This window comes from Salvelinus fontinalis, unplaced genomic scaffold (assembly GCF_029448725.1).
Source record: "Salvelinus fontinalis isolate EN_2023a unplaced genomic scaffold, ASM2944872v1 scaffold_0667, whole genome shotgun sequence".
In the NCBI taxonomy this organism is placed as follows: Eukaryota; Metazoa; Chordata; class Actinopteri; order Salmoniformes; family Salmonidae; genus Salvelinus; species Salvelinus fontinalis.
The window spans coordinates 1-106,957 of NW_026600876.1; the positions used below are offsets into that span (position 1 = coordinate 1).

At 45.7% G+C, this 106,957-nt stretch overlaps 4 protein-coding genes across 4 annotated transcripts; 2 read left to right on the plus strand and 2 right to left on the minus strand.

The window, feature by feature from the left end:
- Positions 1-4,382: 4,382 nt before the first annotated feature.
- LOC129846952 (zinc finger protein 569-like) lies at positions 4,383-13,774 on the plus strand. Its single transcript, XM_055914769.1, has 2 exons — positions 4,383-5,395; positions 6,180-13,774. The coding sequence occupies exons 1-2, from the start codon at positions 4,430-4,432 to the stop codon at positions 7,851-7,853; spliced, it is 2,640 nt and encodes an 879-aa protein (XP_055770744.1). The 5' UTR covers positions 4,383-4,429; the 3' UTR covers positions 7,854-13,774.
- Positions 13,775-15,436: 1,662 nt separating this feature from the next.
- Positions 15,437-47,862, plus strand: LOC129846953 (poly(A)-specific ribonuclease PARN-like). Its single transcript, XM_055914770.1, has 26 exons — positions 15,437-16,153; positions 16,358-16,435; positions 16,610-16,689; positions 18,733-18,800; positions 19,268-19,349; positions 19,521-19,581; positions 20,064-20,229; positions 20,908-20,970; positions 21,173-21,211; positions 21,605-21,647; positions 22,118-22,198; positions 22,533-22,589; positions 22,800-22,877; positions 26,284-26,327; positions 29,902-29,944; positions 30,051-30,126; positions 33,540-33,650; positions 37,126-37,195; positions 37,346-37,401; positions 38,716-38,802; positions 38,995-39,069; positions 42,029-42,224; positions 42,585-42,730; positions 44,235-44,301; positions 44,428-44,588; positions 46,374-47,862. Exons 1-26 carry the CDS (start codon positions 16,135-16,137, stop codon positions 46,418-46,420), a joined length of 2,094 nt encoding a protein of 697 aa, XP_055770745.1. The 5' UTR covers positions 15,437-16,134; the 3' UTR covers positions 46,421-47,862.
- A 2,707-nt stretch (positions 47,863-50,569) lies between these two features.
- LOC129846950 (zinc finger protein 585A-like) lies at positions 50,570-58,156 on the minus strand. Its single transcript, XM_055914767.1, has 3 exons — positions 58,030-58,156; positions 56,425-57,483; positions 50,570-55,865 (listed from the first exon to the last, which is right to left on the minus strand). The coding sequence occupies exons 2-3, from the start codon at positions 57,022-57,024 to the stop codon at positions 53,178-53,180; spliced, it is 3,288 nt and encodes a 1,095-aa protein (XP_055770742.1). The 5' UTR covers positions 57,025-57,483; positions 58,030-58,156; the 3' UTR covers positions 50,570-53,177.
- Positions 58,157-101,811: 43,655 nt separating this feature from the next.
- On the minus strand, positions 101,812-106,945 carry LOC129846951 (oocyte zinc finger protein XlCOF6-like). Its single transcript, XM_055914768.1, has 2 exons — positions 104,905-106,945; positions 101,812-104,063 (listed from the first exon to the last, which is right to left on the minus strand). Exons 1-2 carry the CDS (start codon positions 105,394-105,396, stop codon positions 101,991-101,993), a joined length of 2,565 nt encoding a protein of 854 aa, XP_055770743.1. The 5' UTR covers positions 105,397-106,945; the 3' UTR covers positions 101,812-101,990.
- Positions 106,946-106,957: the final 12 nt, after the last annotated feature.

Genomic DNA, 106,957 nt, shown 5'->3' on the forward strand with positions numbered 1-106,957 from the left:
AACAGGTCAACATGACCCACAACGTGGTCAAGCAGATACTACATGGTACAAACAGGTCAACATGACCCACAGCGTGGTCAAGCAGATACTACATGGTACAAACAGGTCAACATGACCCACAACGTGGTCAACCAGATACTACATGGTACAAACAGGTCAACATGACCCACAACGTGGTCAAGCAGATACTACATGGTACAAACAGGTCAACATGACCCACAGCATGGTCAACCAGATACTACATGGTACAAACAGGTCAACATGACCCACAACGTGGTCAAGCAGATACTACATGGTACTAACAGGTCAACATGACCCACAACGTGGTCAAGCAGATACTACATGGTACAAACAGGTCAACATGACCCACAACATGGTCAACCAGATACTGCATGGTACTAACAGGTCAACATGACCCACAGCGTGGTCAAGCAGATACTACATGGTACAAACAGGTCAACATGACCCACAGCGTGGTCAAGCAGATACTACATGGTACAAACAGGTCAACATGACCCACAACGTGGTCAAGCAGATACTACATGGTACAAACAGGTCAACATGACCCACAGCGTGGTCAAGCAGATACTACATGGTACAAACAGGTCAACATGACCCACAACATGGTCAACCAGATACTACATGGTACAAACAGGTCAACATGACCCACAGCACGGTCAACCAGATACTACATGGTACAAACAGGTCAACATGACCCACAGCATGGTCAAGCAGACACTGCATGGTATTGTTATTCATGTTATCAACAGTTTACTTAACAATTACTGATTGAGAACCACGGAGTTTCTGCAAGTCAAAACAAAGACAACAGGAGCCCTGCCTCTGCTATTCCAGCACCATTTCAACATAAACATTTAAACATCATCAAATCAACTAGGCTATATACAGTGGGGAGAACAAGTATTTGATACACTGCCGATTTTGCAGGTTTTCCTACTTACAAAGCATGTAGAGGTCTGTAATTTTTAATCATAGGTACACTTCAACTGTGAGAGACGGAATCTAAAACAAAAATACAGAAAATCACATTTTATGATTTTTAAGTAATTAATTTGCATTTTATTGCATGACATAAGTATTTGATCACCTACCAACCAGTACGAATTCCGGCTCTCACAGACCTGTTAGTTTTTCTTTAAGAAGCCCTCCTGTTCTCCACTCATTACCTGTATTAACTGCACCTGTTTGAACTCGTTACCTGTATAACAGACACCTGTACACACACTCAATCAAACAGACTCCAACCTCTCCACAATGGCCAAGACCAGAGAGCTGTGTAAGGACATCAGGGATAAAATTGTAGACCTGCACAAGGCTGGGATGGGCTACAGGACAATAGGCAAGCAGCTTGGTGAGAAGGCAACAACTGTAGGCGCAATTATTAGAAAATGGAAGAAGTTCAAGATGACCAAGCCAGCCCAGGACCTTCACATCCAGCTTCTTCACCTGCTGGATTATCTGAGACCAGCCACCCAGACAGCTGAAACGGAGTAGTATTTATGTCTGTAATGAAGCCCTTTTGTGGGGAAAAACTCATTTTGATTGGCTGCCCAGTGACTCTTATTCTGAAAGATTCCAAAACTTGTGACACGGAAGTGCTTAGTTATTCTAGAGCTATTAGAGAATGAGGAGATGAGAATCTCAGCTGGATATATATGTAGTGGTGGTTTAAAGTACTACTTAAGTCGTTTTTTGGGGTATCTGTACTGTACTTTACTATTTATATTTTTGACAACTTGCATTTTTACTCCCCTTCATTCCTAAAGAAAATCATGTACTTTTTACTCCGTACATTTTCCCTGACACCCAATTACATTTTGAATGCTTAGCAGTTCAGGAAAATTGTCCAATTTATGCACTTATCAAGAGAAAGTCCCTGGTCACATCCCTTCTGCCTCTGATCTGGCAGACTCACTAAACACACATGCATCTTTTGTAAATGAGTGTTGGAGTGTGCCCCTGGCTATCCATACGTTAAAAAAAAAAAAATGGTGCTGTCTGGTTTGCTTAATATAAGGTCCTGAAATGATTTATACTTTTACTTTTGATACTTAAGTATATTTAAAACCAAATACTTTTAGACTTTTACTCAAGTAGTATTTTACTGGGTGACTTTCCCTTCTACTTTTCTATTCAAGGTATTTTAACTTTTACTGAAGTATGACAACTGGGTACTTTTCGACCTCTACCAATATGAATGTCCACCAAGGTGTTCACGTTGTCATGCTGCGTCACGTGGTTGTAAAAACGAATTGGCACGCAATTCCTTCTTAAAAGTCAGGGTCGAGACACCTGCCTATTTTCCTCAATAGTATGTAATGTCATGATTTTAAAGCTATACGATATTACAGCGAACATGTTAATTATCTCACACCCCGATACATTTTTTTTTAATGTTGTACTTCTTGTTTACGTAATTCATGCTAATGTTGGTTTTTTGAGCTGGAGCCCAATACACTCCCATTCGGTTCCAGAAGAAGTGAGTGCGTTCTCCAATAATCACCCAGAATGCACCACGCAGCCCATTGACGAAGCATGGGCAACGTACACAATGGTCGTTAACACGATTACACTGGAGTTTCTCATCTCCATAAAGGTATCTCTGGTTATTCTTGCCCTCTTCATAACGGTATCAATACCAAAGATGGTGGACACCATTCTTATTTGATTGAAGTAAGAATGGGACAATTTTGGAATATAGCTGGTCAGTAAAGCATTAGGTATCGGGGTTGTTCAAACGATGTAGTTACCTAGTCGTAAGGGTTGCATAGCTTAGTTACTGTTATGTACATGCTCTTTAGAATGCTACTTTTTTAGTTGGGTAGCTAGCTGATCAATAGCTCCTGCTAACTAATTTGAATCTCTGCTCAAACATAGACGATACAGGAATAAAATGACAATTGTTTTCTGTATGATAAGAACAGGCAGGGGACTCTACATATAATTAATGAGCTGTTGTACCTAATGTTCCTGTTATGTTATTTAGCTAGCTAGCTAGCTTCCAAAATTCCAAATTGTAACCTTCAAAATAAAAGTCCTGATTGTGGAAACCTTTTCAATTTAAATGGTATTAAAGATCCCTAATATTGTTCTATTATATTGTTATATTAAGTAAACATGAAATAGCGACGGTAAAATGTATAACATTTAAACATTTGATGGACTTAACAGAAATAGAATGTCACTACATATTTGACAGTACAAATGGCTTTTGTCCCCATTAGGACGTGATTCGTTTTGCTGGGGGAGACCGGGTAAAGTAATTATGCGCACGTGCACAAAACTCAACTAACCTACTTTTAGTCCCGTGCGAATCTGCCATGTCCAGTCATTTTCACAAGGAGAGAGAATAATAATTCTAACCCGGAAAAACCTATAGTTCTTTTTTTGGCAAACTCCAAGATCCTCTGATAGTACTTATCCTGAGCGAATCGACATCACTGTGTTTTGAAGGGTATTACAGCGTTTAACAGGGGCTGCTTGCGGTTTGGGTAAGAACATGGGAACAAGGCTGTGCAGTGCTAGCTATGTACATAGCCTACAGATAAGTTATATATTTTTTTGTCATATATAAACTTTCCTAGTGCCTATTTCTCTTTTTAAAAGATGAAACGCATGACATTGTGCCAATGAATTGATAAATGGCCAAATACAACAGTTTTAAATAGATGTCTGCATACAGTTCACGATTCTCATTGATATTATTTAGATTTTCTCCGATCTTAAAGCAAGGCAATATTATATTAGGCTCTCCATAGACAAGTTGAAATATCTGCATGCCTACAACAGCCACCAGGCTTCCATCATAACGGTCAAGTTTTGAATGAAGAAAAATACAAATAAATGACAGGGGGCAGTTTGGTTAAAAACGGATCCCATCCGACTTGTCCTTTACACCATGTCTGCCTATTTTTACACAGGTGACCTCACAAAGAGATTCCACTGTTCTGGTGACAGGAAGAAGATCTGGTGTTCTGAGATAACGCTCACCCTGGAATAACTTGTGTCTTGGCCAGAGAGACTGGCAAAACAGCACCTCCTGAAGCTTCCTGTGTGGTGCAGCGGTCTAAGACACTTCATCTCAGTGCTAGAGGTCGTCACTACAGACACCCTGGTTTGATTCCAGGCTGTATCACAACCGGCCGTGATCTGGACTCCCGTCGGGTGGCGCACAATTGGCCCAGTGTCGTCCGGGTTTGACCGGTGTAGTCCGTCATTATAAATAAGAATTTGTTCTTAACTGACTTGCCTGGTTAAATAAAGGTTAAATAAAAAATAAAGCTCCCAGTGTGAAGGGAGATATAGGAGACCCGTGAAAACACAGGAGAGAGACACCTCACATTAGTGACAGCTCCGTTGTTATAGATTTTTTTTAAAGCAAGAAACATTCTAACTCTGCTGAGACAAAATGAGTTCAGAGAGGGAAACGTTGATGGATGAAATCGAAAAGAGTTTATGGAATTTAACTGAGGACAATTTACGCGACCTGTGTGAACGTTGTGGAATGGATGGCTCTGAAATTAAAGTTATGAATCATCGCTTATTAAGGCGTAAAGTCATGGAGGAAATGTGGGACAATACGGAGTCAATGAAATCAGAGGAGCAGGGAATGTCTTGGTTAGTCCAACTGAAAGACGACATCAGGAGGATACTGGAGGATGGTAGCAGTGCACTCATGAGTCCCAGCCAAGCCGATGATGATGTAGACTGTGACGAAGAATGGAACGAAGAGGGAGGATCTAGGTTGCCTAGTAACAGACTGGAGGCAAAATCTGATCTAGAGAGGCACACACCAGAGCAGAGGGAGAGTGATGTGACTACTTCCCAGTCAGAAAGTGTTTTTCTCAAACCACACTTGTGCACTACATGCGGTAAGGGATTCCATCAGGCCGGCTGTCTTAAGAGACACCTGAGAACTCATACGGGGGAGAAACCGTTCGTCTGCCCTCGTTGTGGGAGGGCTTGGAGTGATTCTGGAAACTTAAAGAGACACATGAGAAAAACTCACCCAGGAAAGGAGATGGTTGTTAAGATGCTCAACACACAGAGGAGTGACCCTACAGGAAGTAGGGAGGAAATGAATGTGGATTCAATTAAATCGGAGGAGCAGGGAACGTCTTGGTCACTCCAGCTGAAACAGGAGGATGCTTGTGGTGCCCCTGTGAGTCTCAGCCAGGCTCATGCTGATGATGTAGACTGCAACGTTGAGGACAGAGATTGGTTGCCTAGCATCGGACTGAAGGCGGAGCCCATGAGTCCCAGCCAATCCGACGATGACATTGCAGACCGTAAAGAAGAATGGAACGAAGCGGGAGGCACTACGTTGCCAAGCAACGGACTGGAGTGGGAGTCAGCTCAAGAGAGCCACAGTTGCGTGAGTACTTTCCAGTCATTATGTATTTTGTTTCTCAACAGTCTTTCCTTGATTCCCCAACCTCCTTTTTATAAATGCATTGGGAGGAGAATCACTGAGGCTCCACCTCTTGGACTTTGTCCTCCAATGCATTGGGAGGAGGAGGCAGAGTTATCGAGGAAAGACTCTTGAGACTTCAAAATTCCTTGACAGGTAGGAGAGCGTTTCCCACACTAAGGGTTTTTCTGGATCAAAAATGGGCTTAGGGGGTGGGCGTGGCATGGGGGTGTGTCAATGGGCGGGGTCGGCCCATTGGCTCAGTTGAATTTTGGACAGCATTTTAGAGGCCCCCATCTTGGCGGTGTACAGAATTCTTAGCATTTTAAGCCAATTTTCTCCATGGAGCTGAGAGAGATTTTTAACACATTTTTAAAGCAACATTTTTTTTGCGTTTCTACATATTCTGCCATGGACCTGAGAGAAGATTTTGCAGTTTGAAGCTAATTTCCTTGAACTCTATGCATTTTGCCATGGTTAATGCTTTGTTATTCTGCTCAAACAAAAACAATCTTATTCCTGCTAAATTAATTGTTTTTGGCGTTGTTTATTCTCCCTGACTGTCTAGTGTTTATTTTGATTGTTAGTTCTCAGATGACATTATTGATACATGTAATCGGTCTGTTATCTTTTCTACTTTCTATCTGGTTTCGGTCCTTTACCCTGAAACTGTTTTTCCAGGACTTCAATGGAAGAAAAATCCCTGCACCATGATTTTTGATTTCATGTCTATTTTTCTGATTTCCAGGACAAGCCTCTCTGGCCCTCTTCCACCCTCCCAGAGTCCCCGGGGCGTGCCTCTCCCGGTAGCGCCTTATTGTGCGGTCTGAAGATGGTGTCTGTGCGTCTTGTCGACTGCAGGAAGACACCGGGGCAGAGTGGCCTTAAAATACACAAGGCAACACAGACAGGAGAGAAATCCCACAGCTCGTCTAATGCTGAACAACACAAAACCCTCTCAGGAAACAGGCCTAGATCCCATATCTGTGATCACTGTGGGAAGAATTTTACCACAGCAACCAATCTGAAAAGACACTTACTGTATCTGTCTGGAGAGAAACCATACATGTGCTCTGAATGCGGAAAGAGATTCACACAGGCCGGCAGTCTTAAGACACACCAGAGAACTCATACGGGGGAGAAACCGTACATCTGCACTCGTTGTGGGAAGGCTTGGAGTGATTATGGAAACTTAAAGAGACACATGAGAAGGCATACTGTTAAACAACACACAGTGAAACCTCACCACTGCTCGGATTGTGGAAAACAATTCATTGTAAAATCAAGCCTGAAACATCACCGGCTAGTTTTTCACACAGATCATCCTCACCGTTGTGGTCAATGTAAGAAGAGCTTCATAACTGCAGAAAGACTGGAATCACACATGAAAACACAACACCCGCCAAGTGATCCTCTGAAGAACCCACATGTGTGCTCTGAATGTGGTAAGGGATTCCATCAGGCTGGCTGTCTTAAGAGACACCTGAGAACTCATACGGGGGAGAAACCGTTTGTCTGCCCTCGTTGTGGGAGGGCTTGGAGTGATTCTGGAAACTTAAAGAGACACATGAGAAAAACTCACCCAGGAGAAGAGATGGTTGTTAAGAGGCTCGGCACTCAGAGGAGTGACCCTACAGGAAGTAGGGAGGAAATGAATGTGGATTCAATAAAATCAGAGGAGCAGGGAATGTCTCGGTCACTCCAGCTGAAAGAGGACATCAGAAGGATACTGGTGGATGCTAGCGGTGCACCAATGAGTCTCAACCAAGCCGATGATTATTCTGAAGACTGTGACGAGGGAGGAAGAACTAGGTTGTCTAGCAACAGACTGGAGGCGAAATCTGATCTAGAGAGGCACACACCAGAGCAGAGGGAGAGTGATGTGACTACTTCCCAGTCAGAAAGTGTTTTTCTCAAACCACACTTGTGCACTACATGCGGTAAGGGGTTCAAAAAGGCCGGCTGTCTTAAGAGACACCAGAGAACTCATACGGGAGAGAAACCGTTCGTCTGCCCTCGTTGTGGGAAGGCTTGGAGTGATTCTGGAAACTTAAAGAGACACATGAGAAAAACTCACCCAGGAAAGGAGATGGTTGTTAAGATGCTCAACACAGAGAGGAGTGACCCTACAGGAAGTAGGGAGGAAATGAATGTGCATTCAATTAAATCGGAGGAGCAGGGAACATCTTGGTCACTCCAGCTGAAACAGGAGGATGCTTGTGGTGCCCCTGTGAGTCTCAGCCAGGCTCATGCTGATGATGTAGACTGCAACGTTGAGGACAGAGATTGGTTGCCTAGCATCGGACTGAAGGCGGAGCCCATGAGTCCCAGCCAATCCGATGATGACGTTGCAGACCGCAAAGAAGAATGTAACGAAGCGGGAGGTGCCCTTCATTGTGGGAAGGCTTGGAGAGACACATGAAAAGAGCTCACCCACCACACAATCAGCATGTCCCTTATCCCACCACACAATCAGCATGTCCCTTATCCCTACCCACCACACAATCAGCATGTCCCTTATCCCTTATCCCACCACACAATCAGCATGTCCCTTATCCCTTATCCCACCACACAATCAGCATGTCCCTTATCCCTACCCACCACACAATCAGCATGTCCCTTATCCCTACCCACCACACAATCAGCATGTCCCTTATCCCTTATCCCACCACACAATCAGCATGTCCCTTATCCCTTATCCCACCACACAATCAGCATGTCCCTTATCCCTACCCACCACACAATCAGCATGTCCCTTATCCCACCACACAATCAGCATGTCCCTTATCCCACCACACAATCAGCATGTCCCTTATCCCTTATCCCACCACACAATCAGCATGTCCCTTATCCCAACCCACCACACAATTAGCATGTCCCTTATCCCTACCCACCACATAATCTGTATGTCCCTTATACCCTACCCACCACACAATCAGCATGTCCCTTATCCCACCACACAATCAGCATGTCCCTTATCCCTACCCACAATCAGCATGTCCCTTATCCCACCACACAATCAGCATGTCCCTTATCCCTACCCACCACACAATCAGCATGTCCCTTATCCCACCACACAATCAGCATGTCCCTTATCCCTTATCCCACCACACAATTAGCATGTCCCTTATCCCTTCCCACCACATAATCTGTATGTCCCTTATCCCTACCCACAATCAGCATGTCCCTTATCCCACCACACAATTAGCATGTCCCTTATCCCACCACACAATCAGCATGTCCCTTATCCCACCACACAATCAGCATGTCCCTTATCCCACCACACAATCAGCATGTCCCTTATCCCTACCCACCACACAATCAGCATGTCCCTTATCCCACCACACAATCAGCATGTCCCTTATCCCACCACACAATCAGCATGTCCCTTATCCCTACCCACCACACAATCAGCATGTCCCTTATCCCACCACACAATTAGCATGTCCCTTATCCCTCCCCACAATCAGCATGTCCCTTATCCCTACCCACCACACAATCAGCATGTCCCTTATCCCACCACACAATCAGCATGTCCCTTATCCCTACCCACCACACAATCAGCATGTCCCTTACCCCTACCCACCACACAATCAGCATGTCCCTTCACCCTACCCACAATCAGCATGTCCCTTATCCCACCACACAATCAGCAGGTCCCTTATTCCTACCCACCACACAATCAGCATGTCCCTTATCCCTTATCCCACCACACAATCAGCATGTCCCTTATCCCACCACACAATCAGCATGTCCCTTATCCCACCACACAATCAGCATGTCCCTTATCCCTTCCCACCACACAATCTGTATGTCCCTTATCCCTACCCACAATCAGCATGTCCCTTATCCCACCACACAATCAGCATGTCCCTTATCCCACCACACAATCAGCATGTCCCTTATCCCACCACACAATCAGCATGTCCCTTATCCCACCACACAATCAGCATGTCCCTTATCCCTACCCACCAAACAATCAGCATGTCCCTTATCCCTACCCACCACACAATCAGCATATCCCTTATCCCTACCCACCACACAATCAGCATGTCCCTTATCCCTACCCACCACACAATCAGCATGTCCCTTATCCCTACCCACCACACAATCAGCATGTCCCTTATCCCTACCCACCACACAATCAGCATGTCCCTTATCCCTACCCACCACACAATCAGCATGTCCCTTATCCCTACCCACCACACAATCAGCATGTCCCTTATCCCACCACACAATCAGCATGTCCCTTATCCCACCACACAATCAGCATGTCCCTTATCCCACCACACAATCAGCATGTCCCTTATCCCACCACACAATCAGCATGTCCCTTATCCCACCACACAATCAGCATGTCCCTTATACCCTACCCACCACACAGTCAGCATGTCCCTTATCCCTACCCACCACACAATCAGCATGTCCCTTATCCCTACCCACATCAGACTCCATTGTAACCTGGTTTACACCTGTCCAATCCCTTATAGATGTGTTTACTACTTCAAGGAGACAAGATGTGAAGGATTTTTTTTTTTAAAGGTGGGTATATTTGATGTTGTAATTGTTTTTAATGGAGACAGGTTAGAAGTAGAGGGGGAGACAGATGAGCAGGGGAGACAGTGAAGAGTAGATGCAGGGATTGAACCCTGGTCTCCAGTGGGGAGGCTGAGGCATACATAGAGCATCCAGCTGTGTTACCACAAGACTACAGGCCATGTACAGAAGGAAGCATTTCTAAAGTATTGGAACACGGCCCTAGACTCAGCCTGTCCCAAATACCACCTTATGTCCTATATAGTGCACTACTTTTGACCCCTGCTCAATGGGTTGCCATTTGGGATTCAGGACGTCCCAAACCCCTACCTACCACGTGCCCTTGCTCGGCCTTCACTAGGGCTGTGGCGGTCATGACATTTTGTCAGCAGGTAATTATCAAGCAAATAACTGCCAAGTAAATAACTGCCGGTCTCATGGCAATTGACCGTTTAAATTATCATAATCTCCTGGCTTCCACGCTTAACCTACAAGCGTCTGATGCAGACGTTTGGGCTCCCTAGTGGCGCAGCGGTCTAAGGCACTGTATCTCAGTGCTACAGGCGTCACTACAGACCCTGGTTCGATTCCAGGCTGTATCACAACGGGCCTTGGTTGGGAGTCCCATGGGGCGGCACACAATTGGCCCAGCGTAGTCCGGGTTAGGGTTTGGCCGGGATAGGCCGTCATTGTAAATAAGAATTTGTTCTTATTAATTAACTGACTTGCCTAGTTAATACATTTTTTTTAAAGTATAAACATTTCATTTAATATATCACAATTGAACACAGCTAAATAAAATAGAAAGGATATTTTCCCCAAACGATTTCAAAGGAAGTGCACACTTTTCTGTGTTGAGCGGTTAACAAAGAAACTGGTTCTCCCATATGCTTCGTTCAGAGTTATTTATTCGACTTTCGTTGTGATACGAACGTTGAGATATGTTCTCATTCTTAACATATTATAAGGCTGCATGATGGGACTCTGATGATTTGAAAAAAGTCGCAAGCTGAACACACTTCATCAGTCTCTCATTCACAATTTGACAAGCACTTGACAATATTCTCACCAGGCCTCGAATTTCCCGGTGGCATCCCCCTTGTGTGGCTGTAATGCCCCATTAAACAAAATCTGTGCCTTTTCATGGCCAATGTGGGTGTTATAATAATTATAATTACTCTCACTCATATGGCTCCTTCAGATGTAGCCAATGCCCGTCACGTGATCGGGTCCATGTCACAGTCATTTCAGCTAAGAAGTAGGCTAAAAGGAAATGAAGACAGACACATCGGGGGCGTAAATGTTACAACTGTCCACATTTTACTTTTCGTCAACCAATCAGATGAGTCGGTCTAACCAACAGCAACAGCACTAGCTTATGCCAATGTACTATCCTCCCCCCATAGTGCAAAAGTTGATCTATGCTATTGGTTAACTGTTCTTCTGTGCAAGGAATAAATATTGCAACAGCAGCCTTCCTCCTCTTCACGAGAAGAGGAGGTGTAGCAGGGATCGGACCAACACGCAGTGTAGCCAGTGCTCAACATGTTTAATAGACGAAACCGTGAACACTTACAAAAATACAAAATAACAAACTTGGCAAACCGAAACAGTCCTATCTGGTGCAGAGAAACACAAAGACAGGAAACAACCACCCACAAATCCCAACACAAAACAGGCCACCTTAATATGGTTCCCAATCAGAGACAATGACAAACACCTGCCTCTGATTGAGAACCACATCAGGCCAATTGACAATCCCCACATAGAAACACAAAACATAGAATGCAAACCCAGCTCACGTCCTGACCAACACAAAACAAGGAAAAACACACAAGAACTATGGTCAGAACGTGACAAATATGCCAAACATACTCTAGGACAGCTTGTAGAATGCAATAGATCCCAAATGAATACAGCAACTCGCCTCCAAACATATATATATTTTTTAAAGCAACGAGGCTGGTGCAACAGATCAGAACGTTTAGCTCAAAATGTTGATAAACTATGATACTATTTCTATGAGGCCAGTTCTTCATATTAGAACTGTATCAATGGACACGGTGGTTTGGCTATAAGTGTGAATGTTCCACAATGCAATCAATTAGCAGGAAAACACTGTCGCCGAAGGTCAATACGATTGTGCATGTAATACTTTATTATATATTATTATTATATATATTATATATATATATGCATATTTATGGTGAAAATGATTTCCCCCAAGCTTGAAACTCTCACACAGCTTATTAGGCTCTACACCGGTTATAAAGCGGTTTAATGTTTATTATTTTACCTTTATTTAACTAGGCAAGTCAGTTCAGAACAAATTATTATTTTCAATGACGGCCTAGGGAACAGTGGGTTAACCGTCTGGTTCAGGGGCAGAATGACAGATTTTTACCTTGTCGGCTCGGGGATTTGATCTGGCAACCTTTCGGTTACTGGCCCAACGCTCTAACCACTAGGCTACCTGTGCTTCCTGTGCTTAATTTTAGGGAGTTATTTGGTCACTTTAGTTGTGATAAAAACCTTATCAAGCCATACAGGCCTATGGGCTGGGCTACATACGGTGTGCGACTAGGATTTGAAAAAGTCGCAATAAAACGCATGAGTTATTCCTTGCCTTACTGCAGAAGCTGGGCATCATTCACAAGTGATAATATATCATTCACAAGTGATAATATATCATTCACAAGTGATAGGCTAATATTGTCACCCATCAGACTATTCTTCATTTAATGTTGTATTTACATATACTAAAGAATATGTGTGAAATGTAGTTTTGATTTAGAATTGACCATTATCATGCACCTGTATTGAAACAGGGGTATGGGGGAAAAAATGTGTCAACTATGCACTTAAATAGGGAAATGGAGGACGTTTTTCCTGTGGTTCATTTTCATGCCAGCCAGGTAGGCTATACTCCTATTGTAAAGAGAAGCAATGTGCTTAATATAAGGAACGTTTATAAATATAATAGGTCTAGCCTACAGAAAGCTGATGGGATCTTCCTCTTTCTAATAGAGGCCATCACTCTGTTTTCTCACGCAATTACATAGTCTATAGAAATGTTGAGCAACATGAGCTCATGGGCTCTCATGAAGTGTTTTGATTAGATTTGACATTACATTTGCATTGATGTCAGAGTGATTTAAAGGGACAATACAGTGCTGAGTACCAGGCAGTTCGCAAGTTTGGTTAGGCTACTAAAGACAATCTGGAGCATCGGAAAAGCCTAATTACCGTGACTAAACAGTCACGTGGAATTTGACTGCCGTCATGGCTTGTGACCGCCGGTCTGGTGGTAATACCGTCACCTTGACAACCCCTCCATGTTGGCAGATCTAGATGACTGAGGTTACCAGAGACAAACGGCTGAATGTACAACTCTATACAGCTGACTTCCTATCATTGGACCATTGGAGAAGGGCCCAATCCCAAATTGACATCTAGACCCTATGCACTTGTGGAGATGTAAGATAATCTAATTGGTTGTAAGCAATATGGTATGACTTCCGCCTATCATTGAGTGGTAGAGCTATTACCATATTGCTTACACCTGACAAAACCTCTCCGATCTCCACAAGTGCATATGGCGTAAGGTCTAGGATCTAGTGTCTAGGATCTAGGTCTAGGGTCTAGGGGGAATTTAGGACTGGGCCCATTGGGTCCATGTGTCTTGATTTCTGGTTTTAAAAGACTTGTCAGCAGTCTTACCACCATGACTAGTTCATAATACATTCAAAAATGCCATGCTGTTGTATCCTGTATGTATAACTTGTGAATATAATTATATTTTGTCAATCTCTCTCAAACTGAAATAATGCTGCTCGGCTCCCTGTTCAAGTTGAGTTCAAGTTGAGTTTTTGTGTTAAGAGTTGATGTTAAGATACTTGTGTATGTGAACACCCCTTCAATTTAGTGGATTTGGCTATTTCAGCCACACCTGTTGCTGACAGGTGTATAAAATTGAGCACACAGCCATGCAATCTCCATAGACAAACATTGGTAGTAAAATGGCCTTACTGAAGAGCTCAGTGACTTTCAACGTGGCATCGTCATAGGATTCCACCTTTCCAACAAGTCAGTTCATCACATTTCTGCCCTGCTAGAGCTGCTCCGGTCAACTGTAAGTGCTGTTATTGTGAAGTGGAAACATCTTGGAGCAACGACGTCTCAGCCGCGAAGTGGCAGGCCACACAAGCTCACAGAACGGGACCACCGAGTGCTGAAACGCACAGAGTGTAAAAACCGTCTGTCTTTGGTTGCAAAACTCACTACCGAGTACCAAACTGCCTCTGGAAGTGTAACGGATGTGAAATGGCTAGCTAGTTAGCGGGTACGCGCTAGTAGCATTTCAATCAGTTACGTCACTTGCTCTGAGACTTTAAGTAGGGTTGCCCCCTGCTTTGCAATGGCCGTGGCCTTTGTGGAGCGATGGGTAACGACCGTGCTTCGTGGGCAACCGTTGTTGATGTGTGCAGAGGGTCCCTGGTTCGCGCCCGTGTCGGGGCGAGGGGACGGTTTAAAGTTATACTGTTAAATTGATGCTGTTGACCCGGATCACTGGTTGCTGCGGAAAAGGAGGAGGTTGAAAGGGGGGTGAGTGTGGCCTTTGTGGAGCGATGGGTAACGACCGTGCTTCGTGGGCGACCGTTGTTGATGTGTGCAGAGGGTCCCTGGTTCGCGCCCGGGTCGGGGCGAGGGGACGGTTTAAAGTTATACTGTTACAGAAGCAACATCAGCACAATAACTGTTCGTCGGGAGCTTTAGGAAATGGGTTTCAATAGCTGAGCAGCTGCACACAAGCCTACGATAAGTAATGGTCTGTGGCTGCTTTTCATGGTTCAGGCTCTTAATTTCCAGTGGAGGGAAATCTTAACACGACAGCGTACAATGACTTTCTAGATGATTCAACTTTGTGGCAACAGTTTGGGGAAAGCCCTTTCCTGTTTCAGAATGACAATGCTCCTGTGCACAAAGCGAGGTCCATTCAGAAATGGTTTGTCGAGATCGATGTGGAAGAACTTGACTTGCCTGCACAGAGCACTGACCTCACTCAGCCAGGCCTAATCGCAAGCCAGGCCTAATTACTAGCATCAGTGCCCGACCTCACTAATGCTCGTGGCTGAATGGAAGCAAGTCCCCGCAACAATGTTCCAAAGCCGTCCCAGTAGAGTGGAGGCTGTTATAGCAGCAAAGGGGGGGTTTTGGGACCAACTCCATATTGATGCCCGTCATTTTGGAATGAGATGTTTGACGAGCAGGTCACATAATTCTGGTCATGTAGTGTATGTTGTCCATTTCAAGGAACGTTTTCAATTTATTGCTGAACGCCAACTAGAGTTAATAAAAATGGTGACAGCAATGTGTTGTTGGAGTAGATCTTTATGAGTAAGAAGGATTATGCATAATCTAGGGTCCTAGTATAACCAAGGGTCCTAGTATAACTTAGGGTCCTAGTATAATTTAGGGTTCTAGTATAACTTAGGGTCCTAGTATAACTTAGGGTCCTAGTATAACCAAGGGTCCTGGTATAACCACGGGTTCTAGTATAACCTAGGGTCCTAGTATAACCAAGGGTTCAAGCGTCACAGGCAAAGTGCATGTATGTAGTGTTGCATCAACATTTTGTGAGGACAGAAATTAAATTCTTAGATGTGTAATTATTTGTTAATTGATCAATAATGACAATAAAGGTGTAATTCTAGTTTAAGTTAGATAACAATAGTCAAATGTGTAATTTTTACATAAACACACATTAATCCGGATAAGATTGCTATACTACCATTATTTGTCACCTATCTAAAAAATGTGGATCTTCATTTCAGTCCGTCTTTCATGGCAGAGTTTTGTGCTTTTGCATTGGGTGACTGTTGATGGCGTGAAAAGACAAATTAAAATTGCTATTCAAAATGGGGGACACACTCATTATAACATGTTCAGTTATGCTCACCGCACAACTAATAAATCCATACTGTACATACATAGAAAGCGCGTAAACGTGATTCGTGCATCATACGGCTTTTATTTTGTCGTAGCCATATTTTGATTGACGCCGTGTCAAAAAACGTCACTACGCCGGAAGTGTTTGTTGGAAAGATTAAAATCCTCTTGAGTGACAGCAGCGGTTTGGTACATTGTATTTTTTTCTTTCTGCAGGGATGGAGGTGACACGCACAAGTAATTCACCTCTTTATGCACCCTTATAGATAATATACACCAAGATTATATTCATATGCTATTAGATACACAACGTTAGCTGTCGTTCCTCACCGCACGAATATGATTCCGTTCACGTCCGCGAGGTTGTGAATGCTAACTAGCTAGCTTGCGTGTTGAGTAACCACCAACGCATGTTGGCTGATTGTTGTTTTTGTATTACAGATTTCAAAGACAGTTTAAGTACTGTGTACAGCGCAATAGAGGAAGCAGACTTTATCGCAATCGATGGGGAATTTTCAGGTAAGCCATTGTTAGCTAGCTATTTAACTGGCAAACGTTTATAGTTACAACTTAGCTAGCTCGCTGGCCAACCAGTTCCCGTTGCTGCTACAAGCCACACGCGCAGTCGGTTTTGAACTCTGACAGCTTCATAATTTTCTAGTTAATACAGTAGAAAATACTCTTCTGTTTCAGGTATTAGCGATGGGCCCAACGTCAGCGCACTGACTAACGGGTTGGACACTCCAGAGGAGCGCTACATGAAACTAAAAAAGGTAATCGTCAAGAGAGGCATGCGTTTAGAGTTGGGGGCAATGCGGTTTCTGCATTATGCTGCATTTACTTGACACTACAACATTTTATGGCAGCCATGTTGGTTCCCCGTTAGTTTAACATGGGGATTATTTAACAATGCTATGGAACGGAATGTCTAGAATGAGAACGATATTCAAAACTCTAACACTAAATACATGGCCCTGGTTATAACTCCTCGGTTAGGTACTGAGTGAGTAGCTACAGTTGAAGTCAGAAGTTTACATACACCTTAGCCAAAGATTTAAACTCAGTTTTTCATCATTCCTGACATATAATCCTAGTAAAAAGTCCCTGTCTTAGGTCAGTTAGGATCACCACTTTATTTTAATAATGTGAAATGCCAGAATAATAGTGGAGCGAATTTTTTCCCCCCAGCTTTTATTTCTTTCATCACATTCCCAGTGGGTCAGACGTTTACATACACTCAATTAGTATTTGGTAGCATTGCTTTAACTTGGGTCAAACGTTTTGGTTGGCCTTCCACAAGCTTCCCACAGTAAGTTGGGTGAATTTTGGCCCATTCCTTCTGACAGAGCTGGTGTAACTGAATCAGGTTTGTAGGCCTCCTTGCTCGCATACACGTTTTCAGTTCTGCCCACACATTTTCTGTAGGATTGAGGTCAGGGCTTTGTGATTGCCACTCCAATACCTTGACTTTGTTGTTCTCAAGCCATTTTGCCACAACTTTGGAAGTATGCTTGGGGTCAATGTCCATTTGGAAGACCCATTTGCAACCAAGCTTTAACTTCCTGACTGAGGTCTTGTGATGTTGCTTCAATATATCCACATAGTTTTCCTGCCTCATGATGCCATCCATTTTGTGAAGTGCACCAGTCCCTCCTGCAGCAAAGCCGCCCCACAAAATGATGCTGCCACCCCCATGCTTCACGGTTGAGATGGTGTTCTTTGGCTTGCAAGCCTCCCCCTTTTCCCTCCAAACATAACGTTGGTCATTATGGCCAAACAGTTATATTTCAGTTTCATCAGACCAGAGGACATTTCTCCAAAAAGTATGATCTTTGTCCCCGTGTGCAGTTGCAAACCGTAGTCTGGCTTTTTAATGGCAGTTTTGAAGCACTAGCTTCCTTGCTGAGCGGCCTTTCAGGTTATGTCGATATAGGACTTGTTTTACTGTGGATGTAGATACTTTTTTAACTGTTTCCTCCAGCATCTTCACAAGGTCCTTTGCTGTTGTTCTGGGTTTGATTTGCACTTTTTGCGCCAAAGTACATTCATCGCTAGGAGACAGAATGTGTCTCCTTCCTGAGCGGCATGACAGCTGCGTGGTCCCATGGTGTTTATACTTGCGTACTATTGTTTGTACAGATGAACGTGGTACCTTCAGGCGTTTAGAAGTAGCTCCCAAGGATGAACCAGACTTGTGGAGGTTTACCATTTGTTTTCTGATGTCTTGGCTGATTTCTTTTGATTTTCCCATGATGTCAAGCAAAGAGGCACGGAGTTTGAAGGTAGGCCTTGAAATACATCCACAGGTACACCTCCAATAGGCTAATTGACATCATTTGAGGCAATCAGAAGCTTCTAAAGCCATGACATTTTCTGGAATTTTCCAAGCTGTTTAAAGGCACAGTCAACTTGCTGTATGTAAACTTCTGACCCACTGGAATTGTGATTCAGTGATTTATAAGTGAAATAATCTGTCTGTAAACAATCGTTGGAAAAATTACTTGTCATGCACAAAGTAGATGTCTTAACCGATTTGTCAAAACTATAGTTTGTTAACAAGAAATTTGTGGAGTGGTTGAAAAACGACGTTTAATGACTCCAACCTAAGTGTATGTAAACTTCCGTCTGTATATGAATAATAATATAGCGAGGTAGCTCGCATAACTTCTTATATGATCATGGTTTTCGGGTGTTTTAGATTCCTGGAGTCTATGTATGGGCCACAAGGCCACGTGCTATCGGTCCTGCTTTAAATGTACACGTTTGACTCTCTGTCCACTCCTCTGACTCTCCACCCCCCCCCCCCTCTTATCCAGCATTCCATGGACTTCTTGCTGTTTCAGTTTGGACTGTGTACGTTCACATATGACCAGGCGGAGTCCAAGTGAGTGTGATTTAGCTCTTAGATTTAACCTTAAACACACAGTCGGTTTTGAACTGAGTCACATCTGAGTTAATATGAAGCTTCTCAGAGTGTTGGAGTGCTGATTTAGGATCAGTTTTTAGCCTTTCGGATCATTCTGAATTTGATTCCATATGGACCTGATCCTATATCGACCCTCTTACTTGGATAAGCTTGACACATAGGACCCCTGACCTGACTCCAGATCAGTTAGTGATTTAGCCAACTCTTCTCTGCTGTGTTGTGACACTGTCATAACAAACGGGTTGTGTATGAAATACAGGTCTGGGACCAGTCTGCCGCAGAATGAAATAGAAGGCTGATTTAGTGTTAAATAGAAGTCGTAAGTCAGCTGTATTGAATGATGTGATCTCTATGCAGGAGGCTATAGGAATGTTTAACCTATCTGACCTGCTGTTCTTTCTCTCCTGGTGTTTTTGTCCTCACAGGTACGTCATAAAGACTTTCAATTTTTATATATTCCCAAAGCCATTCAACAGAACCTCACCCGACACCAAGTTCATCTGCCAGGTTAGAAAACCTTGGTCTGTTTTATTTAATCTGGGTGGTACAAGCAGTTCTTATTGGACAGGTTTCACTCCTCATTTCTGCCCTTTTGCTTCCCTTTCATTCCTGGAGAATAGGACCCATATTTCCCCTGGCAGGGGGCTTCCTTAAATATGATTGTGTTTGTTATTTCAGAGTTCCAGCATAGACTTCCTGGCCAGTCAGGGTTTTGACTTCAACAAAGTGTTCCGTCACGGTAGGTGGCATTCTGTCTGGTTGCCGTAGAAATCCCAACTGGGACAATAAAGATGATCGATTGATTTTATTGATTGAAGCTACTCTAGCTAGCCCCTCCCCTGTTCTGGTTGCCGTAGAAATCCCAACTGGGACAATAAAGATGATCGATTTTATTTTATTGATTGAAGCTACTCTATCTAGCCCCTCCCCTGTTCTGGTTGCCGTAGAAATCCCAACTGGGACAATAAAGATGATCGATTGATTTTATTGATTGAAGCTACTCTAGCTAGCCCCTCCCCTGTTCTGGTTGCCGTAGAAATCCCAACTGGGACAATAAAGATGATCGATTTGATTTTATTGATTGAAGCTACTCTAGATAGCCCCTCCCCTGTTCTGGCTGCCGTAGAAATCCCAACTGGGACAATAAAGATGACTAAGTGAATGATTTAAGCTAACCAACACGCTGCCATCTAACCCCGCCTCCTTTTCTGGTTGCCGTAGGGATCCCGTACCTGAACCAAGAAGAGGAAGTGCAGCTGCGGGAGCAGTATGAGGAGAGGCGGAGTCAGAGTAACGGATCAGGAAACCCCTCCTACATCTCCCTCAACTCAAACAACGGCCCCGGCAGCATCCCCGAGGAGCACAGGGAGTACATCGGACGAGTGGTGTAAGTTTAAACCTGACTCCCATTTCTAGTTACAACTTTAGATTGTAGTTGCATGTGGTAACGGAGTGGTGAGAGAGATGACAGCCTGGTCCCAAATTAGCCCCTTTCCTTCCCTAGCCACCTGCTGACACCAGTTCCTCCAGCCACCCCTAGCCCCTTCCCTCCCTAGCCACCTGCTGACACCAGTTCCTCCAGCCACCACCAGCCCCTTTCCCTCCCTAGCCACCTGCTGACACCAGTTCCTCCAGCCACCACCAGCCCCTTTCCCTCCCTAGCCACCTGCTGACACCAGTTCCTCCAGCCACCACCAGCCCCTTTCCCTCCCTAGCCACCTGCTGACACCAGTTCCTCCAGCCACCACCAGCCCCTTTCCCTCCCTAGCCACCTGCTGACACCAGTTCCTCCAGCCACCACTAGCCCCTTTCCCTCCCTAGCCACCTGCTGACACCAGTTCCTCCATAGTTGTCCTTCATATAAGGCATGGTTTAAACTCCTCCAAACGGGTGTTATAGCCTCAGTGCGGAACCCGTCCTACGGTCCGCAGTGTGGTCACATGGTACTGATTTATGTCTAGCGGAGCAGAAATCCATGGTAACAGTCCAGACACCAGCCTTCAGCTCCAGCCCTGAATGCAACCCTGTAGTCGTTTTGTTAAGTCTTTCCTTTTGTCCCTTGCAGAGGGAAGGTGGAGTCTCTGTTCACTACCTCAGAGAAGACTGTGGACCTGGAGCCCTGCACTGGGTAAAGAAACGTGTGTGACTGTGTGTGTGTAAATGTGTGTATAAGTGTGTGTGTGAGAGAAATGTGCATTTATACAACACTTTTCTCTTCAGTCTCAAAGGGCTTTACCAAGTTAACATGGCTCTCCTGATCCCCCAGCAACATTGACCATGGTTTTGTTTATTAAAAAGCTCCTTTCCCCCTGTTCTCTGCTCCACTCCAGGTTTCAGAGGAAGCTGATCTACCAAACACTCAACTCCAAGTAAGTACTTCCTGTCCTTCAGGAGCAGCAATGTTCTAGAACTCTGCAGATTCAGTGTTCCACCCCGTCAATACAGGGAGATGAATGAAATCCACTTTTTAAATTGTTTGTTTACTTTCTGCTATTTCTAAAACAAATGAATTGGGGTTTATAACTGTAGTTTTAACGCTGCTTAGTCACAGTTAATGTTGTATATTGTACAGAGATGACATATCTTTATAGAAGGATAATGTTGATCTAATCTCCTATAGGTTCCCAAAGGGCTATTTCTAAAACAAATGAATTGGGGTTTATAACTGTAGTTTTAACGCTGCTTAGTCACAGTTAATGTTGTATATTGTACAGAGATGACATATCTTTATAGAAGGATAATGTTGATCTAATCTCCTATAGGTTCCCAAAGGGCCTTCATGTTGAGACCTTGGAGACAGAGAAGGTCAGTCTGCCAGCTAGATCAGTGGTTCTCAAACCTCTCCTCGGGGGGGACCCCCAGCCAGTCCATGTATTTGATCTATTCCAGAGCCCTAGTGTTCTAGTCTGACCGCCTGCCAGTGTTCTAGTCTGACCGCCTGCCAGTGTTCTAGTCTGACCGCCTGCCAGTGTTCTAGGTCTGACCGCCTGCCAGTGTTCTAGGTCTGACCGCCTGCCAGTGTTCTAGGTCTGACCGCCTGCCAGTGTTCTAGGTCTGACCGCCTGCCAGTGTTCTAGGTCTGACCGCCTGCCAGTGTTCTAGGTCTCATCCAGATCTAGAAGGAATAACACAATGCTTAGAGTACAGAAATACTATCATGTGATGTGAGTGATGCTGTGGGCTTGTCTCCAGTCAGTAGGTGTTATATAACCAGTAGGTGTGTGTTGATGTACATCATAGACAGCTGTATCATGTGATGATATACGGTGTTTCAGAAAGAGCGTTACATCCAGATCAGCAAGGTGGACGACGAGGAGCGGAAGAGGAGAGAACGGCAGAAACAGGAGAGAGAACAGGTGACGTTCCTTCCACTCTTGTCTTTCTACAAAGCGAACCAACATTCCAGATCATTTCTCCCTGTGGTGTTCTAGATGGAACCACTCTGAACACACTAACTCCTAAATCACATGACCAGATGAATGTCCTTCTACTGGATCTAAAAAGCAGAGACGGAACATTTCTTCTTGAAATGTTCCAACCCCCCCCCCCCCCCCCGAAGAAACACGGTCAGGAGGGGCAACGTTTTGAACCTGGGAGATGACTTGTCCAATAAGAGACATTCCTTTTGTAGTTTCTTTGCAATGTTTTGCTGTGTTTCCTACTGAACATGACCCTCGTCAATCCCTCCAGGAGGAGCTGAATGACGCTGTGGGATTCTCCAGGGTCATACACGCCATCTCCAAATCTGTGAGTTACCCTGACAACCTGTTGTCAACTTGTTTTAGTTTTAATCTGTGTCTTCTGTTATGTTACGATGTACAGTATATGCCAACTGCCTTTGCAATCCAGCACTGAAACTATAAGGAATATTGTAGTTGAGTGAGTTCTCCTTTATCTCTCTTGGGCGCTATACTTTTAGGATGGGACTCATCTCTTTTCCCCCTCTCTCCAACCCAGGGAAAGTTGGTGGTTGGCCACAACATGCTGCTGGACGTCATGCACACCATCCATCAGTTCTACTGCGTACTGCCAGAGGTACAAACACGCACCATTTATATAAACACAATGGTTCATTCTTTTCATTGTTTTATTTATTTATACCTTTATTTAACCAAGTAGGCCAGTTGAGAACAAGTTCTCATTTACAACTGCGACCTGGCCAAGATAAAGCAAAGCAGTGCGACACAAACAACAACACGGAGTTACACATGGAATAAACAAACATAGTCAATAACACAATAGGGAAAAAGTCTATATACAGTGTGTGCAAATGAGGTAAGATTAGGGAAGTAAGGCAATAAATAGGCCATAGTTGCGAAGTAATTACAATTTAGCAATTAAACACTGGAATGGTAGATGTACAGAAGATGAATGTGCAAGTAGAGATACTGGGGTGCAAAGGAGCAAAAAAAAAATATAATATGTATGGGGATAAGGTGTACTATTTACAGATGGGCTATGTACAGGTGCAGTGATCTGTGAGCTGCTCTGACAGTTGATACTTAAAGTTAGTGAGGGAGATATGAGTCTTCAGCTTCAGTGATTTTTGCAATTCGCTCCAGTCATTGGCAGCAGAGAACTGGAAGGAAAGGAGGAATTGGCTTTGGGGGGACCAGTGAAATATACCTGCTGCAGCGCGTGCTACGGGTGGGTGCTGCTATGGTGACCAGTGAGCTGAGATAAGGCGGGGCTTTACCTAGCAAAGATTTATAGATGACCTGGAGCCAGTGGGTTTGGCGACGAATATGAAGCGAGGGCCAGCCAACGATAGTGTACAGGTGGGTGGTATATGGGGCTTTGATGACAAAACGGATGGCACTGTGACTGCATCCATTTTGCTGAGTAGAGTGTTGAAGGTTATTTTGTAAATGACGTCGAGGATCGGTAGGGTAGTCAGTTTTACGAGGATATGTTTGGTAGTATGAGTGAAGGATGCTTTGTTGCGAAATAGGAAGCCGATTCTAGATGTAATTTTGTATTGGAGATGCTTAATGTGAGTCTGGAAGGAGAGTTTACAGTCTAACCAGACACCTAGGTATTTGTAGATGTCAGAACCGTCCAGAGTAGTGATGCTGGATGGGCGGGCATGTGCTGGTAGCGATCGGTTGAAAAGCATGCATTTAGTTTTATTTGGATTTAAGGGCAGTTGGAGGCCCCGGAAGGAGAGTTGTATGGCATTGAAGCTTGTCTGGAGGTTTAAGTGTCAAGAGAAGGGCCAGAAGTATTCGGAGTGGTATCGTCTGCGTAGAGGTGGATCTGAGAATCACCAGCAGCAAGAGCAACATCATTGATGTATACAGAGAAAAGAGTCGGCCCGAGAATTGAACCCTGTGGTACCCCCATAGACTGCCAGAGGTCCGGACAACGGGCCCTCCGATTTGACACACTGAACTGTCTGATAAGTAGTTGGTGAACCAGGCGAGGCAATCATTTGAGAAACCAAGGCTGTTGAGTCTGCCGATAAGAATATGGTGATTGACAGTCGAAAGCCTTGGCCAGGTCGTTGAATACAGCTGCACAGTATTGGTTCCTATCGATGGAGGTTATGATTTCATTTAGGACCTTGAGCGTGGCTGAGGTGCACCCATGACCAGCTCGGAAACCAGATTGCATAGCGGAGAAGGTACGGTGGGATTCGAAATGGTCGGTGATCTGTTTATTAACTTGGCTTTCGAAGACCTTTGAAAGGCAGGGTAGGATATATATATAGGTCTGTAGCAGATTGGGTCTAGAGTGTCACCCCCTTTGAAGAGGGGGATGACCGCGGCAGCTTTCCAATCTTTGGGAATCTCAGACGATACGAAAGAGAGGTTGAACAGGCTAGTAATAGGGGTTGCAACAATTTCGGCTGATAATTTTAGAGAGGGTCCAGATTGTCTAATCTGGCTGATTTGTAGGGGTCCAGATTTTTCAGCTCTTTCAGAACATCAGCTATCAGGATTTTGGTGAAGGAGAAATGGGGGAGGCTTGGGCAAATTGCTGTGGGGGGTGCAGGGCTGTTGACCGGGGGGTGGCCAGGTGGAAAGCATGGGAGGAGGTGCTCTTATTCTCCATGGACTTTACAGTGTCCCAGAACTTTTTGAAGTTTGTGCTGCAGGATGCAAATTTCTGTTTGAAAAAGCTAGCCTTAGCTTTCCTAACTGCCTGTGTATATTGGTTCCTATCTTCCCTGAAAAGTTGCATATCGCAGGGTCTATTCGATGCTAATTCAGTACGCCACAGGATGTTTTTGTGCTAGTCAAGGGCAGTCAGGTCTGGAGTGAACCAAGGGCTATATCTGTTCCTGGTTCTACACTTTTTGAATGGGGCATGCTTATTTAAGATTGTGAGGAAAGTACTTTTAAAGAATAACCAGGCGTCCTCTACTGACGGAATGAGGCCGGAAACACGGTGTTTTGGAAATAGGAAACACGGTGTTTTGGAAATAGGAAACACGGTGTTTTGGAAATAGGAAACACGGTGTTTTGGAAATAGGAAACACGGTGTTTTGGAAATAGGAAACACGGTGTTTTGGAAATAGGAAACACGGTGTTTTGGAAATAGGAAACACGGTGTTTTGGAAATAGGAAACACGGTGTTTTGGAAATAGGAAACACGGTGTTTTGGAAATAGGAAACACGGTGTTTTGGAAATAGGAAACACGGTGTTTTGGAAATAGGAAACACGGTGTTTTGGAAATAGGAAACACGGTGTTTTGGAAATAGGAAACACGGTGTTTTGGAAATAGGAAACACGGTGTTTTGGAAATAGGAAACACGGTGTTTTGGAAATAGGAAACACGGTGTTTTGGAAATAGGAAACACGGTGTTTTGGAAATAGGAAACACGGTGTTTTGGAAATAGGAAACACGGTGTTTTGGAAATAGGAAACACGGTGTTTTGGAAATAGGAAACACGGTGTTTTGGAAATAGGAAACACGGTGTTTTGGAAATAGGAAACACGGTGTTTTGGAAATAGGAAACACGGTGTTTTGGAAATAGGAAACACGGTGTTTTGGAAATAGGAAACACGGTGTTTTGGAAATAGGAAACACGGTGTTTTGGAAATAGGAAACACGGTGTTTTGGAAATAGGAAACACGGTGTTTTGGAAATAGGAAACACGGTGTTTTGGAAATCGGAAACACGGTGTTTTGGAAATCGGAAACACGGTGTTTTGGAAATCGGAAACACGGTGTTTTGGAAATCGGAAACACGGTGTTTTGGAAATCGGAAACACGGTGTTTTGGAAATCGGAAACACGGTGTTTTGGAAATCGGAAACACGGTGTTTTGGAAATCGGAAACACGGTGTTTTGGAAATCGGAAACACGGTGTTTTGGAAATCGGAAACACGGTGTTTTGGAAATCGGAAACACTGTGTTTTGGAAATCGGAAACACTGTGTTTTGGAAGAACCTTGTATCTTTTCTATTTGACAAAGTATTTTCTTTCTTCCCCCACAGGACTTGAATGACTTTAAAGAAGTCACTCAGTGTGTCTTCCCCAGGTAAATACATTCTGCTGCGTCGGGGTTTTGGTGGGTCTTCCCCTGGTAAATACATTCTGCTGTGTCGGTGGGTCTTCCCCTGGTAAATACATTCTGCTGCGTCGGTGGGTCTTCCCCGGGTAAATACATTCTGGGGTGTCGGGGTGTCGGTGGGTCTTCCCCGGGTAAATACATTCTGCTGCGTCAGGGTGTCGGTGGGTCTTCCCCTGGTAAATACATTCTGCTGTGTCGGTGGGTCTTCCCCTGGTAAATACATTCTGCTGCGTCGGTGGGTCTTCCCCGGGTAAATACATTCTGGGGTGTCGGGGTGTCGGTGGGTCTTCCCCTGGTAAATACATTCTGCTGCGTCGGTGGGTCTTCCCCTGGTAAATACATTCTGCTGTGTCGGGGTGTCGGTGGGTCTTCCCCGGGTAAATACATTCTGCTGTGTCGGTGGGTCTTCCCCGGGTAAATACATTCTGCTGCGTCGGGGTGTCGGTGGGTCTTCCCCGGGTAAATACATTCTGCTGCGTCGGGGTGTCTTCCCCTGGTAAATACATTCTGCTGCGTCAGGGTTTCGGTGGGTCTTCCCCGGGTAAATACATTCTGCTGCGTCAGGGTTTCGGTGGGTCTTCCCCGGGTAAATACATTCTGCTGCGTCAGGGTTTCGGTGGGTCTTCCCCTGGTAAATACATTCTGCTGCGTCAGGGTTTCGGTGGTTCTTCCCCGGGTAAATACATTCTGCTGCGTCGGGGTTTCGGTGGGTCTTCCCCGGGTAAATACATTCTGCTGCGTCAGGGTTTCGGTGGGTCTTCCCCGGGTAAATACATTCTGCTGCGTCAGGGTTTCGGTGGGTCTTCCCCGGGTAAATACATTCTGCTGCGTCAGGGTTTCGGTGGGTCTTCCCCGGGTAAATACATTCTGCTGTGTCGGTGGGTCTTCCCCGGGTAAATACATTCTGGGGTGTCGGGGTGTCGGTGGGTCTTCCCCTGGTAAATACATTCTGCTGCGTCGGTGGGTCTTCCCCTGGTAAATACATTCTGCTGTGTCGGGGTTTCGGTGGGTCTTCCCCGGGTAAATACATTCTGCTGTGTCGGTGGGTCTTCCCCTGGTAAATACATTCTGCTGTGTCGGGGTTTCGGTGGGTCTTCCCCGGGTAAATACATTCTGCTGTGTCGGTGGGTCTTCCCCTGGTAAATACATTCTGCTGCGTCAGGGTTTCGGTGGGTCTTCCCCGGGTAAATACATTCTGCTGCGTCAGGGTTTCGGTGGTTCTTCCCCGGGTAAATACATTCTGCTGCGTCAGGGTTTCGGTGGGTCTTCCCCTGGTAAATACATTCTGCTGCGTCAGGGTTTCGGTGGTTCTTCCCCGGGTAAATACATTCTGCTGCGTCGGGGTTTCGGTGGGTCTTCCCCGGGTAAATACATTCTGCTGCGTCAGGGTTTCGGTGGGTCTTCCCCGGGTAAATACATTCTGCTGCGTCAGGGTTTCGGTGGGTCTTCCCCTGGTAAATACATTCTGCTGCGTCAGGGTTTCGGTGGGTCTTCCCCGGGTAAATACATTCTGCTGCGTCAGGGTTTCGGTGGGTCTTCCCCTGGTAAATACATTCTGCTGCGTCAGGGTTTCGGTTGGTCTTCCCCGGGTAAATACATTCTGCTGCGTCAGGGTTTCGGTGGGTCTTCCCCGGGTAAATACATTCTGCTGTGTCGGTGGGTCTTCCCCTGGTAAATACATTCTGCTGCGTCGGGGTGTCGGTGGGTCTTCCCCGGGTAAATACATTCTGCTGCGTCGGTGGGTCTTCCCCGGGTAAATACATTCTGCTGTGTCGGTGGGTCTTCCCCGGGTAAATACATTCTGCTGTGTCGGTGGGTCTTCCCCGGGTAAATACATTCTGCTGCGTCGGGGTTTCGGTGGGTCTTCCCCGGGTAAATACATTCTGCTGCGTCGGGGTTTCGGTGGGTCTTCCCCGGGTAAATACATTCTGCTGCGTCGGGGTTTCGGTGGGTCTTCCCCGGGTAAATACATTCTGCTGCGTCGGGGTGTCGGTGGGTCTTCCCCTGGTAAATACATTCTGCTGCGTCGGGGTGTCGGTGGGTCTTCCCCTGGTAAATACATTCTGCTGCGTCGGTGTCGGTGGGTCTTCCCCGGGTAAATACATTCTGCTGCGTCGGGGTTTCGGTGGGTCTTCCCCGGGTAAATACATTCTGCTGTGTCGGTGGGTCTTCCCCTGGTAAATACATTCTGCTGCGTCAGGGTTTCGGTGGGTCTTCCCCGGGTAAATACATTCTGCTGTGTCGGTGGGTCTTCCCCTGGTAAATACATTCTGCTGCGTCAGGGTTTCGGTGGGTCTTCCCCTGGTAAATACATTCTGCTGCGTCAGGGTTTCGGTGGGTCTTCCCCTGGTAAATACATTCTGCTGCGTCAGGGTGTCGGTGGGTCTTCCCCTGGTAAATACATTCTGCTGTGTCGGGGTGTCGGTGGGTCTTCCCCGGGTAAATACATTCTGCTGCGTCAGGGTTTCGGTGGGTCTTCCCCTGGTAAATACATTCTGCTGCGTCAGGGTGTCGGTGGGTCTTCCCCGGGTAAATACATTCTGCTGTGTCGGGGTGTCGGTGGGTCTTCCCCGGGTAAATACATTCTGCTGTGTCGGTGGGTCTTCCCCTGGTAAATACATTCTGCTGTGTCGGTGGGTCTTCCCCTGGTAAATACATTCTGCTGTGTCGGTGGGTCTTCCCCTGGTAAATACATTCTGCTGTGTCGGGGTGTCGGTGGGTCTTCCCCTGGTAAATACATTCTGCTGCGTCGGTGGGTCTTCCCCTGGTAAATACATTCTGCTGTGTCGGGGTGTCGGTGGGTCTTCCCCGGGTAAATACATTCTGCTGTGTCGGTGGGTCTTCCCCGGGTAAATACATTCTGCTGTGTCGGTGGGTCTTCCCCTGGTAAATACATTCTGCTGTGTCGGTGGGTCTTCCCCGGGTAAATACATTCTGCTGTGTCGGTGGGTCTTCCCCGGGTAAATACATTCTGCTGCGTCGGGGTGTCGGTGGGTCTTCCCCCGGGTAAAGACATACTGCTACTACTTCTCTCTATGGGCCGTTCTGGCGCCGACAAGGCTTCCCACTACTTTGACCTAACCTCTCTGGGAGTCGGTGTATTTATCTGGTGCACTGTTGATCTAGAAACCTCTCCAGTAGCCCAGAGGTTGGAGAGGGGGACCAGCAGCTGGAAGAGCCGGTGACACGCATGGGAATGAACTGTCAGCTGGAAGGCTGCTGATCTGATTCTATGTACCATCTCCTGCCATTGTGAAGGCCAAGGCACTTAACCCACCACGTTTTTCATCCAGGAGCTCTGCTCTGCGTCTGACCCGGTGCCCTCCCCCTCGACGCGTCGCCCTCCCCCTCGACGCGTCGCCCTCCCCCTCGACGCGTCGCCCTCCCCCTCGACGCGTCGCCCTCCCCCTCGACGCGTCGCCCTCCCCCTCGACGCGTCGCCCTCCCCCTCGACGCGTCGCGTGTGTATGTGGTGGTGTTGGTAAAGGCAGATGTTCCTCTCTAACCAATGGACCAAGTATTTTCTCTATTGTTTCCTCAGGCTGTTGGACACCAAGCTCATGGCCACTACGCAACCTTTCAAGGTAAAACTAGTTCAAGTATTTAGATGTCAGGTTAAAAAAGGATGTCATGAAACTCCCTGTGGAAGTCTGAAGAATATTTATTGTGACTTTATTTGAACCCTTCTAGGAGTTGATCAACATCACATCTCTAGCAGAGCTGCAGAAACAGCTGAAAGAGAGCCCCTTCAAATCTCCGAAAGTTGGTAAGAGAACATGCGATCTACACCATGTTAAAGGAACAGGAAGTTGGTAAGAGAACATGACAACTACACCATGTTAAAGGAACAGGAAGTTGGTAAGAGAACATGACAACTACACCATGTTAAAGGAACAGGAAGTTGGTATGAGAACATGACAACTACACCATGTTAAAGGAACAGGAAGTTGGTAAGAGAACATGACAACTACACCATGTTAAAGGAACAGGAAGTTGGTAAGAGAACATGACAACTACACCATGTTAAAGGAACAGGAAGTTGGTAAGAGAACATGACAACTACACCATGTTAAAGGAACAGGAAGTTAATTCAAAAGCTACATCTGGCGCTCGGACACCTGATGCAAAGGCTAAAATGACTTTGAAAAAAATACGATTTCAGCTAATAGGGAGGAGTATCTAACAAAATAACTACATCACGTGAACTAAATCATACAACTTTTAACATATAATAGAAATGGTGGTACATTTGTGTACAAAATTCTAACTTACTCAACCTATATTGTATATAGTAAAGGACAAGATTCTATAGCAGTGGTTCTCAACCAGGGGTACTTGGAGCCCCTGGCGGTACTAGACCTATCTACACGGGGTGCTTGAGAAGGCTCCTAATACCATAGGCTTACTGTTAAAAAGCAAGAGGGAGTATTTCAGGGGTACTCCGGAGAGAGCAAAATATACTTGGTATTTTAACCGAGGTAGAACCATTGATCTATAGGACCTGTGTAGATACTGTAATGCAGTGGTATTCAAAGTCGGGGAAGCGACCCCAGGACAACTGCAGTGGGGTCTCTTTTATTAGGAGTACAGATTATTGTATGGGACCATGTACTAATAAAAATGTAAGTTTATCATCATTAGATTTTGGGTTGCAAGCAGTAGCAGTGTGTGGACAAAATCACTGGGGAAGCAGAGCCAGAAAAAAATTAAACGTATAACCAACTCATGTCAGCGTTCCCCAAACTCTATCCTCGGGACCGCAATGGGTGCATGTTTTGGTTCATGGTTTTCGGCTTATGGTTCTCACCCCCTTCCATAGACTTACACAGTAATTATGACAACTTCCGGAGGACGTCCTCCAACCTATCAGAGCTCTTGTATGAACTGAACTGACATGTTGTCCATCCAATCAAAGGATCAGAGAATGTCAGAATCTAGTACTGAAAGTAGAAGCTACAGCTAGCTAGCACTGCGGTGAATAGTTGACTCAAAGAGAGAAATACAATAGTTGAATTTTTTTTTGAACAAAGGAATTTCTTCCAAAATAAAGAAGCTAGAGATGAGTTATTCAGTTTTACTCGCGTAGCTAGCAAATGCAGTTACCTAGTTTAGCCTACTGAAACACGCTGCTCAAACAGAGGGATGCTATGTTAGCTAGCTGGCTGTGACTATCCAACACAACACTGGAACTCTTCCAAGTCAAGCTTTTGGTTTTACTTATATTGCCACCGGGGCTCGCTTGTGTAACTGCTAAATTACTTACTGGCTGTACACTGTAACGTGACTGCATGATTGTAGCTGGTTTACTAACGTGTTGGTTCTATTAGCTATGTTGACTATGACATTACTTTAGCTAATATGTGACAACGATGTAGATCTTGTGTAGCGGGTATATGGTATGGCTTGGAAGGTTGTTTTTCGCCTGGTCACACACAGCTGATGTGTTGTGCATTGAAGTCCACAAGCGAAGGGATGAGAGGAGGAGAGCGAATGTGAGAAGGAATACAACGTGGCTGCTATGAAAGTCAACACGTGATAAGGGGGTGTATTAATTTATCCGATTCTGTTTACTTTTCTTTAAAAAAAGCAAATGGAACAAAACGAGGTTTAACATACCTGAATTTGTCCAATAGAAACTTTTCTATCTAACTTGGACTAATGATTACATCCGCCAGATGCAGGCAAGAGTGTGCAAGGCATTGTTCAATGTGTCACGGTCACCTCAAATGTTTATCTCCACCTGTGTGCACCTGTGTTGTAGCAACCTCATGATGGGCACAGGGACAATTTGAGTATCATGTAGTAGCCTAAACCTATTGATGTTACATTGAACTGGGTGAATGGAATATGAATTAGTCATCAATATGCTGTAATAGAAATGAGGCCAAGCTCATGGGGAAAAAACCTATTGTGATAATTGCTTTGTTCGCTCTGTAACCTGTTAGTTCATATGCCTTGCCACTGTGTTATATAGGCCTAAGGCCCAGACAATAACACAGTGGCAGAATGAATTCAAACACACTTTTTTTTTGTTTCATCACAAAACCGGACAGCAACATCTGTCTGGTGATGTCCACAAATCATTTAGCACGTAACAAAAAGTTGCTTGACCATGCTGTAGGTCATGTAAATTCATGTTAACGACATTTCTTTGAACTGCTAAACAACTATCGACGTCGAACCACGGGCCGTTACCGCGAGTCGAAAAGAAATGAAGAGCTTTCCATCTTGTCCAGCTAACATTTCACGTAAACCCTGTTTCTTGTCTGCATCGAAGTAGCGGTCCTTGTACCTAGCATTGAGCATGGTGGCGACACCGTAAAGAGGCTCAGAGAGAATGCCACCGAATCGCTTGTTCACAGCTTCGAGTACTTTTTCAAGTTAACCCCACGGTCTGTGTCGTCAGTTTTGTTGAGCAGGCGTTTCAATGCCATGACAGAGGGGCATCACGTCTGCTGCAGACGCAGTTGATGAGCTTATTTCTCCAGTCAGTTGTTTGAATGGCGCTAGGAGTGTGTTCATGTTTTAAACATGTTCTCAAATGCCATTGAAACGGCAGCAGTGGTATGAGAACCTGCACATTCTTGAGCAATACGGCTTTTTCTCAGTAGGAAATCCTCATCGACCCACTGTGCTGTCAGACTCCGCATGCCCATGGGGCTGACATCGCTGGTCCAAATGGAAGTCGTGACGCCCATAGCAAGCAGCATCATGAATTCCGTTATCTTGGCGTTAATGGATTTCGCCTTTTGAGTTGTCTCGCTGAAATGTAATTACTCTTTCAAATGACTGCTCGACTTGAAGTTGTTTAGTTGTTGGAAGTGTGCATTTACTGTGTTTCTGGTTTTGTTCTGTGTCGCGCTGTATTTTTGTTCTGTGTCGCGCTGTATTTTTGTTCTGTGTCGCGCTGTATTTTTGTTCTGTGTCGCGCTGTATTTTTGTTCTGTGTCGCGCTGTATTTTTGTTCTGTGTCGTGCGTGTCGTCATTACGTCATGTACTTACGTTATATACCTATGTACGTCAGTAAAATAGGACCGGTCTCTGTCCATGGCTAATGTAATGTCTGATTACAGTAGAATAGGACAGGTCCATGTCTGATTACAGTAGAATAGGACAGGTCTCCGTCCACGGCTAATGTAGTGTCTGATTTATCCCTGCTTCTTTCCTCCGTGGTCCAGTAACGGCGGAGGGGTTCCCCAGCTACGATACAGCCCAGGAACAGCTCCACGAGGCGGGCTACGATGCCTATATCACTGGCCTCTGCTTCATCTCCATGGCCAACTACCTAGGTACTACCTTTTACACTGTATACCGCTATAGGTACTACCTTTTACACTGTATACCGCTATTGTCTCTGCTCTCTCTACTACTATTAATCCTACTGTTGCTCTAACCCTACACATTTAACATTTACATTTAAGTCATTTAGCAGACGCTCTTATCCAGAGCGACTTACAAATTGGAAAGTTCATACATATTCATCCTGGTCCCCCCCGTGGGAATTGAACCCTGGTCCCCCCGTGGGAATTGAACCCACAACCCTGGCGTTGCAAGCGCCATGCTCTACCAACTGAGCCACACGGGACCACACTGCTGGCCCATTGCTCTAACCCTACACTGCTGGCCCGTTGCTCTAACCCTACACCGCTGGCCCGTTGCTCTAACCCTACACCGCTGGCCCGTGGCTCTAACCCTACGCCGCTGGCCCGTGGCTCTAACCCTACGCCGCTGGCCCGTGGCTCTAACCCTACGCCGCTGGCCCGTGGCTCTAACCCTACGCCGCTGGCCCGTGGCTCTAACCCTACGCCGCTGGCCCGTGGCTCTAACCCTACGCCGCTGGCCCGTGGCTCTAACCCTACGCCGCTGGCCCGTGGCTCTAACCCTACGCCGCTGGCCCGTGGCTCTAACCCTACGCCGCTGGCCCGTGGCTCTAACCCTACGCCGCTGGCCCGTGGCTCTAACCCTACGCCGCTGGCCCGTGGCTCTAACCCTACGCCGCTGGCCCGTGGCTCTAACCCTACGCCGCTGGCCCGTGGCTCTAAGCCTACGCCGCTGGCCCGTGGCTCTAAGCCTACGCCGCTGGCCCGTGGCTCTAAGCCTACGCCGCTGGCCCGTGGCTCTAAGCCTACGCCGCTGGCCCGTGGCTCTAAGCCTACGCCGCTGGCCCGTGGCTCTAAGCCTACGCCGCTGGCCCGTGGCTCTAAGCCTACGCCGCTGGCCCGTGGCTCTAAGCCTACGCCGCTGGCCTGTACTTCAATGGCCTTTTTTCATTTGGGCAAAAGTCTGCTCTCCTTCTTTCCCTCCTCCTGTGGTCAAAGATGTCAATTGGTTAGTAGGGAACGGAAGTCCTCCTCGACAGCCACCTTTCCATTGAGGACAGTGAAGTGTTTCCTACCCTAAGTCCTTCATGGAGGACAGGGAAGTGTATCCTACCCTAAGTCCTTCATGGAGGACAGGGAAGTGTATCCTACCCTAAGTCCTTCATGGAGGACAGTGAAGTGTTTCCTACCCTAAGTCCTTGATGGAGGACAGTGAAGTGTTTCCTACCCTAAGTCCTTGATGGAGGACAGTGAAGTGTTTCCTACCCTAAGTCCTTGATGGAGGACAGTGAAGTGTTTCCTACCCTAAGTCCTTGATGGAGGACAGTGAAGTGTTTCCTACCCTAAGTCCTTGATGGAGGACAGTGAAGTGTTTCCTACCCTAAGTCCTTGATGGAGGACAGTGAAGTGTTTCCTACCCTAAGTCCTTGATGGAGGACAGTGAAGTGTTTCCTACCCTAAGTCCTTCATGGAGGACAGTGAAGTGTTTCCTACCCTAAGTCCTTCCTGGAGGACAGTGCTTCCTACCCTAAGTCCTTCCTGGAGGACAGTGCTTCCTACCCTAAGTCCTTGATGGAGGACAGTGAAGTGCTTCCTACCCTAAGTCCTTGATGGAGGACAGTGAAGTGTTTCCTACCCTAAGTCCTTGATGGAGGACAGTGAAGTGTTTCCTACCCTAAGTCCTTGATGGAGGACAGTGAAGTGTTTCCTACCCTAAGTCCTTGATGGAGGACAGTGAAGTGTTTCCTACCCTAAGTCCTTGATGGAGGACAGTGAAGTGTTTCCTACCCTAAGTCCTTGATGGAGGACAGTGAAGTGTTTCCTACCCTAAGTCCTTGATGGAGGACAGTGAAGTGTTTCCTACCCTAAGTCCTTGATGGAGGACAGTGAAGTGTTTCCTACCCTAAGTCCTTGATGGAGGACAGTGAAGTGTTTCCTACCCTAAGTCCTTGATGGAGGACAGTGAAGTGTTTCCTACCCTAAGTCCTTGATGGAGGACAGTGAAGTGTTTCCTACCCTAAGTCCTTGATGGAGGACAGTGAAGTGTTTCCTACCCTAAGTCCTTGATGAAGGACAGTGAAGTGTTTCCTACCCTAAGTCCTTGATTGAGGACAGTGAAGTGTTTCCTACCCTAAGTCCTTGATTGAGGACAGTGAAGTGTTTCCTACCCTAAGTCCTTGATGGAGGACAGTGAAGTGTTTCCTACCCTAAGTCCTTGATGGAGGACAGTGAAGTGTTTCCTACCCTAAGTCCTTGATGGAGGACAGTGAAGTGTTTCCTACCCTAAGTCCTTGATGGAGGACAGTGAAGTGTTTCCTACCCTAAGTCCTTGATGGAGGACAGTGAAGTGTTTCCTACCCTAAGTCCTTGATGGAGGACAGTGAAGTGTTTCCTACCCTAAGTCCTTCCTGGAGGACAGTGAAGTGTTTCCTACCCTAAGTCCTTCCTGGAGGACAGTGAAGTGTTTCCTACCCTAAGTCCTTCCTGGAGGACAGTGCTTCCTACCCTAAGTCCTTCCTGGAGGACAGTGCTTCCTACCCTAAGTCCTTCCTGGAGGACAGTGTTTCCTACCCTAAGTCCTTCATGGAGGACAGTGAAGTGTTTCCTACCCTAAGTCCTTCACGGAGGACAGTGAAGTGTTTCCTACCCTAAGTCCTCCATGGAGGACAGTGAAGTGTTTCCTACCCTAAGTCCTTCATGGAGGACAGTGAAGTGTTTCCTACCCTAAGTCCTTCCTGGAGGACAGTGAAGTGTTTCCTACCCTAAGTCCTTCCTGGAGGACAGTGCTTCCTACCCTAAGTCCTTCCTGGAGGACAGTGTTTCCTACCCTAAGTCCTTCATGGAGGACAGTGAAGTGTTTCCTACCCTAAGTCCTTCACGGAGGACAGTGAAGTGTTTCCTACCCTAAGTCCTCCATGGAGGACAGTGAAGTGTTTCCTACCCTAAGTCCTTCATGGAAGAGTTGATCTGCCACACCCCTTTTGAATCAGGTGTTGTCGGGGGAGACGAGCATGTACTCACTTAAAAACAATATGCTGCTTATTGTTTTTATCTAAAGTCTTTCGCAACTTAATTTGTTTTCGTCACATTACACATTTTCTTATGAGATCCCACCCCTTGTAAATTTAATTTGCCTCGTGGTGCTAGTGGAGAACTCATTACATCCACGTTCCCTCATCGCTGCCTCTCCTCCATTTACCTCTGACCTTTTCCAAAAGGAGGCGTGAGAGGATGTGGGAGTTGAGCAAATCCAAATGGAGAAAAGGCCATCTCCATGGTAACACTACCGCTTACCCGTTAGTGAAAACGGATGGGGGGAACAGTTCCATGGACAGCGTTGAATCGCTATGATGCCGTGTAGACTATAGCAGTAGCTGCTGTAATATGTGTTTGGTCATTGGTGGCTGTTTCTCAATCTTTAAAACGTTTTCTCTTTCCTTGTCAGGTACTTTCCTGACTCCCCCCAGAGCCCACATCCCATCCCAATCTAAACTCATCCAGCCCTTCGTCAACAAGTAAGATCTTTGTTGTCCCCTTCAGTTTCTTTACCTCTCCTGTGGGGACTCGTATATCCTCTACCTCAGCATGTCTTAGTGTAGTTATAACGCATCTGTCAGCTGTATGAAGCGTTATAATGCTATATTGATGTCTCATGTCTTCGCCAGACTGTTCCTGATGAGGATCATAGATATTCCCTACCTCAACATCAGCGGACCAGACCGTGAGTAGTTCAATGTGATACTATATACGGTACATTATATACGGTACATCACCATATCCTACAGCACAGTAGTTTAATGTGATACTACTGTGTTGTACAGTATATAGTATCAGTAGTTCAATGTGATACTATATACTGTACAGCACAGTAGTATTAGTAGTTTAATGTGATACTATATACTGTACAGCACAGTAGTATTAGTAGTTTAATGTGATACTATATACTGTACATAACAGTAGTATTAGTAGTTTAATGTGATACTATATACTGTACATCACAGTAGTATTAGTAGTTCAATGTGATACTATATACTGTACAACACAGTAGTATTAGTAGTTTAATGTGATACTATATACTGTACAACACAGTAATATCAGTAGTTTAATGTGATACTATATACTGTACAGCACAGTAGTATTAGTAGTTTAATGTGAGACTATATACTGTACAGCACAGTAGTATTAGTAGTTTAATGTGATACTATATACTGTACATAACAGTAGTATTAGTAGTTTAATGTGATACTATATACTGTACAGCACAGTAGTATTAGTAGTTTAATGTGATACTATATACTGTACAACACAGTAGTATCAGTAGTTCAATGTGATACTATATACTGTACAGCACAGTAGTATCAGTAGTTTAATGTGATACTATATACTGTACAGCACAGTAGTATTAGTAGTTTAATGTGATACTATATACTGTACAGCACAGTAGTATTAGTAGTTTAATGTGATACTATATACTGTACAACACAGTAGTATTAGTAGTTTAATGTGATACTATATACTGTACAGCACAGTAGTATTAGTAGTTTAATGTGATACTATATACTGTACAGCACAGTAGTATTAGTAGTTTAATGTGATACTATATACTGTACAACACAGTAGTATTAGTAGTTCAATGTGATACTATATACTGTACATCACAGTAGTATTAGTAGTTCAATGTGATACTATATACTGTACATCACAGTAGTATTAGTAGTTCAATGTGATACTATATACTGTACATCACAGTAGTATTAGCAGTTTAATGTGATACTATATACTGTACAACACAGTAGTATCAGTAGTTTAATGTGATACTATATACTGTACAGCACCATATACAAAAGCTCAGTAGTATTAGACACTACCTCGTCGGCAGCCAAAGGAAAATGGCGAGGATTTATTAAAGATGGCATATAGAAATGGGCCGTGGCAATGATGTATATAAACCTATCATTGGTCAGTGGTGACTGAGAACGCTCCTTGTCCCCCCCCCCCCCCCCCCCCCCCCCCTTCCCTTCATCCCCCTCTACAGTCCAGCCCAAGAGGGATCATGTTCTGTACGTCACCTTCCCTAAGGAGTGGAAGACCAGTGACCTCTACCAGCTGTTCAGTGCCTTCGGTAAGACACACCACATAATATGATGATAATAATAATATAGGCCGTTTTAGCAGACACTTTTTATCCAAAACAACGTACAATTTGGCATTGGTGGTCCCAGTGGGAATCAAAGCCACCGTCCTGGCCTCGCTGCCAACTGGGCCACCACACCAGAACCTTTTTAATTCCCATGTCTTCCCACATGTCTCCTAGGTAACATCCAGGTGTCGTGGATTGATGACACGTCAGCGTTTGTGTGTCTGAGTCAGACAGACCAGGTACAGATCGGTGAGTACTGGCCTATCCATAAGCCTGTTCCCTATATAGTGCACTACGTTTGACCCAGAGACCAGCCCTGTTCCCTATATAGTGCACTACCTTTAACCCAGAGACCAGCCCTGTTCCCTATATAGTGCACTACCTTTAACCCAGAGACCAGCCCTGTTCCCTATATAGTGCACTACCTTTAACCCAGAGACCAGCCCTGTTCCCTATATAGTGCACTACCTTTAACCCAGAGACCAGCCCTGTTCCCTATATAGTGCACTACCTTTAACCCAGAGACCAGCCCTGTTCCCTATATAGTGCACTACCTTTAACCCAGAGACCAGCCCTGTTCCCTATATAGTGCACTACCTTTAACCCAGAGACCAGCCCTGTTCCCTATATAGTGCACTACCTTTGACCCAGAGACCAGCCCTGTTCCCTATATAGTGCACTACCTTTGACCCAGAGACCAGCCCTGTTCCCTATATAGTGCACTACCTTTGACCCAGAGACCAGCCCTGTTCCCTATATAGTGCACTACCTTTGACCCAGAGACCAGCCCTGTTCCCTATATAGTGCACTACCTTTGACCCAGAGACCAGCCCTGTTCCCTATATAGTGCACTACCTTTGACCCAGAGACCAGCCCTGTTCCCTATATAGTGCACTACCTTTGACCCAGAGACCAGCCCTGTTCCCTATATAGTGCACTACCTTTGACCCAGAGACCAGCCCTGTTCCCTATATAGTGCACTACCTTTGACCAGAGGCCCAACCCGGTTCCCCCGCCCCCTTTAACCAGAGGCCCGACCCGGTTCCCCCGCCCCCTTTAACCAGAGGCCCGACCCGGTTCCCCCGCCCCCTTTAACCAGAGGCCCGACCCGGTTCCCCCGCCCCCTTTAACCAGAGGCCCGACCCGGTTCCCCCGCCCCCTTTAACCAGAGGCCCGACCCGGTTCCCCCGCCCCCTTTAACCAGAGGCCCGACCCGGTTCCCCCGCCCCCTTTAACCAGAGGCCCGACCCGGTTCCCCCGCCCCCTTTAACCAGAGGCCCGACCCGGTTCCCCCGCCCCCTTTAACCAGAGGCCCCGGTTCCCCCGCCCCCTTTAACCAGAGGCCCGGTTCCCCCGCCCCCTTTAACCAGAGGCCCGGTTCCCCCGCCCCCTTTAACCAGAGGCCCGGTTCCCCCGCCCCCTTTAACCAGAGGCCCGGTTCCCCCCCCCCCATTAACCAGAGGCCCCGGTTCCCCCGCCCCCTTTAACCAGAGGCCCGGTTCCCCCGCCCCCTTTAACCAGAGGCCCGGTTCCCCCGCCCCCTTTAACCAGAGGCCGCCCGGTTCCCCCGCCCCCTTTAACCAGAGGCCCGGTTCCCCCGCCCCCTTTAACCAGAGGCCCGGTTCCCCCGCCCCCTTTAACCAGAGGCCCGGTTCCCCCGCCCCCTTTAACCAGAGGCCCGGTTCCCCCGCCCCCTTTAACCAGAGGCCCGGTTCCCCCGCCCCCGTTAACCAGAGGCCCGGTTCCCCCGCCCCCTTTAACCAGAGGCCCGGTTCCCCCGCCCCCTTTAACCAGAGGCCCGGTTCCCCCGCCCCCTTTAACCAGAGGCCCGGTTCCCCCGCCCCCTTTAACCAGAGGCCCGGTTCCCCCGCCCCCTTTAACCAGAGGCCCGGTTCCCCCGCCCCCTTTAACCAGAGGCCCGGTTCCCCCGCCCCCTTTAACCAGAGGCCCGGTTCCCCCGCCCCCTTTAACCAGAGGCCCGGTTCCCCCGCCCCCTTTAACCAGAGGCCCGGTTCCCCCGCCCCCTTTAACCAGAGGCCCGGTTCCCCCGCCCCCTTTAACCAGAGGCCCGGTTCCCCCGCCCCCTTTAACCAGAGGCCCGGTTCCCCCGCCCCCTTTAACCAGAGGCCCGGTTCCCCCGCCCCCTTTAACCAGAGGCCCGGTTCCCCCGCCCCCTTTAACCAGAGGCCCGGTTCCCCCGCCCCCTTTAACCAGAGGCCCGGTTCCCCCGCCCCCTTTAACCAGAGGCCCGGTTCCCCCGCCCCCTTTAACCAGAGGCCCGGTTCCCCCGCCCCCTTTAACCAGAGGCCCGGTTCCCCCGCCCCCTTTAACCCGAGGCCCGGTTCCCCCGCCCCCTTTAACCCGAGGCCCGGTTCCCCCGCCCCCTTTAACCCGAGGCCCGGTTCCCCCGCCCCCTTTAACCCGAGGCCCGGTTCCCCCGCCCCCTTTAACCCGAGGCCCGGTTCCCCCGCCCCCTTTAACCCGAGGCCCGGTTCCCCCGCCCCCTTTAACCCGAGGCCCGGTTCCCCCGCCCCCTTTAACCCGAGGCCCGGTTCCCCCGCCCCCTTTAACCCGAGGCCCGGTTCCCCCGCCCCCTTTAACCCGAGGCCCGGTTCCCCCGCCCCCTTTAACCCGAGGCCCGGTTCCCCCGCCCCCTTTAACCCGAGGCCCGGTTCCCCCGCCCCCTTTAACCCGAGGCCCGGTTCCCCCGCCCCCTTTAACCCGAGGCCCGGTTCCCCCGCCCCCTTTAACCCGAGGCCCGGTTCCCCCGCCCCCTTTAACCCGAGGCCCGGTTCCCCCGCCCCCTTTAACCCGAGGCCCGGTTCCCCCGCCCCCTTTAACCCGAGGCCCGGTTCCCCCGCCCCCTTTAACCCGACCCCCTTTAACCCGACCCCCGCCCCCTTTAACCCGACCCCCTTTAACCCGACCCCCGCCCCCTTTAACCCGACCCCCTTTAACCCGACCCCCGCCCCCTTTAACCCGACCCCCTTTAACCCGACCCCCTTTAACCCGAGGCCCGACCCCCTTTAACCCGACCCCCTTTAACCCGAGGCCCGACCCCCTTTAACCCGACCCCCTTTAACCCGAGGTTGATGTGTCACCAGGTTGACCAACACTGTAATAGAAAACAACTGAACATTTCACTTCAAATGAGTCAAAGTTTATATTTATTCATGAGTGACTCCCGTTCTCTCCTCTGTGTGTCTAGCGATTAACACCAGTCGCTATGCGGAGAGCTACCGTATCCAGACGTATGCAGAGTACGTCCAGGGCAGACGGCAGGTCAGGGAGAGCCAGGGCCACTCTACCCAGTCCTGGGATGAGGACGGCTGGGTTAAACCACACTACACCTCCCCCTCTACCGTCGGTGCTGGTCCTACTGGCTACAGCTACGGTCACAACAGGTACACGCCTCTTTCTCACACACACACACACACACACACACACACACACACACACACACACACACACACACACACACACACACACACACACACACACACACACACCACTTCATTTGATGGACTTTTTAATGGAAGAGTGTCTTGAAAGGCATCAGTCAAAGAAAATGTCCATGTTTGTTATTAAAAGAAGCTCAGGATGTCCTCCAGCGTTCTACACGTTCTCCATGGAATCTCTAAGGCAGGTTGTTTACATGTGAAGGCCGGTCCGTGTGTTGTACCTTGTCCTCCAGCGTTCTACACGGAATCTCTAAGGCAGGTTGTTTACATGTGAAGTGTGTTGTACCTTGTTGTACGTGTCAGGCCGTCATTGGGGAAGCGCTGCGTCAGTCCTATCCAGGAGGAGCAGCCTACAGACGGAGAGGCTCAGAGACACGCTGACGGATGGAGTGGCTACACACACTCTCACACACACTCTGACACGGGCAGCAAGAAGATCAGGACCGACGGTAAGCGCACACACACACACACACACACACACACACTCCCCTGCTAGAAGACAGACAGTAACTAAGTGTATATATCCACCACCAGAGAACAAATCATGAACAAAATGTTTTAAAGGAAAACAAGAATCAAGAAACACCTGTTCTGATGTGGTCTGTTGTCTCCAGGGGGGTGTGGATCTGATGTGGTCTGTTGTCTCCAGGGGGGTGTGGATCTGATGTGGTCTGTTGTCTCCAGGGGGGTGTGGAACTGATGTGGTCTGTTGTCTCCAGGGGGGTGTGGATCTGATGTGGTCTGTTGTCTCCAGGGGTGTGTGTGGATCTGATGTGGTCTGTGTTTTCTCCAGGGGTGTCTGGATCTGAAGTGGTGTGTGTTGTCTCCAGGGGGGTGTGGATCTGAAGTGGTCTGTGTTGTCTCCAGGGGGGTGTGGATCTGATGTGGTCTCTGTTGTCTCCAGGGGTGTGTGGATCTAATGTGGTCTGTTGTCTCCAGGGGTGTGTGGATCTGATGTGGTCTGTGTTGATGTCTCCAGGGGTGTGTGGATCTGATGTGGTCTGTGTTGATGTCTCCAGGGGGGTGTGGATCTGATGTGGTCTGTGTTGATGTCTCCAGGGGGGTGTGGATCTGATGTGGTCTGTGTTGTCTCCAGGGGGGTGTGTGGATCTGATGTGGTCTGTGTTGTCTCCAGGGGTGTCTGGATCTGAAGTGGTCTGTGTTGTCTCCAGGGGTGTCTGGATCTGAAGTGGTCTGTGTTGTCTCCAGGGGGGTGTGGATCTGATGTGGTCTGGTGTCTCCAGGGGGGTGTGGATCTGATGTGGTCTCTGTTGTCTCCAGGGGGGTGTGGATCTGATGTGGTCTCTGTTGTCTCCAGGGGTGTGTGGATCTGATGTGGTCTGTGTTGATGTCTCCAGGGGTGTGTGGATCTGATGTGGTCTGTGTTGATGTCTCCAGGGGGGTGTGGATCTGATGTGGTCTGTGTTGTCTCCAGGGGGGTGTGTGGATCTGATGTGGTCTGTGTTGATGTCTCCAGGGGGGTGTGTGGATCTGATGTGGTCTGTGTTGATGTCTCCAGGGGGGTGTGTGGATCTGATGTGGTCTGTGTTGATGTCTCCAGGGGTGTGTGGATCTAATGTGGTCTCTGTCTCCAGGGGGGTGTGGATCTGATGTGGTCTCTGTTGTCTCCAGGGGGGTGTGGATCTGATGTGGTCTCTGTTGTCTCCAGGGGTGTGTGGATCTAATGTGGTCTGTTGTCTCCAGGGGTGTGTGGATCTGATGTGGTCTGTGTTGATGTCTCCAGGGGTGTGTGGATCTGATGTGGTCTGTGTTGATGTCTCCAGGGGGGTGTGGATCTGATGTGGTCTGTGTTGATGTCTCCAGGGGGGTGTGGATCTGATGTGGTCTCTGTTGTCTCCAGGGGTGTGTGGGTCTGATGTGGTGTGTGGGTCTGATGTGGTCTGTGTTGTCTCCAGGGGTGTGTGGGTCTGATGTGGTCTGTGTTGTCTCCAGGGGTGTGTGTACGGACGTATGCAGGAGTAGTGGACAGTAGGACGTCAGAAGGCTGGCTGAGAACTCAGTAAGTAAAGATGTGTACAGTTGAACATGCAACTCCAGTACTGATAGTGGGGCCTTCAATTTGGAAAAACTACTTAGGTGTTCATTGAAGGCAGCTAAGCCTGTGATTGGTTGCTGTTCCCTGTAGGTCTGGGTCTGATTCGTCGAGCATGAGCCCGATCCAGGAAGAGGTGGGGTCGGAGGCGGTAGACGACGCTAGTGATCCGGCGGCGGGCGAATGGCAACAGCAGCCTTCTACCAATCAGAGCAAGAAGAGCCGCAAGAACAACAAGAAGAGGAAGACCGACGGTGAGAGGAGTGAGAGAACCAGTGTGTTCCTGGAAAGGCTTGTTTTAAAGTCTGTATTGATCCATCAAATCAAGCTGTATTTCTAACAGCACATTTCAGACATGACCGTCCACAAACCATGGATTAAAAACACTGGGAATAGAAACTGAAATATTTACTACACAACAAACACAAGTGGATAAAAACAGAATAACAACAATAACAACTAAAAAGCACCTGAAGAAAATGCAAAGCTACGAATGTGCATTTTAAAAATGGTGGTCCCCTCTGGTTCTCTGGCAGGCTATTCCAGAGGCTGGGGGCAGAGTAACGAAAGGCTGGGGGCAGAGTAACGAAAGGCTGGGGGCAGAGTAACGAAAGGCTGGGGGCAGAGTAACGAAAGGCTGGGGGCAGAGTAACGAAAGGCTGGGGGCAGAGTAACGAAAGGCTGGGGGCAGAGTAACGAAAGGCTGGGGGCAGAGTAACGAAAGGCTGGGGGCAGAGTAACGAAAGGCTGGGGGCAGAGTAACGAAAGGCTGGGGGCAGAGTAACGAAAGGCTGGGGGCAGAGTAACGAAAGGCTGGGGGCAGAGTAACGAAAGGCTGGGGGCATTGTAACAAGGCTGTCTCTCCATGCCTCTTGGTCCCCCTCAGGTTCTCTGGCAGGCTATTCCAGAGGCTGGGGGCAGAGTAACTAAAGGCTGGGGGCAGAGTAACTAAAGGCTGGGGGCAGAGTAACTAAAGGCTGGGGGCAGAGTAACTAAAGGCTGGGGGCAGAGTAACTAAAGGCTGGGGGCAGAGTAACGAAAGGCTGGGGGCAGAGTAACGAAAGGCTGGGGGCAGAGTAACGAAAGGCTGGGGGCATTGTAACAAGGCTGTCTCTCCATGCCTCTTGGTCCCCCTCAGGTTCTCTGGCAGGCTATTCCAGAGGCTGGGGGCAGAGTAACTAAAGGCTGGGGGCAGAGTAACTAAAGGCTGGGGGCAGAGTAACTAAAGGCTGGGGGCAGAGTAACTAAAGGCTGGGGGCAGAGTAACTAAAGGCTGCCTCTCCATGCCTCTTGGTCCTTGGCTTTGGGAGAGTTAAAAGGCCAGAGGACCTGAGGGACTTACTGGCTACATCACTTAAATACATGTCTGACATATATTGAGGTGCACAATCATGGATTGATTTAAAAACCAATAGAAGAATCTTAACATGAATTGTAAAACTCTCAGCCAGTCTAGAGACGTTAAAACCGGTGTGATGTCCGTCTGGTCTTGGTCAGTACCCACGCTGCAACGTTCTGTGTGTTTTACAGTTGACCAATGTCTTTCTTGGGTAGTAGACCAGACAGGAGAGCATTACAGTAGTCAAGCCTGCTGGTAATAAAAGGATGAGTCTCTCTGTATCAATGTTCCTTTATTGCTGGTGAATTTAAAATGTGCGTCCAGATTCTCTCTGTTTCGGCTCCAGTCATAAGACCCTCGGTCTTGATTCAGCTGCAGGAAGTTGAAGTATCCAAGTATGTAAATCACTAATAGTGTATCTGTGGCGCTAACAGCCTCTGGTGCCAGACTCTGATAGTTGGAGCCAAAGAGCTAAACTTGGCTGTGTGTTTGCTCTCTGCTGCTCTGTATTGGAACAGTTGCCCGTAGCAACGTCACCAGTACAACAAAACACCAGTGGTGTACTTCAGGTTGACTGACTGGGACTGTCTCCCTGTATTGGAACAGTTGCCCGCAGCACCGTCACCAGTACAACACAACACCAGTGTACCTCAGGTTGACTGACTGGGACTGTCTCTCTGTGTCTCATCTTTCCCTCTAGGTGCAGAGACGACTTCTTCTCTGTTTGACGTTCCTGAGGTCTGGTAGCGATGTAACCGAGCCCCTGGCTCCTTACCACCTTGGTTCCTACTTCCTACCCCTGGCCACTTGACTCCTACCCCCTAGGACCGGGTTTGGAACAAGGCCTGAAGTTTCAACCAGCTGCACTAATCAGACTGGCTGAGAGAAACGTCTTAAAGCCATAATTCATGATAGGAGTCCTCAGCATGTGGCAAAGCAGGATATTCCTTTAGGAAAGAAAAAACAGTCCTAAATGGCTCCCTATTCTCTATATAGTGCACTACTTTTAACCACGGTCAATAGCGCTCTGGTTCAAAGTAGTGCACTATGGATTGAATTAGGGTGCCATTTGGGACATAATCAATATTTTTTTTGTCACTTGTCTTTTTATTTTGCTCGCACTGTTTTTCAATTCTGATGTATTGATTGATAAATCCCCTGTATCGTGATGGATTAGGTAGTTACCACTCTGCATGTTGTGGTGCTACGGACACCTGCTCACACCCAGGCTTAGTTCTAATCACCTAACACATCAGGGTCTGAAATGGCAGCCTGATCTCTGGTCCACTACTCTTAACCAGCGTCTAGAGCGCTCTGGTCAAAACTAGTGCTCTATATAGGGGATGGGGGGCCATTTGGTATACAGCCAGGGTCTGTGTTCCATGAAGATCGACGTTACAGAATATTCATCTAGAAATAGACTATCTAGATTTGATGCGCTTCTTTGTTCTATAGAAGAGGGAATCGCGTCGTTCATCTGGTGTGTATTTTCTACGTTGTATCGTCCTGAACACCAGGCCAGGCTAGTTGTTCCACGACCACCTAGTTACTGTCACCGAGTCTGAAATCTTTCCCCCCTCACCGTGTCTGTTACCGGTGTCAAACCGGTTTAGTTTTAACCGTAAAAATGTTGCCTCCGTGTCCCGTTCATAGTGATCCATTAAGTGTCTCTTAAACCCCGCCCCCCAAAATGCCACTTGACTGATTCTAGTGTAATACTGTCCCGGTGCTGTAATAATATTTTAAATGGAGTTTAAATTAACTTCCCTTTTTTTTATATATGTATAAAGTTAAAGCCCCTCCCCTCTAATTTTATAGATCCTGCTAGAACCTTCTCCAAGGGTGTGTATCCTAAATGGTTCCCTGTATAGTGCAGTGTATTACAAAGGGAATAGGGAGCCATTTTGTGAATACAACAAGAGATGTGGTTGGTCTTTTCCCTACAACAGTCTAGTGGCATATTACTTTTGTATGGAAGACATTTTTTGTGGCGTTTTTAAATGTCTCTATTTTTTGCTGTCTTTACTTTCCCCTCGTTGTAACTCCTCCCCCCCTGCAACTGTGTCAAATATTGTATCAATGCAAAATGTGTCGACGTTACGAATACGTATGTGCTGTTTTTTGTATGAAAAATGTTAAAACCAATATTTCCTTATGAACAGGAACAATTAAAGAACGTTTCTTAGTAATCCACTGTCCTTTTTTCATCTGTTAGTACTGTTCTGTATCCACGGCAACGTTACACCTCAGCCGGCGGTGTAGGATCTATTTAGTACTGTTCTGTATCCACGGCAACGTTACAGCTCAGCCGTCGGTGTGGGATCTATTTAATACTGTTCTATATCCACGGCAACGTTACGTCTCAGCCGTTGGTGTGGGATCTATTTAGTACTGTTCTGTATCCACGGCAACGTTACATCTCAGCCGCCGGTGTGGGATCTATTTAGTATTGTTCTGTTTCCATGGCAACGTTACACCTCAGCCGTCGGTGTGGGATCTATTTAGTACTGTTCTATATCCACGGCAACGTTACATCTCAGCCGTCGGTGTGGGATCTATTTAATACTGTTCTATATCCACGGCAACGTTACATCTCAGCCGCCGGTGTGGGATCTATTTAGTATTGTTCTGTTTCCATGGCAACGTTACACCTCAGCCGTCGGTGTGGGATCTATTTAATACTGTTCTATATCCACGGCAACGTTACATCTCAGCCGCCGGTGTGGGATCTATTTAGTATTGTTCTGTTTCCATGGCAACGTTACACCTCAGCCGTCGGTGTGGGATCTATTTAGTACTGTTCTGTATCCACGGCAACGTTACAGCTCAGCCGTCGGTGTAGGATCTATTTAGTACTGTTCTGTATCCACGGCAACGTTACATCTCAGCCGGCGGTGTAGGATCTATTTAGTACTGTTCTGTATCCACGGCAACGTTACATCTCAGCCGCCGGTGTGGGATCTATTTAGTACTGTTCTATATCCACGGCAACGTTACATCTCAGCCGGCGGTGTAGGATCTATTTAGTACTGTTCTGTATCCACGGCAACGTTACATCTCAGCCGCCGGTGTGGGATCTATTTAGTACTGTTCTATATCCACGGCAACGTTACGTCTCAGCCGCCGGTGTGGGATCTATTTATTACTGTTCTGTATCCACGGCAACGTTACATCTCAGCCGGCGGTGTAGGATCTATTTAGTACTGTTCTATATCCACGGCAACGTTACAGCTCAGCCGTCGGTGTGGGATCTATTTAGTACTGTTCTGTATCCACGGCAACGTTACATCTCAGCCGCCGGTGTGGGATCTATTTAGTACTGTTCTATATCCACGGCAACGTTACGTCTCAGCCGCCGGTGTGGGATCTATTTATTACTGTTCTGTATCCACGGCAACGTTACATCTCAGCCGGCGGTGTAGGATCTATTTAGTACTGTTCTATATCCACGGCAACGTTACAGCTCAGCCGTCGGTGTGGGATCTATTTAGTACTGTTCTGTATCCACGGCAACGTTACATCTCAGCCGCCGGTGTGGGATCTATTTATTACTGTTCTGTATCCACGGCAACGTTACATCTCAGCCGCCGGTGTGGGATCTATTTAGTACTGTTCTGTATCCACGGCAACGTTACATCTCAGCCGCCGGTGTGGGATCTATTTAGTACTGTTCTGTATCCACGGCAACGTTACATCTCAGCCGCCGGTGTGGGATCTATTTAGTATTGTTCTGTTTCCACGGCAACGTTACATCTCAGCCGCCGGTGTGGGATCTATTTAGTACTGTTCTGTATCCACGGCAACGTTACATCTCAGCCACCGGTGTGGGATCTATTTAGTACTGTTCTGTATCCACGGCAACGTTACATCTCAGCCGCCGGTGTGGGATCTATTTAGTACTGTTCTGTATCCACGGCAACGTTACATCTCAGCCGCCGGTGTGGGTGTTTTCTTATAGTTCAGTATTGTTTCAACACTAACCTGTATAAACGTAGATCCACATCACCTGCGTCTTGACAAATATAATCAAACCGTAAGGTGTCATGTGTTTTTATTAGAAATGAGCTCCAATCAGTTTATTCTTCAATTTCTACAAGTGGAAGAAGTTTTTTCTAAATGTCTGTCTGCCTGTGAAGTGCCAACCCTGGTCGTGGACATGATGGCGCAGACCACATCACAATTTAAATGTTTCTTACGTCCCTGCCAACGAAGGCAACCAACTGCCCGGCAGTAAAGGCTAGAAAACCAGTAGCAATGCTATCTGGACAGTGTTACTCAGAATGACGTATGTGATTATCTACCTGCACCTCCAATTCATTACACTTCATGTCCATATTGATAATCTCTGGCTCTGCTGTAAAACTCTCCACTGACCAGACAGTCAACCTTCATGTCCATATTGATAATCTCTGCTGTAAAACTCTCCACTGACCAGACAAATAACCTTCATGTCCGTATTGATAATCTCTGCTGTAAAACTCTCCACTGACCAGTCAAATAACCTTCATGTCCATATTGATAATCTCTGCTGTAAAACTCTCCGCTGTAAAACTCTCCACTGACCAGACAGTCTACCTTCATGTCCATATTGATAATCTCTGCTGTAAAACTCTCCACTGACCAGTCAAATAACCTTCATGTCCGTATTGATAATCTCTGCTGTAAAACTCTCCACTGACCAGTCAAATAACCTTCATGTCCGTATTGATAATCTCTGCTGTAAAACTCTCCACTGACCAGTCAAATAACCTTCATGTCCATATTGATAATCTCTGCTGTAAAACTCTCCACTGATCAGACAGTCTACCTTCATGTCCATATTGATAATCTCTGCTGTAAAACTCTCCACTGACCAGACAGTCAAATAACTGAAGACGAGAACTAGAAGATCAGAACTCAGTTCAAACATGTTTACTGTCACGGTTTCCATGGTGTTTTTACATAGACTCAAACAGCCTTTGAAACACACAACATTCTTCAATATCATCTGCCAAAGTATATACTCAGGCCTAGATTCAATGAGATCATTAACCGCCATAGCGGATGTTTTGGCGGCGTCTGAGGGGGAACTGTTGGAACTGTCGACTATACATAGAAAGAATACACTCAAGATTTAAAAATCATTCAACTGGCTGTAGATTACATCACACAGTGTTCCAACTTCTAAACAAGGCAGCGTGGGAGTTCTGTGACTGTGCAATACCGATCGCAATGTCCGCTTAAGGTATAATGCCAGGAGCCGCTTGTGGATTTGACGGCTCTAACGCAGTTCCACCTCCGACACCACTAAAGTGGATCTGATCGAATAGAGCCATTAAAAATGTCAAACAAATTACTTGCTGTACACAACTGTGAAACACGTCAATATACTCTAAGTTCATTGAGTCTCTTAGGTGTGTGTGTGTGTGGTGGAGGGGGGCGCTTGTTTCTAATTGTCTTGTTTCCTGGTAACTAAAGAGTTGTGGAAATGTTATCTTGAAGGATAAAGAACAGTCAATGAATGAATCCATTTTAAATCCAATGGTTGTTAGGACAAAGAACAGTCAATGAATGAATCCATTTTAAATCCAATGGTTGTTAGGACAAAGAACAGTCAATGAATTTTTAAATCCAATGGTTGTTAGGACAAAGAACAGTCAATGAATTTTTAAATCCAATGGTTGTTTGGACAAAGAACAGTCAATGAATGAATCCATTTTAAATCCAATGGTTGTTAGCTGTGTAAAATGCTACGGGCAGCTTTCTGTTGCCATGTCTGTCTATGAATTTGAGGTTGTTTTCCCCCATTCCCGTCCCTTAGCTTGTTTATACCGAAGATGGACTGTTGATCTGGTCGTCTTGGTGTTTCCAGACTCCAGATGATCTCATGTTCTTGGTGTTTCCAGACCAGATGATCTCATTGTTCTTGGTGTTTTCAGACTCCAGACCAGATGATCTCATTGCTCTTGGTGTTTCCAGACTCCCGACCAGATGATCTCATTGTTCTTGGTGTTTCCAGACTCCAGACCAGATGATCTCATGTTCTTGGTGTTTCCAGACTCCAGATGATCTCATGTTCTTGGTGTTTCCAGACTCCAGACCAGATGATCTCATTGTTCTTGGTGTTTTCAGACTCCAGACCAGATGATCTTCTCATTGCTCTTGGTGTTTCCAGACTCCAGACCAGATTATCTCATTGTTCCTGGTGTTTTCAGACTCCAGACCAGATGATCTCATTGCTCTTGGTGTTTCCAGACCAGATGATCTCATTGCTCTTGGTGTTTCCAGACCAGATGATCTCATTGCTCTTGGTGTTTCCAGACTCCAGACCAGATGATCTCATTGTTCTTGGTGTTTCCAGACTCCAGACCAGATGATCTCATTGTTCTTGGTGTTTCCAGACTCCAGACCAGATGATCTCATTGTTCTTGGTGTTTCCAGACTCCAGACCAGATTATCTCATTGTTCTTGGTGTTTCCAGACTCCAGACCAGATGATCTCATGTTCTTGGTGTTTCCAGACCAGATGATCTCATGTTCTTGGTGTTTCCAGACTCCAGACCAGATTATCTCATGTTCTTGGTGTTTCCAGACCAGATGATCTCATGTTCTTGGTGTTTCCAGACTCCAGACTCCAGATGATCTCATGTTCTTGGTGTTTCCAGACTCCAGATGATCTCATGTTCTTGGTGTTTCCAGACTCCAGACCTGATGATCTCATGTTCTTGGTGTTTCCAGACTCCAGACCTGATGATCTCATGTTCTTGGTGTTTCCAGACGATCTCATGTTCTTGGTGTTTCCAGACTCCAGATGATCTCATGTTCTTGGTGTTTCCAGACTCCCGACCAGATGTTCTTGGTGTTTCCAGACCAGATTATCTCATTGTTCTTGGTGTTTCCAGACTCCAGACCAGATGATCTCATTGCTCTTGGTGTTTCCAGACCAGATGATCTCATTGCTCTTGGTGTTTCCAGACCAGATGATCTCATTGCTCTTGGTGTTTCCAGACTCCAGACCAGATGATCTCATTGTTCTTGGTGTTTCCAGACTCCCGACCAGATGATCTCATGTTCTTGGTGTTTCCAGACTCCCGACCAGATGATCTCATGTTCTTGGTGTTTCCAGATGATCTCATGTTCTTGGTGTTTCCAGACCAGATGATCTCATGTTCTTGGTGTTTCCAGACTCCCGACCAGATGTTCTTGGTGCAATTACTCTTCTTAAATAATAGATGTTATATAATTGGGCCAAATCTCAAGTCTCAATACAACATGCAACGAAACAAAATGTCTCCTAATTAAAGCAGAATTGGCATACTGAAGGTTGACATAGTGTGAAGAAGGGGAATAAGACTGGAGAACTGCTGGCCAAAACAACACAATCATATCTGCCCTGTTTAAATGAGGGGAGGGGGGGGTCAATACTGAGGTCCTGTCTGAGTCTTTATAAAGAGTTCTGAGTCTTTATAAAGAGGTCCAGTCTTGGTCTGAGTCTTTATAAAGAGGTCCAGTCTTGGTCTGAGTCTTTATAAAGAGGTCCAGTCTTGGTCTTGGTCTGAGTCAGTATTAGAGTGTTGCGGGTCTTGACTCCATCGCTGCAGTATACCGGACCAATAGGGGGCGCTGTCTCTCCGGTGTGTCTTCTGGTGTTTCGTAAGAGCTCTTTTCTCGGAGAAACACTTGCCACAGTCAGGGCATTGGTACGGCTTTGCTCGAGGGCTCCGGTCTTGACTCAATCTCTGTTTTTTACCAGGCAAAGAGAAAGCAGAGTTGTGTTCCCCTGACCCGTGTGTGTTGCTGTGTGTCTCTGTCCCGTGTGTGTCGCGCTGGTGTTTCTTCATAGCTTTCTTTTCAGTGAAACGCTTCCCGCAGTCGGGGCACGGGTACGGTTTCTCTCCAGTGTGAGTTAGTATGTGTGTTTTGAGCGTATTTGACTGAGAGAAACTCTTGTCGCAGTAAGTGCAGTGGTACGGTTTCTCACCCGAGTGTATTAGGCGGTGCCGTATTAAAGATGCACCATGCGAGAACTTCATATCGCAGACGGAGCATTGGAAAGGTTTATCTCCCGTGTGCACCGTCTGGTGACGTTTCATGTAAGACTTCTCAGTGAAGCGTTTGTCGCAATGGGAGCATTGGTAAGGCTTCTCGCCTGTGTGCTTTCGCTCGTGGATTACCAATCTATGCTTTGAATTGAATTCCTGGCCGCAAGTAAGGCACAGGAACGGATTCTTCTCTCTTACTTGCTCGTTTGTTTTTTGATGCTTGGTTCTCTGATGATTTGACAAGGCCTGAAGCACCCTGAACGTCTTTCCGCAGTCAGGGCAGAGGTGCTGTTTCTCTTCGTGGGTCACCACATGTTTCTTCAGCGCTCCAGATTCCATGAAACCTTTCCCACAGACAGAACAGACGTGCGGCTTCGCTAATTGCTCTCCGTGCTGCGTTTTCTGATGTCTTCTCAAAGCTGAGTGGAACCCGAAGCTCTTGCCGCAGTCGGCGCAGAGGTGAGGTTTCTCTCCAGTGTGGGTCCGCAGGTGAGTCTCTAACCCTGCCTTAGAAGCCAGCCTCTTCCCACAGTGAGGGCATGGCTCAGAGACCTGTGTTTTGCCTACCTTCTCTCCTTTATGTCTTCTAACATGTGTTCTAAGATTCGAAGAGTCGTTAAATTGCTTCCCGCAAAGGGGGCAAATGAAGGGTTTCTCCCCAGTGTGCATACGAAGGTGCCTTTGATAACTACTTGAGTGAGAGAAGCGTTTGTGGCATTGGGAGCAGCGAAATGGTTTCTCTCCGGTATGCGTTCTCTGGTGGCTTGTCAGCCTTTCCTTTGTTGGGAAATGGCGCTTGCATTCAGGGCATTGGAATTGGTCTCTGTTTAAACGATGCAATTTGGAATGATTTGTTAAGGTAAATAAGGATGCAAAAGTCTTTCCACAATCAGAGCAGAGGTGAGGTTTCTCTTCCGAATGGATGGCTTGGTGTTTTTTTAAGTATCCAGAATCTCTAAAGCCTTTCCCACAGACAGAGCACATGTGGGGCTTTGCACTACCTGCTGCGTGAAGTGCCTGATGTCTTTTCAGAGACGACTGAAAAGAGAAACTCTTCCCACAGTCAGCACAGAGGTGAGGTTTCTCTCCAGTGTGGGTTCTTTGATGGGACCTCAAGGCTCCTGGCTGATTAAAGACTTTCCCACACACTGAACATTCATGCCTTTTCACTCCTCCGTGCTCTGAATGACTAAGTTTCTGATGTTTAGTCAAGGAGGGACGGAAAGCAAAGCTCTTCCCACAGTCGGGGCAGACGTGAGATTTCTCTACAGTGTGGGTCTTCAGGTGAATCTTTAGTCTTGTCTTGGTTGACAACTTCTTCCCACAGTGAGAACATGGATGAAGGACTGGCTTCTTTACTGTCTCCTCCTGTTCTGAAGAACCAACATTGTTCTCAGAAGGTTTCTCTTTGAAATGTTCTCCGGAGTGAGTTCTTTTTATGTGTTTCTTCAAGTTTCCTGGATCATTAAAAGGCTTGCCACAACGAGGGCAAATGTATGGTTTCTCCCCAGTATGAGTTCTCAGATGCCTCTTAAGACTAGACAATTCATTGAATCCCCTCCCACAGTCAGAGCACTGGTGAGGTTTCTCTCCTGTGTGGGTTACCAGGTGCTCCTCCAAAGCCTTCTTTGTGGGAAACTTCTCCCCACAGTGAGGACACGGTTCACGGTAGAGCCTCTCCACACCCAACTTCTCTCCTGGGTGAGCTCTCCTGATGTGTTTCTTCAAGTTTCCTGGATCATTGAAACCTTTCTTACAACGAGGGCAAACATACGGTTTCTCTCCAGTGTGAGTTAGCAGATGTCTCCTAAGACTGGAATGTGTACTGAATGTCTTTCCGCATTCAGAGCATGTGGTTTCAGAAACATGACATTTCTCTCCAGTATGAGTTTTCAGATGCCTGGAAAGGCTGGAAAATGTACTGAATACTCCCCCACATTCAGCACATATATTTTTCTGTTTCTCTCCAGTGTGAGTTAGCAGATGTCGCTCCAGAATGTCTTTTGTGGCAAAACTCTTCCCACACTGAGCACAGGAGTGGGTTTTCTTGCAGGTTTTCTGCCCCAGTGTTTTCTTGCAGTCCATCAGCTGCACAGACACCCTCTTCAGACCCAAAATGAAGGCGCTACCGGGAGAGGCACGACACAGGGTCTTCGGTGGGCGACACTTGTCCTAGAAATCACAAAAAAAGAGACTTAATTAATCAGGATGGGAAACCCTCTCCTACCTGTCAATGAACTTTGAAGTCTTTCAATTCCTCTCGTCCTCGATTCCTCAACCTCATCCTCTTCAACCTCATCCTCCTCCTCAACCTCCTCCTCGATTCCTCAACCTCCTCCTCCTCCTCAACCTCCTCAACTTCATCCTCCTCAACCTCCTCAATAAAGGAGAAAGTCTAAGAGGAAGAATATCCGATATTCTCCCAAAGCCTTTTGCAGAAGTTGTTGAGGAATCAATGAAAGTATTGAGAAAATAAATACTCGCTTTTTGACTGGGAAGATGAATACTAAATATTCACTTTCTGGCTGGGAAAATAAATACTTTTTGATAGGGAAAATAAATATTCACTTTCTGGCTGGGAAAATAAATATTCACTTTCTGACAGGGAAAATTAATACTCACTTTCTGACTAGGAAAATTAATACTCAATTTCTGACTGGGTAAATGAATACTCACTTTCTGACTGGGAAAAATAAATACTCACTTTCTGAATGGGAAAATAAATATTCACCTTCTGCTCTGGTGTGTGCTTCTCTGGAGATAACTCCACCTCCAGCCCATCGCAAACCATCCAATCCCTGGCCTCCCTGTCCAATTCTTCATCGCAGTCTGCAGCATCACAATCATCGGACTGGCTGGGACTCATGGACTCCGCCTCCAGCCCATTGCTAGGCAACCAATCCGTGTCCCCTGCGTCACAGTCTGCAGCATCATCATCATCATCATCAGATTGGCTGAGACTCATGGGCTTCACCTCCAACCTGTTGCTAGGTAACCCAGCCCCTCCCTCTCCATTCCATTCTTCATCGCAGTCTACAGGATCATGGGCTTTGCTGGGACTCACGGGTGCACCACTAGCATCCTCCTGTATCCTCCTGATGTCCTCTTTCAGTTGGACTAACCAAGACATTCCCTGCTCCACTGATTTCATTGAATCAGTATTGTCCCACATTTCCTCCATGATTTTACGCCGCAACGAGCGGTGATCCATGCCTTTAACTACGGATGCATCTTGGCCATAACATTCACAAAGGGAGCGTAAATTGTCCTCAGTTAAATTCCATAATGTCTTTTCGATTTCATCCATCAATGTTCCCTTCTTTTGACTCATATTGTCTGTTGAGTTAGAACGTTTCTTGGTAAAAACAGCAATAATAACACCTAGTTATTGAATGGAGATGTCGCAAGTTTGAGGTGTCTCTCCTCCCGCTGGGCACAGACATCAATTCAAGGTCTATTCCATGTTGGTTCAAAGTAATTGAATTAAAATGTGAAAACAACGCCGATTCAATCAGTGTGTGCCCAGTGGGCCGTGTTTATTCACAGGTCTTCTGGAACTGGAGTCTCATAACACCAATCAGTGTGTGCCCAGTGGGCCGTGTTTATTCACAGGTCTTCTGGAACTGGAGTCTCATAACACCAATCAGTGTGTGCCCAGTGGGCCGTGTTTATTCACAGGTCTTCTGGAACTGGAGTCTCATAACACCAATCAGTGTGTGCCCAGTGGGCCGTGTTTATTCACAAGTCTTCTGGAACTGGAGTCTCATAACACCAGATCTTGTGAGGTCACCTGTGTACATAGGAGGATATGGAGTGAAACAAAAACTGCTTTGTACCATTCAATATCTACATGTATAGTCCGATTCTACTTTTTCTCAAGTGTGTCAAATATATACCTTTTGTATAATGAATTTGTATTTTTACTTAATAGAACAATATTAGTGACACATTTATTTACCGATTTAATAACATTTCAATGTTCCCATGAGGGGTTTTATTTTGAAGGATCCAACCCGGAAGCATTATTCCGCTAGCTAACAAGCTAAGAAAAGAGGAACAGAAAGTACAACAGTAAATAATTGATTATACACAGCTACAACCGATCTGCATGCAGCTACCAGTCAGCAGAAAACAATACTTGTATTGTTATATCGACTCAATTTGAGCACAGCTTCAAATTAGTTAGCAGGAGCAATTAGCTAGCTAGCTACCAAGCTAAACAGCAGCTAAGCAGAGCTGGTAGCTAGCCTAGCTAACGGTTATGTAAACCTATCAACTAATAACAACGTTTAGAGGACCTTTATGACTGTTGGTAGATACCTAATACTTAACTCACCAGCTCGATTTAAGAAAAAATATGTCCCTGTATTTAGCAGTGTACTATTAGCTAGCTAGCTTTTCAAACGCGACCTGTTCACGTTCGAGGAGAAAAGAAACAAAGGGGCGGGCCCAACAGAAAGTACGGAGGCTGAGAAAGGACTTGACATGAGAGGAGAGCAGTGGTTCTCGGGGGTACTCGGCCCATCCACAGGGGGTACTTGAGAAGATTCACGAGACCATAGGCTTTCTGTTAAAATGCAGAGCAAAATTCAGTTGGTAGTACAGTAACCGAAAAAGGTCGGGAACCACGGGCATAATGAGTGAGAGATGAGAGAGAACTAATGAAGCTATCCTCATTGAGGACATGGATACACTTTATATCGCATCATAGCTAATTAAAAAGTAACATTACTCAATATACGTACAAATGAATTAATGTGTCTTTTATTAACCCCTTGCCTATGTAATGACACAGCACAGTGACAAAGAGGAGTGTTCATTGAGTTTCCTGGATGATTTTCACTAGTTTGTTTACAATGGTTATGATTGAGCAGTTTACCAAAACCGGCAAATGAATGCAAACTTTAAAGCAATTTGCCTTAACCGGCAGATGAATGCAAACTTTAAAGGTTCAATCTGTGATTGGTCCATCCATTTTTGGACTAATTAATTCCATATACCCATTGATCCTTGAAGAAAATAACTTATAAATACCTCATGAGCTTTAGTTCAACTATCGTACCCTATCAAAACCCCAAATACACATCTTGTTTTACTCCATTGTTTGTAAACAAACAAACACTGTATAGCACATATGTCAGAGTCAAGGCCCGCGGGCCACATCCGGCCCGCGAGAAGGTTTTTTACGGCCCCTGGGATGATCTTGATTTATTATTAGAACCGGCCCGCAGACCGCAGCAAGCCGGCAGCCCGCAGATCTTTTACACGCACCAATACTACATTTCCCACAATGCAACGGTGACGCACCGAGCAGTAGGCTGCTTCATTTCAATATTTATTGGCACAGCAGTCGTCAGCATCACAGTAAAATTAACTTTCAGATACCCATCAAAAATGGCAAAACGGAAGGTGGACACTGAGAACCGGGGGTTTCAAACAAGGTGGGAGTCGGAGTATATGTTCACGGAGGTAGCTGGAAAACCTGTGTGTCTTCTGTGTGGAGAAAGTGTGGCGGTACTGAAAGAGTATAATCTGAGACGACATTATGAAACGAAACACGCGGACAAAAACAAGAATATGGACATGGAACAAAGGCTACAAAAGGCAGAGGAATTAAAACGAGGCCTCAAATCTCGACAGGCTCTGTTCAAAAAAGCCAAATCACAAGGCCAGGCTGCTGTCAAGGCCAGTTTTATTTTGGCAGAAGAGATCGCTAAATCAGCCCGGCCATTTACGGAGGGGGATTTCATCAAAAACTGCATGATTAAAGTTTGTGACGAAGTTTGCCCAGAAAAAAGGCAACTCTTTTTAAATGTGAGTCTGAGCAGAAACACCATTGCCGAGAGAGTAGACCAGTTGTCCATCAATCTAAAAGAGCAGCTTGTGAAAAAGGGAAAAGATTTCATTGCATATTCCTTGGCTGTGGATGAGAGCACCGACATTTCTGACATTGCCCAGTTGTCAATTTTCATCCGCGGAGTGGACTCCAGCCTAAGCGTGACAGAGGAGTTTTTGGCTTTACGTCCTATGCATGGCACAACTACGGGGCATGATTTGTATGAAGAGGTGTCAAGATGTGTAAATGAGATGGAGCTGCCTTGGGAAAAACTCGTGGGTTTGACAACCGACGGAGCACCTGCGATGTGTGGACACAGGAGCGGACTGGTGGCGAAGATACGGGAAAAGATGCAAGAGGAAAACGCGACAGGTGAGCTGACAGCTTATCATTGTATCATACACCAGGAAGCGTTGTGCGGTAAAGCCTTGAAAATGGAGCATGTAATGAGCATCATCACGCGCACAGTTAACTTTATCAGAGCCAAAGGTTTGAATCACCGCCAGTTCAAGGCATTTCTGACGGAGTTAGAAACGGAGCATGGTGATTTGCCTTATCACACAGAGGTGCGATGGCTAAGCCAGGGAAAGGTGCTTCAAAGATGTTTCGAGCTTCGTGAGGAGATTTGTCTGTTCTTGGACAGCAAAGGGAAAGACACAACACAACTCCGAGACGAAATGTTTCTGTGTGAAATGGCTTTTCTGTGTGACATTACGAGTCATCTGAATGCAATGAACTTGCAGCTGCAGGGTCGGGATCATGTCATCTCTGATATGTACAGTACAGTGAAGGCATTTAAAACCAAACTGACTCTGTGGGAGACGCAGATGCGGAAAGAAAATTTGAGCCACTTTCCCAGCTGCCAGACCATGAAAGAGAAGCTCTCTACCAGTGCGTTCCCGAGCGCACAGTTGGCTGATAAAATAGGTATGCTTGCCGCTGACTTTCGACGCCGATTTGCTGACTTTGAAGCACAAAAAAGCAGGTTGGAACTGCTCGGTAACCCATTTGCTGTTGACGTGGAAAGCTCACCACCAAACCTCCAAATGGAGTTGATTGACCTCCAATGCAATGATGCACTGAGGGCAAAATATGCGGCAGTGGGTGCTGCGGAGTTCGCCCGTTTCCTCCCCGACACAATGCCCCAGCTGCGCATCCAGGCTGCTCAAACGTTGTCTATGTTTGGCAGCACATACCTGTGTGAACAACTGTTTTCTTTGATGAACCTGAACAAAACATCACACAGAAGTCGACTTACTGCTGAACACCTCCACTCAATTCTGAGGATTTCCTCAGCTCAGAGCCTTACCCCGAACATTGATGAACTTGTGGAAAAGATGGGACACCACCAAGTATCACCCTCAACCTCAAACAAGTGAACATTACTGTGCAATCACATATTTAGAGTTTTTACTCAGTTCAAGTTTAACCTCTTGGAACTATAGGGGGTGCTGTTCCGCATTAGCATATTTGTGTCTCCAAATTAAACTGCCTCGTGCTAAATTCTTGATCGTACAATATGCATATTATTGTTATTATTGGATAGAAAACACCTTCTAGTTTCTATAGAAGTTGAAATTTTGTCTCTGAGTTGTACAGAACAATTTCTACAGCACTTTTCATGACAGGGTTCAGATTTCAATTTTTTTTACCTCTGATCTGGGGTCTGTTTTTAAGGCGACAGTGAATGCTATGAAGAAACCGACACTGCCTACGTCTTCCTCTGGGTGTCTGTACGTCATCACGCTTTCAATGGAATCGATGGGATATTCACAGCCAGTATAAAAGACCAAAATGTATAGAGACCGCCCTTTCTCGTCGTGCGCCTGAAGCGTGAAGGGCATCGGACCTGCCTCGTTCCAAATCGTTTTCTAACCAGCAATATTTCTCCGGTCATGTTTTTACTCGTTTTAGGTGTTAAAAACATCAAAATGTAGTTAATTTGAACCGTTTTATAGCAATTTATATCCGTTTAGTGCGATTTTAGAGGAATTTATTTGTTGTGCACTCTGAAACTTTGGACACGTTTTGGGGTGTCGGTCGTTGGTGGTGGACATTTCGAAGGACAGAGGACATCTATCGACCAAAAGACGTTTATAACATAGAAAGGATACATTGCCCAAGAATCTGATGGAAGAACAGCTCAAAGTAAGCAATATTTAATATGATAAATCGTGTTTCTGTCGAAATATTTTAAACGCACATTTCGCCATTTTGTTTGGTATAGCTTCACTTGGCGAACCCTGTATTGAAAAGTAAGGATAATTTTAAAAATGTAAATCAGCGGTTGCATTAAGAACTAATTTGTCTTTCGATTCCTGTAAACCCTGTATTTTTTAGTCAAGTATATGATTAGCTATTAATTAAACCAGATCACTCTGAAAGATGGCGACCGACATTTTCAGGCTTGTTTTGCTACTATTTTCATTGTGTAACCACGGTTTTGTATGGCTAAATATGCACCTTTTCGAACAAACTGTATATGTATATTGTAAAATGATGTTACAGGAGTGTCATCGGAAGAATTCTGAGAAGGTTAGTGAAAAAATTAATATCTTTTGGCGATGTTGACTTTTATCGCTCACTTTGGCTAGAATCAATGCTGGGCTGCTATGTGCTATGTGCTACGCTAATATAACGATTTATTGTGTTTTCGCTGTAAGACACTTAGAAAATCTGAAATATTGTCTGTATTCACAGGATCTGTGTCTTTCGATTCGTGTATGCTGTGTATTTTTACGAAATGTTTGATGATTAGTAGTTAGGTAAACACGTTGCTCATTGTAATTATTCTAGTCCATTTGTGACGGTGGGTGCAATTGTAACCTATGGCAGCTACCTGAAATATGCACTTTTTTCTAACAAAACCTATCCCATACCATAAATATGTTATCAGACTGTCATCTAATGAGTTTTTTTGTTGGTTAGGGGCTATAAATATCTTAGTTTAGCCGAATTGGTGATGGCTACTGGTGTTGGTGGACAAATAAAAGATGGTGGATTATGCTAATGTGTTTTTAGGTAATAGATGTACATCTTTACATATTGTGTCTTCCCTGTAAAACATTTTAAAAATCGGAAATGGTGGCTTTATTCACAAGATCTGTATCTTTCATCTGGTGTCTTGGACTTGTGATTTAATGATATTTAGATGCTACTATCTACTTGTGAAGCTATGCTAGCTATGCTAAACAGTGTGTGGGGGGTGGGGGGTGCTCCCGGATCCGGGTTTCTGAGGCAGTAGAAGTTAAAAGTTAAAGTTTAATATTTGTTTTCACTGCATGTTACTTCTCCTTAAACAAAGTGTTGTTTTTGATTAATAGATTTTTGCACTTTATTTTATTGTATTTCAATCCAATTATATTTTAAAAATATTTCAGTTGAGTGGATGATAGAAAATTGCTATTATTGTTTTTTTCTTTGAAGTAAATTTAGCCCACTTTTGCTAAAATAGAAAATATAGGCTACTGATGGTGCCTTGAATACCGGTTTCTTTCATTTAATGTTCATGTTATGGGGATTTTTATATAAAGGAAATTTGTCTTTTGTGTCTGTTGAAAATTAAAGATTACTGACAGAGCCATAAGAAAATATTGCTTTATTTATCTGATCATATTGGAATATATTTGTTAGGTTTTCAGTAGGTTCAATTAGGTTCACTAGACTATATGCGTCATTTAAAAAATTTTCAATGAACATTCGAACAGTCCGGCCCTCGGCTTGTAGCTAAATTTTTTATTTGGCCCTCCGTCCATTTGACTTTGACACCCCTGCTGTATAGCCTCAAAACATTATTAAAACTATCATTTTGATATCATGAATGGTGAGTTCTTGCATCTATAGCTCTGTCTATCAATTTGACAGTGGCTACATTTCTCCAAACCTTATCCCTCAGCTTGTTACCGTAACAATGACAGGGTGCCCACTTTGTTATTGTTTGAACTGCAGATTGCCCTGTAGCCCTTTCCTGCAGTCAAATTACTTAGTGGCCTCATGGGTGAAATGTTATTCATATTTTTCATAATTACATAATAAATATTTTTATATATTTTTTAAACAGCAGAAAATCTGGTGTTATGTCAAACGGTTTTGTTATATTTCAGTCTTCTGTGATGTATATAAAGTGTAAAGTGTAATATTGGGATGCAATCTCTAAATTGAATACATTTCAACTCAACTCTATAAGCCTATAACCATGTGTGTGAGGTATATGTACTTGTTTCAAAGTAGATTTGTTTAAGACTTACAAGAAACACTCTGTGACCCTAAATTTAGCCCATTAAAATAGTCTTATTGAAAGACATATAAACGAGTCCATGTTTCTATCTACTTGAAACAACTTTCGCTTCCAGAGGATTAATCTATACAGCTAAATATATACAAATAAACTTCACTTTCAAGATCAGGAAATGTTCCGAGCTCAAATTCATGATTTTTTATTCAAACCAGACTTAGCACTGGGGCCAAGCGGAGAAAAAACATTATTTAAAAAAAGATCAAAATCAAATTTTAGTTTCACAAATGTTTCAGACATGGCAACATCGATAACTTCCCCCTCCAATTAAAATATAGAACTGAGACTCCTGGAGGAGCCTGGGTAACAGTCTGTTTAGATATGTTCTATCATTCCACTCTTTGGGAGATTCTCAATGAGGAGGGTGTCAATTTGTTAGTAGGCGACACAAATGAGTCTTCTCCCCTCCTCGATGTCCTCCTTCGGCAGAGGATGAACAAGAGTATCCTCGAAGTGGCACATGCGGAAGTTTTCTAAACTCTGCCACGCCCCCTTTGAATCAGCTGTTGTTTTCTCGAAGGAGAAAAGCATGCAAACGATATGCTACTTAACCTTTTATCTAAAAAATGTATATCACAACTATCTACAGTGCATTCGGAAAGTATTCAGACCCCTTGTCTTTTTCCACATTTTGTTACGTTACAGCCTTATTCCAAAACGTATTAAATTGTCCCCCCCCCCCCCCCCTCATCAATTTACACACAATACCCCATAATGACAAAGCAAAAACAGGTTTTAAGACATTTTCACGGACATTCAGAGACTTGTCCCGAAGCCACTCCTGCGTTGTCTTGGCTGTGTGCTTAGGGTTGTTGTCCTGTTGGAATGTGAACCTTCACCCCAGTCTGAGCTCCTGAGTGCTCTGGAGCAGGTTTTCATCAAGGATCTCTCTGTACTTTGCCTCGATCCTGACTAGTCAACCAGTCCCTGCCGCTGAAAAACTTGCCCACAGCATGATGCTGCCACCCCCATGCTTCACCGTAGGGATGGTGCCAGGTTTCCTCCAGACGTAACGCTTGCCATTTAGGCCAGAGTTCATTCTTGGTTTCATCAGACAACAGAATCTCGTTTCTTACGGTCTGAGTCCTTTAGGTGCATTTTGGCTGTCATGTGCCTTTTACAGAGGAGCGGCTTCCGTCTGGCCACTCCACCATAAAGGCCTGGTTTAGCAGAGTGCTGCAGAGATGGTTGTCCTTCTGGAAGGTTCTCCCATCTTCCACAGAGGAACTCTGGAGCTCTGTCAGAGTGACCATCAGGTTCTTGGTCACCTCCCTGACCAACGCCCATCTCCCCCGTTTGCTCAGTTTGGCTGGACGGCCAGCTTTAGGAAGAGTCTTGGTGTTTCCAAACTTCTTCCATTTAAGAATGATGGAGGCACTGTGTTCTTGTGGACCTTCAATTCTGCAGACATTTGTTGGTACCCTTCCCCAGATCTGTGCCTCGACACAATCCTGCCTCGGAGTTCTACAGAAATGTCCTGTTGTAGAGCGTTTGGACATTAGGAGGTAAAGATCTTTCCTTCTTGCTCTCATTATCACATACGTTTCTCTGTTTGTTGGATCAGAATGTATCTCTCTCTCTCTCTCTCTGTCTCTCTCTGTCCCTCTGTCACTGTGTTCTTGGGGACTTTCAGTGCTGCAGACATTTTTTGGTACCCTTCCCCAATCCACCTTGTGAACCACAGGTGGACTCCAATCAAGTTGTAGAAACATCTCAAGGATGATCAATGGAAACAGGATGCACCTGAGCTCATTTTCGAGTCTCATAGCAAAGGGTCTGAATACTTATGTAAATACGGTATTTCTGTTTTTGCTTTGTCAATATGGGGTATTGTGTGTTGATTGAGGAAAACAATTAATTTAATAAATTTTTAGAAACGTAACAAAATGTGGAGAAAGTCAAGAGGTCTGAATACTTTCCGAATGCACTGTATATGCTTAGAATACCAGTAAAATGACAGGTACTGAATGATGTTGTGAAACATATTGAAGATAACAGGGAGACTGTAAATAAAGATATGGATTTGAAAGGATTTTTGTACTTGCACAGACAAAAAGATCCCGTAAAAATATTTCTCCATTGTCCCATTATCACTAGTTTTGACTTAATAGCATTCCTTTAATGGGCAACTCAACCACCTGGTAGAGCATATTTTTAAAGAGTTCTTTAAAATTGTAAAACAACATATTAGTAATTTAATCATCCTTAAATTACATTACAACCTTATAATTTCCCATTGTATACACAATTAGTACAAAAACATTTGTGGTAAATGAGGTTTGGTTTTGCTCACGTTCACTTCCAGGTTTTCAACCATCTTTGACTGGGTGTTTAAAAATATGTGAGTCTGATAAATAGCATTGTTTGAGATGATAAAATATGGCAAACAAAATGAATATGTTTAATTTCATAAATTTGCTGTTCAAATTAGCTCAACTGCAGGATTGAGCTGCCTGTCAAACGGTTTTAAATCCCAACAATGAATGCGGCCTCAGGATATGCGGTTTCCAGTTTGCAAATAGTCCAGTGTAGTTCCTTGAGAGTCGTTGCGGCGTCGGCTTGGGGAGGGAATATACACGGCAGTGACGACGACCAAATAAAACCATTTTCGTGAAGTAATGCGGTCGGCATAAGATGGTGAGGTATTTCAGATCCGGAGAACAGAAGGACTTGAGTTCCTGCACATTACCACAATCACACCATGAGTTGTTAATCATGAAACAAACCCTTCCGCCTCACTTTAATAAGGGAACACTCATTTCAGATGTACATACGGTATTCTATTCAACTATTGCTGTACATATAGTACTCTATCCTACGAATTCTAAATATACTAAATATTCTTTCCACATACTGTCCATAATGTCTATACATCCCATCACATACTGTCCATAATGTCTATACATCCCATCACATACTGTCCATAATGTCTATACATCCCATCACATACTGTCCATAATGTCTATACATCCCATCACATACTGTCCATAATGTCTATACATCCCATCACATATACATCTTTCTCTTTTAGTTTCATGTGTATTACTGTTCTCCAATCATCTCAGGCAACGGGCACCAACCACACCAGAGTAGGGTCCCTGTTAAAGGAATCATCTCAGGCAACGGGCACCAACCACACCAGAGTAGGGTCCCTGTTAAAGGAATCATCTCAGGCAACGGGCACCAACCACACCAGAGTAGGGTCCCTGTTAAAGGAATCATCTCAGGCAACGGGCACCAATCACACCAGAGTAGGGTCCCTGTTAAAGGAATCATCTCAGGCAACAAGCACCAATCACACCAGAGTAGGGTCCCTGTTAAAGGAATCATCTCAGGCAACAAGCACCAACCACACCAGAGTAGGGTCCCTGTTAAAGGAATCATCTCAGGCAACAAGCACCAATCCCACCAGAGTAGGGTCCCTGTTAAAGGAATCATCTCAGGCAACGGGCACCAATCACACCAGAGTAGGGTCCCTGTTAAAGGAATCATCTCAGGCAACGGGCACCAACCACACCAGAGTAGGGTCCCTGTTAAAGGAATCATCTCCTGGGTGTCTTTGGCAGTTGAGGCTGAATACCTCAAGAAAATAATCTGAAGTTCAAAGCACGTTACTTGGGAATTTGCGATGGTTGCGAGTCCTTGTGCAATTTTCTTCTGTTCTTCAGAAATACAATGAATCAGAACCAGCCCACGTCTGGCAGCCTGGCCGCATAGATTAGACGTAACATAGTGAATGTAAATCCGGGAACACTCAAATTAGTATGATATGTTACGTTTTGGTATGGTTACAGGCAAAAATGTACAATAACATCTAGCAACTCAAAGGTTGCGTGTTCGAATTTCATCACAGACAGCATTTTAGCATTTTAGCAACATTTCAACTAATTACTACTTTTTAGCTACTTTGCATGTTAGCTAACCATTGCCTAACCATAACCTTTAAGTGTATAACATATTGTGCAAATTAACATTCATAACATATTGTACTAATTTCCATTCGTAACACATCATACGGATTTTAAATCGGGACATATAAGAAATGGATAATGGATATCCACAAATTAATATGTACCATATCATACTAATTGGACTGTTTCCATTTACTATGTTACGTCTACCCATGAGTCCAGGTTGCATCTGGTCACTCTGACTCCACTGTTCATGTACAACAGGGATAAGCAACTGCTGGCCCATCAATTTCCAAAACAAATGTTTTTTTTAAATTATTTTTGTACGATTTTTGGGGGGAGGGGGGGGGCTCAATCGGGGTATCAACTTCCTGTTGAGAGTTAGAATAGTAGAATACACAAGGTGACATTTGGAAATTTTATAGATATTTTATAAACTCAGCAGTTTTTCTCTTGTTATGTCAGTCCCTCAACTAGCCCATGTCAGCTAACATTTTTTAGATCTGTAAATTAGTCTAACCAGCTATCTAAACTTCTTGTAATCGTGGGCGAATTATCGACCGCTGGGACCCCCATTGATTTTGTTAGTCACTCAAATATTATATTAAAAACAGCAAACATCTCTCTCCACCCGATGGTAAAATGTGTAAAAGAAAATTTGCTGTAAAACAGCAAGTGGCTTTCTCTGTCCCATGTCAAAATGTGAAGAATTCCATATCAAAGTGCAAAATCTTCTCTCTGTCCCATGTCAAAATGAGTAGAATTCCATGGAATTAGATATAAAATTGCAAAATCTTCTCTGTCTCATATCAAAATGTGTAGAATTGCAACCAACTTACTTTAAAACGGCAACATTTGATCTCCTCTGTCAAAGGGAGGGGGGGGGGGGATGGAGAGAGACTGACCACACTATATCAGTCTCTCTAATACTGACCACACTGTATCAGTCTCTCTAATACTGACCACACTGTATCAGTCTCTATACTACTGACCACACTGTATCAGTCTCTCTCCTACTGACCACACTGTATCAGTCTCTCTCCTACTGACCACACTGTATCAGTCTCTCTCCTACTGACCACACTGTATCAGTCTCTACTACTGACCACACTGTATCAGTCTCTCTACTACTGACCACACTGTATCAGTCTCTCTACTACTGACCACACTGTATCAGTCTCTCTACTACTGACCACACTGTATCAGTCTCTCCTACTGACCACACTGTATCAGTCTCTCTCCTACTGACCACACTGTATCAGTCTCTCTCCTACTGACCACACTGTATCAGTCTCTCTACTACTGACCACACTGTATCAGTCTCTCTACTACTGACCACACTGTATCAGTCTCTCTACTACTGACCACACTGTATCAGTCTCTACTACTGACCACACTGTATCAGTCTCTCTCCTACTACTGACCACACTGTATCAGTCTCTCTCCTACTACTGACCACACTGTATCAGTCTCTCTCCTACTACCGACCACACTGTATCAGTCTCTCTACTACTGAGCACACTGTATCAGTCTCTCTACTACTGACCACACTGTATCAGTCTCTCTCCTACTACTGACCACACTGTATCAGTCTCTCTACTACTGACCACACTGTATCAGTCTTTCTACTACTGACCACACTGTATCAGTCTCTACTACTGACCACACTGTATCAGTCTCTCTACTACTGACCACACTGTATCAGTCTCTCTCCTACTACTGACCACACTGTATCAGTCTCTCTCCTACTACTGACCACACTGTATCAGTCTCTCTCCTACTACTGACCACACTGTATCAGTCTCTCTCCTACTACCGACCACACTGTATCAGTCTCTCTACTACTGAGCACACTGTATCAGTCTCTCTCCTACTGACCACACTGTATCAGTCTCTCTCCTACTACTGACCACACTGTATCAGTCTCTCTACTACTGACAACACTGTATCAGTCTTTCTACTACTGACCACACTGTATCAGTCTCTCTACTACTGACCACACTGTATCAGTCTCTCTACTACTGACCACACTGTATCAGTCTCTCTACTACTGACCACACTGTTTCAGTCTCTCTACTACTGACCACACTGTATCAGTCTCTCTACTACTGACCACACTGTATCAGTCTCTCTCCTACTACTGACCACACTGTATCAGTCTCTCTACTACTGACCACACTGTATCAGTCTCTCTACTACTGACCACACTGTATCAGTCTCTACTACTGACCACACTGTATCAGTCTCTCTACTACTGACCACACTGTATCAGTCTCTCTACTACTGACCACACTGTATCAGTCTCTCTACTACTACCGACCACACTGTATCAGTCTCTCTACTACTACCGACCACACTGTATCAGTCTCTCTACTACTGACCACACTGTATCAGTCTCTCTACTACTGACCACACTGTATCAGTCTCTCTCCTACTGACCACACTGTATCAGTCTCTCTCCTACTGACCACACTGTATCAGTCTCTCTACTGACCACACTGTATCAGTCTCTCTGCTACTGAACACACTGTATCAGTCTCTCTCCTACTGACCACACTGTATCAGTCTCTCTCCTACTGACCACACTGTATCAGTCTCTCTGCTACTGAACACACTGTATCAGTCTCTCTCCTACTGACCACACTGTATCAGTCTCTACTACTGACCACACTGAATCAGTCTCTCTACTACTGACCACACTGTATCAGTCTCTCTCCTACTACTGACCACACTGTATCAGTCTCTCTACTACTGACCACACTGTATCAGTCTCTACTACTGACCACACTGTATCAGTCTCTCTACTACTGACCACACTGTATCAGTCTCTCTACTACTGACCACACTGTATCAGTCTCTACTACTGACCACACTGTATCAGTCTCTACTACTGACCACACTGTATCAGTCTCTCTACTACTGACCACACTGTATCAGTCTCTCTACTACTGACCACACTGTATCAGTCTCTCTACTACTGACCACACTGTATCAGTCTCTCTCCTACTGACCACACTGTATCAGTCTCTCTCCTACTGACCACACTGTATCAGTCTCTCTCCTACTGACCACACTGTATCAGTCTCTCTACTGACCACACTGTATCAGTCTCTCTACTACTGACCACACTGTATCAGTCTCTCTGCTACTGAACACACTGTATCAGTCTCTCTCCTACTGACCACACTGTATCAGTCTCTCTCCTACTACTGACCACACTGTATCAGTCTCTCTGCTACTGAACACACTGTATCAGTCTCTCTCCTACTGACCACACTGTATCAGTCTCTACTACTGACCACACTGTATCAGTCTCTCTACTACTGACCACACTGTATCAGTCTCTACTACTGACCACACTGTATCAGTCTCTCTACTACTGACCACACTGTATCAGTCTCTCTACTACTGACCACACTGTATCAGTCTCTCTACTACTACTGACCACACTGTATCAGTCTCTCTACTACTGACCTCACTGTATCAGTCTCTCTACTACTGACCACACTGTATCAGTCTCTCTACTACTGACCACACTGTATCAGTCTCTCTACTACTGACCACACTGTATCAGTCTCTACTACTGACCACACTGTATCAGTCTCTCTACTACTGACCACACTGTATCAGTCTCTCTACTACTACTGACCACACTGTATCAGTCTCTCTCCTACTGACCACACTGTTTCAGTCTCTCTACTACTACTGACCACACTGTATCAGTCTCTCTACTACTGACCTCACTGTATCAGTCTCTCTACTACTGACCACACTGTATCAGTCTCTCTACTACTGACCACACTGTATCAGTCTCTCTACTACTGACCACACTGTATCAGTCTCTACTACTGACCACACTGTATCAGTCTCTCTACTACTACTGACCACACTGTATCAGTCTCTCTCCTACTACTGACCACACTGTATCAGTCTCTCTACTACTGACCACACTGTATCAGTCTCTACTACTGACCACACTGTATCAGTCTCTCTACTACTGACCACACTGTATCAGTCTCTCTACTACTGACCACACTGTATCAGTCTCTACTACTGACCACACTGTATCAGTCTCTCTACTACTGACCACACTGTATCAGTCTCTCTACTACTACCGACCACACTGTATCAGTCTCTCTACTACTGACCACACTGTATCAGTCTCTCTACTACTACCGACCACACTGTATCAGTCTCTCTACTACTGACCACACTGTATCAGTCTCTCTACTACTGACCACACTGTATCAGTCTCTCTCCTACTGACCACACTGTATCAGTCTCTCTCCTACTGACCACACTGTATCAGTCTCTCTACTGACCACACTGTATCAGTCTCTCTGCTACTGAACACACTGTATCAGTCTCTCTCCTACTGACCACACTGTATCAGTCTCTCTCCTACTGACCACACTGTATCAGTCTCTCTGCTACTGAACACACTGTATCAGTCTCTCTCCTACTGACCACACTGTATCAGTCTCTACTACTGACCACACTGTATCAGTCTCTCTACTACTGACCACACTGTATCAGTCTCTCTCCTACTACTGACCACACTGTATCAGTCTCTCTACTACTGACCACACTGTATCAGTCTCTACTACTGACCACACTGTATCAGTCTCTCTACTACTGACCACACTGTATCAGTCTCTCTACTACTGACCACACTGTATCAGTCTCTACTACTGACCACACTGTATCAGTCTCTCTACTACTGACCACACTGTATCAGTCTCTCTACTACTGACCACACTGTATCAGTCTCTCTCCTACTGACCACACTGTATCAGTCTCTCTCCTACTGACCACACTGTATCAGTCTCTCTCCTACTGACCACACTGTATCAGTCTCTCTGCTACTGACCACACTGTATCAGTCTCTCTGCTACTGACCACACTGTATCAGTCTCTCTGCTACTGAACACACTGTATCAGTCTCTCTCCTACTGACCACACTGTATCAGTCTCTCTCCTACTACTGACCACACTGTATCAGTCTCTCTGCTACTGAACACACTGTATCAGTCTCTCTCCTACTGACCACACTGTATCAGTCTCTACTACTGACCACACTGTATCAGTCTCTCTACTACTGACCACACTGTATCAGTCGCTCTACTACTGACCACACTGTATCAGTCTCTCTACTACTGACCACACTGTATCAGTCTCTCTACTACTACTGACCACACTGTATCAGTCTCTACTACTGACCACACTGTATCAGTCTCTACTACTGACCACACTGTATCAGTCTCTCTACTACTGACCACACTGTATCAGTCTCTCTACTACTGACCACACTGTATCAGTCTCTCTACTACTACTGACCACACTGTATCAGTCTCTCTACTACTACTGACCACACTGTATCAGTCTCTCTACTACTACTGACCTCACTGTATCAGTCTCTCTACTACTGACCACACTGTATCAGTCTCTCTACTACTGACCACACTGTATCAGTCTCTCTACTACTGACCACACTGTATCAGTCTCTACTACTGACCACACTGTATCAGTCTCTCTACTACTGACCACACTGTATCAGTCTCTCTACTACTACTGACCACACTGTATCAGTCTCTCTCCTACTGACCACACTGTTTCAGTCTCTCTACTACTACTGACCACACTGTATCAGTCTCTCTACTACTGACCTCACTGTATCAGTCTCTCTACTACTGACCACACTGTATCAGTCTCTCTACTACTGACCACACTGTATCAGTCTCTCTACTACTGACCACACTGTATCAGTCTCTACTACTGACCACACTGTATCAGTCTCTCTACTACTACCGACCACACTGTATCAGTCTCTCTACTACTACCGACCACACTGTATCAGTCTCTCTACTACTGACCACACTGTATCAGTCTCTCTCCTACTGACCACACTGTATCAGTCTCTCTCCTACTGACCACACTGTATCAGTCTCTCTACTGACCACACTGTATCAGTCTCTCTACTGACCACACTGTATCAGTCTCTCTACTACTGACCACACTGTATCAGTCTCTCTGCTACTGAACACACTGTATCAGTCTCTCTCCTACTGACCACACTGTATCAGTCTCTCTCCTACTACTGACCACACTGTATCAGTCTCTCTGCTACTGAACACACTGTATCAGTCTCTCTCCTACTGACCACACTGTATCAGTCTCTACTACTGACCACACTGTATCAGTCTCTACTACTGACCACACTGTATCAGTCTCTCTACTACTGACCACACTGTATCAGTCTCTCTACTACTGACCACACTGTATCAGTCTCTCTACTACTACTGACCACACTGTATCAGTCTCTCTACTACTGACCTCACTGTATCAGTCTCTCTACTACTGACCTCACTGTATCAGTCTCTCTACTACTGACCACACTGTATCAGTCTCTCTACTACTGACCACACTGTATCAGTCTCTCTACTACTGACCACACTGTATCAGTCTCTACTACTGACCACACTGTATCAGTCTCTCTACTACTACTGACCACACTGTATCAGTCTCTCTCCTACTGACCACACTGTTTCAGTCTCTCTACTACTACTGACCACACTGTATCAGTCTCTCTCCTACTGACCACACTGTATCAGTCTCTCTACTACTACTGACCACACTGTTTCAGTCTCTCTACTACTACTGACCACACTGTATCAGTCTCTCTCCTACTGACCACACTGTATCAGTCTCTCTACTACTGACCACACTGTATCAGTCTCTCTACTACTGACCACACTGTATCAGTCTCTCTACTACTGACCACACTGTATCAGTCTCTCTGCTACTGACCACACTGTATCAGTCTCTCTCCTACTGACCACACTGTATCAGTCTCTCTCCTACTGACCACACTGTTTCAGTCTCTCTACTACTACTGACCACACTGTATCAGTCTCTCTACTACTACTGACCACACTGTATCAGTCTCTCTACTACTGACCACACTGTATCAGTCTCTCTACTACTGACCACACTGTATCAGTCTCTCTACTACTGACCTCACTGTATCAGTCTCTCTACTACTGACCACACTGTATCAGTCTCTCTACTACTGACCACACTGTATCAGTCTATACTACTGACCACACTGTATCAGTCTCTCTACTACTACTGACCACACTGTATCAGTCTCTCTCCTACTGACCACACTGTTTCAGTCTCTCTACTACTACTGACCACACTGTATCAGTCTCTCTCCTACTGACCACACTGTATCAGTCTCTCTACTACTACTGACCACACTGTTTCAGTCTCTCTACTACTACTGACCACACTGTATCAGTCTCTCTCCTACTGACCACACTGTATCAGTCTCTCTACTACTGACCACACTGTATCAGTCTCTCTACTACTGACCACACTGTATCAGTCTCTCTACTACTGACCACACTGTATCAGTCTCTCTACTACTGACCACACTGTATCAGTCTCTCTGCTACTGACCACACTGTATCAGTCTCTCTCCTACTGACCACACTGTATCAGTCTCTCTCCTACTGACCACACTGTTTCAGTCTCTCTACTACTACTGACCACACTGTATCAGTCTCTCTACTACTACTGACCACACTGTATCAGTCTCTCTACTACTACTGACCACACTGTATCAGTCTCTCTACTACTGACCACACTGTATCAGTCTCTCTACTACTGACCACACTGTATCAGTCTCTCTCCTACTGACCACACTGTATCAGTCTCTCCTACTGACCACACTGTATCAGTCTCTCACCTACTGACCACACTGTATCAGTCTCTCTACTACTGACCACACTGTATCAGTCTCTCTCCTACTACCGACCACACTGTATCAGTCTCTCCTACTGACCACACTGTATCAGTCTCTACTACTGACCACACTGTATCAGTCTCTCTCCTACTGACCACACTGTATCAGTCTCTCTGCTACCGACCACACTGTATCAGTCTCTCTCCTACTGACCACACTGTATCAGTCTCTCTCCTACTGACCACACTGTATCAGTCTCTCTACTACTGACCACACTGTATCAGTCTCTCTACTACTGACCACACTGTATCAGTCTCTCTGCTACTGACCTCACTGTATCAGTCTCTATACTACTGACCACACTGTATCAGTCTCTACTACTGACCACACTGTATCAGTCTCTCTACTACTGACCACACTGTATCAGTCTCTCTCCTACTACTGACCACACTGTATCAGTCTCTCTCCTACTACTGACCACACTGTATCAGTCTCTCTCCTACTACTGACAACACTATCAGTCTCTCTCCTACTACTGACCACACTCTATCAGTCTCTCTCCTACTACTGACCACACTGTATCAGTCTCTCTCCTACTGACCACACTGTATCAGTCTCTCTCCTACTGACCACACTGTATCAGTCTCTCTCCTACTGACCACACTGTATCAGTCTCTCTCCTACTACTGACCACACTGTATCAGTCTCTCTCCTACTACTGACCACACTGTATCAGTCTCTCTCCTACTGACCACACTGTATCAGTCTCTCTCCTACTACTGACCACACTGTATCAGTCTCTCTCCTACTACTGACCACACTGTATCAGTCTCTCTACTACTACTGACCACACTGTATCAGTCTCTCTACTACTGACCACACTGTATCAGTCTCTCACCTACTGACCACACTGTATCAGTCTCTCTCCTACTGACCACACTGTACCAGTCTCTCTCCTACTGACCACACTGTATCAGTCTCTACTACTGACCACACTGTATCAGTCTCTCTACTACTGACCACACTGTATCAGTCTCTCTCCTACTGACCACACTGTACCAGTCTCTCTCCTACTGACCACACTGTATCAGTCTCTACTACTGACCACACTGTATCAGTCTCTCTACTACTGACCACACTGTATCAGTCTCTCTACTACTGACCTCACTGTATCAGTCTCTCTACTACTGACCACACTGTATCAGTCTCTCTACTACTGACCACACTGTATCAGTCTATACTACTGACCACACTGTATCAGTCTCTCTACTACTACTGACCACACTGTATCAGTCTCTCTCCTACTGACCACACTGTTTCAGTCTCTCTACTACTACTGACCACACTGTATCAGTCTCTCTCCTACTGACCACACTGTATCAGTCTCTCTACTACTACTGACCACACTGTTTCAGTCTCTCTACTACTACTGACCACACTGTATCAGTCTCTCTCCTACTGACCACACTGTATCAGTCTCTCTACTACTGACCACACTGTATCAGTCTCTCTACTACTGACCACACTGTATCAGTCTCTCTACTACTGACCACACTGTATCAGTCTCTCTACTACTGACCACACTGTATCAGTCTCTCTGCTACTGACCACACTGTATCAGTCTCTCTCCTACTGACCACACTGTATCAGTCTCTCTCCTACTGACCACACTGTTTCAGTCTCTCTACTACTACTGACCACACTGTATCAGTCTCTCTACTACTACTGACCACACTGTATCAGTCTCTCTACTACTACTGACCACACTGTATCAGTCTCTCTACTACTGACCACACTGTATCAGTCTCTCTACTACTGACCACACTGTATCAGTCTCTCTCCTACTGACCACACTGTATCAGTCTCTCCTACTGACCACACTGTATCAGTCTCTCACCTACTGACCACACTGTATCAGTCTCTCTACTACTGACCACACTGTATCAGTCTCTCTCCTACTACCGACCACACTGTATCAGTCTCTCCTACTGACCACACTGTATCAGTCTCTACTACTGACCACACTGTATCAGTCTCTCTCCTACTGACCACACTGTATCAGTCTCTCTGCTACCGACCACACTGTATCAGTCTCTCTCCTACTGACCACACTGTATCAGTCTCTCTCCTACTGACCACACTGTATCAGTCTCTCTACTACTGACCACACTGTATCAGTCTCTCTACTACTGACCACACTGTATCAGTCTCTCTGCTACTGACCTCACTGTATCAGTCTCTATACTACTGACCACACTGTATCAGTCTCTACTACTGACCACACTGTATCAGTCTCTCTACTACTGACCACACTGTATCAGTCTCTCTCCTACTACTGACCACACTGTATCAGTCTCTCTCCTACTACTGACCACACTGTATCAGTCTCTCTCCTACTACTGACAACACTATCAGTCTCTCTCCTACTACTGACCACACTCTATCAGTCTCTCTCCTACTACTGACCACACTGTATCAGTCTCTCTCCTACTGACCACACTGTATCAGTCTCTCTCCTACTGACCACACTGTATCAGTCTCTCTCCTACTGACCACACTGTATCAGTCTCTCTCCTACTACTGACCACACTGTATCAGTCTCTCTCCTACTACTGACCACACTGTATCAGTCTCTCTCCTACTGACCACACTGTATCAGTCTCTCTCCTACTACTGACCACACTGTATCAGTCTCTCTCCTACTACTGACCACACTGTATCAGTCTCTCTACTACTACTGACCACACTGTATCAGTCTCTCTACTACTGACCACACTGTATCAGTCTCTCACCTACTGACCACACTGTATCAGTCTCTCTCCTACTGACCACACTGTACCAGTCTCTCTCCTACTGACCACACTGTATCAGTCTCTACTACTGACCACACTGTATCAGTCTCTCTACTACTGACCACACTGTATCAGTCTCTCCTACTGACCACACTGTATCAGTCTCTCTCCTACTGACCACACTGTATCAGTCGCTCTACTACTGACCACACTGTATCAGTCTCTCTACTACTGACCACACTGTATCAGTCTCTCTACTACTGACCACACTGTATCATTCTCTTTACTACTGACCACACTGTATCAGTCTCTCTACTACTGACCACACTGTATCAGTCTCTACTACTGACCACACTGTATCAGTCTCTCTCCTACTACTGACCACACTGTATCAGTCTCTCTCCTACTACTGACCACATTGTATCAGTCTCTCTCCTACTACTGACCACACTGTATCAGTCTCTCTACTACTGACCACACTGTATCAGTCTCTCTCCTACTACTGACCACACTGTATCAGTCTCTCTACTACTGACCACACTGTATCAGTCTCTCTACTACTGACCACACTGTATCAGTCTTTCTACTACTGACCACACTGTATCAGTCTCTCTACTACTGACCACACTGTATCAGTCTCTCTCCTACTACTGACCACACTGTATCAGTCTCTCTACTACTGACCACACTGTATCAGTCTCTCTACTACTGACCACACTGTATCAGTCTCTCTCCTACTACTGACCACACTGTATCAGTCTCTCTACTACTGACCACACTATCAGTCTCTACTACTGACCACACTGTATCAGTCTCTCTCCTACTACTGACCACACTGTATCAGTCTCTCCTACTGACCACACTGTATCAGTCTCTACTACTGACCACACTGTATCAGTCTCTACTACTGACCACACTGTATCAGTCTCTCTACTACTGACCACACTGTATCAGTCTCTCTACTACTGACCACACTGTATCAGTCTCTCTACTACTACTGACCACACTGTATCAGTCTCTCTACTACTGACCTCACTGTATCAGTCTCTCTACTACTGACCTCACTGTATCAGTCTCTCTACTACTGACCACACTGTATCAGTCTCTCTACTACTGACCACACTGTATCAGTCTCTCTACTACTGACCACACTGTATCAGTCTCTACTACTGACCACACTGTATCAGTCTCTCTACTACTACTGACCACACTGTATCAGTCTCTCTCCTACTGACCACACTGTTTCAGTCTCTCTACTACTACTGACCACACTGTATCAGTCTCTCTCCTACTGACCACACTGTATCAGTCTCTCTACTACTACTGACCACACTGTTTCAGTCTCTCTACTACTACTGACCACACTGTATCAGTCTCTCTCCTACTGACCACACTGTATCAGTCTCTCTACTACTGACCACACTGTATCAGTCTCTCTACTACTGACCACACTGTATCAGTCTCTCTACTACTGACCACACTGTATCAGTCTCTCTGCTACTGACCACACTGTATCAGTCTCTCTCCTACTGACCACACTGTATCAGTCTCTCTCCTACTGACCACACTGTTTCAGTCTCTCTACTACTACTGACCACACTGTATCAGTCTCTCTACTACTACTGACCACACTGTGTCAGTCTCTCTACTACTGACCACACTGTATCAGTCTCTCTACTACTGACCACACTGTATCAGTCTCTCTACTACTGACCTCACTGTATCAGTCTCTCTACTACTGACCACACTGTATCAGTCTCTCTACTACTGACCACACTGTATCAGTCTATACTACTGACCACACTGTATCAGTCTCTCTACTACTACTGACCACACTGTATCAGTCTCTCTCCTACTGACCACACTGTTTCAGTCTCTCTACTACTACTGACCACACTGTATCAGTCTCTCTCCTACTGACCACACTGTATCAGTCTCTCTACTACTACTGACCACACTGTTTCAGTCTCTCTACTACTACTGACCACACTGTATCAGTCTCTCTCCTACTGACCACACTGTATCAGTCTCTCTACTACTGACCACACTGTATCAGTCTCTCTACTACTGACCACACTGTATCAGTCTCTCTACTACTGACCACACTGTATCAGTCTCTCTACTACTGACCACACTGTATCAGTCTCTCTGCTACTGACCACACTGTATCAGTCTCTCTCCTACTGACCACACTGTATCAGTCTCTCTCCTACTGACCACACTGTTTCAGTCTCTCTACTACTACTGACCACACTGTATCAGTCTCTCTACTACTACTGACCACACTGTATCAGTCTCTCTACTACTACTGACCACACTGTATCAGTCTCTCTACTACTGACCACACTGTATCAGTCTCTCTACTACTGACCACACTGTATCAGTCTCTCTCCTACTGACCACACTGTATCAGTCTCTCCTACTGACCACACTGTATCAGTCTCTCACCTACTGACCACACTGTATCAGTCTCTCTACTACTGACCACACTGTATCAGTCTCTCTCCTACTACCGACCACACTGTATCAGTCTCTCCTACTGACCACACTGTATCAGTCTCTACTACTGACCACACTGTATCAGTCTCTCTCCTACTGACCACACTGTATCAGTCTCTCTGCTACCGACCACACTGTATCAGTCTCTCTCCTACTGACCACACTGTATCAGTCTCTCTCCTACTGACCACACTGTATCAGTCTCTCTACTACTGACCACACTGTATCAGTCTCTCTACTACTGACCACACTGTATCAGTCTCTCTGCTACTGACCTCACTGTATCAGTCTCTATACTACTGACCACACTGTATCAGTCTCTACTACTGACCACACTGTATCAGTCTCTCTACTACTGACCACACTGTATCAGTCTCTCTCCTACTACTGACCACACTGTATCAGTCTCTCTCCTACTACTGACCACACTGTATCAGTCTCTCTCCTACTACTGACCACACTGTATCAGTCTCTCTCCTACTACTGACAACACTATCAGTCTCTCTCCTACTACTGACCACACTCTATCAGTCTCTCTCCTACTACTGACCACACTGTATCAGTCTCTCTCCTACTGACCACACTGTATCAGTCTCTCTCCTACTGACCACACTGTATCAGTCTCTCTCCTACTGACCACACTGTATCAGTCTCTCTCCTACTACTGACCACACTGTATCAGTCTCTCTCCTACTACTGACCACACTGTATCAGTCTCTCTCCTACTGACCACACTGTATCAGTCTCTCTCCTACTACTGACCACACTGTATCAGTCTCTCTCCTACTACTGACCACACTGTATCAGTCTCTCTACTACTACTGACCACACTGTATCAGTCTCTCTACTACTGACCACACTGTATCAGTCTCTCACCTACTGACCACACTGTATCAGTCTCTCTCCTACTGACCACACTGTACCAGTCTCTCTCCTACTGACCACACTGTATCAGTCTCTACTACTGACCACACTGTATCAGTCTCTCTACTACTGACCACACTGTATCAGTCTCTCCTACTGACCACACTGTATCAGTCTCTCTCCTACTGACCACACTGTATCAGTCGCTCTACTACTGACCACACTGTATCAGTCTCTCTACTACTGACCACACTGTATCAGTCTCTCTACTACTGACCACACTGTATCATTCTCTTTACTACTGACCACACTGTATCAGTCTCTCTACTACTGACCACACTGTATCAGTCTCTACTACTGACCACACTGTATCAGTCTCTCTCCTACTACTGACCACACTGTATCAGTCTCTCTCCTACTACTGACCACATTGTATCAGTCTCTCTCCTACTACTGACCACACTGTATCAGTCTCTCTACTACTGACCACACTGTATCAGTCTCTCTCCTACTACTGACCACACTGTATCAGTCTCTCTACTACTGACCACACTGTATCAGTCTCTCTACTACTGACCACACTGTATCAGTCTTTCTACTACTGACCACACTGTATCAGTCTCTCTACTACTGACCACACTGTATCAGTCTCTCTCCTACTACTGACCACACTGTATCAGTCTCTCTACTACTGACCACACTGTATCAGTCTCTCTACTACTGACCACACTGTATCAGTCTCTCTCCTACTACTGACCACACTGTATCAGTCTCTCTACTACTGACCACACTGTATCAGTCTCTACTACTGACCACACTGTATCAGTCTCTCTCCTACTACTGACCACACTGTATCAGTCTCTCTCCTACTACTGACCACACTGTATCAGTCTCTCTACTACTGACCACACTGTATCAGTCTCTACTACTGACCACACTGTATCAGTCTCTCTCCTACTACTGACCAAGCTGTATCAGTCTCTCTCCTACTACTGACCACATTGTATCAGTCTCTCTCCTACTACTGACCACACTGTATCAGTCTCTCTACTACTGACCACACTGTATCAGTCTCTCTCCTACTACTGACCACACTGTATCAGTCTCTCTACTACTGACCACACTGTATCAGTCTCTCTACTACTGACCACACTGTATCAGTCTTTCTACTACTGACCACACTGTATCAGTCTTTCTACTACTGACCACACTGTATCAGTCTCTCTACTACTGACCACACTGTATCAGTCTCTCTCCTACTACTGACCACACTGTATGAGTCTCTCTACTACTGACCACACTGTATCAGTCTCTCTACTACTGACCACACTGTATCAGTCTCTCTCCTACTACTGACCAACCTGTATCAGTCTCTCTACTACTGACCACACTGTATCAGTCTCTACTACTGACCACACTGTATCAGTCTCTCTCCTACTACTGACCACACTGTATCAGTCTCTCTCCTACTACTGACCACACTGTATCAGTCTCTCTACTACTGACCACACTGTATCAGTCTCTCTACTACTGACCACACTGTATCAGTCTTTCTACTACTGACCACACTGTATCAGTCTCTCTACTACTGACCACACTGTATCAGTCTCTCTCCTACTACTGACCACACTGTATCAGTCTCTCTACTACTGACCACACTGTATCAGTCTCTCTCCTACTACTGACCACACTGTATCAGTCTCTCTACTACTGACCACACTGTATCAGTCTCTACTACTGACCACACTGTATCAGTCTCTACTACTGACCACACTGTATCAGTCTCTACTACTGACCACACTGTATCAGTCTCTACTACTGACCACACTGTATCAGTCTCTCTACTACTGACCACACTGTATCAGTCTCTCTACTACTGACCACACTGTATCAGTCTCTCTCCTACTACTGACCACACTGTATCAGTCTCTCTACTACTGACCACACTGTATCAGTCTCTACTACTGACCACACTGTATCAGTCTCTACTACTGACCACACTGTATCAGTCTCTACTACTGACCACACTGTATCAGTCTCTCTACTACTGACCACACTGTATCAGTCTCTCTACTACTGACCACACTGTATCAGTCTCTCTACTACTGACCACACTGTATCAGTCTCTCCTACTACTGACCACACTGTATCAGTCTCTACTACTGACCACACTGTATCAGTCTCTACTACTGACCACACTGTATCAGTCTCTCTACTACTGACCACACTGTATCAGTCTATCTACTACTGACCACACTGTATCAGTCTCTCTACTACTACTGACCACATTGTATCAGTCTCTCTCCTACTACTGACCACACTGTATCAGTCTCTCTCCTACTACTGACCACACTGTATCAGTCTCTCTCCTACTACTGACCACACTGTATCAGTCTCTCTACTACTGACCACACTGTATCAGTCTCTCTACTACTGACCACACTGTATCAGTCTTTCTACTACTGACCACACTGTATCAGTCTCTCTACTACTGACCACACTGTATCAGTCTCTCTCCTACTACTGACCACACTGTATCAGTCTCTCTACTACTGACCACACTGTATCAGTCTCTCTACTACTGACCACACTGTATCAGTCTCTCTCCTACTACTGACCACACTGTATCAGTCTCTCTACTACTGACCACACTGTATCAGTCCCTACTACTGACCACACTGTATCAGTCTCTCTCCTACTACTGACCACACTGTATCAGTCTCTCTCCTACTACTGACCACACTGTATCAGTCTCTCTACTACTGACCACACTGTATCAGTCTCTCTACTACTGACCACACTGTATCAGTCTTTCTACTACTGACCACACTGTATCAGTCTCTCTACTACTGACCACACTGTATCAGTCTCTCTCCTACTACTGACCACACTGTATCAGTCTCTCTACTACTGACCACACTGTATCAGTCTCTCTACTACTGACCACACTGTATCAGTCTCTCTCCTACTACTGACCACACTGTATCAGTCTCTCTACTACTGACCACACTGTATCAGTCTCTACTACTGACCACACTGTATCAGTCTCTACTACTGACCACACTGTATCAGTCTCTACTACTGACCACACTGTATCAGTCTCTCTCCTACTACTGACCACACTGTATCAGTCTCTCTCCTACTACTGACCACACTGTATCAGTCTCTCTACTACTGACCACACTGTATCAGTCTCTACTACTGACCACACTGTATCAGTCTCTCTCCTACTACTGACCACACTGTATCAGTCTCTCTCCTACTACTGACCACATTGTATCAGTCTCTCTCCTACTACTGACCACACTGTATCAGTCTCTCTACTACTGACCACACTGTATCAGTCTCTCTCCTACTACTGACCACACTGTATCAGTCTCTCTACTACTGACCACACTGTATCAGTCTCTCTACTACTGACCACACTGTATCAGTCTTTCTACTACTGACCACACTGTATCAGTCTTTCTACTACTGACCACACTGTATCAGTCTCTCTACTACTGACCACACTGTATCAGTCTCTCTCCTACTACTGACCACACTGTATCAGTCTCTCTACTACTGACCACACTGTATCAGTCTCTCTACTACTGACCACACTGTATCAGTCTCTCTCCTACTACTGACCACACTGTATCAGTCTCTCTACTACTGACCACACTGTATCAGTCTCTACTACTGACCACACTGTATCAGTCTCTCTCCTACTACTGACCACACTGTATCAGTCTCTCTCCTACTACTGACCACACTGTATCAGTCTCTCTACTACTGACCACACTGTATCAGTCTCTCTACTACTGACCACACTGTATCAGTCTTTCTACTACTGACCACACTGTATCAGTCTTTCTACTACTGACCACACTGTATCAGTCTCTCTACTACTGACCACACTGTATCAGTCTCTCTCCTACTACTGACCACACTGTATCAGTCTCTCTACTACTGACCACACTGTATCAGTCTCTCTCCTACTACTGACCACACTGTATCAGTCTCTCTACTACTGACCACACTGTATCAGTCTCTCTACTACTGACCACACTGTATCAGTCTCTCTCCTACTACTGACCACACTGTATCAGTCTCTCTACTACTGACCACACTGTATCAGTCTCTACTACTGACCACACTGTATCAGTCTCTACTACTGACCACACTGTATCAGTCTCTACTACTGACCACACTGTATCAGTCTCTCTACTACTGACCACACTGTATCAGTCTCTCTACTACTGACCACACTGTATCAGTCTCTCTACTACTGACCACACTGTATCAGTCTCTCCTACTACTGACCACACTGTATCAGTCTCTACTACTGACCACACTGTATCAGTCTCTACTACTGACCACACTGTATCAGTCTCTCTACTACTGACCACACTGTATCAGTCTCTCTACTACTACTGACCACATTGTATCAGTCTCTCTCCTACTACTGACCACACTGTATCAGTCTCTCTCCTACTACTGACCACACTGTATCAGTCTCTCTCCTACTACTGACCACACTGTATCAGTCTCTCTACTACTGACCACACTGTATCAGTCTCTCTACTACTGACCACACTGTATCAGTCTTTCTACTACTGACCACACTGTATCAGTCTCTCTACTACTGACCACACTGTATCAGTCTCTCTCCTACTACTGACCACACTGTATCAGTCTCTCTACTACTACTGACCACACTGTATCAGTCTCTCTACTACTGACCACACTGTATCAGTCTCTCTACTACTGACCACACTGTATCAGTCTTTCTACTACTGACCACACTGTATCAGTCTTTCTACTACTGACCACACTGTATCAGTCTCTCTACTACTGACCACACTGTATCAGTCTCTCTACTACTGACCACACTGTATCAGTCTCTCTCCTACTACTGACCACACTGTATCAGTCTCTCTACTACTGACCACACTGTATCAGTCTCTCTACTACTGACCACACTGTATCAGTCTCTCTCCTACTACTGACCACACTGTATCAGTCTCTCTACTACTGACCACACTGTATCAGTCTCTACTACTGACCACACTGTATCAGTCTCTCTCCTACTACTGACCACACTGTATCAGTCTCTCTCCTACTACTGACCACACTGTATCAGTCTCTCTACTACTGACCACACTGTATCAGTCTCTCTACTACTGACCACACTGTATCAGTCTTTCTACTACTGACCACACTGTATCAGTCTCTCTACTACTGACCACACTGTATCAGTCTCTCTCCTACTACTGACCACACTGTATCAGTCTCTCTACTACTGACCACACTGTATCAGTCTCTCTACTACTGACCACACTGTATCAGTCTCTCTCCTACTACTGACCACACTGTATCAGTCTCTCTACTACTGACCACACTGTATCAGTCTCTACTACTGACCACACTGTATCAGTCTCTACTACTGACCACACTGTATCAGTCTCTACTACTGACCACACTGTATCAGTCTCTCTACTACTGACCACACTGTATCAGTCTCTCCTACTACTGACCACACTGTATCAGTCTCTACTACTGACCACACTGTATCAGTCTCTCTACTACTACTGACCACACTGTATCAGTCTCTCTACTACTACTGACCACACTGTATCAGTCTCTCTACTACTGACCTCACTGTATCAGTCTCTCTACTACTGACCACACTGTATCAGTCTCTCTACTACTGACCACACTGTATCAGTCTCTCTACTACTGACCACACTGTATCAGTCTCTACTACTGACCACACTGTATCAGTCTCTCTACTACTGACCACACTGTATCAGTCTCTCTCCTACTGACCACACTGTATCAGTCTCTCTCCTACTGACCACACTGTATCAGTCTCTCTCCTACTACTGACCACACTGTATCAGTCTCTCTCCTACTACTGACCACACTGTATCAGTCTCTCTACTACTGACCACACTGTATCAGTCTCACTCCTACTGACCACACTGTATCAGTCTCTCTACTACTGACCACACTGTATCAGTCTCTCTAGTACTGACCACACTGTATCAGTCTCTCTACTACTGACCACACTGTATCAGTCTCTCTACTACTACCGACCACACTGTATCAGTCTCTCTACTACTGACCACACTGTATCAGTCTCTCTACTACTGACCACACTGTATCAGTCTCTCTCCTACTGACCACACTGTATCAGTCTCTCTCCTACTGACCACACTGTATCAGTCTCTCTACTGACCACACTGTATCAGTCTCTCTACTACTGACCACACTGTATCAGTCTCTCTGCTACTGAACACACTGTATCAGTCTCTCTGCTACTGAACACACTGTATCAGTCTCTCTCCTACTGACCACACTGTATCAGTCTCTCTCCTACTGACCACACTGTATCAGTCTCTCTGCTACTGAACACACTGTATCAGTCTCTCTACTGACCACACTGTATCAGTCTCTCTACTACTGACCACACTGTATCAGTCTCTCTGCTACTGAAAACACTGTATCAGTCTCTCTCCTACTGACCACACTGTATCAGTCTCTCTCCTACTGACCACACTGTATCAGTCTCTCTGCTACTGAACACACTGTATCAGTCTCTCTGCTACTGAACACACTGTATCAGTCTCTACTACTGACCACACTGTATCAGTCTCTCTACTACTGACCACACTGTATCAGTCTCTCTACTACTGACCACACTGTATCAGTCTCTCTACTACTGACCACACTGTATCAGTCTCTCTACTACTACTGACCACACTGTATCAGTCTCTCTACTACTGACCTCACTGTATCAGTCTCTCTGCTACTGACCACACTGTATCAGTCTCTACTACTGACCACACTGTATCAGTCTCTACTACTGACCACACTGTATCAGTCTCTCTACTACTGACCACACTGTATCAGTCTCTCTACTACTACTGAACACACTGTATCAGTCTCTCTACTACTGACCACACTGTATCAGTCTCTCTACTACTGACCACACTGTATCAGTCTCTCTACTACTGACCACACTGTATCAGTCTCTCTACTACTACTGACCACACTGTATCAGTCTCTCTCCTACTGACCACACTGTTTCAGTCTCTCTACTACTACTGACCACACTGTATCAGACTCTCTACTACTGACCTCACTGTATCAGTCTCTCTACTACTGACCACACTGTATCAGTCTCTCTACTACTGACCACACTGTATCAGTCTCTCTACTACTGACCACACTGTATCAGTCTCTACTACTGACCACACTGTATCAGTCTCTCTACTACTACTGACCACACTGTATCAGTCTCTCTACTACTGACCACACTGTATCAGTCTCTCTGCTACTGACCACACTGTATCAGTCTCTCTCCTACTGACCACACTGTATCAGTCTCTCTCCTACTGACCACACTGTTTCAGTCTCTCTACTACTACTGACCACACTGTATCAGTCTCTCTACTACTACTGACCACACTGTATCAGTCTCTCTCCTACTGACCACACTGTATCAGTCTCTCTACTACTGACCACACTGTATCAGTCTCTCTCCTACTGACCACACTGTATCAGTCTCTCTACTACTACTGACCACACTGTATCAGTCTCTCTCCTACTGACCACACTGTTTCAGTCTCTCTACTACTACTGACCACACTGTATCAGTCTCTCTACTACTACTGACCACACTGTATCAGTCTCTCTACTACTACTGACCACACTGTATCAGTCTCTCTCCTACTGACCACACTGTATCAGTCTCTCTCCTACTGACCACACTGTATCAGTCTCTCTCCTACTGAGCACACTGTATCAGTCTCTCTACTACTGACCACACTGTATCAGTCTCTCTACTACTGACCACACTGTATCAGTCTCTCTCCTACTGACCACACTGTATCAGTCTCTCTCCTACTGACCACACTGTATCAGTCTCTCTACTACTACTGACCACACTGTATCAGTCTCTCTCCTACTGACCACACTGTATCAGTCTCTCTCCTACTGACCACACTGTATCAGTCTCTCTACTACTGACCACACTGTATCAGTCTCTCTCCTACTGACCACACTGTATCAGTCTCTCTACTACTACTGACCACACTGTATCAGTCTCTCTCCTACTGACCACACTGTTTCAGTCTCTCTACTACTACTGACCACACTGTATCAGTCTCTCTACTACTACTGACCACACTGTATCAGTCTCTCTACTACTACTGACCACACTGTATCAGTCTCTCTCCTACTGACCACACTGTATCAGTCTCTCTCCTACTGACCACACTGTATCAGTCTCTCTACTACTGACCACACTGTATCAGTCTCTCTACTACTGACCACACTGTATCAGTCTCTCTACTACTGACCACACTGTATCAGTCTCTCTCCTACTGACCACACTGTATCAGTCTCTCCTACTGACCACACTGTATCAGTCTCTCACCTACTGACCACACTGTATCAGTCTCTCTCCTACTGACCACACTGTATCAGTCTCTCTCCTACTGACCACACTGTATCAGTCTCTCCTACTGACCACACTGTATCAGTCTCTCTCCTACTGACCACACTGTATCAGTCTCTCTACTACTGACCACACTGTATCAGTCTCTCTGCTACTGACCACACTGTATCAGTCTCTCTCCTACTGACCACACTGTATCAGTCTCTCTCCTACTACTGACCACACTGTATCAGTCTCTCTCCTACTACTGACCACACTGTATCAGTCTCTCTCCTACTACTGACCACACTGTATCAGTCTCTCTCCTACTACTGACCACACTGTATCAGTCTCTCTCCTACTGACCACACTGTATCAGTCTCTCTCCTACTACTGACCACACTGTATCAGTCTCTCTCCTACTACTGACCACACTGTATCAGTCTCTCTCCTACTACTGACCACACTGTATCAGTCTCTCTACTACTGACCACACTGTATCAGTCTCACTCCTACTGACCACACTGTATCAGTCTCTCTACTACTGACCACACTGTATCAGTCTCTCTACTACTGACCACACTGTATCAGTCTCTCTACTACTGACCACACTGTATCAGTCTCTCTACTACTGACCACACTGTATCAGTCTCTCTACTACTGACCACACTGTATCAGTCTCTCTACTACTGACCACACTGTATCAGTCTCTCCTACTGACCACACTGTATCAGTCTCTCTCCTACTGACCACACTGTATCAGTCTCTCTACTACTGACCACACTGTATCAGTCTCTCTCCTACTGACCACACTGTTTCAGTCTCTCTACTACTACTGACCACACTGTATCAGTCTCTCTACTACTGACCTCACTGTATCAGTCTCTCTACTACTGACCACACTGTATCAGTCTCTCTACTACTGACCACACTGTATCAGTCTCTACTACTGACCACACTGTATCAGTCTCTCTACTACTACTGACCACACTGTATCAGTCTCTCTCCTACTGACCACACTGTTTCAGTCTCTCTACTACTACTGACCACACTGTATCAGTCTCTCTCCTACTGACCACACTGTATCAGTCTCTCTACTACTACTGACCACACTGTTTCAGTCTCTCTACTACTACTGACCACACTGTATCAGTCTCTCTACTACTGACCACACTGTATCAGTCTCTCTACTACTGACCACACTGTATCAGTCTCTCTACTACTGACCACACTGTATCAGTCTCTCTACTACTGACCACACTGTATCAGTCTCTCTGCTACTGACCACACTGTATCAGTCTCTCTCCTACTGACCACACTGTTTCAGTCTCTCTACTACTACTGACCACACTGTTTCAGTCTCTCTACTACTACTGACCACACTGTATCAGTCTCTCTACTACTGACCACACTGTATCAGTCTCTCTCCTACTGACCACACTGTATCAGTCTCTCTCCTACTGACCACACTGTATCAGTCTCTCTCCTACTGACCACACTGTATCAGTCTCTCTACTACTACTGACCACACTGTATCAGTCTCTCTCCTACTGGCCACACTGTATCAGTCTCTCTCCTACTGACCACACTGTTTCAGTCTCTCTACTACTACTGACCACACTGTATCAGTCTCTCTACTACTACTGACCACACTGTATCAGTCTCTCTCCTACTGACCACACTGTATCAGTCTCTCTCCTACTGAGCACACTGTATCAGTCTCTCTACTACTGACCACACTGTATCAGTCTCTCTACTACTGACCACACTGTATCAGTCTCTCTCCTACCGACCACACTGTATCAGTCTCTCTGCTACCGACCACACTGTATCAGTCTCTCTCCTACCGACCACACTGTATCAGTCTCTCTCCTACTGACCACACTGTATCAGTCTCTCTACTACTGACCACACTGTATCAGTCTCTCTGCTACTGACCTCACTGTATCAGTCTCTATACTACTGACCACACTGTATCAGTCTCTACTACTGACCACACTGTATCAGTCTCTCTACTTCTGACCACACTGTATCAGTCTCTCCTACTACTGACCACACTATCAGTCTCTCTCCTACTACTGACCACACTATCAGTCTCTCTCCTACTACTGACCACACTATCAGTCTCTCTCCTACTGACCACACTGTATCAGTCTCTCTCCTACTGACCACACTGTATCAGTCTCTCTCCTACTGACCACACTGTATCAGTCTCTCTCCTACTACTGACCACACTGTATCAGTCTCTCTCCTACTACTGACCACACTGTATCAGTCTCTCTCCTCCTACTGACCACACTGTATCAGTCTCTCTCCTACTACTGACCACACTGTATCAGTCTCTCTCCTACTACTGACCACACTGTATCAGTCTCTCTCCTACTACTGACCACACTGTATCAGTCTCTCTCCTACTACTGACCACACTGTATCAGTCTCTCTCCTACTACTGACCACACTGTATCAGTCTCTCTACTACTGACCACACTGTATCAGTCTCTCTACTACTGACCACACTGTATCAGTCTCACTCCTACTGACCACACTGTATCAGTCTTTCTACTACTGACCACACTGTATCAGTCTTTCTACTACTGACCACACTGTATCAGTCTCTCTACTACTGACCACACTGTATCAGTCTCTCTCCTACTGACCACACTGTATCAGTCTCTACTACTGACCACACTGTATCAGTCTCTCTACTACTGACCACACTGTATCAGTCTCTCTACTACTGACCACACTGTATCAGTCTCTCTACTACTACTGACCACACTGTATCAGTCTCTCTACTACTACTGACCACACTGTATCAGTCTCTCTACTACTGACCTCACTGTATCAGTCTCTCTGCTACTGACCACACTGTATCAGTCTCTACTACTGACCACACTGTATCAGTCTCTACTACTGACCACACTGTATCAGTCTCTCTACTACTACTGAACACACTGTATCAGTCTCTCTACTACTACTGAACACACTGTATCAGTCTCTCTACTACTGACCACACTGTATCAGTCTCTCTACTACTGACCACACTGTATCAGTCTCTCTACTACTGACCACACTGTATCAGTCTCTCTACTACTACTGACCACACTGTATCAGTCTCTCTCCTACTGACCACACTGTTTCAGTCTCTCTACTACTACTGACCACACTGTATCAGTCTCTCTACTACTGACCTCACTGTATCAGTCTCTCTACTACTGACCACACTGTATCAGTCTCTCTACTACTGACCACACTGTATCAGTCTCTCTACTACTGACCACACTGTATCAGTCTCTACTACTGACCACACTGTATCAGTCTCTCTACTACTACTGACCACACTGTATCAGTCTCTCTACTACTGACCACACTGTATCAGTCTCTCTGCTACTGACCACACTGTATCAGTCTCTCTCCTACTGACCACACTGTATCAGTCTCTCTCCTACTGACCACACTGTTTCAGTCTCTCTACTACTACTGACCACACTGTATCAGTCTCTCTACTACTACTGACCACACTGTATCAGTCTCTCTCCTACTGACCACACTGTATCAGTCTCTCTACTACTGACCACACTGTATCAGTCTCTCTCCTACTGACCACACTGTATCAGTCTCTCTACTACTACTGACCACACTGTATCAGTCTCTCTCCTACTGACCACACTGTTTCAGTCTCTCTACTACTACTGACCACACTGTATCAGTCTCTCTACTACTACTGACCACACTGTATCAGTCTCTCTACTACTACTGACCACACTGTATCAGTCTCTCTCCTACTGACCACACTGTATCAGTCTCTCTCCTACTGAGCACACTGTATCAGTCTCTCTACTACTGACCACACTGTATCAGTCTCTCTACTACTGACCACACTGTATCAGTCTCTCTCCTACTGACCACACTGTATCAGTCTCTCTCCTACTGACCACACTGTATCAGTCTCTCTACTACTACTGACCACACTGTATCAGTCTCTCTCCTACTGACCACACTGTATCAGTCTCTCTACTACTGACCACACTGTATCAGTCTCTCTCCTACTGACCACACTGTATCAGTCTCTCTACTACTACTGACCACACTGTATCAGTCTCTCTCCTACTGACCACACTGTTTCAGTCTCTCTACTACTACTGACCACACTGTATCAGTCTCTCTACTACTACTGACCACACTGTATCAGTCTCTCTACTACTACTGACCACACTGTATCAGTCTCTCTCCTACTGACCACACTGTATCAGTCTCTCTCCTACTGAGCACACTGTATCAGTCTCTCTACTACTGACCACACTGTATCAGTCTCTCTACTACTGACCACACTGTATCAGTCTCTCTCCTACTGACCACACTGTATCAGTCTCTCCTACTGACCACACTGTATCAGTCTCTCACCTACTGACCACACTGTATCAGTCTCTCTCCTACTGACCACACTGTATCAGTCTCTCTCCTACTGACCACACTGTATCAGTCTCTCCTACTGACCACACTGTATCAGTCTCTCTCCTACTGACCACACTGTATCAGTCTCTCTACTACTGACCACACTGTATCAGTCTCTCTGCTACTGACCTCACTGTATCAGTCTCTACACTACTGACCACACTGTATCAGTCTCTCTCCTACTGACCACACTGTATCAGTCTCTCTCCTACTACTGACCACACTGTATCAGTCTCTCTCCTACTACTGACCACACTGTATCAGTCTCTCTCCTACTACTGACCACACTGTATCAGTCTCTCTCCTACTGACCACACTGTATCAGTCTCTCTCCTACTACTGACCACACTGTATCAGTCTCTCTCCTACTACTGACCACACTGTATCAGTCTCTCTCCTACTACTGACCACACTGTATCAGTCTCTCTACTACTGACCACACTGTATCAGTCTCACTCCTACTGACCACACTGTATCAGTCTCTCTACTACTGACCACACTGTATCAGTCTCTCTACTACTGACCACACTGTATCAGTCTCTCTACTACTGACCACACTGTATCAGTCTCTCTACTACTGACCACACTGTATCAGTCTCTCTACTACTGACCACACTGTATCAGTCTCTCTACTACTGACCACACTGTATCAGTCTCTCCTACTGACCACACTGTATCAGTCTCTCTCCTACTGACCACACTGTATCAGTCTCTCTACTACTGACCACACTGTATCAGTCTCTCTCCTACTGACCACACTGTTTCAGTCTCTCTACTACTACTGACCACACTGTATCAGTCTCTCTACTACTGACCTCACTGTATCAGTCTCTCTACTACTGACCACACTGTATCAGTCTCTCTACTACTGACCACACTGTATCAGTCTCTACTACTGACCACACTGTATCAGTCTCTCTACTACTACTGACCACACTGTATCAGTCTCTCTCCTACTGACCACACTGTTTCAGTCTCTCTACTACTACTGACCACACTGTATCAGTCTCTCTCCTACTGACCACACTGTATCAGTCTCTCTACTACTACTGACCACACTGTTTCAGTCTCTCTACTACTACTGACCACACTGTATCAGTCTCTCTCCTACTGACCACACTGTATCAGTCTCTCTACTACTGACCACACTGTATCAGTCTCTCTACTACTGACCACACTGTATCAGTCTCTCTACTACTGACCACACTGTATCAGTCTCTCTACTACTGACCACACTGTATCAGTCTCTCTGCTACTGACCACACTGTATCAGTCTCTCTCCTACTGACCACACTGTTTCAGTCTCTCTACTACTACTGACCACACTGTTTCAGTCTCTCTACTACTACTGACCACACTGTATCAGTCTCTCTACTACTGACCACACTGTATCAGTCTCTCTCCTACTGACCACACTGTATCAGTCTCTCTCCTACTGACCACACTGTATCAGTCTCTCTCCTACTGACCACACTGTATCAGTCTCTCTACTACTACTGACCACACTGTATCAGTCTCTCTCCTACTGGCCACACTGTATCAGTCTCTCTCCTACTGACCACACTGTTTCAGTCTCTCTACTACTACTGACCACACTGTATCAGTCTCTCTACTACTACTGACCACACTGTATCAGTCTCTCTCCTACTGACCACACTGTATCAGTCTCTCTCCTACTGAGCACACTGTATCAGTCTCTCTACTACTGACCACACTGTATCAGTCTCTCTACTACCGACCACACTGTATCAGTCTCTCTCCTACCGACCACACTGTATCAGTCTCTCTGCTACCGACCACACTGTATCAGTCTCTCTCCTACCGACCACACTGTATCAGTCTCTCTCCTACCGACCACACTGTATCAGTCTCTCTACTACTGACCACACTGTATCAGTCTCTCTGCTACTGACCTCACTGTATCAGTCTCTATACTACTGACCACACTGTATCAGTCTCTACTACTGACCACACTGTATCAGTCTCTCTACTACTGACCACACTGTATCAGTCTCTCCTACTACTGACCACACTATCAGTCTCTCTCCTACTACTGACCACACTATCAGTCTCTCTCCTACTACTGACCACACTATCAGTCTCTCTCCTACTGACCACACTGTATCAGTCTCTCTCCTACTGACCACACTGTATCAGTCTCTCTCCTACTGACCACACTGTATCAGTCTCTCTCCTACTACTGACCACACTGTATCAGTCTCTCTCCTACTACTGACCACACTGTATCAGTCTCTCTCCTCCTACTGACCACACTGTATCAGTCTCTCTCCTACTACTGACCACACTGTATCAGTCTCTCTCCTACTACTGACCACACTGTATCAGTCTCTCTCCTACTACTGACCACACTGTATCAGTCTCTCTCCTACTACTGACCACACTGTATCAGTCTCTCTCCTACTACTGACCACACTGTATCAGTCTCTCTACTACTGACCACACTGTATCAGTCTCTCTACTACTGACCACACTGTATCAGTCTCACTCCTACTGACCACACTGTATCAGTCTTTCTACTACTGACCACACTGTATCAGTCTCTCTACTACTGACCACACTGTATCAGTCTCTCTACTACTGACCACACTGTATCAGTCTCTCTACTACTGACCACACTGTATCAGTCTCTCTACTACTGACCACACTGTATCAGTCTCTCTACTACTGACCACACTGTATCAGTCTCTCTACTGACCACACTGTATCAGTCTCTCTACTGACCACACTGTATCAGTCTCTCTACTGACCACACTGTATCAGTCTCTCTACTGACCACACTGTATCAGTCTCTCTACTGACCACACTGTATCAGTCTCTCTCCTACTGACCACACTGTATCAGTCTCTCTCCTACTGACCACACTGTATCAGTCTCTCCTACTGACCACACTGTATCAGTCTCTCTACTACCGACCACACTGTATCAGTCTCTACTACCGACCACACTGTATCAGTCTCTACTACTGACCACACTGTATCAGTCTCTCTCCTACTGACCACACTATCAGTCTCTCTCCTACTGACCACACTGTATCAGTCTCTCTCCTACTGACCACACTGTATCAGTCTCTCTCCTACTGACCACACTGTATCAGTCTCTCTCCTACTGACCACACTGTATCAGTCTCTCTCCTACTACTGACCACACTGTATCAGTCTCTCTCCTACTACTGACCACACTGTATCAGTCTCTCTCCTACTACTGACCACACTGTATCAGTCTCTCTCCTACTACTGACCACACTGTATCAGTCTCTCTCCTACTACTGACCACACTGTATCAGTCTCTCTCCTACTACTGACCACACTGTATCAGTCTCTCTCCTACTACTGACCACACTGTATCAGTCTCTCTCCTACTACTGACCACACTGTATCAGTCTCTCTCCTACTGACCACACTGTATCAGTCTCTCCTACTGACCACACTGTATCAGTCTCTGCTACTGACCACACTGTATCAGTCTCTCTACTACTGACCACACTATCAGTCTCTCTCCTACTGACCACACTGTATCAGTCTCTCTCCTACTGACCCCACTGTATCAGTCTCTACTACTGACCACACTGTATCAGTCTCTCTCCTACTGACCACACTGTATCAGTCTCTCTCCTACTGACCACACTGTATCAGTCTCTCTCCTACTGACCACACTGTATCAGTCTCTCTACTACTACTGACCACACTGTATCAGTCTCTCTCCTACTGGCCACACTGTATCAGTCTCTCTCCTACTGACCACACTGTTTCAGTCTCTCTACTACTACTGACCACACTGTATCAGTCTCTCTACTACTACTGACCACACTGTATCAGTCTCTCTCCTACTGACCACACTGTATCAGTCTCTCTCCTACTGAGCACACTGTATCAGTCTCTCTACTACTGACCACACTGTATCAGTCTCTCTACTACTGACCACACTGTATCAGTCTCTCTCCTACCGACCACACTGTATCAGTCTCTCTGCTACCGACCACACTGTATCAGTCTCTCTCCTACCGACCACACTGTATCAGTCTCTCTCCTACTGACCACACTGTATCAGTCTCTCTACTACTGACCACACTGTATCAGTCTCTCTGCTACTGACCTCACTGTATCAGTCTCTATACTACTGACCACACTGTATCAGTCTCTACTACTGACCACACTGTATCAGTCTCTCTACTACTGACCACACTGTATCAGTCTCTCCTACTACTGACCACACTATCAGTCTCTCTCCTACTACTGACCACACTATCAGTCTCTCTCCTACTACTGACCACACTATCAGTCTCTCTCCTACTGACCACACTGTATCAGTCTCTCTCCTACTGACCACACTGTATCAGTCTCTCTCCTACTGACCACACTGTATCAGTCTCTCTCCTACTACTGACCACACTGTATCAGTCTCTCTCCTACTACTGACCACACTGTATCAGTCTCTCTCCTCCTACTGACCACACTGTATCAGTCTCTCTCCTACTACTGACCACACTGTATCAGTCTCTCTCCTACTACTGACCACACTGTATCAGTCTCTCTCCTACTACTGACCACACTGTATCAGTCTCTCTCCTACTACTGACCACACTGTATCAGTCTCTCTCCTACTACTGACCACACTGTATCAGTCTCTCTACTACTGACCACACTGTATCAGTCTCTCTACTACTGACCACACTGTATCAGTCTCACTCCTACTGACCACACTGTATCAGTCTCACTCCTACTGACCACACTGTATCAGTCTTTCTACTACTGACCACACTGTATCAGTCTTTCTACTACTGACCACACTGTATCAGTCTCTCTACTACTGACCACACTGTATCAGTCTCTCTACTACTGACCACACTGTATCAGTCTCTCTACTACTGACCACACTGTATCAGTCTCTCTACTACTGACCACACTGTATCAGTCTCTCTACTACTGACCACACTGTATCAGTCTCTCTACTGACCACACTGTATCAGTCTCTCTACTGACCACACTGTATCAGTCTCTCTACTGACCACACTGTATCAGTCTCTCTACTGACCACACTGTATCAGTCTCTCTACTGACCACACTGTATCAGTCTCTCTACTGACCACACTGTATCAGTCTCTCTACTGACCACACTGTATCAGTCTCTCTACTGACCACACTGTATCAGTCTCTCTCCTACTGACCACACTGTATCAGTCTCTCTACTACCGACCACACTGTATCAGTCTCTACTACCGACCACACTGTATCAGTCTCTACTACCGACCACACTGTATCAGTCTCTACTACTGACCACACTGTATCAGTCTCTCTCCTACTGACCACACTATCAGTCTCTCTCCTACTGACCACACTGTATCAGTCTCTCTCCTACTGACCACACTGTATCAGTCTCTCTCCTACTGACCACACTGTATCAGTCTCTCTCCTACTGACCACACTGTATCAGTCTCTCTCCTACTACTGACCACACTGTATCAGTCTCTCTCCTACTACTGACCACACTGTATCAGTCTCTCTCCTACTACTGACCACACTGTATCAGTCTCTCTCCTACTACTGACCACACTGTATCAGTCTCTCTCCTACTACTGACCACACTGTATCAGTCTCTCTACTACTGACCACACTATCAGTCTCTCTACTACTGACCACACTGTATCAGTCTCTACTACTGACCACACTGTATCAGCCTCTCTCCTACTGACCACACTGTATCAGTCTCTCCTACTGACCACACTGTATCAGAACATGCTCCACTGTCTCTGTTTCCTGGCAGTAATCCCACCTTCCTGTTGGATGCTTTCCTATCACATGTAAAGAGGTGCGAGAGGAGAAAACTAATGAAGATGTCCTCATTGAGGACATGGACACACTGCATCGCTACATAAAACCTAACACTCAATAGGATGATTGTTGAGTTAATACACGTACCCATGAAATGATCTGTTTTACCCACGCTGGGTAAACGCCCATGTCATGATGATACAGCTCAGAGAGGATGGTCAGTTTGCTGGTGATTTCACTAGTTTGGTTAGAATGTTTATGTTTATGATTGAGCAATGTGCCAAAAACCAGCAGATGAATGCAATAGTATTATTGAAATATCAATATATAAATCCATGTTTCTATCCACTTGAGACCACTTTAGCTTCCAGATGATTAACTTCTTTGGGCTTGGGGGCAGTATTTTGACGTCTGGATGACAAGCGTGCCCAAAGTAAACTGCCTGTTACTCAGGCCCAGAAGCTAGGATATGCATACAATTGGTAGATTTGGATTGAAAACACTCTAAAGTTTCCAAAACTGTTAAGATAATGTCTGTGAGTATAACAGAACTGATATGGCAGGCGAAAACCTGAGGAAAATCCATCCAGGAAGTGGGATTATTATTTTGATGTGGGTGGTTTTCAATTGAATGCCTATTGAGTGTCTAATGGGTTAGGACCCAGATTGCAGTTCCTATGGCTTCCACTAGATGTCAACAATCTTTAGCCATTGTTTCAGGCGTGTTTTCTGAAGAATGAGACCTTCCTGTCAGTGGACTGAGGAAGCAGTACTGTTTTGCGTGCGTGGCCGTTGTTTTTCCTTTCTATTGAATATTGTCCAGTTGAAATTCTATCGATTATTTAGAGAATTGACAACCTGAGGATTAATTATAAACATCGTTTGACATGTTTTTCGACAAACTTTACCGGTACTATTAGGATGCATTCGTCTGCATGTTTTGAGCCCCTTTGAGCCAGTGGATTACTGAACAAAACGCGCCAACAGAGTTTTTGGGATATAAAGAGGGACCTTATCAAACAAAACAAACATTTATTGTGTAGCTGGGACTCTTGTGACTGCAACCAGATGAAGATTTTCAAAGGTAAGTGATTTTATCGCTATTTCTGACTTTCGTGACTACTCTACTTTGTTGGAAAATGTTTGTATGCTTTTGTAAGTGGGCACTGTCCTCAGATAATCGCATGGTATGCTTTCGCCGTAAAGCCTTTTTGAAATCTGACAAAGCGGCTGGATTAACAAGAAGTTAATCTTTAAGCCGATGTATAACACTTGTATTTTTTATGAATGTTTATTATGACTATTTCTGTATTTTGAATTTGGCGCTCTGCAATTTCACCGGATGTTGTCGAGGTGGGTTGCTAGCAGCACGCCTGCGCCAGAGAGGTTCATCTATACAGCTACAAAAATAAACATCACATTCAAGACCAGAAAATGTTCTGAGCTCAAATTCATGACTGTATCCAAACCAGACTCACAATTGGGGCCAAGTGGAGAAAAAAAACATTATTTTAAAAAGCACATGTTTATTTTAAAACATTCTTAAACCTTCAGATCAAAATGAAACAATAGGGGGTGCTGTCTCCTGTGTGTCTTCTGGTTTTTCACAAGAGCTCTTTTCTCGGAGGAACATTTTCTACAGTCAGGACATTGGTACGGCTTTGCTCGAGGGCTCCGGTCTTGACTCAATCTCTATGAGACAGCAGTGTGTTGCTGTGTGCCCCTGTCCCGTGTGTGTCGCGTTGGTGTTTCTTAATGGCTTTCTTTTCAGTGAAACCCTTCCCACAGTCGGGGCACTGGTACGGTTTCTCTCCGGTGTGGGTTAGTATGTGCGTTTTCAGCGTGTTCGACTGAGAGAAACTCTTGTCGCAGTAAGTGCAGTGGTGCGGTTTCTGACCCGAGTGTATTAGCCGGTGCCGTATTAAAGAGGCAACTTGAGAGAACTTCATGTCGCAGACGGAGCATTGGAATGGTTTCTCTCCTGTGTGCACCGTCTGGTGACGTCTCATGTTAGTCTTATCAGCGAAGCACCTGCCACACTGGGAGCATTGGTAAGGTTTCTCTCCTGTGTGCTTTCTCTCGTGGATTACCAATCTATGCTTTGAATTGAATTCCTGGCCGCAAGTAAGGCAGAGGTACGAATTGTTCTCTCTTACTTGCTCATTTGTTTTCTGATGCTTGGTTTTCTGATGAATCGACAAGGCCTGAAGCACCCTGAAACTCTTCCCGCAATCGGAGCAAAGGTGCTGTTTCTCCTCGTGGGTCACCACATGTTTCTTCAGCGCTCCTGACTCCACGAAGCCTTTCCCACAGACAGAACAGACGTGTGGCTTTGCTACTTGCTCTCTGTGCTGCGTTTTCTGATGTCTTCTCAAGGCGGAGAGGAAGGTAAAGCGCTTGCCGCAGTTGGCGCAGAGGTGAGGTTTCTCTCCAGTGTGGATCCGCAGGTGAGTCTCTAACCCTGCCTTAGAAGCCAGCCTCTTCCCACAGTGAGGGCATGGCTCAGAGACCTGTGTCTTTCCTACCTTCTCTCCTTTATGTCTTCTAACATGTGTTCTAAGGTTCGAAGAGTCGTTAAATCGCTTCCCACAGAGAGGACACACAAAGGGTTTCTCACCGGAGTGCATACGAAGGTGCCTTTGATAACTATTTGAATGAGAGAAGCGCTTGTGGCATTGGGAGCAGCAGAAAGGCTTTTCACCAGTATGCGTCCTCTGGTGGCTTGACAGCCTTTCCTTTGTTGGGAAATGGCGCTTACATTCAGGGCATTGGAATTGGTCTCTATCTAGACGATGTGATTTGGAATGATTTGTTAAGCTAAGGAAGGACGTGAAAGTTTTTCCACACTCGGAGCAGAGGTGAGGTTTCTCTCCTGAATGGATAGATTGATGTTTTTTTAAGTATCCAGAATCTCTGAAGCCTTTCCCACAGACAGAGCACACGTGGGGCTTCGCACTGTCTCCTGCGTGGAGTACCTGATGTCTTCTCAGAGACGAACGAAAACAGAAACTCTTCCCACAGTCGGAGCAGAGGTGGGGTTTCTCTCCAGTGTGGGTTCTTTGATGGGACCTCAAGGCTCCTGGTTGATTAAAGACTTTCCCACAGACTGAACATTTGTGCCGTTTCACTCCTCCGTGCTCTGAATGACAAAGTTTCTGATGTTTGGTCAAGGAGGGACGGAAAGCAAAACTCTTCCCGCAGTCGGGGCAGACGTGAGGTTTGTCTCCAGTGTGGGTCTTCAGGTGAATCTTTAGTCTTGTTTTGGTTGACAACTTCTTACCACAGTGAGCACATGGATGAAGGACTTGTTTCTTTACGGCCACATCATGTTCTGAGGAACCAACATTGTTTTTGGAAGGTTCCTCTTCAAAATGTTCTCCTGAGTGAGTTCTAAAGATGTGTTTCTTCAAGTTTCCTGGATCATTGAAATTCTTCCCACGAGCGGTTTCAGAAACATGACATTTCTCTCCAGTATGAGTTTTCAGATGCCTGGTAAGGCTGGAAAATGTACTGAATACTCCCCCACATTCAGCACATATATTTTTCTGTTTCTCTCCAGTGTGAGTTAGCAGATGTCGCTCCAGAATGTCTTTTGTGGCAAAACTCTTCCCACACTGAGCACAGGAGTGGGTTTTCTTGCGGGTTTTCTGCCCCGGTGTTTTCCTGCAGTCCATCAGCTGCACAGACACCCTCTTCAGACCCAAAATGAAGACGCTACCGGGAGAGGCACGACACAGGGTCTTCGGGAGAGACGTGTCCTGTAAATCACAAAAATAGAGATGGAATTAATCAGGGTGGGAAATGCTCTTCTAACGGTCAATTAATTTTAAAGTCTTTAAATTCCCCTCATCCACGATTATGTAACCTCCTTCTCAAAAAGGAGAAAGGTCAAGAGGAAGATCCTCAGATATTCTCCTCCAATGTCTTTTATAGAAGGAAGTTGAGGAATCAATGAAGGACTGTTGAGAAACACTGACTGGGAAAAGAAACACTCCCTTTCCGACTGGGACAATAAACACTCCCTTTCCGACTGGGACAATAAACACTCCCTTTCCGACTGGGACAACCACTCCCTTTCCGACTGGGACAAACACTCCCTTTCCGACTGGGACAACCACTCCCTTTCCGACTGGGACAAACACTCCCTTTCCGACTGGGACAAACACTCCCTTTCCGACTGGGACAAACACTCCCTTTCCGACTGGGACAATAAATAAATAAATAAACACTCCCTTTCCGACTGGGACAATAAATAAATACTCCCTTTCTTACTGGGACAAAAAATAAACACTCCCTTTCCGGCTGGGAAAATAAACTCTCCCTTTCCGGGCTGGGAAAATAAACTCTCCCTTTCCGGGCTGGGAAAATAAACTCTCCCTTTCCGGGCTGGGAAAATAAACACTCCCTTTCTTACTGAGACAATAAATACTCCCTTTCCAACTGGGACAATAAATACTCCCTTTCTGACTGGGACAATAAACACTCCCTTTCCGACTGGGACAAACATTCCCTTTCCGACTGGGACAATAAATAAACACTCCCTTTCTTACTGAGACAAAAAAATACACTCCCTTTCCGACTGGGAAAATAAATACTCACGCCTCTCACTCTTTGCTCTAGTGTGTGCCTTTCTGGAGATAACTCCGCCTCCAGTCTGTTGCTAGGTAACCAATCCGCGTCCTCCACGTCGCAGTCTGTAGCGTCGTTGGATTGTCTGGGACTCACGGACTCCGCCTCCAACCCGTTGCTAGGTAACCCAGCCCTTCCCTCTCCGCTCCACTCTTCATCACAGTCTACAGCATCCTCAGCCTGGAGGGGACTCGACGGTGCACCACTACCATCCTCCAGTATCTTTCGGATGTCCTCCTTCAGTTGGACTAACCAAGACATTCCCTGCTCCTTCAATTTAATTGAATCCGTATTGTCCCACATTTCCTCCATGATTTTACGCCTCAGCGAGCGGTGATCCATGCCTTTAACTTCGGATGCATCTTGGCCATAACGTTCACAAAGGTAACGTAAATTGTCCTCAGTCAAATTCCATAAACTCTTTTCAATTTCATCCATCAACGCTCCCTCCTCTCGATTCATTTTTGTCCCAGCAGAGTTTGAATGTTTCTTGGTAAAAGTAGCAATAAGAACTGGTTATTGAATGGAGCTGTGTCTCTCTCCTGTGTCAAATCAAATGTTATTTTTCACATGCGCCAAATACAATGTGTAAACCTTACAGTGAAATGCTTACTTACAAGCCCTTCAACAACAATGCAGTTTTAAGAAAAATAAGTGTTAAGAAAAAAATAGAGAACTCATATCTGGAGTTGTCATAACACCAGATCTTCTTCCTGTCACCAGAGCAGTGGAATCTCCTTGAGAGGTCACCTGTGGAATCTCCTTGTGAGGTCACCTGTGGAATCTCCTTGAGAGGTCACCTGTGGAATCTCCTTGAGAGGTCACCTGTGGAATCTCCTTGAGAGGTCACCTGTGGAATCTCCTTGAGAGGTCACCTGTGGAATCTCCTTGTGAGGTCACCTGTGGAATCTCCTTGTGAGGTCACCTGTGGAATCTCCTTGTGAGGTCACCTGTGGAATCTCCTTGTGAGGTCACCTGTGGAATCTCCTTGTGAGGTCACCTGTGGAATCTCCTTGTGAGGTCACCTGTGGAATCTCCTTGTGAGGTCACCTGTGGAATCTCCTTGTGAGGTCACCTGTGGAATCTCCTTGTGAGGTCACCTGTGGAATCTCCTTGTGAGGTCACCTGTGGAATCTCCTTGTGAGGTCACCTGTGGAATCTCCTTGTGAGGTCACCTGTGGAATCTCCTTGTGAGGTCACCTGTGGAATCTCCTTGTGAGGTCACCTGTGGAATCTCCTTGTGAGGTCACCTGTGGAAATAGGAGAACATGGTGTGAAAAACACAAACAGTTTTTACCATCTATCTAGATGTGTAGCTGCATTATATTATTGCGGAGTCTGTCAAATCAAACCATTTTTCAACATTAGATTGTCAATCTTACATTTTTTACTTAACGCACCGATCAGCAGTTCAAACAATAACAAAGCGTCATCCCCGACCCTGTTTACAAACAATCACCTGACCTCAACCCAATTGAGATGGTTTGGGATGAGTTGGACCGCAGAGTGAAGGAAAAGCATCCAACAAGTGCTCAGCATATGTGGGACCTTCTTTAAGACTGTTGGAAAAGCATTCCTCATGAAGCTGGTTGAGAGAATGTTAAGTGGCTACTTTGAAGAATCTCAAATAAATAAATATTTTTTTGTTTGTTTCCTACATGATTCCATAGTTTTGATGTCTTCACTATTATTCTACAATGTAGAAAATAGTAAAAATAAAGGAAAACCCTGGAAGGTGTAGTAGGTGTGTCCAAACTCTTGACTGGTACTGTATGTCGTGAATCGCCCATCAGTTTAAAGGAAAGTAGTGGGCGTGTCGAAAGGGGTGGGTGTGTTGAAAGGAAAGTAGTGGGTGTGTCGAAAGGAAAGTAGTGGGCGTGTCAAAAGGGGTGGGTGCGTCGAAAGGAAAGTAGTGGGCGTGTCAAAATGGGTGGGTGCGTCGAAAGGAAAGTAGTGGGCGTGTAGAAAGGGGTGGGTGTGTCGAAAGGAAAGTAGTGGGCGTGTAGAAAGGGGTGGGTGTGTC

Excerpts from the sequence above, each read along its gene's own strand:
- LOC129846951 (XM_055914768.1), bottom strand. The coding sequence starts at position 105,396 with ATGAATCGAGAGGAGGGAGCGTTGATGGATGAAATTGAAAAGAGTTTA. Across the intron at positions 104,064-104,904 it reads TAGAGCAAAGAGTGAGAGGC|GACACGTCTCTCCCGAAGAC; the intron begins GTGAGTATTTAT and ends TGTGATTTACAG.
- LOC129846950 (XM_055914767.1), bottom strand. The coding sequence starts at position 57,024 with ATGAGTCAAAAGAAGGGAACATTGATGGATGAAATCGAAAAGACATTA. Across the intron at positions 55,866-56,424 it reads AGCACACACCAGAGCAGAAG|GACAAGTGTCGCCCACCGAA; the intron begins GTGAATATTTAT and ends TGTGATTTCTAG.
- LOC129846953 (XM_055914770.1), top strand. Across the intron at positions 19,582-20,063 it reads CAACAAAGTGTTCCGTCACG|GGATCCCGTACCTGAACCAA; the intron begins GTAGGTGGCATT and ends TGGTTGCCGTAG. Across the intron at positions 22,199-22,532 it reads AGAAACAGGAGAGAGAACAG|GAGGAGCTGAATGACGCTGT; the intron begins GTGACGTTCCTT and ends CAATCCCTCCAG.
- LOC129846952 (XM_055914769.1), top strand. The coding sequence starts at position 4,430 with ATGAGTTCAGAGAGGGAAACGTTGATGGATGAAATCGAAAAGAGTTTA. Across the intron at positions 5,396-6,179 it reads CTCAAGAGAGCCACAGTTGC|GACAAGCCTCTCTGGCCCTC; the intron begins GTGAGTACTTTC and ends TCTGATTTCCAG.